Source organism: Dermacentor variabilis, unplaced genomic scaffold (genome assembly GCF_050947875.1).
Source record: "Dermacentor variabilis isolate Ectoservices unplaced genomic scaffold, ASM5094787v1 scaffold_13, whole genome shotgun sequence".
In the NCBI taxonomy this organism is placed as follows: Eukaryota; Metazoa; Arthropoda; class Arachnida; order Ixodida; family Ixodidae; genus Dermacentor; species Dermacentor variabilis.
The window spans coordinates 17,592,054-17,736,232 of record NW_027460291.1 but is presented as its reverse complement, the minus strand read 5'-3'; the positions used below and the strand labels follow the sequence as shown (position 1 = coordinate 17,736,232).

General features: G+C 45.8%; 1 protein-coding gene and 1 long non-coding RNA gene across 4 annotated transcripts; one reads left to right on the top strand and one right to left on the bottom strand.

Annotated features, from left to right (window-relative positions):
* Positions 1–54,359: 54,359 nt before the first annotated feature.
* LOC142566706 (uncharacterized) lies at positions 54,360–66,179 on the bottom strand. Of its 2 annotated transcripts, XR_012825110.1 has the most exons (6): positions 62,819–66,179; positions 61,390–61,586; positions 57,626–57,757; positions 56,951–57,013; positions 55,345–55,540; positions 54,360–54,790 (listed from the first exon to the last, which is right to left on the bottom strand). It is a non-coding gene; the product is annotated as an uncharacterized LOC142566706 (long non-coding RNA). The 2 variants fall into 2 exon arrangements; XR_012825109.1 differs by lacking the exons at positions 61,390–61,586; positions 62,819–66,179 and having other exon boundaries at positions 57,626–59,138.
* Positions 66,180–67,117: 938 nt separating this feature from the next.
* NC2beta (negative cofactor 2beta) lies at positions 67,118–135,189 on the top strand. Of its 2 annotated transcripts, XM_075677544.1 has the most exons (5): positions 67,118–67,272; positions 67,725–67,817; positions 87,531–87,746; positions 120,141–120,304; positions 133,638–135,189. In XM_075677544.1, the coding sequence occupies exons 2-5, from the start codon at positions 67,781–67,783 to the stop codon at positions 133,749–133,751; spliced, it is 531 nt and encodes a 176-aa protein (XP_075533659.1). In that variant the 5' UTR covers positions 67,118–67,272; positions 67,725–67,780; the 3' UTR covers positions 133,752–135,189. The 2 variants fall into 2 exon arrangements, with proteins under 2 accessions (XP_075533659.1, XP_075533660.1); XM_075677545.1 differs by lacking the exons at positions 120,141–120,304; positions 133,638–135,189 and adding an exon at positions 96,254–96,709.
* The last annotated feature ends 8,990 nt before the right edge of the window (positions 135,190–144,179 follow it).

The following is a 144,179-nucleotide window of genomic DNA, read 5'->3' as shown; positions in this document are numbered from 1 at the left end:
CCTTGTTTCGGTGGTGTGCACGATTTTCTACGATGGGTAGGCGCACTTGCTACCTAAGGTGCGACAACACTGTCAGATCGAGAAGCATAGGCGATGCCAGCTTCTTAATCCGTCGCAGGATGGCTCAATTTTTGAAAGCAGTAGCAACTATTGAATCACGTTGTAATCCGGCTGTTAGCACCGGACACAGCTCAGTAGCACAGAAGCTGCATGCGAGCTGAGTTTTGTCTATCAGGTTTCTTACCGGAGCGCCAACCTTATTATTCAAGCACAATGTTATTCAGGTACGAATAATATTCATCTATGACTTCGTAAAAACGATCTAAAAAGCCGGGTTATTCTATTGTGTTTCACTATCACAGGAAAGCACGCAAGCGCGTGTGATGGACCGCTAGTATTCCTCCGGAAAACGACCGGCTGAAATGTACAGCATTCGGACACATATTCCGTGTCAGTGCAATATCCGTACCGTAAGAATTTCTTTAAACATGTTTTAGATAAGCGCAAATAAGAGGTACTGCGCATATTACCACAGGAGTTTCTTTCACTCATAAGCCAACATGCTCACAATTGGGAAAGCGAAAGTAATTATTGCATGATTTGTTGAGCATGACCAAGAGCAGTGTCTTCCTCATAAACTCAGACAGTTACGAACACTTGTAGTAGAAACTTTGGTAACGCCTAAGTTTCACGATCGAGAGAGAATTCCTGCGAAGAAATATGGGCTCAGCTAAGAACCATTTCAGTCCTGCAGTTATCGACAAGCTTTCGTTATGCATGTCTGTGGTGGCGTGTCATGTGACCAAAAATTGCGTGTGCCTTCTGTGTGATCAGCGGCCTTTGAACCGATGATGGTCAAAAATTGTTGCTGTGGAAGACCCGCTTGCACCTCGCAATGTACGTCGACGCTTCCTGTGTCCCTGTAATCACTGCCTCTTTTCTTCATGTGCCTATATAATCCATGCGCTGCCTGAAACCGCGCTAAATCTCACTTTCTCAGCTGGTAAGGATTCCACCCGATGCTGCATGTTCCTTCCCGGAAGTGCTGTGTCTGTGCTCCTTTGTAGTTTTTGTTTCTTCCTATTTTATAACAGGGGGGACGCCGTGACGTCATAGAAACAGGAGGGGGAATGCCTGGGACTTGCGCCACAGTTTCCATGCTCACCAGCAGGAAACTATTTCACTTTCATTTACATGCCCACTAACGGCCACTCACTCTGAAATGCATGTGGCAAACCTAGAAGTTTCCTCTGAGATGCCAGCTTCTGTTTGTCATCGCTCTGCTTGCTGAGGTAGTAAGCAGAGGCAATGCAGCCCTGCGTCAAGGAGGACGATGCACCCTCCATGCTCGGGGCGCTGTATTGTTCCGAGGGTGCAGTATCCCCTTCGCGTTTCTATAGAGCCCACGCGAATTGCGACGTCCCCCTCACTGCGTCCCAGTATTTCTTTATTTCAAGTTACAATCGTGGATTCAGTGGACGCCAGATGGCCCTTTCTCATGGTTTTCAGACAAGGGTGCAAGCAGCGCGAATGACTCTGATCTATGAATGTATGTTTTTCCTTTCAATGCAGCACATACTGCGCAAGTCGCATCTAATAAACAGTCTCCGAAAACGTGGTCTTTGCGTCATTATTTCTGCCTTTCTTCACTGCACCGATTAATTTATCGTGAGTAGCGTTCACATGACCACGCAGTGCCATGAATGTTCGTACATTTAAATCATGTCACAATCACCTACATCTAGAACAACAAACACATTTTTTAAGCGTCATCGAAGCAAAGATATAAAATGTGTTCACAGCTTTTCTATCTTGGATACGATTTGGTACGGTGCGGATGACGTCGTAACGAACGCGGTGCCGAAAGTGTGTTTGCCGACAGCCGTCAGACAAAGCGAATGCTGAACAATGGCGCTAATGCAGAGCATGAAACGGAGCGGCGCCGACGCAAGTGCACGGAGCAACACCATCGCGGGCCGCGAGGAGGACAGGAAATGATGCCAGCCTCGGCCAGAAATGAATACAACGTCCTGAAACACGACTCTGGCCGCGCCTGCCACTCATAATAAGCAGCCATTCATCTGACGCTGAGCACATTCACTGCACTCACTGCGACAACAGCAACTGACAGCTTCCTTCTTGTGATATGCACGCAATGCCGTGCTCGCCCGACACCTGTCGCGCCTGCGCAATACGTGCACAGGCGCCTCAGCGCATAGAATGTTTGTGCGTGGCTCGGGCCACCTTGATGAAGTTTCTCAACGCGAGCATTGCTTCATAGCGCAGTGGAAGGCGCGTATCGCTCCACAGTGCGCATTGCCGCAGTGATATCAGTTAAAATCTCACTGGAGTTGGGCAAAACATTGAGCGCAGAAGCCCTTATTTGACTACAATCATTGGCTTGCCTTCGTTCCAAAACCTTATTGAGGGCGAGACTGTAATTAAAAAATGCTAATCATATTTTTATTACCGCGCAGGTGTGGCACGTGACGCCTCACGAATCGCGAAGGGTTATCGTCACGCATTTTCCGAAGCACCCGGCACATTCCTATGCCCATATTGAGAAAGCACTCTTGCACTCGTGTGAATTGCAGTGGCACAGCGACAGGAAACGACCTAGACAAGTGGTGTTGGTTCCTGTCCTTTTCCCGGCGTGTGCTGTAATTCAGAGAAACATGGAACACTGACTCAAACCTTGTGCCATTGTGAACTGTTCAGTACACGTGCCTCTAGGCGAAGTGCTTCGCGTTATGCTATCGTCCCCTTCAAATCCAACTCCAATCCAATATTTCATCACGAAGAAAGCACCATAACTTTTTCACGTTTCATCCATTGCATACCCTTCGTAAGGTTATCGAAATACAAAAACTCGACCGTTTTATGGGCCATCACATTGGCACTATTAAATGCTACATGGTCGATAGAAGAAACCAACAGCAACAGTCGCTGCGATGAATCTGACAGTTATATATTCTCGATGTTCTTTACGTCAACCAGCAAGAAAATCTCACTGAGAGCACGTAGCGGAAGGACCTCCGCAATATATTGTCGCCTCGTAGTGGCCGTGAAGAACACAGCCTCTTAACTGTGAATAACTAACCTTCTTATAGGGCCAACCTGCGCCCACAAAAGCTAGTTAAGCTCAAGACCCAACGATAGCACCTAACACAGTCATCTATCATCGAAATCTCACCTGCGGGTGAAACGCATCGGCTTTTGTACATCACTCGTCGAAGGTTCCAGCGTAATCGCTGTTAATCACGTGATCTCCATAAACTTCACAATTAGTGTAGCGCATGTAACCTCATTACACAAGGTACGGCGAGGACATACACAAGACGTCTAATCAACGATACCATTCGCGTAAGTTCTAAATCATGCAGGCGCGTCTTGCGCTGAGTGATAAATTTAAATTGTAAACGGATGAAATGCAGTCCCCGAGAAAAGGACAAATAAGCACACCTGCCAATGTCCCCCTCTTTATAAGCACCGTCCGGATGCTGCAGACACGAGGACATGAAACTAAAGCCCATATGGTAAAGAAAAATATCAAAGAAACAAGGTAGCTGAGTTTGTTAGCCCTGATAAAAAGAGTTTAAGGTGCTCAATATTGCGACGTAGATAAATATTAGGCAAAATTATGTTTACAAGATAGATACAAAGAAGGCACAGCCAAGATGCAGAATAACCACTAACCACGAACGAGCTTCTTCGTCGTCCTGCTGAGCACCGTCTTCAGAAGGCGGGAATGGCGTGTAACATAACCTCTGGCGGTCGGAGCGCCTGCTCGGCGCTTAGACAAGGGTATAGCTGTAGGCTGAAACGTACGGCTTGAGACGAGACACATGCACGACATCGAGGGGAGCAGGGGAGGGGGGCACCTCGGTGAGCTGGCGTAAAACCTTGTAGGGCCCGGAGTAGTGGGAAAGAAGTTTCGAAGACATGCCGACGTGGCGGCAATGAGTCCAAACAAGGACCAAGGATTTCCTAGGTATACTTTGTGGCGCAAAATACATTACTTGAAAAGGGACAGAAGAAAGGAAGACAGTGAAGCGCTAAACTATCAACTGTTTAATGACAGCCTGGAGAAACGTATAGAAGAAAAAACAACTTCCGCTCATGCGCAGGGAGCCAAGGTGTGACAGAACAGCATGGTCATATTATCATACTTTGAATAAACAGATTTCTGCGGAATATAATACGATAGATGTATCGCAGACACAATCAGACCCTTTCATTTTAATGTAAAACGCTTCCAACAACTCCCTTGCAGTTTGGTCCCTACTTTTGCCAAGAATCAATGCTTGTTCAAAGCATGCCGTACAGCGACAGGCTTTACAGTGCGCAGGAAGATGCGCCTTGTCACACTTGCCGATACTATTAGCGTGCTCCCTCAGTCTGTCATTAATACAACGTCCCGTTTGTCCGACGTATGACTTGCCGCAATCTAGGGGTATCTCGTAGACCACCCCTTCAACACAGTCCCTGAAATGTTTGGCGTGCTGCTTCTGGCAGCCCCGCCGCCCCTCGCGTGTGATCCGGGGGCACAATTGAGCTGACTAGTTGGGAGTCGAAAAGACAACCGGAATGCCATATCTGGTAGCTACCTTCTTGAGGTTATGGCTCACACGGTGCACATAAGGTATGGTATAATCTATGGTTGACATAGTCTCAAAGATAGGAAATGCAATTAGTGAGTCAATTCAAGAATGTGACATTGAATCCTGTCATCGGGTGCCAACACGAAAAGCAGATAAGTCAAATATTATAGTTCAGTTCCGGTATCGAGTCAAACGCGATACTGTCCTGCAGAAAGCCAAGAAGATGAGGCTGAAAAACGCTGACATTGGACTGGAAAATTCTGAACCTGTATACGTCAATGAGTACCTCTGCCCGGCACAAAAGAAACTGCTTGCTTTCGCTGTTAAAAAAAAGAATGAGCATCACTGGAAGTCTGTGTGGTCACAGAATGGAAAGATTTTCATGGGGCAATCCGATGGCTCAGCGGTTGTGCCGATAGCCAGCGAGAGAGACCTTGTCAAGCTCTTCTTGCTGGAAAGCAGTCATGTAGAGCCAGTAATAGGCGATGATCATAGCTCACCTGGCAATTGAAATCTGTCGTCGTTCTGCTCTTTGATCACAAAACAAACACAAAAATGACTTATCACGAATTAGCCCTACCACAACAGGTGAAGCTAATAGACCCAAACTGTGAAACCGCTTTGCACCTTAACGCCCGTTCGGTAGGCAACAAGCAAGACGAAATCGTTCTACTTCTAAAACAATTCTCTTTCGAGTTTACGGTTTTTATGCTCACCCATCAAGCTGATAGCAAGATGCTACAGCTGCCTGGTTACGAAATGTTTTTCCTTAACAGATTTAACAAACGCGGTGGCGGTGTTGCTATCTCTACTCTCGCGTGCAAAAGGTGCCACATTCTGCCTAACCTTAGTGATGTTACCGATGATTATGAAGTTCTAACAATACAAAATCGAAATCAAATCATTTCAGTGGTGTACCGCCCCCAAATGGTAACATGAAACATTTTACGGATTATTTTGATCAGATTCTAGAATATGCGTCACTAAACAAATGTTCGTTTTTGTGCAGCGGTGATTTTAATATTAATATTCTAGACCATAACGCTACTGTACATGATTTCAACATGAAGATTCTCTCCTGTGGTTTTGTCAACTTAATAGAAACAGCAACACGTGTCACATGCGCTACTGCGTCAGCACTAGATTTAATAATTACGAACATTGAAACGAGTGTGCTCTCTGCTGGTACAATCGCTTCTGATGTGAGCGATCACTGTCCGGTATTCGTCGTTTTTCGGCATGAGCATGCTAAGCGAAATACTGTTAAAGAATCTGTTACTGTGCAGCGCATAACTGATGCCTCTTTGGAAGCCTTTAAGCACGACATTATGAACTTCGACTGGTCCTATGTGCTGCAGAAAAGTGATGTCAATGATGTGTACGGCCTTTTTTTTCACCATTTCCTTCGTTTCTACTCCAAGCACTTTCCACTCGAAACGTACACGAAAAATACGAAAAAGATAAGAAAACCATGGGCAACAAAAGAACTTTTCAAAATGATAAAGGACAAAAATCGTCTCTATCAAACGTTCCTTCGAACACGTGCAGAGGATACGCTCCTTCACTTTAAAAAGTTCAGAAACCGATTAAACTGTGAGCTACGGAAAGCGAAGACATCATATTATCAGGAGCTCTTTTGTAACGTCAGTTCAAGGAGACCATATATTGCCTGGAAAGTTTTAAACGATGTCCTAGGTCGCCGTGCGAATAACTCTGTCACAAAATCTATGCTAGTAAATGGCAACAAAATAAAAGGGAGGGCACTTGCAGAATACTTTAAGAAGCATTTTCTTAATAACGTTTCATCTCAAGACCTCAGCGACATTACAATCACCACTTATCCTAGTCAGCTTAGTGACACTATATTTTTCGAGCCTACTGATGCAAATGAAGTTTATAACGTGTACATTGTCATGTCTGGCATCCAAGAACTGGGCGGCGTAGACGTAGCGTCGAAAGAACGTTTATTCCTGTTACTTGGCAGGCAGCCAACAGGTTACATACTGCGCGCGGTGGGCCCGTGCGAGCGGTCTTTTAAAACCAGCACGGGCTACCCGATAAGAGATAGCCGGGCAGAGAGCATGCGCAGACAGCACGCGATAACACGCGTGCTTGGTTTCGCGCGCACACAACATCTCCTTCCTCCTAATGAGCACAAAGTCCTTTTGCCACATTATACAATGCAACTAATGCTATGGCTGATATCTGTCAGGAGGTCGCCGGTCCCTCTGTGGATAGCGTCGCTCCCCTGGAGGGTCGGTCGTTGCCGCAGGGGCCGCAGCTGGAAATGGCTCGTTGGCGCTCTCAGGATCCCTGAAATCTGGAATAAAATCTTCCGTGATGCTCTGCTTTGAGCTGTCGATGCTGAGCAGTAGCTGGTCTTGATGACGACGCCAAATGAGCACCCCATGATTCGTTCTAACGCGAACCTTGTATGAAACGGGGCCAGACTGCTGAATGATAGTGCCAGGGACCCATTTCTCAGGACCTCTGTAATTCCTCACGAGGACCTCATCATTGATGTTGAAAAGTCGCTCACGTGCCTTGCGTCGCACCATATCGGAGAGCTGTTGCTGAGCCACTCTTCCCCCGACAGAAGGCTTGACTGCGTCGAGTCTCGTGCGCAGTCGTCTACCTATGAAAAGGTTTGCTGGAGTTTCTCTTGTAGTCGCATGCGGCGTGTTGCGGTACGTCACCAGGAACGTCTGTAAGGTTGCCTGCAAGGAGTCTTGGGGTCGTCCTTTCCGCAACGCAGATTTCATTGTCTGTACAAATCTCTCCGCAAGGCCATTCGTGCTTGGATGGTACGCTGCACTCACGATATGACGACCACCGAAGCCTTTGACGAAGCTCTTGAATTCTTCGGAAACGAACTGTGGTCCGTTGTCGGTCACGATGGTCTCGGGTACGCCAAAACGCGAGAACAGGTCTTGGAGACACTGAATTGTGTGGTACGCCGTAGTCCTCTGCATGACATAAACTTCCGGCCATTTTGAGTGTGCGTCCACAGCAACAAGGAACATTTTGTCTTTCATGGGTCCAGCAAAATCCAAGTGAACTCTTTGCCACGGCGAAGTCGGCCATGACCATGGATGAAGCGGAGCCGGTGCTGGTTCGTTCCGTTGCTGTTGACACTCTTCACATTTCTTCACGTGTTGCTCTAGGTCCGCGTCGATACCAGGCCACCAGACGTAGCTCCTCGCGAGTTCTTTGCATCTTACGATACCGGGATGACCCTGATGAAGTTCCTCAAGCAAGAAGGCTCGGTGTTTTGAAGGCACAACTACTCTCATGCCGTACATTAAACACCCTTGATGAACTGTGAGCTCCAAACGCTTGTCGAAGAAATGTTTCAACTCCTTCTCAGCGACATGCGACGGCCAGCCAGCACTTGTGAAGTTCAGTACCTTGCTTAGTAATGGATCACGCCTCGTTTCACGAGCGATGTCTTGGCCTGTGACAGGCAGCGTTTCCAAACGAAGCGAATAAAAAATTTCGCTTTCTTCTTCTGATTGCTTTTCGCTGCTGTCGAGCGGCAAGCGCGATAAACAGTCTGCTTCCGCATTATCGGAAGATTTCTTGAATTCAAGAGCATAGTTGTAGGCTGACAGCGTCAGCGCCCAACGCTGCATGCGGGCAGCTGCCATCGCGGGAATGCCTGTTTTCGGGCCGAGAATTGTTTGCAGTGGTTTATGGTCAGTCACAAGCGTGAAGAACCTACCGTAGACGTAGAAGTGAAACTTCTTTACGCCGAATACGAGGGCAAGGGCTTCTTTCTCGATCTGACTGTAGTTCTTTTCGGCACTTGACAAGGTGCGGGATGCGTAGGCAACCGGTCGAACTGATCCATTTATCATTTTCTGCGAAAGAACTGCGCCTATACCGTACTGAGATGCGTCGCAGGCAAGTTGAAGCGGTCGCTTCGGATCACAATGGGCAAGAACTGGAGGGGAAGCCATAGCTGCTTTTATCTCCGTGAAAGCAAGCTGGCATGACGCATCCCACGTCCACTCCGTTGTTTGCTTTAGCAGCCTGTACAACGGCTGTGCCAAAGTCGAGAGACGCTGAACAAACTTGCCGTAATAATTGACCATCCCAAGGAATGACTGCAGTTGCTGCTTGTCTTTTGGAGCAGGCGCATTTAGTAGTGCCAGTACCTTTTCAGGCGATGCGCAAACACCCTCGGCGTTGATGACGTGGCCCAGATAACGGAGCTCTCGTTGAAAGAACGAGCACTTATCGCGCCGGATGCGCACACCGCGTTCCTGCAATCTTGACAAGACGGCTTCCAAGTTACGGAAGTGCTCTCGCTTGGTCTTGCCTGTGACCAGGATGTCGTCAAGGTAGCAACTGACTCCTTCCAACCCTTTCAGCATGTTGTCCATAATTCTTTGAAATATGCTTGGGGCGGACGAAATGCCGAAAGCCAGACGGTTCATAGTATACAAGCCCTTATGCGTGTTTATCGTCAGTAGTTTCCGGGAGCCTTCCGCCATAACTACCTGCTGGTAGGCCCTACTCAGGTCAATCTTCGAAAATTCCTCCCCTCCTGCAAGCGCTGCGAGAAGGTCATCTATCCGAGGTAGCGGGTAGCGGTCTACTTCTAGACAGGGATTGACGGTGGTTTTATAATCGCCACACAGTCGGAGGCTTCCATCCCTCTTCACTACCGGTACCAAGGGCGTTGCGTATTCGCTTGTAGCAACAGGCGTTATGATGCCAAGCTTCTCCATTTTCACAAGTTCCGCTTCTACTGCACGTTGCAGAGCAAAGGGAACGCTTCTTGCCTTTACAAACTTCGGCTGTGACCCTTCGCGAAGGACAAGCTCGGCCTGCTCTTCCGTGATGGTACCTAGCTCATCCTTGAAAAGTTCGGAATGGCTTTCTAGCATGGCTTCCAGCTTTTCTTGCCAGTGCTTTGATATTTCTCGAGAGAGACCAAGGTGATTAAAAAAAACTAGGTTCTTCCAATCCAAACGAATATCTTGCAACCATTCTCTGCCGAGGAGTGCCGGTCCTGTAGAGTCCACGACGTACAGGGGAAGCTCCACGCACTGGTCGTTGTGGCGCACGACGACTTTCGCCAGACCCTTCGGTTTTACTATGGCCCCAGTATACGTGCGCAGCTTTAACGATGCTGGCTGAAGTCACTTACGTGGAAACAACCTCTGGAATTCGCGCCATGATATGACGGATACGGCTGCGCCGGTGTCAAGCTCCATCGTCAGTAGGACACCGTCAACGTTCACGGGTACAGTAAATGGGTCTGCGTTGAATGATTTAAGTGGGACAGACGACTCGTTTCGGACGGACGTGAGCATCTTCACACGTTTCCGGAGCTTTGCCTCCCTAGCTTTCTTTCCTTTCCTGCAGGCGCGTTGAATATGCCCTTTTCGGTTACAATTGTAACATGTATCGCCGATATGAGGGCATGCTTCGCTAGAGTGATTGGGTGACCCGCAACGGAAGCAGCTTGCCGACATCACAGACTGCTTTTCGCCTCGAACCTTATTCACTTCGTACGCCGGGGATGCGCTGTTATGCGTGAACGCCGCGCTAATCGTTGCAGTTTCCATGGCAAGAGCTCTATCTACGGCCTTTTGGAAGGTTAGCTTTTTGTCTTCCGTGAACAACACACGCTGAATGTCCTCGCGGAGCAGGCCGCAAACGAAACAGTCCCGGAGCGCTTCATCCAAGAAACTTCCAAATTCGCAACTCTGCACCAGCCTTCGAAGTTCCGCGACAAATTCGGTAATGGACTCACCGCTTCGCTGTGACCGCTTGTAAAATTTAGCACGCTCTGCGATGACAGACGACTGCGGTGCCAGGTGATCGCTCAGGAGTTTCAGGAGACTGTCAAACTCTCGTGACGACGGTGCGTCCGGTGCCGTCAGCGACTTGAGCAGCGCGTAGGTCTTCGCGCCGATGAGACTCAGGAACGCAGGAACCTTCTTTGCTACTGGAACATCGTTGACCAAAAGATAGGCTTTCAACCTTTCCTCGTACGAGCGCCAGTCACTCGTGGTCTCGTCGAAAGGTTCAATGTGGCCGATGTGACTCATGACTCACTTGGAAGTTTCGGCTGCCGTGATGCCAGTTTCAGGAATTTCACCGCAGGGAAATCTTCGTGGCGGGAAGCTTTTACACAGAGGCCAGGTTCTTCACACTGCGAATTCCGTACGGCGGTCATCCCATCTTCGTCGCCAATATGTCATGTCTGGCATCCAAGAACTGGGCGGCGTAGACGTAGCGTCGAAAGAACGTTTATTCCTGTTACTTGGCAGGCAGCCAACAGGTTACATACTGCGCGCGGTGGGCCCGTGCGAGCGGTCTTTTAAAACCAGCACGGGCTACCCGATAAGAGATAGCCGGGCAGAGAGCATGCGCAGACAGCACGCGATAACACGCGTGCTTGGTTTCGCGCGCACACAACATACATGGCAATTAGTAACAGTAATACCTTAGATATCAACAGTATGCAGATGAAACCATTGAAATATGTGCTACCCATAGTTTGTCCCTTGATTTCACACATCTACAATCTTGCATTTGAGTGCGGGGTTTTTCCCAACGCAATGAAAACTGCAAAAGTATCAGTCATTTTTAAAGGGGGCGACCAAAACGCACCAACAAATTATAGGCCAATTTCAGTACTCCCTGTGTTTTCCAAAGGTCTGGAAAAAGTCATTTCTTCAAGAATAAGTAAGTTTTTTGACAAACATAAATTAATATATGAGTCACAGTTTGGTTTCAGAACGGGTAAATCTACAGAAACAGCGTTATTAACAATGAAGGAAATAATTTTGAATAATATTAATAAGAATTTGTATACGGTGGGCCTTTTCCTTGATTTTAGTAAAGCTTTTGACTGCTCAAATCACACCATTCTCGTTAACGAACTTAAAATGTACGGAATCCGTGGTAGACCACTCACATTGCTTGAAGGATATCTCCAAAACAGAAGCCAGTCGGTGTCTTTAGATAATGAACTCTCATCTCTTTTGCCTATAAGTTGTGGTGTCCCACAAGGGAGCATACTGGGACCTCTTTTGTTCAATACGTACATAAATGATATTGTAAGCATACATCCTTCCATTGATTTTGTAATATACGCGGATGATAGCACACTACTTCTTTCAGGCCCTAACCTTAATGATTTACTGGTGAAATGTAATGACCTACTGATTAAATTGTCTAGGTGGTCAAGGATGAATAAATTAAGAATTAATCCTACAAAGTCCAAGGCTATTATATTTCGCGCAAGAAACAAGCCGATAGTACCGCATTGCATGCTTCACTTTGAAGATCACCAGATAGAAATAGTTAAAGTGCACAAAATACTTGGAGTACATTTTTCCTGCTATTTAAACTGGGATGCCCATACTGACTTTGTCTGCAAGAAATTCTCTTCCGTCTGCGGGGTTCTATCGCGATGTCGTGAAACTTTACCTTTAAAATGTAAATTACAAGTTTATTACGCACTTTTCTTTTCTCACCTTAACTACTGCAATTTAGTATGGGCCACAACAACCAAAACTAACATAAATAAGATTATCGTACTGCAAAAGAAAATTGTTCGAATAATCGCCAATATTGATAATACAACTACCTCTAAGTATGCTTTTGAAACACATAACATTGTCCGGGTCAACCATTTGTATCCCATTAAGTTGTTACAAAAAATGTATTTTTCGACGGCATCCATTTCCGATTTTTATTCGACTCTGGCATCTTTGGACATGCGTCATGCTAACATACACACAAGAACTATTAATACTTGGAATATACCACGTTTTCGTACTAGCTATAAATTACAAATGTTGTCTTACAACCTGCCCCATGTTCTAAACACATATAAACAGACAATAGGATATACTAAAGCTGAGCTGCGGAAATATTTTGTTGAAATGTGATTTTATGTCCTTTATGTTCCTTCCTTTCTTCTGTCCCTTTTCAAGAAATGTATTTTGGGCCACAAAGTATATCCAGGAAATCTAATCACCCACTTGCGCAAGAAGTCCTTTGGGAATATCTTTCTCGTACAGTGGGCTCCGGGTCTCTCTTCCCCGGCACTTCTTCGTCAAGGCTTCCCGATGTGAACAAGGTGACACGGAACATCGTGGCAGCCACATGCCAAGCGCGCTATCTAGGCTTCTGCATAAGAAAAAGACTGCCACCACGTGAAATCACTGCTATCTTCAGTTCTGTGTTTCCGTCCTGGGGCCACATCAAAAGAATATGCACGATTCTACGTTCGGAGCTGGGCCGTCAGATCCGGCTTTTCAACGATCTTCTCAGTTGCATGTGCTACGCCAACTTCCCTGCGTGGGTTGCTACAAGTAAACTAAGGGACTACCGGAACGTGGTGAGTACTGCCATAGAAACCACATGGAACAGTATGCTATCTTGCCTACTGAGGAGTGTGAACGCGGCAACCACAAAGAAGAGGCGGACAGAGGGACTGATGGTTGTTGGTGAAACCAATATTCCAAACGGACCGAAATACGGACTTGAGCCTCAGGTTCCAGCACAAGAGCTTCTGGCATGAAATCGGCAAGTCACATGAAAAGCACCCCAGGAACAGCACGAGCGTTGCCTGCTAGATGGTGTAGACAGCCTACAGAGAGCTGCCCCCAAGGCCGGAACTGGTCGACAGGTGCCAATGTTGCAACGACAAAGACAACGAACTCTGTCCAATGCAGTCCGATAAGGAAGGCGCTTTTGTAACTCTTCCTAGGCAAGCCTTCAACGAAAAAGCATTAGAGGCAATCAAAAAGAATGTAAAAGTCAGCTTATCAAAAATGAAGAAAACCATGACTTCGTTCTGTGAAGAAATTGGCAGTGAAATATTAGCTAAACAGATCAGAAAGAGTAAAAAAGATTCTCTTCGAGGTTTCTTCAGTGCCAAGACCCATAAGGTTGATATCCCGTTTGAGTGCCACGGGACGCGTGGCAATATCAAGTCCCTGCAGCTTCTTCAACTTAATGACCCTTTCTTGACTAGAAACTCGCATGAAGTTTTTGAATATTTCCGTGGCAGCCAAGAAATAGGCTATGTGTTCCCTGTTGACGTAAATGACCTTTTTTACTCGGTTCCGCATCCTGAGCTTCTAAAAGCCGTTAAACAGTGCATTGATGAAAGTGGCGAAGCTAATTTTGTGTGTAAAATGGAGATGTCGGCTTCGAATTTTGTTTCCCTCTTGGAAGCTTATCTCAACCGCACCTTTGTAACTTTTGAACATGGCATATTTTTGCAGATAGAGGGAATCTGCATTGGTTCATGTGTAGAACCAATTTTATGTGACATCTTTTTATCCTACTTTGACTACGCACTACAATGTGTTTTTACTTCATCTCATCCTAATGTTCTTAAGGTGTTTAGATACGTTGAAGATTTTTTAGTTGTTATTGACAATAGATGCCCCTTGCCATGCCATGATATGGTTGAGCAGCTTTTAGATGTTTTTAGATCAAACGCAAGAGGACTTACTTTTACTAACGAGCTTCCGAAGGACAGTTCGTTGCAGTTTTTAGACCTTAACCTAACACTTAAGAGTGATCATGTTTGCTGTGCGTACCTCCCTCGAGGTAAAAAAGAAGTGATACAATATGACTCAGCGCACTCTAAGACTGTGAAGCGTGGAATCGCCTTACTTTGCCTGGAATCGGCTCTGCGCAAGTCATGTGTGCATGTGATGCAGGCGAGTTTTTGCCATCAACTTCTAAAAGCAGGCTACCTTCAGTCTGTCTTAAATGCCGTGGTCGAGTCCCTCCCACAGAAGCTGAAAACTAGCGCTGCGAGTGGGAAAACGCACTCGAAGGAAAGGGAGCGAGTAAAACCAGAAGTAGTACCGTATGTGCACCGTGTTAGCCGTAACCTCAAAAAGGTAGCTACCAGATATGGCATTCCGGTTGTCTTTTCGGCTCCCAACAAGTTAGCTCAATTGTGCCCCCGGATCACACGCGAGGGGCGGCGGGGCTGCCAGAAGCAGCACGCCAAACATTTCAGGGACTGTGTTGAAGGGGTGGTCTACGAGATACCCCTAGATTGCGGCAAGTCATACGTCGGACAAACGGGACGTTGTATTAATGACAGACTGAGGGAGCACGCTAATAATATCGGCAAGTGTGACAAGGCGCATCTTCCTGCGCACTGTAACGCCTGTCGTTGTACGGCATGCTTTGAACAAGCATTGATTCTTGGGAAAAGTAGGGACTAAACTGCAAGGGAGTTGTTGGAAGCGTTTTACATTAAAAAGAAAGGGTCTGATTGTGTCAGCGACACATCTATCGTATTATATTCCGCAGAAATGTGCTTTATCCAAAGTATGTTATCATGACCATGTTGTTCTGTCACACCTTGGCTCCCTGTGCATGAGCGGAAGTTGTCTTTTCTTCTATACGTTTGTGCAGGCTGTCATTGAACAGTTGGTAGTTTGGCGCTTCACTGTCTTCCTTTCTTCTGTCCTTTTTCAAGAAATGTATTTTGCGCCACAAAGTATACCTAGGAAATCTAAGCACCAACTTGCCCAAGAAGTCCTTTTGGAAGGTCCAAGGAGCCTGGTTCGAAGTCAACGGTTCTGTGGTGGCTATCGCAATGGGCCTTTCGAGTCAACTGCGAGGCATTGAGACGGTGCCGTGCGATGTTACGAGCCATATGAGCACAAGCAATAGCGTTGCGAGCATATTCTGCAGCAGCTTGCGGAGCTGATGGAAGTAGCGTCTCAAAGCGCAAGGTGGGGTGGCGGCCAAACAAGAGATCTAAGTGGGAAAAGCCGGCAGTGTCGTGGAGTTGTGTGCGAAGGTGGGAAACGATCCCACGTCTTCGCATACGCGTGCGAGCATCGCACGCGTAATGCGTAGGCGGGGGATTGCTCTCCACCTGGGGCAAGTTGCCGTCCAGCGGGCCAGGGCCATTGCCGAGGATCTCGGAAGATTTTCCTCGGGCGATGGACCCCTGGCAGCCTAGCCCCGTGCACCAACAGCAATACCCGTTGGACAAATAAAGTTTATTCCTAGCCTATCCTATCCTTCATTTCCATTATCCTTCATTTCATTAATTCATTTCATTCACTTAATCCTTCATTTTAATTAATTAATTAATTAAGCACAAGTAATTTCCTCTGTGTTTTCCTTTGTTGGCTTCTTATGATATCTTTACCACCACGTCGTTTCACAAGGAAAATAACGGCAATCGGCGCCTAAATAGACTCGGGACAAAGTCAGTCTTGCCTTCAAAGCACTCAACAAGGCTTCTTAGCTCTAGGTCTCCTAGCTGCTGCTCGGCAAAGTCATCTGCGTGTATAATTCCTAGGAAACCGTCGTCATCCAGTTCGCCTTGCGGTGGCGAGTCAATTGCGCGACATGCAGTCGGCATCAGAATGTTTGCTCCCGGACTTATGCACCACGGTGATATCGAATTCCTGGAGTCTGAGATCCATCGTGCTAGGCGACTGCAAGGATCCTTTAAGTTTGCCAGCCAACATAAAGCGTTGTTGTCGCTTACCACTTTGAAGTGTCTGCCGTATTTGTAAGGCCGAAATTCCGCCGTAGCCGAAATGATCGCAAGGCACTCTTACTCCATCGTAGAATCTGCGCAGACTCCGATCACGATCGACGCCCTTTAACTACGCAGCGACCACGTCACGGATGCGGTCACGTCAACCTTATCAGGCACTCGGTAGTTATAAACCCGACCTATGACCCCATCCGCTTCAGTGGACTTGGTGGCCCCGACCAGACGACCATGCTTATTCCTACTCTTTTCGTTGTGCAGGTCAGTAACAATTACTGTGTACCCTCCAAGGCAGGCACGTACCCAGGATTCTTTTTCGGGGGGGGGGGGGGGGTCACCACCTCCATCATCATCATTATCATGTTTTATGTCCACTGCAGGACGAAGGCCTCTCCCTTCGATCTCCAATTACCCCTGTCCTGCGCCAAACGATTCCAACTAGCGCCCGCGAATTTCCTAATTTCATCGCTCCTCCTAGTGTTTTGTCGTCCTCGATTGCGTTTCCCTTCTCTTGGTACCCATTCTGTAACCCTAATGGTCCAACGGTTATCTAACCGGCGCATTACATGACCTGCCCAGCTACATTTTTTCCTCTTGATGTCAATTAGAATATCGTCTATACCCGTTCGCTCTCTGATCCAAACCACTCTCTTTCTCTCTTAACGTTATGCCTAGCAATCTTCGTTCGATCGCTCTTTGCGTGGTCCTTAACTTACTCTCAAGTCTCTGCCCCATATGCACTGGCATAATGCACTGGGAAATGCACTGGCAAATGCATTGGCACTGGACATATTGCAGTGGCAAAATGCACTGATTGCACACCTTACTTTTCAATAATAATGGTAAGCTTCCAGTCAGGAGCTGGCAATGTCTGCCGTATGCGATCCAACCTATTTTTAGTCTTCTGTGAATTTCCTTCCCATGATCAGGGTTCCCTCTGATTAATTGACCTAGGTAAACGTACTCCTTCACAGTCTCTAGTGGCCGACTGGCCATCCTGATCTCTTGTTCCTTTGCCCGGCTATTTATCATTATTTTCATCTTCTGCATAATAATATTCAACCCCACTCTTACACTCTCTCTGTTAAGGTCTCCAATCATTTGTTGTAACTCGTCTGCATTGTTGTTGAATAGAACAATGTCATCGGCAAACCGAAGGTTGCCGAGATATTTGCCGTCGATCTTTACTCCTAAGCCTTCCCAGTTTAATAGCTTGAATTCTTCAAAGCACGCAGAAAATAGCTTTGGAGAAATTGTGTCTCCCTGTCTGACCCCTTTCTCTATAGGTCTCTCCCTGCTTTTCTTGTGTAGAATTAATGTAGCTGTAGAACCTCTGTAGATATTCTAACGCGAAAGACGAGTCAGTAAGACGAGAAACTATTTACAGATTATATTTACAACAACGGTTGCAGCGCTGACCGGTTAGATTCACAGCGCGAGCCCAGTTCGTTCTTCCTCCTCTTTTCTGGAGTGATGGCGCCTACGCGCCTCGTTCAAACAAACAAATACCTCACGCATGTAGCAATATTTTCCAAGCTTTTTACGTAAGCGTTCTGTACTCCTTGATTACGTAGGGCCTCTACGATTGCTGGTATCTCTACTGAATCAAATGCCTTTTCGTAATCTATATAAGCTACATAGAGAGGCTTATTGTACTCTGCAGATTTCGCGATAGCCTGATTGATGACATGGATGTGATCCATTGTAAAGTATCTCTTCCTGAAGCCAGCCTGTTCCCTTGGTTGACAAAATCCAGTGTTAAACTTATTCTATTGGAGATTATTTTGGTAAATATTTTATATAATACTGGGAGTAAGCTAATGGTCCCATAATTGTTCAATTCTTTAATGTCTCCTTCTTTTTGTGGATTAGTATAATGTCTGCATTCTTCCAGTTTTCTGGGACCCTTGCAGTCGATAGTCACTTCGTATAAAGAGCCGCCAGTTTTCCAAGCATTAGGTCTCCTCCATCTTTGATTAAATCGACTGTTATTCCACGTTATCCTCCCGCTCTTCATCGTTTCATGTCTTGCAGGGCCCTTCTGACCTCATCGCTAGTTATAGGAGAGTTTCTATATACTGTTCATTACTGTTTCTAAGTGAACTATCGTGACTCCTCTGGGTATTGTATACAGGTCAGCTTAGAATTTTTCCGCTGCTTTTACTATATCTTCGAGATTGCTGATGATATTATCCTTCTTATCTTTTAGTGCATACATCATGGTTTGTCCTATGCCAGGTTTCTTTTTTACTGATTTCAGGCTGCGTTCATTTTTTTCGGCTTCTTCAGTCTTTCTCATGTTATAGTTTCGAATATCAGTTATTTTCGCCTTGTTGATCAGTTTTGACAGTTCCGCGAATTGCGTAACGCTGTGCGGCCGCCAGTCCCATACAACCGCGTAGAGCGCAGGACTCTGCGATTCTAGACGTACTGCGCTCACTGCGAAAGGTTAGAAAAACACCCACATAAGCACAGCAGAGAAGTGGCTACGTGAGGCGGCTCGACCGATAACTGTAGAAGCGTCATTCAAAACAAGTAATTGTTCTCCACTTCCGGCGGCGTTTTTTCTACTTCCTTTTTAAATAAAAAGATGTTGATCCATAAATATTCTCATAAACAACGGTTAACTTTTTTTATTATTCGCTTTAATTGCTTGCAGTTTGGTTGTTGCCTTGGCTCTCTCCCTTAGTAGATCGCTTAATTTCTCAACTCCTTGCTATTTTTGTTTCCAGTTGCCAATTTTGAACGAAAAGTGCTATACAGTTAGGGAAAAACAGACGAGGTAACGGGCGACAGTCATCTTGCTTATGGGTTTAAGGGTTATTGCAGGGTTTCATGATGGACGCTCTTTCACATTATTTTATTTCACACCTTATCTAACTTATATCACGTGTATATGGTTCCAGGCATCTGCCAGCGTCGCGGCGAGCCGTAACTCAAGGAAGCAATGAAGCAAAGGGATAAGTTAAACGCGATTGGCGTTTTCTCCGGCCGCAACTCGTTCCATGAGAGTACAGACCAGCTGAGTAACAGCCGCATCCCTCTCCTGGTCCCAGGATCAGCCTAAACAAAGAAGGTTGAACTAACAAAAGCAACAGCTATGCGCGTGACGGTTGAATAGATGGTGACAATTGAACGTATCTGGAGTTAATCGCGCGGGTGCGGGATCTACGAGAAAACTGTCCTTCACATTACAAGAGATGCCGATAACTACCGCCATCTAAAAGGAGTGAAAAAGGCAGCATAATGCTGACCGATGAACAGCTGCGAAGTCTCAACATTGATCTGGCGGCGCTTTAGGAATGTGTGTGGAGTGGTGGCGTGGGTGGGGAGGGGGGGGGGGTATGCCACTTGATATCGGGGGGGGGGGGGGCCCGGGCCCCCCCGGGGCCCCCCCCCCTGGGTACGTGCCTGCTCCAAGGTAAATATACCTGGTAGCGAAGCTTCCATAGGAGCACATACGTTCAAAATATGACGGTTCATTGGCGGTTCATGGGGCTTAGCGCCATCTGCATGTGGTGGGAACACTTCCGGCGGAAGAAAAAATAATTTGACGCCATATCCGTTAAAAGCAAGAGTGACGTCATTTTGTTTGAAAGGCGCGAAATTTGTTTTGTTGGTCTGCCTTTGGGGCTATCTATTCAAATGCCCCGCCATTCGACTTGATGGGCGTTTCGAGCTTTCAGCACGGAAAGCGATGCAGGAAAAGGCCAGCCGTACGGTTGTCGAAATCGACCCCCTGCAGAGAACATACTTTCTTTGGAGGCCGACGAAAGCTTTAGGTGTAGAGCGCTGATCCTATCGTCGAATGCCAAGCCCGTCAGCCAGCGCAGTCGCCCGAAAACAACCACACAATTATCTGGCAGTCGTAACTCACTACTTTTGACTGAACCGGTTAAGAAGCGATGAAGGTACCCGCGTCACCAAATTCAGACAAACTTCGACAAGCAAAAAAGCACAACGCGTCACGGGGGCGCATTTCAGCAGGTGAACTTTACGAGCGCGCCTTTCTGCACATTTCAAGACGTGCATAGCATTGCGAGTGATAGCGGCGTCAACGCCCCTTGTAACGATGGTCGCTGAAAAGAAGTGTGCTTATTAATAATAATCAATAAATAAACTTGTATTTTCATAACTCGTCACGAATATATAAAATTCACCAGGAATATTATTTTCGTTGAATGAATCTGTGTCTCACTTGAATTAAAACGCTGTTTTCTTTCCCAATGTTTGTTCCCTCGAAACATAGTCGCGCTTCAATCACTGCTCCCATAACCCCCCTTGCTGATGTCGGTAACAAGTTGTACTGAACCGCTCTTCGCCCTAAGCTCCGCGACCTATGTGGATCGACCTTATACCCTCTTTACGGGACAATGATGTAACGCTGACGGTGCTTCCAAGTCCACACTTTCTCGCTGTATTGATTCTTGAGTGCTATGATGTATTTAAGCTATTGCTACTAACATCGGGCGATGTCGAGCTTAACCCCGGTCCGACGTCAGACTCGGAATCTGATACTCGTCCTAATAACAACTTTCTGAAACAAATTCTGAAAGAGCAATCTAAAACCAACAAAACGTTAAAATAACTAGTAACTAACTTGAAAAAGTTTGAGCGAACAGTTGATAACATGGAAACTAGGCTTGCCGCAATTGAAAACGACATGGAACGACTGAAGTATTGCGAAGAGAACTTGGTGGAATATGAAAACAAATATGACACCAAGAAAGATCAAATCCAAGATCTTACATTGAAATTAGACGAATTAGAAAGTAGAAGTCAACGGAACAACTTGATCATTTACGGCGTAGCGGAAAAACCTAACGAAGATATAGTTTCACTCGAAAAGATAGTGAGAGAAAACATTTTAAAAGAAACGCTAGGCACTGAAGTGAAAAACCCTTGAAAGAATTCACAGGATAGGTACCCGCACAAGTAACCGCGACCGGCCGATCATCCTTAGATTGTTTAATTACGCCTAAAAAGCCAAAATCTTATCTTGCTGCTACAAACTGAAAGGCACACTATTAACTGTGCCCCTAGATTGTTTTGAAAGAGTAAGGGAAATGCACATGCACTTGTGGCATTCAGCAGTAAATGAAAGAGCAAACGGAGCAAAAGTTAGGCTAACATTCGACAAACTGAGAAACCATGAAAAAGTGCATACTTGGGACCCAGTGAAGAATATTAGGACTGAATTACCGCAGAAAGCAAGTCTTTCAAAACAGTCCCTTTCCACTTTGACTTCGCTGAAATCCTCTAAAAACAAGAAATTTTCAACGTGACAGCCCAGTACCAAAGCTATACGAATCGTTTCCATAAATGCCCGAAGTGTGGTAAATAAATTTGCTCAATTAGAGAACCTAATCCTGTCTTATCAACCTCACATTTTAGTAATAACAGAAACGTGACTTAACCCTGGTGTACGTGATTCTGAAGTTATTCCTCCTTCATACAAACTGTTCCGTAAAGACAGAGGATCAAGAGGCGGCGGTTTCGCGATAGCAATTAAATATAATATAAAGTCCTTACAACATGATGACATTCCCGACCATGAAAGTTTATGGTGCAAGATAGCGTATTGTAACAAAAGCACAACTGTAGGGGGCGTTTATCGGCCCCCAAATGCAGCACCTGACTTCATCGACCAGATTCATGATTACCATTCAAAACACACTAATTCTAGATCAAAACTTATTATTGCCGGGGATTTTAACCTTCTCGAAATAGACTGGAACAACCGCTCACATGACGGCCATGACGTCGCAAGTTCAGGATCACTGCTAGACGTGGCGTTTACGTTTTCACTGAACCAAATGGTAACCGATAAGACCCGTATCACTTCAACATCATCATCTTTACTTCACTTAGTTCTTATAAGTAGTACATCAGAAGTATCTTCCGTGTCCATCGGGAATGGCATTTCAGACCACAAAGCGCTTATTATAACCTGTCCCATTTCAACCACGCGAAAATACAAAAAACCACAACCTACATACTTTAAGGGTACCGGACACGCGCAAATGATCCTGCTGCACCAGGTTTCCTTGAATGCCAGTTTCATACATTCAGTGAACTAACAAATGTACAAGAACTGTGGACACGTTTTTGAAATATTGTTAAGTATTGCGAAGACACCATCATTCCAAATAAAAAGAAACGCATTAACTGAGAATACTCGTGGATAACACGTGAAATAATCCAACTAAAAAGAAAAATAAAACGCCGGCGGAAAAAGGGAACCAAGTGCACGTTAGACAATTTTATCGGTACATTAAAACAAAAAATATCGGAAGCAAAAGCCCGTTTCTTTGACACTACATTACCTTCGTTTATGGCACATGACCGTCACAAATTCTGGCAATATTTGTCAGAAGAACGAGAAAAAGTAATGCAAATCAAAATCACGCATCATGTTATTCAGGATCCTGAACACATTGCTAAAGAGATTAATAACTTTTCAGACAGTTTTTACGAAACATGCTACAAATGCAGCGTTAACACCTTACGATCTCAAAATACCAATGGAAGAATTAACTGTAAGTGAAGAGGGCATACTGTCTCTATTGCATAAGCTTGATCTTAAAAAATCTACCGGCCCCGATCAGATTTCTAACTTATTCTTATGTCGATACGCAAGCTGGACATCAAAGGATCTATTTAAAATATTCACTCTTTCTGTTCAAACATCCGGGTTGCCAGACGATTGGCGCAAGGCTGCAATAATTCCAATACATAAATTGGGCTCGAAATTAGATTTAAATAACTACAGCGCCGTGTCATTAACAACCTCATGCTGCAAAGTAATGGAACACGTAATATTTAAAGGGAAGCTGAAAGCTTTTCCAGAAAAAATGAGTGAGGAGCAGTACGCCGTGGTTCGCCGAGCAGTACGCCGTGGCGTCAGCAGCAGCGCGCGGCGCTCGACGGGGGGCGGAGCTACAGCGCAATTTTAACCGACGATTGCGTCGCTCCTAAGTGAAAAATCCACCTCAAAATTTTACCTTCATGGTTTATAAGGTTCTCGCATCTGTATATGAGCGTCTTATTGAATTCGACAGACTCTTCAGCTTCCCTTTAAGGCCATAATAACTCACCTATAAACAAACGAACTTCTATATAAACAACACGGTTTCAGATCAAGCCTGTCAAATATAACCCAACTAGCGGAGTTAACGCATGATATAGCTAACGTACTTAATAATGATGGCAAATTAGATGCAGTTTTTTAGACTTTTCTGAAGCGTTTGACGTAGTTCCGCACCATGATTTATTCACAAGATTATCGGCTTTTGGTATTAGTAGTAATAAAATAATATCCTGGATCAACAGCTTTCTAACCAATCGTAAACAGAGCGTTGCAATCGATAATCATCTTTCACAACCACTCGATGTCTACTCCGGAGTACCTCAGGGATCGGTTCTGGCGCCACTTTTGTTCTTCATGTACATTAACGACATCCAGTTTTCCATTAAAAAGTCAATTCAGATGCGCCTGTTTGCTGATGACTGTGTCGTGTACACAGTTGCACACAACTCGGACGACCAGATAGAACTTCACAATTCACTGCAAACAATTTACTCTTGGTGCAACACTTGAGGCATGAAACTGAACACATCAAAAACACATTACATGTCTTTCCCAAATAAGGAACACCCGCTTAACTTGGCATATTCGATCAGAAGGTCAATAATCAACAAAAGTGGCCAGGTAAAATACCTAAGCATTCAACTCACGCCTAACCTTAAATGGGAGCCTCATATCTCGACCATGTGTCAAAAAGTCGCAGGCAAACTATTCTTTTTAAAAAGGAAACTGCGCGCAGCCCCAGCACACCTCAAACTAAATGCATACAAAACACTAATAAGACCACGCCTAGAATACGCTGATCTAATCTGCAGCCCTCATCAAAAATGCCTTATAAATAAAATAGAACGCATACAAAAATTAGCAATTAGGTTTGTATATTCGGATTACAAAAGGCAGTCCAGTATCTCAGGTCTGATAGCAAGGGCGAACCTAAAATCCCTCTCGCAGCGAACAGCAATTCCGCAACTAAAATTCATCTATCAATTATACCATGGTCATTTCCAGATAACACGTTCTCATTACCTGCAAGATCCTCCAAAACGCTCGACTAGACTAAATCATTTTAAAACAATCTATCTTCCCCCAAGTCGTGTTAATGTTCACAAACATTCCCTTTTTCCGTCGGCCATTTCCCAGTGGAACAAATTAACTAATGACATTGTGTGTTGCAATAACGTCGACTCTTTTATTAACCGCATTATATATATTGACTTTTCGCCATGATTTTTTATCGTTGCATTTCTGTACCACTTGTGCACGGGCCGTGAAGGGCCTACAGTATATTAAAAAAATAATTTGTTTCTGCTTTCGACAGTGACCGGTGTTGCGAAATCTGGGGTCCTTGCGGCCACGAAGGTTCCATGGATGGTGCCGTGCCAGATGCCGAGCGATAGAAAGGTCCCGAGCGACGTTTAAGAGAACAGAAAAATATTTATCTTCAAAAGTACATGATTTAGTTTTACAAACACGGCTCCAACAATCGGAACAGATACTTGCTAGAGTCTTTGCATCTGCGAGATTCTCTTCACAGCCATCCGGATCCGCTTTTTATGCCATTTATTTCCCTCTTTCCTTCGTCGAGGGAACTTGCTGGCCAATCACAAACGCCGAACCGTTCACAACATCCCGCCTCCAACGTTCCACCTTTTTGCAGTACTCCCACTTTTTTGCCGAACCCCCACTTGTCTCCAACGTCCTACTTTTCTCCAACGTCACACATGTCTCCAACGTTGCACAATACGAGGGAGCATTGTGGCTAAACGGCGAACACGCCGTTGACGTCATTATCCCCAAAGTCCTTGACAATTACCCTGTCATCAATTAGTGGCCTCTTCGTGAGGGTCAGGAGAAGGCGACGTTGTTGTCTTGAAGTGAGCTGTCATTTCTGGGCGTTCGAAAAGCCAAAAAAACCTGGAACATGACTGATTGTCCGTAAGACTCAGGTGACGCTGATTGAGTTTCCTTGATTGAACATGATCGGCACCCGTGACAGCTTCCTTTGTTCCGAGGGATCGCCACGTGCAACACCGGCTCGCGTAAGTTCTTACGCTTTCAACTCCGTACTTCCTTTGAACCACCACGGCACCGAGGCCACGCTACTTGCGTCGGTGTGGATTTCCGTCTCGGCGTCTTTGCCAAAGTGGGAAAGTACTGGCGGAGACTGCAGCCGTGGTCTCAGCTGCTCAGATGCGTTTTCCTGCCGGGTTTCCCACTTAAAGTCGATGTCGGGTTTCGTGGGATGGGTTAATGGCTGCGCAATGCTTGAAAAGACTCTTAAGAAGCACCTGTAATAGGCAAATAGGCCAAAGAATCTGCTCACTTCCGTCTTGTCGACGGGCCCCGGGCAATTAGCGATGGCAGCTGTTTTCTGTGGGTCGCGACGGACTCCAGACTTGCTGATAGCGTGGCCTAGGAACATAAATTATTTGTAAGCGAACCGACACTTCTACGGCTTCAGGGTGAGTCTAGATGATTTTATCGCCTCAAATACTGTCTCAAGCCGCCTCAGATTATGGTCTAAATTCGTGGCAAAGACTACAACGTCATCGAAGTAGACGAGGCAAGAGTGCCACTTCAGCCCTGCCATCGCGCACTGAAACGCCGCAGGCGCAGCGAAGAGTCCGAACGACATGGCCATGAACTCCAAGTCTGGCATGACAAACGCGGTCTTCTCTCGATCCCTTTCGTCGACTTTAATTTGCCAAAAACCAGTCTTGAGATCCATCGACGAAAAGTACTTCGCATTTACGAGCCGGTCCAATGCGTCGTTCATCTATGGGAGGGGGTCATTTTTCGTGATTTTGTTCAAGCGGGAATAATCGACGCAGAAGCGCAGAGTTCCACCCTTCTTCTTCAATAAGATTACAGGAGACGCCCACGGGCTTTCCGTCGGCTGGATGATGTCGTCGCGCAGCATTTCGTCGATTGTGGCCTCATAGCTTATGGTTCTCGCGTCGCAAGTAAGCGCTCTGAAGGAGTGGTCGAGCGGATTCTTCGGGTATTATGCGATGCGTTGCAATTGATGTTTGCCGAATCCTCTATGACATAGAAAAGCAGTCTTTGTATCATCAGAGAAGACTTTAGAGTTGTTGGTGCTTACTCATGGGGAGGCTTGGATTTATGACGAAGACTGGTTCGGGAACTATGGTCGTCGAGGTAGATGCGGCAGAATCCGAGAGAACAAAGGCTTTGCTTAATTATTTCCACAAATTCCTCAGGTATGCGATCGTTGCGCCCTTGTTGATGAGTTTTAACTCATGGCTGAAGTTTGTCAGCATTAGTTCTGTTTTTCCTCCGTGCAGTCAAGTGAACGCTCTTGCGACAGAAATTTCACGGTCGAGCGGTAGACGTTGGTTGCCCTCGATGATTCCTTCTACGTCTGCGGGTATTTCAGTGCTGATGGAAATGGCGATGCTGGAGAGAGGCAGGATGCCGACTTTATCTTGTAGCACACTCATGGCATAGCGATGGCGAGAGCTCTCCGGCGGTATCGCTTGATCTTCGGATAGCTTTATTGACTTCGATTTGAGTAGATGATTGCACTGTATTGGTTCAGGAAGAGCGTGCTGAGAACTACGTCTCGTGAACATTGTTGAGGGATAACGAAGGTGGCAGGGTAAGTTGGGTCATGACTGGTAATTCTTACCGCGCACATTCCAGTCGGTGTAATCAGGTATCCTCCACCTGTCCGGATTTGAGGGCCTTGTCATGCACTCTTGAATTTCTTGAATGGGCGCCCAAGGGTCCACTCATGACGGAGTAGTCGGCCCCTGGGTCCACTAAAGCGGTGACTGCGTGGCCGTCGAGAAGGACGTCGAGGTCGGTGGTTCTTTGTCGTGCGCTGCAGTTAGGTCTTGGCGTCAGATCACGATTGGATCGCGTCAACCTGTGGCTGTTACGTCGCGTCATCAGGTCTTCTTTATCGGCGTATTCTCTGCTTCCAGTATTTCGCGGAATGGCGGCGTGTCGTTGCTATGCCATCGAGCTAGATCTTGAAGCATCGGCGGCGGCAGAGGATCTTCGTCATTTCCGTGTACAGCAACGACACTTCCATCGATTGCTGCTTTTAGTTTTCCGCATACGCGCGTGCGGACGGACCCCGCACTGAGCCAGCGTCTGGTCCGCTGCGGGGAAACGTAGCGGCCTCTTGACGGCCAGCGGGATGGTCGTCGAGGGCTCCACTGAGTAGCGGCAAGGTAGTCGGCGTTATCACGAGGGCGTTCACCTTGTTGCGGGCACGGAGCTTTCACGGCGAAGCCTCGCAGTCCCATTTCATGGTATGGGCACCGGCGCTAGATGTCGCCTGCTTCTCCGCAGTGGTGGCAGAGCGGGCGGTGGTCGGAAGCACGCCACACGTCTGTCTTCCTAGGGAAGCTGTGATGAGCGGCGTGTCTTGCAGCGATGCGGAGCCGCGGGCGCAGATGGGGATCCTGGCGTCGTGCCACGGCGGCGTACGTCATCGCTTCCGGCTGAGGATGCGGTGATTGTGGTTTCACCTCCAGAACTACAAGGGATAGCTGAAGATCTTCGACAATGTCGGCATTTGAGGCCACTTGAGGCCTGGGAAAGAACTTTTGCAGTTCCTCGCGAACGACCTCTCTGATTGTCCGGGGCAGGTCATCACTGCTGAGCGCTTGAACATCGCTGTATTTTACGGTCAGCGTTTGGCCGCTGTATTGCCTGCTCCACATATCTAGCGCATCATCCATGGTTATGATCTCGGAATCAAATTCAACAACGGTCTCGGCCGAGTTCCATATCAGTGCGATGAGGAGCTTTTGCTTCACTCCCCTCATTAAGAAGCGAACTTTTTTCTCTTTTGTCATCTCGCGGTCGGCGTGTCTGCACCGGTGAGTCCTCTCCTCCGAGAAATCGCGATGTCCTCGTTGAGCACTCGGGCGATCTGGCACTTCTAGCAGAGCTTCGGCTTTTCCTTGCGCAAGACACTCGTAAAGATTTGCAGAAAGCCGTTGCCAAGCAGGTCTCACCATAAGCGCCGGCTACGAGGGGGCTCCGGGGCCCGAGCCCCCTCCAGAGTTTTCTGGGGGGGGACTGAACTCCCCTCCCCCGATCGATGCCGAAACCTACCTCCCCCTCACCCCTACACACACCTAAAGTGTCATTACTAGAAGCTCTTCACTCATATCATTTGAGGTTTCTTTTGACTTGCCTCGACCTTTTTACTTAAAATTTTATTGCGGCTGGTAGCTTACTACATTATTGTTGGAGCGGACATGCATGGCTTTTAATTTACACTTACGTTTTATTTCTGCAAATCCTGACAATAGGAAGACAAGCGCATTAGTAGCATCAGCGGCGGCTGCCTCATCCGTATTTTCTCACTTCAACATTGATTTAAATTTACACTTAAACACTATGCACATACCTATATATATATATATATATATATATATATATATATACAGGGCAAATTTCCTTATATTTCTGAAAGAGAAGGAGGTCACCAATTACAGTTATTTCTAAAGGCGTGGATAGCCTACGCGTAGGGAATGAATTTGTTGCTGTATGTTCCCCTCGCTTCAAATTCCTTTGCGTGCTTTTTTAGACTTCAGTTAACCCTTCGGCAGAGTCATTTATCAACGGCGTGTGATATGCACGTGAATATATGTCTCAGTATTGCTTCTCTTTGCAGTAAGGAATGCTAACGACTCATCAACAAAACATTTCTAATAACTTATAACATTTATTAGGGATGGAAACTTCGTCACTTGTATGCAGAGCTCATAAATATATATAGGGTGTCCCAATGAAGTATCATTCACCAAGATTTAAAGAAAAGAGCAATGCGTTACTCGAAGAAAATCTAGTGCGTATTGTTTCCAGTACAGTGGAGTAGCTGCCAGTAATTTTTCCGTTACTGAGATTTAATTAGGTCATTGTAAATAATTATCTATCTCGAGACGTAATATCCTAATTATCGAAGTCTCAATGAGACATTTGTAGGCGCGGCCAAGGGACATATCTAAATGTGGTAGTTTAAGCGACGTATTAACTGCGTACTAATTTTTTACAGTTCATAAATAAACCCTGCGAAATACGAAGAATAACACGTGACTGCTCTGCCACCCGCATCACAAAGCAGCACCCTCGAACAGGCTCGCTCTGAGTTAGCCAGAACAAAATAAAGGAAATAAAGAAAAATATCGTGATCGAGCTAGTGCCTTATCTGCCGCGCCCCGGCCGAATTAACGCGTCGCGTTTGGTGTTAGTTGGAAACAAGCTGTGATAGCTGTCGTCTTAGCGTAGATAATTTGCAAGGATGGTTTTTTGCCAGAAAACCTGTCACCACACAAGCGAATTTACAACGTCATTAGAAATATTTAAAGGTGCGTTTTGTTTCGTCCCAGTCGCCATGTCTTTCCCTAATGAGCTTACCAAAAACATGATCCTTGCCTTGGGAACTGCAAATGGCAATAAGAGGGAAATCGCAAATACATATCGGTCATAGAAGTGTAGTACTAGACCAAACGCATCGACTATCATCAGAAATTATGAAAACCTGAGACAAACCGTCAACATCAAGAAACAGCGGCGGAGGATTCCATCTTTGAGACCTAGCCTACGCACAGATGTTCTACTATTTATGGTCTCAAACCTTCTTGCTAGTGTGTGGGACGTGGCCACCCAGTTACCAATTTCCAAGTCATCAGTTTGGAGGATTTAAATGATGGCCTTTCACCCGTACCACCTTAACCAGCACCAATGCTTGAAAGATAGGGACCTGTAGAATCGTCTAGATTTCTCGAATTGGGTCCTCACAAATTCGGATGCATCATCGGACTTTTTGAGCAACATCATGTGCACAGATGAAGCCAATTTTCATAATGCACACTATTCAAGTCATTCCAATCCACACTGGGTCAAGCACAATCGACACTAGTAACTGTGGTTGTACACTGTGTGGTGCGGAATTTACGCCGGTGCTATAATCAGTCCCATCTTCGATCACACACTGACTGGACAGCGTTGCGTGGACTAAATCCTTGAAGGAGTGGTCGATGAGTTTCTCAGCGAAGTCCCGCTATAACGTCTTTCATTTGTGTGGCATCAGCAATATGGGGCATCCGCACACAGCAGTAGCCGAACACGCAACTGGCTGGAGGCGACATTTTCTGCGCACTAGATTGGAAGGCACGGGCCTGTAAATTAGCCGACTAGGTCAGCTGACCTCTCCGCTCGATTTCTTTTTTTTTTTGGAGGAGGGGGGAGGGGTTATGTGAACGATCGTGTTTACATGATTAAGACGGACGTCAGATTAGCTCAAGGCAAGGCTAACGGACGCCTTCCCTAGAATTCGAGCGTCGGTGATCAAGAAAGCCACTGAAGATGTGATAAAGCAGACTCAGTACTGCGTAGCTACAGAAGGGAACCTATTCCAACAAGTCCTCTATAGGCAGCAGCTAGTGTTCAATAGGGCTTAAGAATTCATTGAAAATAAAGGCAAACCGAAATCTGATGTTCTTTATTTAATTTTTGTGCAGGAATCCCGATTGCCAATTCGGCTTATTTAGAAGTGGTATTTTTTTTTCTTGAACACGTCGTTTCTGCCTTTCCTTAGATGTAGGTCGCTTCTCGGACTGTTTATTTCACTTTTGTTTTTTCCCACGAACCTGTTCTTGCAGTGCGCATACACTTTCATGAAAAATAAAACCGTCACTTCAATTTATTTTCGGACGCGAAATATACCTACGCGCGCACTCTTTCGATGCGGTGCTAGCAGAGCCGAGATTTTTAAAAAAATCATGCTTATTCAATTGCTTTTCGCGTTTCGCGCATAGTCAGTGCGCCAATTCTCGGCCACGATTCGGCCCCCTTATCAAGGGTCTTTTGTTATCAATGTGATTAGTCGGCCTTGAGAGACGGACAATAAGTGTGTCCTAGAAATGAGAGGAAGGAACAGCTGCGGAGCGCGAAACCTGCTCTTGGTGCTCCTTCCGTACCATTATCAGGGTGATTCGCTGTCTGTTCGGGTTTATGACAGGCATGCAGTTGCTTTCAATCCGCTTATTTGAGGACGCTGTTTTATGATGCGGATGGGAGCACAGTCACGTGGTATTTTCATATTTCGGGATGTTTATTTGCCAGTCGGAAAAAAATTGTACGCAATTAGTACGTCGCTGAAAACACCCTAATTAGATGTGCCCCTACAAAATTCCCATTGACACTTTGATAAGTGGGACAGTATTTCTCGAGTTCAATAAATAATTGCAATTACCGAAATAAATCTCAGTAACAAAAAAATTACCGGCCGCTGGAGTAACGCTACTGCTCCTTTTTTTTTAGTCTTGGAGCATGATAGTTGGAGCACCCTGTATAATGCACTAAGCAACCGAAAGTAGGCAAGCCGGATTTACTCGAAATCAGAATCAACAGCAGTCATGCGCAGCAGCGCTTATACTATAAAAAATGAGAGAGAGAGAGAGAGAGAGAGAGAGAGAGAGAGAGAGAGAGAGAGAGAGAGAGGGGGGGGGGGGCTGCAGTTCCGCCGAAAGGCGAAGCAATATTAGTGATAGCCAAGTATACGACAATTACACGAATGAAGATTGCACCACACAGAGACGCCAGATCATTGGTGATGCGAGAGGACTCAGGCTGTGAAACTGAACTGTCTCCTGCTGTGAGGTCTCGACATGGGGTTCGGAAAGCTGGTCGAGCCCCGGCTCCCCCCACCGGAAAAATGAAAACTTTCCGTCTCATGTTGTTACAGTCGACTGCCGGTTCTCCAACCACGTCTGGCGGCGTCTTCTCAGGCGAAGTATACATACCGCGGCTTGCCGCGGTGGTTCCAACTGTTGAACGTCGCGATTCTTTCGTAGGTCTCCAGCCAGGTTTCTGGGTCTTCAGCCGATGATCCGCGGAAGGCTGGTGGCTCCCAAGGTTGTTGAAGCAGGATGAGGAATGCTGGGAGAGCCACTGGGTCTTTTGCTTGTCCTTGATTCATGTGGTCTTCTCAGGCCCGTACTCCGGTAGCAGTCCTTGCAGTCTACGGCTAGCTCGCTGGCCCTTGGCGACGTTGGGTTGTCCTCGGGTTTCGGACTTGGATCGTGCCTTTGGGGGACGTTCGATACATGAACGCACCTGCACCAGATGTCACGTGGTAGTGGCGGTGAAGGACGCAGCCGCAAAACTGTGAATAACTTAACATTTTACTGGGCGTACCTGTTCCCACAAAGGTAAGTTACATTCAAAGCCCAACGATAGCGGCGAACACAGTCGGCGATCGTCGAAATACATTCTGTGGGTCAAGCGCATCGACTTTTGACATCACTCGTCGTAGGTTCCAGCGTAATCGGTGCTAAGCGCGTGGTTTCCAGAAACTACTACACAATTAGTGCAGCGCATGCAATCTGATTGCACAAGGTTCGGCGAGGACATACACAAAAGATCTAATCAACGATAAGATTAGCCTAAGTTCTAAATTGTGCGGGTGCGTCTTGCACTGAGCGATGAATTTAAGCTGTTAGCAGGTGAAATGTGGTCCCCAATAACAAGTTAATTAAGCACACGTGTCAATATCAAATTACAACCAACCAGTAAGAAAGGCATTTATTAGAATATAAGAAATTCAGCATCAAAGCAAACAAACCGGTCTAATGCGGTTCAGCAAGAAAGATGATTAAAAGTAAACTAGTGATCAACGCCGCTGTAACGAAATAAAGAGAGAAGATTGAAAACAGTCTGCAAAGAGAGCTAAGCTTTTGCGCAACGCCAATAACCCTGCGTGCCCACAAAGCAATGACCAGTTGGCCGTCGCAGGGCATAGACTGGCGGAACACACCGAAAGCTGTGCAGTTCTGACGTGCGTGTTCGTCGCATGACATAGCCTGGTTCGCCACAAAGGAATGGTGGAATACCTTAGCATGTTGTTTTTCCTAATGACACGCTAACGAACAAAGCATTAAAACAAACAACTTGTACTTGAAGAAACTTGCTAATTTGACAGTAAAGATTTCATGAGACGCAGGGAAGCAGTTTTTGGTTTTTGCCACGGAAGTTTTCTCCATGGCCCACAAGTGATCGCATGAACATTGCCTACCTTTATAAACCACGAGTATTGTTTTCTGTAGTCCTGCTATTGCTTTGTCTTTGTTCAAGTTTTGATGAATTTTGTTCAAGTTTTGATGAAAGTGTTTTATTTTTAGTGTTAGTCTCTAGACATTTAGTATTTTACTGGACATGTATAGTTTCGTCATTGTACGTGTGTCGCATGCGAACATCTTTTCTTGCCTCTTTCAAAGTGCTTTGATCGAGTACAGACCCTGACAAGTCTTTTATGGATTTTAGTCCGTGCCCCCAGCATTTTGATTATGTTACTAATGCATCATATTGCGGAAATAGAAATGAATGAATGCCTTCGCGCCTGCACTACCGATTTGTCGTTGACAACCACAGAGTGAACGCGACAACGGGAATTAGTCTTGACTGCAGGAGCTCGAACTTCTTTGTCGAGTCCTATGTCATTCTAGATTGTATCAGAGCGAACAACCCAACATTTAAAGCATACTGAACTGCTGCTTTGTCATCAACCTAATGCGGTAGAGCATGGCTGCGAGATTGTGCGCGCTGGCAGGTTTTGCTCCGGCTGTCACACGTGCACGGAGAGCGCGGAAGTTCACTGGTGAGCTTGGCCGGCTGCTTGCGTCAGGGAGGCTTCCAAGCACATTGAACGAGTCTCCCGGTGGCGCCGGTGCTTGCTTTCGTCTGTGCGTTTCACCGTCGGGATAGGGCGGCAACAAGCATGTAGCGCGATCGACCCAGGGAAACTTGCTACAATAGCTCGTGTGCTTGAATTGGGTGCACGATAGAGAACCCCACGTTGTTAGCATTATTCCGGAGCCCACAAAATATTCCGTTCCGTACTATCGTATAATAAATTTGAATGCTTTCGCTTGTTAGCAGATACATGTCAATACGCGCTGCATTAGTTCCTGCCAGTAAACCGGATTCGAAATTTCAAAATCGCATGGCATAGTGACTCCCTTACACTTGGTGACTCAGCATGACGAAAGATTACTGTGGCGAAGGCGGAAAAAAAAGAAAAACTGGGGGTGCACGTGCCAAAAGCATGACATAATTATAAGACACGCCGTAAGGGGGGGGGGGGGGGCCCTTACGGCGTGTCTTATAATTATGTCATGCTTTTGGCACGTGCACCCCCAGTTTTTCTTTTTTTTCCGCCTTCGCCACAGTAATCTTTCGTCATGCTGAGTCACCAAGTGTAAGGGAGTCACTATGCCATTCGATTTTGAAATTTCGAATCCGGTTTACTGGCAGGAACTAATGCAGCGCGTATTGACATGTATCTGCTAACAAGCGAAAGCATTCAAATTTATTATACGATAGTACGGAACGGAATATTTTGTTTGTCTTCGTATCTAGTGTTGGCCTTTTCGGCAAATGGACAAAACGCAGTATCAGGATGACAGTCCACAGGCAAATAGTCAAGGTGAAATGTCACTGAAATGTGTAAATGCAGAAACAATGTTTCACCCAAGGTGCAGCAGGGTTTATGAAAGTCTTTTTTTATGCGGAATAAAGAAAATCTGTCTATTTTGCTACGTGAGTTCGCGTGTCATTACCTGCTGCAAGCGGCAGTCTCAAGGCTTGATGGAGCGAGAAAGTGCGCACAAAACGTGAAATCATAAATTGCGTAATATTTACTCGTTTATTAGTCCGCCCAGGCAAGGAATTGGCATAGTTAGGAACAATAATGAATAAAATTTTCGTTACATCGATAACAAAAATACAAGTTTCATTTCCTACATGTGCTTACGGCATGCTTAGTTTTTTTTTTTTTTTTGAATATATTTATTTATGAATACCTTGCACGGGCCTTCAGGTAGGCATTGGGCAAGGGGAAAATACGGTTACATCAACGTAAAACAAGCGTTCATTAACAAAGACAGAAAAATAACGCGGAAAACATTCTCGACGATTATCAATTCTTGCCCCGAACGAACTCGCTCCCCGGCCAGCTCGATGAGCGCCACATGCACGGCGGCCCCCTGACGGCTCACGACTGGAACCAGAGGCGGTCGCGGACGCCCCGACGAATTCGGACAAAAGTGCTCGTCGCAAATGGCGCTCATCCAATCGGCGCTGCGACCGTTCTCTTTGCGTGCCGCTGTTCGGCCACGCGCGGGTCTGCATAAGAGTGGCGCGTGTATCAACTTGAATACAATTAGGCTGGTAATGGCGACCACTGCTAATTACGTTCCTTAAGAACGTGAGGAACTACGACGTAAATGAATGACATTGGGAAAGAAGTTTCAAAAGGCACTTTTATTAGCGGAGAATTATAAAGGCAATATGCAAGAAGCAAGATTCAAACTGAGCGAAAATCGAGGACAAGCGGAGGGAACACACAACAAACGAGCGTCATTTCTAATCAGTAAGCGTTCCTTCCGATTCGTTTTTCACGTAGTTTTAACCTTCCTTCAAGTATGAACCAACTAGCCAGCAAGAACGTTCTACCAATATGCGTGACCCAACAAGAAAGTATGTTTCAATGTATAAAAACTATGGCTATTCCGTAATCGAGAGTAGATGTCAGCACGAAATGGCTACCAGTAAAGCGGAGTGGTTTGAGATGATACTAGCCAGAATCTTAAAGGAGTACTTGCACAAAAATTTTCCATCTTCTTTTTTCTGCTGCAATAAGCAGCTAATGACCCAGTAATCATGGCCCCAAACATCATTGGCTTCAGAGCGCGACAGGTAATTTTTTGGAGCCTTTTTTCTAGTGACCAGTCCAAGCTTCGGTTTGAGAGAGCAACGAGATGGGCGAAAGAAGGAATGTAAACACAGCTGGACACGTGATCGCTCAAAACGGTGACGTAACACGGCGCGCGAGCTTCCTGTTGCCAGTTCGCCTGCTACGCTTGCACGTGCTTTGCGATGTCCTCGCCGTCGTCCTCGTCGTCCATCGGCGACTATTTCCTGCTTGCTGTAGTCGCCGCCGAATAAGGCGTGGCCAACAACATTTGACTGGATCCACTACAAAGCAGCGACTCGGAAAGTGCGGCTAACGACAGCTATCAATACGCGCACGCACTGGTACAAGTAGTACGAGCCATTCGTCGCTGGCGCTTTGGGAATGAAGCACATTCCGGTGCAGAGCACAAGGCGAGGCAAATGTCGGCCCAGCATCAGGCTTGGGGGTACGTAGTCTTGGCGGAAGATAGCCGGACTGCTTTAAGCTCGGCCGGTCGAAATGAAACGAGAAAATCTGGCTGCTCTTCAAGGGGGTCATTTCTAAGCATCCAGTGACGCGCACGAACTCAGACCACTTCTGCCGCTTATCGAAGCCGACGGTATAGCCAACAAGCAAGCCAGGGGAGCTGGCGATCTCTTGGAAACGGTATACAGGCCTAGTTCGCAAGGCCGACGGCCCTTGCGACCCGTCCGCAGCTGGTAATAAAGCATCTATATTCGTAAACGGAATCAACGTCTGCACATTTATGTCGCTCATAAGTGACAATACAATGCGTCTTACCGACGCCGTTGGTAGCGATGAGGAAACACGTTAGCCAGGCGAGCCGCTTCGCAGAGACGATTGCTGCGCTGACGGCTGCGATGACCGCTTTCGAGTCGAAATCACGCCAACAATTTACTATATCGCGCAACGTTTTCTAACATGCACACTTGCGAGGTCACTTCATGAGTTATTTCGTGTCAGAAACCAATTTTAGCCACTTTTTGGACCGCCGGCGAAAGAATAATAATAATATTTGGGGCTTTACGTGCCAAAACCACTTTCTGATTATGAGGCACGCCGTAGTGGAGGACTCCGGAAATTTTGACCACCTGGGGTTCTTTAACGTGCACCTAAATCTAAGCACACGGGTGTTTTCGCATTTCGCCCCCATCGAAATGCGGCCGCCGTGGCCGGGATTCGATCCCACGACCTCGTGCTCAGGAGCCCAACACCATACGCCGGCGAAAGAGGTCAGCGTCACGAGCAGGGTGAAAAATCAAGGGAGACGCCGGGACGATCGGAGCGGCGAGCTCCGAGGCCAGTGCAAACTCGTGGCGTAAGGTTTCCTCGGTTGTTTACATTACTGGTGTCGCTGCGTGTTGTGGTTGGCTGCGCGCACGTACTTTAACATTGATTTTAAATGTGTTCTCAATTCACCGTTCATATTTTGCAGACGATGTGTGTGTGCCCACATAAATCAACCTCACACGCGTTAATTCGACTTGGAAATTGTGTGTAAGTACTCCTTTAAAATGGGCGCAGTGCATGTTCGCAACGGCCCACCACGCCACACCGCAGTACACGAACCTGTTTTGCAAGTAACGCCTCGGCCAAACAGCGAACCGCAGCGCAGCGGACGCCACCGGCTCGGTCACACAGCATGGCGCCATCTCTCGAGCCACGGAACTCACGGACCGCTGGCGTTGAACAGGCGAGCCTTTCTCAGCGCCAAAATAATATTTGGGGTTTTACGTGCCAAAACCACTTCCTGATTATGAGGCACGCCGTAGTGGAGGACTCCGGAAATTTTGACCACCTGGGGTTCTTTAACGTGCACCTAAATCTAAGCACACGGGTGTTTTCGCATTTCGGCCCCATCGAAATGCGGCCGCCGTGGCCGGGACTCGATCCCGCGACCTCGTGCTCAGCAGCCCAACACCATAGCCACTGAGCAACCACGGCGACAAGTGTATGGTTCCCTGTATCTGCCTTTTGAACGTCGCTATTGAAAATGACGTATTAGACTTAGTAGCAGCTTGAGTGATATTGTGTGCAAACATTATGGAGAACTCGGAAACAATATTTTTTGTAACTTGTTTGGGCAATAACTAGCGTATGCAATGCCGTCCTGTACGAAGAGTTGGGGGCCATAGAGCGCGTTTTCTTACGTTTTGACTGGTTGCCCGGATGATCTCGTTTTGTTCTCACAACTTGCCCGGATAACGGCTGTGGCTTTTGGCTCATGGTCACTGGAAGGTCGCCGACAACGCGAGCTGAAAGGATATCATTCCTAAAAACTGCGGCAGAGACACTTACGACTGCTTACGTGTAGGAATGCGTAAGCATTATGATAGTCCTTCTGGTGAAATGCTTTCTTTTTTCTGCGTGTTCTTTGTCGGCGCAACCTCTCCCCTGCATTTTGACTGCGCCTCGGTGAGGCCACATGAAAACGCGCCAAGTGTCTCAACGCGCCCGCTTGCCCGTGAGGAGCTCATAATTCGAAGCACTCCTCAGCGGAGTAGAATTGGACATGAATGCTTTGTTATTTTATACACTCATTTCATATACTTATGACGTGGCACCACCCACTGGCTGCGCCGCCACGTGCCCAACGAAGCACGTACAAGGCCCCACGTTTAGTCAGCCAGATCGTGACGTGCGCAATGACGCACGCACTGGGCACACATTTAGTGAAGCATGGAGCGGCGTCGGCGAAACGTGCTCGTCTCGCACCCCGGAGGCGCGGCTTCGATTCGTACTCGGACCGATTTACCTAATGTTCTTTTCAAGGGCATTAGTTTACATTGTTTACAGGAACCTCCCTTTGAAATTTGACATAAATCTGAGTATTTTTGACATATTTTTACTCTTTGCCCTTTCTGGTACCAATATTCTGTCATGCCACCGACTACAACGCCGGATTTTCGCGTAATGGGGCAAATAATGCTTTCGCATTAAAACTACTAGTATGCCCGTCAAGCATTCACAATATTGAAATGTATGAGAAACCTATTCACATAAGGCTCGAAGCACTCAAGCTTCTTTGCTCCGCCATGTATTCATATATGAGATCTGGCAAGACAGCGTTCCCACCGTGCTATCATTGAAAAAGCATTTCAACCGACCAATATTGCTGCCGATTGCGTGCTCAGACGTTGTGCAACGAAGCGCTGCGTGTCATTTCCTCCGTTCCCAGGCTCTCCGCTTTTATCGTCACGCCGGATGCAACAGCATCAAGATTCATGATAACGCATAGTGTGCAGTCTCATCTTCCAAATAACTGCCGCCTGCTAGACCCAGCGAAATTTGAGGTAAAGCGCACGCCACGCCTTGCACAAACACGCAAAGAAATGAAAAACTTGGACCAAACCGGCCGCTCTCAATTTAATAGCGTCTTGCGCAGGACATAAAAGATGTTCTGAGGCTTGCACAAACTGGCTAAATTTTCTGCCGGAAGCACTAGTCTGTAGAAGTCAAGAACAAAGTTTTATATTGTAAAATGGATAAATTGAGTGTTTCTTTTTTAGTACACCAAAATTATCACGCAGTACTTTTCTTTTTCACACTATTCTGCCGAAACATTTTCATACATTTTTTTTCCACAAAGGGTAATTTTTCTTCAGTGTTGGTCCCCACATCACCTAGTCGCACTTGCACCTATGCTGCACTATAGGATGTCAATGGGCTTTCGGCACGCTTTTCGTTCCACGTTTCGCCACATCTGTGGTGCAGCTAGCGCAGCCGAGCCACAACTCTTGGTAGCGCACCGTACAGCGAGAGGAGGTAGCGCAGCGGGCGCGCATGCAGCGCCGAGCCACAGCGGCCGGCGAGCTTGGCATCGGCGACAAACTCTGTGACCCTGGACGGCCTCGTGCCTGACCGTGAATGCGGCCGCCGTGGCTGGGATTCAATCCCACGACCTCGTGCTCAGCAGCCCAATACCATAGCCACTGAGCAACCACGGCGGGTGTGTGTAGCGTATGTAATGCGGTCCTGTACAGAGGATTGAGGGCCAGAGACCGCTTTTTCTTAAGTTTTGACTGGCTACCCGGATGATCTCGTTTTGTACTCGCATCTTGCCGGGAGGTTCTCGTACGAGCGCCCGGATAACGGCTCTGGCTTTTGGCTCAAGTTTACTTGAAGGTCGTCGACAACGGGAGCTAAAAGCATTTCATGCGGAAAATAAAGGCACAAAAGGACTAAACGGTTCAGACAGGAAATGGGTCGAGGCAGAGCAAGAGGCAGAGCTACAAAATTGTTTAGTATGTATCCTGCGAAAATCTTTTGCAACCCGTGAAAACAGACGAAATTCGCACATTTAGATTTTGCGCGGTCTGCCTTCTACGGCCACCTCCAAGGGCGCCAGATGATGATGAAAAGGATGAAGATTTATTGGCATGCCCCATAGAGTTCGTATACCAACTCTAGAGGAAAAGCTGGCCCGAAAAAGTAGGAACCTTTAGGGCGCCGCCCTGTTACTACTGGTCAATGTGGCCAGCGCAGTTACCATTGAAAGAGCTGAAAGCAAGTACCAGGTAACCTTATGCTTTGTCTTTTAAAATCGCATACCTTATGGCTTTATGAAGGTGATGCGTTAATATTAAGTTTACAGAAAGCGCTTGCTAAGTGCGTGACTTATGTAAACCACGCTGTACGCATTCATGCAATAAAGGATGACACGAATTTCGGTTTCGAATATTTGTTTTTTGTATGCGCAGTAGTTTCGTACAGTTTAGGTTTGACGTGCGATCGCGCGTCAACGTCGGACGCTATGGCACGTTCGTGCCTTGTGTGCCACCAAAGCCCCGCAGTGCTCTGGCATATACCTTCACATGTAAGTAAACGAATGTATCTTCTTGTTCAGAACATCACGCGAGTAGACAGCTCTTCTGATGCATCACAATCGCTTGAGCAGCGTCACAGGAGAGCATTTTTTTACATGCGGAGCGGTGTTTTTATTTGCAGGCTTCCCTTCAGTAGGGAATTGCTGCACGGGCGGACTAGCGCACCGGAATTGTACTGGCGAATCCACAAGCAACTCAAAGAATCTGTTGAATTGTTGAAATTTCAACAATCGTGCTTCTACAAAGGCCACAGCAGAAAAACTGCCTGATGCCGAGTATTTCTGTGCCACGACGCAATCAAGAGGCGAGTGCTTAATACGGACGAAATCGAGTGCTTCAACCCACATATTAATAGCGATGTGCAGATATGCACATCTGATCCCTATGAGCATTTTCAAAATTCAATTATTTTAGGCAACATGCACATATGCAATACTGACATAATCTCAAACACCACTAAGCAGCTGGGACACATTTTTGTTGACCATACTCGCAGGTGAAATAAGTAGATCATGTGGACAGCTCCAGCTCATTTTCCTTTAATCAGTGTGTACAAGGGGTATGCAAAAATAACTTTTTTTCTCGCGCACCGATTATTTTGCTGTATAAGAAATAGAACCCACCACGTTAGGGTAACATATGTTGTACTTCACACTAATATGTGCTTTAATTTACCAAGTGAGATGAGTTACTTTTATGGCTCATTCAGTCAAATCACACTGCAAGCTGCATTCATAAATCTTCTATTGGATATTGCAAATGTTTAATTAAACATGTTTCCCTGTTATGCAGATATGCAATGGCAAGCCCTTCTGTGTTTTCCAATGGTAAAATTTAAGCTCTGAATTACAGAAGACATTTCTAGTCAGAAACAACAAGCAAAAATGGTGAACGCATAGTATCAGAAGCCCAAGGTACACAAATTACGAGAAGTGTCGAATGATTTTAAGGAAAGAATGGTATTTGAAAATGCAAGACTTTAGTGGAGGTCAAGCAAGTCAATATAGGTAGAATACTCTGCAAAATTATGCGAGTGATGGGATGGCAAACAATGGGTCAGGAAATGCGTTGTTTTTCTGCAAAACAAAAGCTGATGATTGTCATTACATAAGTCACTTTAGCATCATGACACTGCTGCTTGATAAATTCATAAACAAACAAAAAAAGACGAAAAAATTAAAAACAATTTAATGATGCTCTCTTCACACTGAGATAAATTAAAAAACGGATCCCATCTAATGGGATGAGTTTCAGTTTCGAGCTATGACACTTGCCGCATAGATGTGGAGGGCCTTGCACCAATAGTGATAGTTACTACTGCATTTAGAAATTGAACACATTCATGCAGACAAGGATGATTTTTTATATTTTTGCATACCACTTCAAGTGCCTCCACCAAGTGTTACAATGCTGCACGCAGCCATATACTAAGGATCTCACAGCAACACCTACAGGTAAAAAGCAAAAGCAGTCGAAGTGATGGTGCATTCTGGACAATATGTTTGAAAACTTTTAGGCAAAAAGAGTGCAAGAAGCAGACATAAGAACTGCATTTATTTCCATAATTCCCCATTTGAATGACCTTTTCTTTTTGCTTAGACAATGCCTACGCCTAGCCACAGTAGCTCCCTCATGCATGGAGGTAAATGCAGGCAACAGGCAAGAAGCAATAGCACCGGTATTGACATTCATCTAATTTCTTTCTTTTTCTTACATTTAGGCAGCCAGCACACCTCGAACAGCCACCTTACCTGCTGGTGTGTCAGGAGATTCCTGTTGTACATATGCTCATAATAAACTATATAAACAATAAACTCGTAAAACAATATATATATATATATAGGGGATAGACGGGGAATGCGGGAGATGGAAATTTAAGACGATGAGCAAAACGTGAACAAGGTGAATGCAGGAGCCAACGTTTCGACAAGCGGACTTGTCTTCTTCAAGGCGACGTGCGCTTTCCTCGCCACAGTATATATAGGCCTCGTGCACCGCCTATAGAGGCGCCACTGATAGCCACCTAGCGGGCGCTTCCAACAATACGCGCGGGAGCAGTAGCAGACGACAACACTTTGCAGCAAGGGTGACTGAAGTTCGCGGCTGCGATTTGTCCTTTGTTCGGGTGCCAGACTGCTTCTTCTGCGGTGACAGCTGTAGGGAAGACGCAGACCTCTGTGGGAGCGGGTATGAACAAGATGTTACCGGTGTTTGGGGCAACATGGTCCACATACGCGCCAGGTGCGTCCCGCAGACAAACGCCATGAAGACCATTTACATGAAGTGGAGCTCATGTAAACTAGCCGACAAATTTTGTTGACTAATGCGATATCTCGACCGTGTTTTTTCTTTAATTCTACCCTTGCCTTAATGCTGATTCTGTACTTCAATAATAAGCACCCGTCGTTAGTGCAGACAGATAACAAATCCGCACGGTGCGATGTCTGCATATGCCGTTGTCATTTTTCTGCCGATGAATACATGTGACGCCGCCGAATAAGTGTAGTGAAAGTCGCCTGAAGAAGAATAATTGCGAATTTATTGATAGAAACGCGTACACTGTAGTCAACGAAGCCACCAAACGCACGGGTTAATAAAAGCGCGTGTTAGCGCTGTACCGCCGATGAACTGCCGTTCGCGCTGCAGTTTTTGCAATTTTAAATTCCCTAAGGGAGCTGCTTGGAAACGTACAAAGTTATCGTCTAACGTTGCAGTACTTTTTTTTAAATGTTACTAGAGAGAGGTGCCACATGATATATTTAAAGGCAGAGCAGCGCCAGTCAAATTAGATCCAGCGCTGGCGGCAAGGCCGGGTTTAGTCCTATGCGGCGTAAGCATAACAAGAAATAATTCAGTTGAGTACAAAATTCACTTGCAAGAAGCGACTACGTTGTGAAACAAACAAATCACTCGGCGTGTTAAGTCTGCTCTGACAGCATCAAGGTGTGATGACTTACCAAACGTGACGCGAACTATTCAGCGAATAATGGATCAGCGAAAAATGGACCAAAATACCATATGCAGCAACTATTAGCAATTCTCGCCCTGAGCTACCTATTTTCTAAACACATTTCCCAAAAAACCACGATATCTAAGATGCCCTCGGGCGAAATGAATAAAGCTGTTAAAGAAGCACTTGCTTGGTGTCATTCCGATAAGACACAGCGTCATTTATACCCTTTACAAACGAGGCAGGGTGAAAACCTCGCAGCCCAAAAGAATCAAGACTTATGCATGAAGCAACTAGCAACAGTTAAACATGTGCGAAGCCACGCATAAAATAGATGTAAAAACATGAAGTCCGCGACAGCTGGTGCGAGGATTTACCGGGCCACATAAAACTAACAATTTCAGTTCTTGCAAACTTCTGTAGCTTTAACATACAACACACTGCGCTCATGCAGTCGTGCTGCCTAGCTAGCTCAACGCGGTAAAGAAGCGGAAAACAATATAAGCGGCAAACGGCATTCTGAACTTTAGCAAAATGCCTTTAAACCACATGCTGCACTGCAGAAGGACTTCGTCGCTTACGCGTCTAACTACAATCGAGTAAAAAAATATTAATAAACGAAACCGAAGCGACGAAGGAAAGGATGAGAACAAGAAATTTCGCGCCGAAGCGACGATCCATTGCCACCGTTGCTCCTGCTGATGAGGCTTTGCGGGGAATAATTAGAACCCTATCGCCGGCACGTTTTCGCCGGTATTTGAGCCCCCCACCCTGCAACAATTCTTCTTCAACATTCTTCGGAAGCTTTGGCCATCCCACACATGCGAAGGGTGTTGCCTATTTTGCTCTCAAAACACAAATAAGACGGAGAAGCACTATCAGCGACGCAGCGAACTACGGCGTGCTACGGCGCGCGGCTCGCTCCTCTCCCGTGTGTTCCGCGCAAGGCCGCCACCAGTGGCGCGGCCATCGGCGTGCACGCCGCCTATAGGTGGGTTTCTTCTAAAGGGGAGAGGTGTGAGGAGGGAGGATGCGGGAACGAGGGAAGGTGTGTTAGCGTATCGAATTGGGAGTAAAGGAACGCTGTGCACAAGGTCAAAGCCAGGGCCACGCCCCCTCCCCCCAAACCCGGTCTGTCAACGCACGCATGTTAGCCGGCGTGTCAAGGGCGTCTGACACGCCGGCTGAAAAAAAAGAGGAAAGGTAAGGGAAAAGAAGGGGGGAGGATACGCCAAGAAATCAAACGCAGTGTTGTTGCCTATAGCTTGAAGTTTAGCATAGCGAATAGATTCTAAAGCTCCCTTTGAAAAGTTTGTGCCTATTGGTTGCAATGTCTTGAACTTATGGATAAGGTATGATTCTCTATGATTATATATATATATATATATATATATATATATATATATATATATATATATATATATATATATATATATATATATATATACTTTGCAGTGATACAGAGCGCACTTTGAAGCTTCCCTCTATATTTTGCACCTTTAATTACGTATGTGTTGTGTGGCCCTCAATGCAGTTCATGTTGTAGCAGCTGCTTTGTCTGCGTATTGCACATTGGATTAAGCTTGTGATATACACATGTGCAAAAGGCCTATACTTCGCTCATATACAAAATAAGGTTCTATGTAGTTCTCAGTGTTACAATAAAAAATGAAAGCAATCCGATCGTGGAATTGTGTTTATTACAGTAATTCCTATGACAGTCATTGACAAGTTGACAACTTGAACTGGTCAATCCGCCATGGGAAGGAATTGTATGTATACATATAGGGGAAAAAGGGGATATGCGTGCGTGTGTGTATGTGGGGGGGGGGTGTATAGGATTAGGGCGGCACGAGAAAACGTACCTACACCATCCTCCAGACTCATTCCTTTAAGGTACCGTAACAAAGCGTATTATGCATAAAGTTCATACAATTATGATACTACACACGCCAGGCGACGCGAGCTACATTTGCATTGACTCGGATTCGCGACTGCACCGGATGCCCTCCATATTACTATGGTTAATATTGCTCGCTGCACCGAAGCAAAAGAAAGATCATGGGCGCAGGTGCCTTTAAAGTATCTCGACCTTGCGAGGCACCGCTGCGCGTGCCAGGGGAGCTCTCCGTGCGAACACTCCCTGGCACACACCTGCATCGTCGGCCCCCGCCTACGTACCGTTCTGCTTTGAGCTTTGATCCCCCCACTGTCCCTTGGGTGCCCTGGAGTTCCTGCGCCGTCTGCTTTATTATAATCTCAGGTGCTCTCCCGAAACTTCCGTTTGTCGGTTATACGTGCCCTACAGATGGATCAGTTTTGTAATAATAATTTAAAGAAAAATAATCTATCGTCGCGACGATAGATCACGACCGCAGCTTCTGCAACATACCGCGCCCGTGCGAAGAGAACGCCAACGAGGAATCTGACCACAGCTTCGAGCTCCTAACTCGTAACCTCGTCGAGTGACACTCCTGCAACGGGTGTGACCGCTGAAAACCGCATACCGTCGGAAACTTCAAGAGGACCATCCTTCGCTTGCATAACTGCCACCTGCACGGCCAACATGGACCACACCCACACCATCCCGCAACATAGAATAAAGAGCCAACTTATAAAGCCCCAAACACACGGCTGCACGCACACACATCACCACGCCACAAGCGAGACGCCATGCTGCTACGCTGCCATGGTTTCCAGATTAAAACTGACTATTGTCACCAAGTCTAGCAAGCGTCTCAGGAACTGGCAACCTCGGCGCGTAGCAACATGGCGGAGCTCTTGCGGTTCCCGATTTCAATGCATGGGCCCTATGGGTAGCTTGTCCTCTAGAGTCAGTATAGTAACTCTATGCCTGTTTGAGGCCGCTGTCGTCGTGCTAGGCCGCCGCGGCATCAAACGAAAATAACACTTATGTCGCGCGAAGTGAATAAATACTGCATGTTTTCCCCCTTTCAACGCACTTTCTCCGAGTTCCGTTTTCGACAGGTAGGTGCGCGATCTCATGCTACTTCGGTTAAACAGTACTACCGTTTAGTACGTACTTTTTCCAGCTCCGACCGACTACGGTGTAACGAGGTTTCACTGTAGTCGCAGCCGCAATGGGTCTGGGCTGCAGACATGCAGAAATGTATACGAAGCTTATTAAATATTCACGTAACATCTGACGAGAACTCAGTTGGCGCATACATGCAGCCGTCCAGGTAGGTCTGCATGATCAATGAGTGCAAAAAAATTAGGCCATAAAAGTAGCTCAGTGGCTTCTTTTATTTGAAATTGATTTTTCCCAAACTACACACAAATGAAAAATCATCACATATCTGTCTCAATATGACAAACATAAATGAGGGGAGAAATGGCAAGACGAGGAGGAGAACAAAGCCAGAAAGCGATTGGGCTTGGTTCGAAACCTAAGAGCAGCTTCAAAACATGGCCAGAAGGTTGGCCCAGGATGCTAGACAATAGATGTTGGGAAGAATTCGAGGGCATTGTGGTCAGCTCCATGCTTGATCCATATACTATCTGCAATGCGTGTCAATAATTGGCCTCCTGAAAGTTGTTTCCTATGTAAGCATGGTTGTGTTTCAGCTCAAGAACGGAAGTTATAGTTACCTGCTTCTGTGCCTGAATTGACAGATGAGCAAGCTTAATAAATCAGGACGTGCCAATAGTGCACTGAGTGGGCGTATGTTAGCAGGCTAGGATTTTTTGTCTCCAGTTATATTTCACATCATTTTACCTGTTGTACAATGTAGACCAATGAAGGCCCAAGCACAAGAGGGAACATGAAAAAGTGAATGCATACATGACTTTCTTTAATGATGAAATGAATGTTTTCTGCTTCAATGTCATAATACATACCTGCCAACTTTTATAATTTCATCACAAAATGTGAGATTTTTAAAGGTTGCTTATAATTCTATAGACACAAATAATTATAATGTGGCCATTTCTTAGGCACTTCATCATCTGTACATGATCATCATCACATCGTGTTCTTCCTCTTCATCTCTTGTGGGGACCCATCTTAATATTGATCTGTGCCTTCAGTGTGATCGGTCCACCATGTCTTTGGGTCATATTAAAGGTCATGCTAAATGCTACGTCACAATAACATTTTTTCATTTGAATCCTAGTAAAGGCAAAAACGGATCTGAACGGAATGAAAATATTATCAATGGGAAATTTTCAGAGCCAGACTACTCAGACCCACTCGGTTATTCAGACTTACTGGCAGCAGTGCCACAAGTGAAACGGCAGGTAATATTTTGGCTGACGTTACATCAACATCTTGCAAATAAATATCACAAATATTTCTTTTTCTATGACGCAGATTATGTTTTCCGCGAATATAGAGCAGCGTGCCTTTTCATAGCGCCTCTACAGAATGAAGCCATGCAAGGTTCACAGAAGTGTTGCATAATTCAGTTTCCTAAAATGAGCTTCGCCACAATGCAGTATTGTTATGCAGTGAAGCATGTGCAATGTACGGCGGCAAAGTATATTATGAAAGTGGAAAGGGGCCACTGTCACGGGACATATAATGTGTTCCTTAATGATACATGTGTGCACCCGCCGTCTCCTGTTAGTTAAAGCACCAATACACCTATTAATTGTACTAGCAGGCCATCAGAGCTACTTTGGACATGGCTGTGGCAATGTGAGCTCTTATTTCAACCACCTTGCAAGGATGTAGCTAATATTCTAGAAATAATAAACATATAAAAACATGAACACTATAAACTTTGGCTTGCTAAACAAAATGTTGCTTTCTTACAGCTAGGGCCGCACTTTTCACCCCAGAACATGGGCCTTGAATCTCCACAGAAACAGCTTTGAATGGCTGCCAGTACAGTTATTACAAGTGTCTGTATTTGTACTATGACAGGGGATGGTAGGTGTGCACATGGGTAATTAAGGAACACACATGTCCTGTGACAACGGCTGTATTGCAGAAAAACCGACTTTAGGAAACCAAATTACGCAACATTTTTAGACCCTTGCCCAAAGCCAACCAAATGTTCTGTACAGAAAACAATTATCAAAATTTCTTACTATATTTCAGTGTTTTCTGTCTGCAACAGTAGTATTTTTTGCATATAAAGTTGAAGAGTCTGTATTACAAATGGTTTGTGTGTAAATTGTCTATGAGGGTATCTTAAGCGCCAAGTAGAACACAAAAGCAAGATGACATACAACACAGAAAAGCTGAAATTTGGCGTAGACAGCACAAGATAGCACAAATTTTAGTTCTTGTGTAAATGTATTTTGACCATGAGTTGAAAAACCCTGTTTACTTAATGTTGAAGATAAAGCCTATAAGTAAAACTACACAAATATTTAAGGAATGAAAATGCACAGGGTAGGCTCATCAGAAAGTATAAGCTTTGTCTTTTAGTGAGGGTAATATTGAATGCTGATAATCCTAAAAATTATATCACATTAAAGTCATTTAATGTGGATCTAGCTTCTTCGCTTCACCCTCGAAGTTTGGCGTCGGCATCTAATCAAGTAGACATAGCAGGATACAGCTGTACAATGGACAGAGAAAACGAAAATTTACAGGACAAAGGACTCCTGCCAGATCGACTTAGCGGAAGGGCTCTGCACTTGCGTGATGGGTGTATTTAATAGCTCATGCAATTCAGAGATGCTCAAACAGTAAATATGTTTAATACCTCGTAGCGTTATGACTGTCACCACTAACGCAGGCGAAAAAGATGAGCTCACATGCACGTAGTGCAAGAATAGAACACGCTAGCGCACCTGACCAAAGCGGCCGCGGTATCAGCCGGCCCCGAGATGCCGTGGCATCATGGCTGGCTGGCTTAAACAAACAGTGGCTATGGCGGCTACCTCTTCACTCCGTCTCCCTCAAATTGATGACACGGATGACCGAGCCCAGCCTTCCCACAACTTGGTGACCAGGACGACTGAGCCCTGTCATGCCAGTATCAGCGCACCGACTTTACCAAGGCGAGTAGTGACGTGACCTCACATGATTCGGCAGATGTCCTGTGATTGCAGGGTGCCCGGGAATTCTATATTGACATGCCGGACATCTGGTTCATCCAGCTAAACAGCCATTTCCTTCTCAACAAGGTTCCAAGCTCCGGCTCTCACCTCCTGCTCCCACTTCTACAAAGACTTGCGGGCAGCCGTCCTTGCTCACTACGTCACCTCGAGCGCTCATTCTCCTCCAGCTGGTGCTCCACCACAACAGCTCTCGCCATCTACCGCATCATTCTGCATCTTGTTGTCCCACATCACCTGCGTTCACCCATGCTGGTCGTCAGCAAGCGCCGACCCCAGCATCAAACCTTTACTCGGTCCGTGAGCTTCCTCCCCAGCTCAAAGGCAGCAGCTGGATGATTCTTTCCAAGAAATACACTGGGCTAAATGCAAGCGCTTTCGGCTACTCTACAGCTCGTCGCTCTCCTTCCTTAGACGTTCCCACAAGCTGCCCGCCTTCCACTCGGGGCACCTCACTCATCACCAATTCGGAGGCTCAGCCACCGGCTGCACAAGGCGCAAATTTCACTCTCACTGGCACGGCGACGCCACAAGCAAAACCTTTGGGATGCATTCAGTGACCACTGCAACCCTGATGCTATCGGCATTCAAGATTCCACTGCAAGCAGCAGCAGGCAAGCCTTCCGATGTTGTGCTCACACCTTCCGCAGATGCAAGGCCTACCGAAGTTTTGCAGGAGCAACTCTGCCATCTGGTTTCTTCAGCTCGAGAATCACTTCTACGTCAACAACATGAGTGACCAACACTTGCACTATCTCCACGCAAGTCCCGAGCTCCCAGATGGTCTACTTTTGGAGCTCCGACTTCTACAGGCCCGTGCATCTACGAGTGCCTGTGGCAGATTGCGATTTTTCACTCTGGTGTCATTGTGGCTGTGCCTCACTCACAACCTATGCTGCCTGGTATATATCTCTCAGATTGCGTGAACCCGACACTACCAATGACCGCACGGTCTGCACACTTTACCTGGGCTTTACCATTGGACTTTGTTTCAACTGCACTTCGCACTAGGAGGTTGGCCCTGTAGCCGCGCGACTATCACCTCCAATGCAGGCAAAGAAGATGGGCTCACGCACAGGCAGAGCAAGTATAGAACATGCTAGTGCGCATGACCTGAACTCCCGATATCCCGCGACACCATGGCTGGCTGGCTTGAATAAGCCGTGGCTACCTTTTCATGCTGCCTCCCATAAATTGGTGACCAGGACGACCGAACCCAGCCTTCCCACTTTTTTGTACATAAACCTCTGCTCACAGTGCTTCCGTCGCAAGTCGGAAAACATTGCCTTAGCCTGCAAGTCATTATTGCATTCATGTAATTAACCATGAGGACTTGTTAATTTGCATTCCAGCAGAAGGCTTAAACATATACACAAGTTGGAAATCAAAATGGAGCAACTCCCATGCATTATGGGAACAAACGTTATGGTAACTTTTTGCTGGTAACCCAGCATTGTTATGATTAACGTGAAGTGTTGCTAGGCGGACCGACATGTTTGTGTAAAATGAACAACTATGTGTGTAACGACAGCAAAAATACGTCAGTGAACATGATTGTGACACTGACGACATGATTTCTACTCCGGCCATTTGAAGTCCGCTTACGACATGCAGACTGTTGCATTCTACGTGTACTGGACGACCATATGAAAGAGAAGCATGGATTGTGAAGTTATCAGTGATTATGTGTCATATAAACGTACAGACCTATGGCTATGTCATGTGATGCATGTTAAAACAACGATGGCTTCATAGGTTTCTCATCTGAAAGCAGTTTTTAAAAACCAATACGGGTTTCTTTGAAAAAAACTTCATAGCCGAAAAAAAAATGTCTCCTGGTCCAGGGATGGAACCCAAGACATTGTGCTAAAGTCAGGTTGATGAGAATTTTCCTTTTCGTGAAGCCTCCTTGATCTTGTGGGCTTCCACAGAACTGATTTGCCATTAACTGGGCTTAGGAGCAGGCAAATGGTCGACGGCTCTGACTTTGATCGCCTCAATGCCTTGGGGTAGCATACAAGAGTTTATTGGCTACTAGCCTGCTTCTAAGGTCACATGCAATTATAATGAATTATATTTACTAACACATGCAGGATCATTCTAATAACATACGCCTACATGAACTCATGCACTGCCCAAGATCATAACACGTGAAAAGCACAGTTCACATTAGCAGGCCTTGCAAAGCATGCCAAGATGCACACCATGAAATTCCTTTGAATTGTTTGAGTGCTTCCTAATATGGTCATTTAATGGGACACTAAAGGAAAATACTAAGTAGATGTGGCCTATTGAAGTAGCATTCTATAAACCTCACCGTGCTTGTTTTGTGCCAAGAAAAGACATCGTTTACGAGAAAATTGCGTCTGAAGGGTTCGCATACCTAGCGAGCAAATGAAATCGCCTGCCCCTGAGAACAGAGTGGCGAAGTTGCGCCATCATTACAGACGGTGCTACAGGTTTCTGTGCAAAATGCGTACACGCGGCCATGGAGCAACCGAGCCAAGGCAGAACGCTGGACTCACCGCTGCAGCTGCTTTTGATCGAGTAGCATGGGCTGTTCGGGAACCCTGCAACATCACATGAACATAGAATTCTCTGTAACTTGCAGTTTGTGTGAGTTTCATAAGCCAGAAAAGCCAGCTTAGCACTACATGATAACGAAACTACTGAAATGTGAAAGCGTGGGCAATGCTTTCAAGGGTAACCTCAATGGGCTCTTTTTTCTAAAAATCAAACAGAACTAGACGAGTAGCATTTTCTTTCATCTTATAATGCAATGCAGCAATCTTTTTATTACTAGTAGATGAGTCCTAGCGACAGAACTTTAATGAGGAGTGCCTTCATAATCGGCCTAGTACTTGAATGTCCCGGGGCAGCCTCTAATTGTGTCCTGCATTTACTTCAGTTTCTCAATTACTGAAGCTCTGTTCGCAATAATAGTGATGCCTTAGACATTCTCGAGCACTAATCTATTACTTTAGCTGGACTTAATATTTGCCTTTAGTGTCCCATTAGACACTAGTCCCTCCGACCTGCATATGACCTGCCACAGCTGAGAGGTATCTCGCAGAGTAACCCCCACAGCTAAACATAAAAAGTGCTTGGCATGGTTTTTCATACAACCTTGTCTCTCATTACCCGAGGTACAAAGAAACAATTGGGCAAATCGCTTGGGTGCGGGAAAAACCACTGGGGTGCTTTATCTACCAGCCAGGCTTTTCAATTTTGGGCACATATGGCACAAAGTCATGTCTAGTAATGTCTGTTCCTTTTACGTTTCAGTGTTTTCTCGTGAGCAACTATTCACCTTTCAAAGAACATATTTGGTCACAGCATGCACAACAAATTGAGTAAAGCTGGATTTTAAACGCCTGTGCATTGATGAAATCACATGAATAGGCCACTTGCCCGAATTGGGCAAATGGCCAATAAACCATCGTATCCTATCTTAGGGCATCAAGGCACAGCCGAAGTCAGAGCCCTCGAGCAGTTGCCTGCTGATGTATTACATGATGCCTCCAGTTAAGACGTCTGCTGCTGTGGTAGTGAGTGGTAGTGGCTTATGCCAAGGGGATGGGAGGGTGACTGCCGCAGTAGCTGAACTGGTAAGGCACCACATGCCTGATGAAGGTGGTGTGGATTCAGCTCCTACCTACAGCAAGCTACCTTTCGTCCACTTTCATCTCCCTTTTCCATACTATTTATAAGTTCCAAAAATGCACAATTAACTTACCCTATGCTATCTCCGAGTTCATTGCCTATTTTCATCATCTGTTCAAACAATGATGGCTCCCCACGAAACACGCAAGCAGCTATTTGATGTCTTGAACGGCTAATTCAAAAGCCTAGTAGCTGTCTTGATCAAGACATTTTGTAGCCATGGACGTCTAGAAGTACTTCAGTAAGCCCTGCTAATGTTACGCTATAAGTTGGCTAATGGACGGCTTGACAAGAACAACTGAAGACTTTTATTAGACATTCCCTCAATTTTTTTGCGGCAGCTGTTACAGTAACCCGACGTTTGCCCACAGTTACAATTTATTTTAAACGAGGCATGGACATCAGAAAAAAATTTATATTGTTGGATAGAGTGATGCACAGGTAGTTTTTCCAGATGTGAACCATGGAAATAGTGTAGTACAGCCTCATTGGTCAATTAGTGCTTTTTAATTAGACCAATCAATTGCATGCCGCCTGTCAGAATTATTTTGCAAATAAAAGAAGTTCTGTATTGTATGCTGATATCATTCCAATGTCAGCCCATTGACCTAAACAAGTACATCTCTGCATGAAACACGTCATTATTGACAAAACTTCGCCCTGCTGGGTCTCCACCAAATTGAAATAGTTTCTAGCAAAGAAAAATTTTGTGAGTGATGCTGCAGTTCAGGCAAAAAGTACATCGTTTTCAGGTACAGGAGGCACAATAGCCTGATACCAGTATACGAAACAGAACGCTGTGCTGCAATGAGTTAAGAAATAAAGGATAGTACACATCTGGAAAAACACTCTGCGAACCACTCTAACTAGCAATATAAATATATTTTTTCTGATGTCCATGCTTCATTTAAAAGTAAATTGTAACTTACTTTGTGGATGCCTCTTGTAAGGTAATGCCACATGCTTGCACAGCATGACGCAGAAATAATGGCCAGTTCTTCGGCATATCATCCATTAGTGAATTCCTTGTACGTTGCAAATTACCAGAACTGAAAGATAAATCACAATATGCTGTTATTTTTTTCATAAACTGTACGATGAGCTTTTCATGCATAAAAGATGATTGCAAGCGAAAATGCAGCAAGACATCAACTTCACACCACTCATACTTTATTACCTAATAAATGAGAAAAGATGCAGAAAGTGTAATTAACAAGAGTGACAAATAGCAGCAAAGGTGATCATGAATAAATCTTGAAGATGATTGCCGCCGCTGCCAGAGCAGGCCAGCCTTCGTAGGAGAGCACTTGCTGCCCAGAAAAGCTTGCTGTCACAGGCCACGCATGACGGTTCTTGTAGACATGGGCAAGCAATACCTGCACAGAAGAGGGGGAGAAAATGCGAGGGAGGAAATGGGAATATTGAAATTGGAACTTCAATTAGCAATATGTGCTAAGTAAGAAGTTTGCCTCACATTAAAAATAAATATAAGCACTCCTTTCCCTTAAATTACGGGTATCTTAAGGCATGTATGCATGTACGCTTAAGTATTTCCTGGCATATAGTCATTAAATTGCATAGCAGAGTCAAAGTCAGCCTTTAAATTAATATATGGTATTTTGTGGCTAAAAAGCCACTTATAAATCTGTCAAACAAGTCTGAGAAGAAAAGAAGAACTATTTTAATGACTGGAAAATGTAGAGAGGTCAGCCGGATAATGGAGCATCTGGCCTGCTATTCTACGTAAGTGAAGGGGAAGAGGGGAAGAAAAAGGGTCACGATTAGGCGTCGCCTTCACGCGCAAATATTCGCACATCATTGGACGGACAGACTCCCCGGACTGTTCAGTGTGTGGCACTGTAGAGACTATAGAACATGTGCTCGTGGTGTGCCCTGAGTATGCGCGCGAAAGACTGACAATGGCAGATACCTTGAGATATTTACACAATGGACCACTGTCGGAGAACCTCTTGCTAGGCGCATGGCCACAGAGTTGGCAGACGACAGAGACAATGCGTGCTCTTTCACGTTTCCTAGGTGACACGGGCCTGGACTTACGCCTGTGATACCAGTTGTGTAATGTGTCCTTCACCTCGTTCCTCCCATTATCAAGTCTGAGAAGCTTCCTGCAAGATATAATCAGTTTAACATAGTAATTCACTCTGCAGGTAAAGGATGTACTAGCTTAATTAAAAAAGTTAAACAGCGTTTTATATTGTTAACTAAAAGCAAGTTTGGCATTTTGCACTGCCTTTCTTTCAAACTTAAACATGACGCAGTACAGAGTAAGCAGGTAGCATGCAAAGGAGGACTGGTGATAAAGTAGTGTTCCAAAGCAACACTCCTAGCTGGATCAATCACTTTTGTTGATATATTTTTATGTGACCCTAATTGGTTTAAGGCAACACCTCACACAGATGATGCGTCATACAAAATTGAAAGTATCTCATGATGTGATCAAATGATAAAATTGTCCACTGTCTTGGAAGTGTTAACATGCTGTTTGCGCGAGGAAGTGCAAAGTGATTCGTATAGGTAGCAAATTCATCAGTGCATCTATAGCATGAGGTAATTCTGAGCATCTACGTGGACCCGCAATTGAGAAGCCACTGCACACAAAAAGGTGTATTCAAGTAATGGTCCATGCTGAATAATTGCCCACCTAGTGAAAAGTCAAATGTGGCAGGCTAATGGGCCAGGGCAAATAAATTGCTAAATTCTGACACCTCCAATTATATTATTGAAACAGGTGACAAAAAGCAGCACAGGTAAAATTGCAGTTATGAGAAAATTTTAAAAGCACCTCTGCAAACTGCTGGAACCCTCAGCATCATGCCTGTTCTACACGCACATCTGTTGCAGCACAATCTATATCTCAGACACAGGCGCCTCCACACATCACTTCGTGATCTCCTCACAATAAGGTTAAAAAACGGTCTGACACAAGCTACCTGATGTGCTTCATTTTGCAAGTGCCAGCCAACTGCTGACGGTGGTAGAGCAAAATTGAAATTTGTCCTTGTATGGAAGCCTCGGCCCATGTTTTATCAATTTTAGCGGCAAAGTACACCTTTTACAGCACACAAATCTTAAATTAGACTGCTTGCTGATGCTGTACAGTAAATTCCTGTAAAAAAACTAAATCACACAGAAAACATTTAGAATACCAAACTAATCAAATACTGGCTTGAATACATTTGTGCATTAGGGAAACAAGGTGTAATGTACACTGTTGTAGCAAATTTTTACTCATGTATGGAATACTTGTATGACAACTGAGTTAATTTGCGAGTTCTTACGTAGCACTGACTACCTAGAGTTAAATTTTGTAAGGCTTTGGGGGAAACTAATAGTAGAACTGTGTATGTACACTGGCACCGAGAAATTGGTTATAATAGTGGCAGCTTATAAAGAACCAGCGCAAAAAATGCCCGTTTTGAGACACCAACTAGCTATTTTACCACGAAGCGCTCCCTGGCCTTAACCCATGTAAAAAGCACTGGGAAGGCCAGAGAGGGTACAGTACATTGGCTTACACTGATCACGATGAGGTCCCGTCATCCAGCTAGCGCCAAGCTACAAGAAGGATGTCCAGCCGTCTATAGAGTAAAAGGAACAAAAGAGAGCATCAAGTCAGTTGAAAGGCAGATTTGCAATTACAAATAAGGTGACCCAGTCACAGTCATTCATTAATAAATGCCAAGCTGTCGTGATTTCACTCCCAGATGAAGCACCTACTAGGTTAAAGGTTTTGCTGCTTATTTAGAACAAAACACAAGTGAAATTTGTACATCAGCAGACGATTTAAATTGGAAAGTAAACATTGCAGTTATAATTTTGTTTTGCTATAAAGTGGGAACGCTACAAACTGCATAGTCACTGACACACACGCGCGCACACGCAAGAACAAAAGGACACAAAATAGGGCGAGTTCAGTCCGGTTCAGCATTACAGCCAGCGCGTCGTCTTCGAATGCACTCCTTCGGTTGGTTCGTGCTACGTTAACCACAGACTAACAAGCAGGGCAAAGTTCTGACTGGTGTTGCGGAAGTCATGGAGCGTGGTAGTGCTGAACGGCTGAACACAAGCAGAACCCTCGTATAAAAGACGAAAACTCGCAGAGCAGGAGAGCCCATCTATCAAGAACTGTCGTAACACCTAAAAATATTCACATTGGTGACGAAAAACGAATTGCAATGTATTTCACTTACCGGAAAAAGTGTTATCCGAACGTGCGACGTATACAAAGACACACCGAGACACGAAGGCGGCGAACGCAGATCCCGCCATTGTGGTAGTAAGCCGTCGGCGAAAACAGGCAATACAGCCGATGTCACGAAGCACTAATGCAAAACCCACGCAAAAAGCATCAGCACAGCTAAATGACTCCATTTAATATCCAGTATAAATGTACAGAACGGCTTAGAATGACGCACAACTGGCATAACGAACCCACGTACGAGACATTACGGGCGGCAGCGACCGTTTTTTCAAACTTCCTGCCAGCCAGTGTTTCCAGCACGGAATGAGATGTCTGACAAATTTGGACTGTGCCGCCGAAGTGATCGCAGCGCGGTGGCTCTGTGACACCGCTGTGCAACCCGGCGTTTCGCTCCTGCTGCTGATGGTTTGCAGGCGTCGTGTGCGCGCCCCGTATGGAAAACAATAACACGCTTAACTTATGTTGCTTCCAACGAGTTCGATTTGTCTGCGGCGTTTTTTATTCGCTAACGCCGACGGCCGACGGTAACCGCACTTTTAACACGTCGTTTGGCATTTTATGCACTTTTAGACAAAAAGATCTAGAAAAGTTCTTGAGGTAGACATTCTGAATGTGTTTACCAAAATAGACTCTAGTGACACCAGTAGTGGGTTTTGCCGCAGATAGAATATATACTAGCATATTCCAAGTGCTGAGATTATGTTTAGAAGAAATTCTATTTTCAGTCTTATCATAGACCAAGACGTCTATAGCCGTTTGTAGCCGTTTCAAGAAGTTTTTAAGAGGTTCTGTGTTTCGTGGGTCAGCTCGATACGGGCTACTTTAGCTTGGAAGATAAGAATGTCCGAGGAGGCCTAAGGAAGTGACCTGCACGGCAGTTATGGATACTGTTCAGAATAAGTTTTTTTTTTTTTAAATAGAAGGTTTTGAGCTAAATGCATAGCTGAAACTTGATTTGTCATAAAGGTGCTTAGAGTAAATACTCATGCAGTAAACATGAAAGTTTTAGCTAAATATACCCCAATTTCTGACAAGAAATGCAGAAATAAGATAACTTCTCAATCTAGTATATGCGCCTGACAGTGCAGCTTATCAGTGAGCACCGCAACATTGGTCACAGCAGAAGCGCAACGAGGGGTCAGATGGGGAATAGGCACCCTGCAAAACAGTGCAGTTTGCAGCTTTGAAGCTGGTCAGGGCACAGCATGGTATTGGCACATTCAATAAAAGCATGAATCTTTTTAAAAGGTGGGAGCTGACGCATACGCTCCCCATTTCGCAGTGTGGTACTTGTTAAGTCGTGAGTCCTCACATCACTGGCAACTGCACTTTCCGTGCTCGTATGTTGACATTTCTCATGGCATTGCCTGACATTTATGTCATTCTTCTGCCTGTCCGTGTAGAGGCTTGATTAAGATGTCCTCTTTGCCACATTAGGGCGAGAAAAAGGTTTAGTAAATCAAAATTAACATAAAATACATGTTTTCTTTAGATTGTTGTTCCGGGTGATCTAGTGCCTCCCTTCATTACCCCCCCCCCTCCCTAATGCTTCAAGGCTTCATCGCCTCTCTTGTTTCATGCTGGTGGCTAGACCAGGCTCTAGTTGCTTCAGCGTCCAGTGAAGGTATGCGCCTGGGAGGTGCTATTTACATGGAGCAGCAGTGTCTCCCTAATCGGACGCTTTAATCTGATTTGCAACTAGAGACAAGTTTTACATTTAAAATAATGTGAGGCTTCTCACCGACTTGTGATAGCACTGCAATGCATATTAATAATGCGGCAGAAGTTGACTGTGAGGCAGCCCTATTACAAACATCCGGGCTTATATCTACTTTAATGGGCCCCTAAATCAATTTTCCATTTCGCTTTCTTCAATGTGTGGCCGCAGTAGCAGATCCAGTGAAATGCATAGATGTTTCAGTGACGTGAATATAATGGTCCCACTTCATCATTACCTCCGTGCATTAGCTTGAGAAGCGGCTAATCACTTTGAGCACGCTAAAGTAAGCAAAAATTGAGGGCTCACTAGAGCATCGAAGCAGTGCCACGAAAGAGCGAGCTACTCGAATACGGTACCAAGCCGAGTCGAGCTCGGAGACTCTCCTAAATTGCTATCTCAAAACATAAATTCATATACGGTGTGGCAAATTAAAAAAAAAAAACAGTTTTTCTGTGTTTCCATCGCTACGAATGTTGCCACTCCAGCAAAAAAAAAAGACCCGTTCCTTCACGCCAGAAATGTATGCAGCGGTGTACAAAATTTGTCAAGGGGGTACGTGGAAGCGAATAATTTTGCTATTGGCTTTCTAAGCAAGAGCGTGCATGCAGTTTCGATGTTAGCAAAGCAATAGCAGACCAGTGCCACCATGCCAGTGTTGACTCAACTTGTAGCACAAACCACTGATAGTTCTTGCTCCAATGCACGGCCTGGGCAGTGCCAGAAGCTTGTATGATATTGTGAAGAGAGGCATTTGTTTTTTGTATGTTACTCTTAATGAACTGGCACGCGGTTATTTTTGTACCAGGCCAAAACAAAGAAAAATGAAGACATTTGTTCGCCTCAACCTAAGAAATTTAAAATCCTAATTTATGCAGGTAAGGTGCCCGCGTCCATGTTTTGGAACCAAAAGGGGATCACCTTGACTATCTGTAAGTGGGTGCTTGGGTGCTACAGGAACTGCAGTGAATTATTTATGACTGATGACAACATGAGGCAGATCAGATCGACAGGCTTTTAAAAGCAGGTTTAGCGTATAGGTCATGCGTGGCATGGCCAAATCCATTCCCCGAAAGCTCAAGCCCAATTGTGTTCTCCCAATTAGCCCAAGTGTGTTCTCGTACCACGAGGCAAGGGTGTATGAAAAATCATGCCAACCGTTTTGTGAATTTGTTGTGGGTTGGTCTACGAGATACCTCTCAGCTGTGGCAAGTTCTATGTGGACGAAACAGCCCAATGCCTGAATGACTATTTGAGGGAGCATTCAAACAATTTAAATAAACCGGATGGTGCAGCGCGCATTGCATGGCCTGCTCATGTGAGCCGTGCTTTCGCACATTACGATCCTGGGCAGGAGTAGCAACAAAACAGCACATGAGCTCACAAAAGCATATTTTATCAGAAAGATTGTGCACGTTAGTAGCACTTCAATTACCTTAATTCTCCAGAGGTGCACTTGTTTAATGCCAATTTGTAGCGTTACTAGACAAACTAGCACTGTCACAACATTCGCCTCTTGCGTGTGTGCAAAATTTGTACCCTATGTTCCATCCTTTGAATCATTAAATCAGTTGGTAGTTCGCACATTTATATGTCCTTCCTCTGTAAATATCTTTTTGCGCACAAAAACAATGTGCAGCAGACTTCACCAACTTGCCCAAGAGGAAGTCCTGGTGAGTTTCAAAAATCTCCTTCAGAGATTTTCTTATTGTGATGAGAATTTCTGTCACTGCAAGGCACTCTGTGCGAACAAGGCCTTCACTGATAAGATGGGAGAAAAGAAAGGTTATAGAGGCAAAAATTGTCACATTATCACCCAGATATATTCCTTAATGCAATGCCTAAAAGATTTTTTTTTGTTGGACAAGAGGATCAGGGTAAGGCTCAAGACCCATGAGCATTCTATCGCACAGATGAAGGGATTAACCAAACTGTATTGTCAGGTCGCGCATGCGCTCCTGGAATGGCCCCTTCCGATTAGCACTTGTCAATAAGCACTTGTCTGTTATCGGACAGTCAACCAAAACTATATATACCTGTAATCATCCATGAATAAAACACGCTTCTTGTTCTTGTTGCATCCATGCTGGTTGTCGTCACTGCGCACCGGAACATGGTGTCAGGAGTGGGGTTGATTTGCGCAAGCAGTAACGCATCGACAGACGGACGTCTCAGTGAACCGTCAAGATGGATTTAGTGAAGCCGCCGCAACCGCTGGTGCTGTCAGGGAACACTGCAAGGAATTGGTGCCTGTTCAAGCAGAGATTCGAGCTGTTCTTGCAAGCAACGGAAACGGCGAAAGCACCGAGGTCCGAGCCAGCCAACACTGCGCTCCTGCTCACCACTGCTGTAGAGGACGCCCTAGAGGTCTTCAATAATTTCTCGTTTTCGGACTACGAAAGCAGAGAGGATTATGCAGCAGTGATGGGAAAGTTTGAAGAATATTGTTGACAACAGCAAAACGAGGTGCATGAACGGTATGTCTTCCGTGTAAGAACTCAAGCTGAGGGGGAGCCCTTTGGGCATTTCGCTCGAGACGTGAGGAAGCTAGCCCAAAGTTGCAAGTTTGGGGACCTAGGTGATTCTATGGTCAGAGACCAGATTGTTTTCGGCACCGTTAACCCGGAATTGCGAAAGAAAATGCTGAAGGTTAATGACCTTACATTACGCAAAGCCGAAGAAATCTGCAAGGCGGAGGAAGTATGTGCCGAGCAAAACAACACATGGGTTCAAGCGGAAAAACAGGTGGCACCAATCGAAATGCGCAGTTCAAATGTTCAGCGTGCGCAGTGCAAATGTCTGGTGCCCGAGGCACTTGCCTCAGGCTCCGAGCAAAGTTACGCTCAACCTTAAATAGAAGTAGTGCAGATCAAAACAAGGAGGCAATTCAAATGTTCAAAGTGCAACCACATCCACGAATGTGGAAGGTGCCCAGCTTTTGGAAAAAAATTTTTCTCGTGCCGTGGCGCTAATCACTTTTCGGCTTGTTGTAGGAAAGGTCCTCAAATAAGCGCTGTGAGGGACGAGCATGACGATTTTCATATTCTTGATGTTGGCGTGGGCAACAAAGCTGATAGGGTTATCGACGCCCAAGTCGCGTCCCAACTGGTGTCTCTGAAGGTAGACAGGGGCTCGCAAGCCAACTTGCTGCCTCACGCGATTTTTCAAAGGCTCAAGGTGAATCAATGTTTGAAGACAAGCCCCTCTGGTCTGCGCTCATACAGTGGCAACGTTATCAAGCATATCGGCATGGCTACGCTACCAGTGACTGTGAACAACCGGAGCAAGTACTTTGACTTTTTTATCATCAGAAGGAGCAACCAGGCCATCCTTGGACTGTCGGCAAACTAAACTTTAGGACTGGTGTCGCGTACTGCGGGTTCTGTTCACATGAACAGTACTGACCAAATCGCGAAGGAATTCCCAGAGTTGTTTCAGGGCATCGGCTGCCTGGCACACCCGTACCTCATGGTCCTGCGGGAGGAAGCAACACCGGTGGTCCAGCCGGTGCAACGGGTGCCCCTGGCATTGTGCCAACCCCTCCGAGAAGAGTTGGACCGCATGGAACGTGCAGGCATTATCGTCAAAGTCAGCGAGCCGACGGATTGGGTAAGCCCCTATGTCGCGGCAAGGAAAAAGGATGGTAAATTTCGCATATGCATTGATCCCAGGCGCATTAACACAGGCATAAAGCGAGAGCACTATCAATTACCAAAAAGAGAAGATCTGGCCGGAGCAACATTTTTTACGCACCTCAATGCGTACTTGGGTTTTCATCAAATCCCTCTTGATGATGCCACTTCAAGGATATGCACAATTGGAACGCCGTTTGGTCGTTATCACTTCTTGAGACTTCCCTTCGGAACCGCTTCCGCATCGGAAGTATTTCAAAAAACTATAAATGAAATATTTGACCAGGCCTTAGGTGTACGTATATAGTATATCGACGACATACTCATACGGGGGAGCATGAGGGAAGAGCATGATAGCTGCCTTCGTATGGTTCTGAATTTAGCAAGGAAGGTCGGCCTAACGTTTAATGCAACAAAGTGTAGATTCGGGGTGACTAAAATTGACTTTTTGGGCGACGCGATCAGCCAACATGGATTAAGTCCGAACCCTACAATGACGTCACCATTAAGCGAAATGCCTCAGCCAAGTGACAAAGCAGGCGTCCACAGAATGCTGGGGGTCATAAACTACTTCGGTAAATACATACCTCACTTGGCAGAAAGAACAACGCTACTGCGTAGCCTAATGGAGAAGGACACTGTCTTTGAGGGGTCTCAAAACCATTGCAACGAGTGGCAAGCTATCTGCCGTATTCTAAGCAGTGCACCTCTGCTAGCCATATTTGATCTGACCCGAGAAACCAAAATCTCTTCTGACGCATTGCAGAATGGGATCGGCTCGGCCCTGCTTCAGCGGTATGGTGACCGTTGGCGGCCAGTAGCCTACGCTTCCCGGACAATGACCGAGACGGAACAAAGATACGCCCAAATAGAAAAAGAGACAATGACTATAGCCTTTGGGTGCGAAAAATTTTTTCACTTCATCTACGGTCGCAAATTTATCGTTGAAACCGACCACAGACCACTGCTAGCTATCGCGGCTAAAGCCATTGCAGACATGCCTCCAAGATTACAGCTTTTTTTCTTGCGCTTATTAAGATACGATTATGTCCTTCACTTTGTCCCAGGGAAACTACTGCTCCTGGCAGATATGCTATCCAGATCGTCGCCCATCTCTCCCCGCAGTGCGGATAACTTCACAGACGACGTCGACGTACGTGCATTGGGCGTGGCTTCAGAATTGGTGAGCAAGAAAATGTTAGACAGACTAGCAGAAGCAACAGCCGCTGACCTAGACTTGCAAATTGTGTTGCGCTACCTTAGGAACGGCGAAGAAATTAGTGGCGCAATGAAGCCTGTTTCCCCCTAGTTATCAGAAGTTCAAGATATTGTGATGAAGGGATCAGAGGTTGTTACCCCAAAGCTCATGAGAGCTGCAATGCTCACTCGTATTCACGAAGGACACTTAAGCATAAATAAGTGCAAAGCAACAGCCCGGCGCTTGGTGTTCTGGCCAGGACTGAGTGGGGACATCGAAAATTTGGTCAAGTCATGTGCCGTTTGTCAAAAATATGCATATAAGCAGCCCAGCGAACCGATAGCACTTAGACAGATCCCAGAACATGCCTGGTACCGTGTTGGGGTTGATCTCTTAATGTACGGCGGATACTCCTACTTACGTGTGTTTGATGCATTCTCAAATTTTCCAGAAGTCGAGAAACTAGCTGACTCAACAACAGGAACTGTCATAAGTAAACTTAGTGCAGTTTTTGCACAATACAGAATTCCTATGGAAGTCTGCACCGATAACGGTCCGCAGTTCTCATCTCATGAATTTACCCTGTTCGCATCTAGATATGACTTCAAACACGTGACATCAAGTCCAAGGTTCCCGCAGTCTAACGGTCTCGCCGAGAAGGGTGTCCAAATCGTCAAAAGGATCACGAAGAAAACAAGTGAAACGAGGGAGGACTTCTGGCTGGGTCTACTCTCCTATCGTTCGGCCCCTCTTGAAGACGGCCGCACCCCAGGAGAATTGCTTCAGGGCAGAAGGTTACATACGCGGCTGCCAGACTTCTGGCCGTGCCTCAGGAAGCAAGCACTTAGGTGCCAACCTCAGCAATTGTCAAGCAGGAAACCCCTACCCGAACTCGAGAAAGATATAGTAGTAAGAGTACGGGGAGACACGTGGAGGACAACCAGATACTCCGACGCAACCGGCAACACCTTCTAGCTACACGTGAGCTTTTCCAGACGGACTTGGGAAAAGATGAATCTGAGAGCGAGGAGGTTTCCCAGGCAACGATGCCTGGGAGGGTGCCGCCATCACAGTCAACCGCAACTACGCCATTTCAAGGAATGACAGCTGCTTCACAGCCAACAATGCTGCCCACGCAAGCGGTGCCAAGGCGATCCACCCGGCAAAAACAGCAACCCAATCGTCTACATTACGGTCAGGATTTCAAACAAGTCTCGTATCTTACTCTCAACTTATAACATTATCCCGGGGAAAGATGTACTGTCAGGTCGCACATGCGCTCCTGGAATGGCCCCTTCCGATTAGACTGATCAACGAAGCACGTGTCTGTTATCGGACAGTCAACCAAAGCTATATATACCTGTAATCATCCATAAATAAAACACACTTCTTGTTCTTGTTGCATCCATGCTGGTGGTCGTCACTGCGCACCGAAACACAAACAAGCCCTGCGAAGTCAAGGAGGATTCATAAATAGAAACTTGGTATTTGCTTGAGAGTGGCATGCACGGACCTGCAGAACCACACCGGTCATACTAGCGTACATCTCACATATATAACCTAATGCAGGTTCCTGCAATGAACCTACACCGTGTTTGCAAACAAGTTGCGAGGAACATTTGCGCAAACATGGTTCCTCGCATAGCGCCATCAAAAGAAGCAATACTAAATAGCATCTTAGCAAACTAGCAGGAAGAAATTTAAGAAAATTTCTTGGTCTTCAAGACAGCCAAGCTTTACAAAAACAGTAGAACTATAAACGGCTGGGCCACATTCTGCAATATTCGTCTTCATAGTTCACATTGGGGTTGCTCAACATGTGCCTTTTGAACTGTGGCGAGCAGGTGCTCAAGCAAGTCGCTATAAGCTAGCCGCCAAAATTCGAGATAAACAAGGAAATAGTATGAACATGCAATACAAGCACGGAGCAAGAAACATTTAGGAGTGGAAACTCCGCTGTTTGCGGCGACTAGAAAAAGTCACATGCCCGCGGAGCCGTTATCGTGCTGGCGGCGCCTGGCGGCCTGGAATGAAATTACCGCCGTTGAGAGGGCGCCGAAGCCGCCTGCCCGGCCGCTGCATTTTTTTTTTTTTCGCTGCGGCTGCTACGACGCGCCGCATGGCGCCGCCACTGTATACGGTCCCGTCGGCGCATACAACAATTGTGACGTTATCTGGTCGCCCGCGCTCGCTCGCGCTGACGGGAGTTTCACCTCCTAAATGTGTTACTCCGTGAATACAAGACACAGTAGAGGTATATGCGACATCGAGTGCCATATAAAAATTGCACTGCTCACTTACTCAGGCAATATCTGCAACAGCAATCCTACGAAGGATGAAACAACTTTTTTTTCGCGATCGATGCAAGTGCAGCAACAAGCGCTTAGAACGGGTTTAAAGGTTTTTACCACAAGAGAAAAAAGTGCTGCCAAACTGAGAGCCCACATATGCCCCATTCACAACAGCAAATTCAACAAACAAGAGCAACAACACTGAAAAACGTAACAGGAGCTGCACAAGACCACACTACCAATCATAAACGCGCTGCAAGGCATAAGGAAACGAGCTGCACCAGCGTTGCGCCCAAGTGTCGCTCGAGATCGCATACTCGAACACCATCCGGTTCTTCCAGCGCAACTAACTAGAACAACATTCTAGCACACAATGCAGTAAGAAACCGTAAAATTGTGTTTTAGCCAAGCTGAAAAGCTGAAGCAGCTCTAGCAGCGCGCGCAAAACTATAAACCGGAACACGCCATACTTTATTCAGGTCCTTCCGTGCGTGGCAGGAGCGTTGCTTCTACCACGCGCGTGTCAACCACGACCTATACACTAGGTCGTGGTGTCAACAGTTGCCGCTACTTTCTCTGCACGTAGCGCCGTCTTCCGTAAGCTTGCAACAGCGCTGGTTCTCATCACGCATTCTAGATGGCGCCACTTAATGGCAATGTGGCGCACGACTGTCAGAGAATAAATGGCGGACACTGCGAGCAGCGCGGCGGACTGGGGATTGGGGCCCTCCGTTGGGTTTTATTGTCGGTCACCTATGAAGCTGCTAACTGGGTACCACGTAGTTTGGAAGTACAACGGTAAGCTTCCTGATTGCACTTCCTTGCATTTTAAGCGCGTGCAATGTGGTGAACAAAACAAATGACGCCGAATGCTGGTGCACGTTAGGCTTACGCCTGCATTTCCGGTAGCTTTACGTCGCCACTAGAACTCCTTATTGCAGCGTCTTGGTTGCGTGTTCTGAATTTCTAGGTTTATAATTGTCGCTAAGTTTGCACGAGCAGTGTGTGTTCTGTAGCCTAGATGGCCTATCCTAGTCACGATGCCATCAAAATGTGAATGGCATATCGCCGTGAGCACCGCGAATCCTGTTTTAAATAGGTTACCGGATCGGAACGTGCTCGCGTTGGGAGGTTATGTCCGCCCACAAGTCGCCGGTGAGCGTGTAGTCGCACAGGAGTGGCTTTTTGTGCGTACTTGCGTGAAATGCAGGTTCGGTTGCGCTTTTTAATTTGTGGCTTACATTACGCAGAGAGTTGATACCAGCCTGCTGTAGGAGCGCTGAAGACCCCGCCGACTGACGCCAAAATGAATTCGAGGCACACTGAGGTGGCTCTGAAGAAAGGTACGCGGTCATGCTTTGTTTTTGCTTCGAATGGGTCGTCGCATCTCCGGGGAGGCCACGTGTGGTGCCTACATCGACCCTGTGACGTAATCGTGTACAGACATGTTTACTTTTCCTAGCGCTGCTTCCATTCGCAGTGCTTTGCACGTAGTGTCTTCAGAATGCGTTTGTTCGTAAATTATTGTAGTCGAAACGTTGACTGGTTGATATGCGTATAGCATAGAGCATGCCTTCCTGGCTCTTGTTTGGTTTGATCAGCAGATCTGAACAGTGCATCGGGTGACTTCGTACCGTGAAGTGATGCGAAGGGGTTGGTTCGTTAATGGATTGCATAAAGTTTGCTATGAGGTGTTTGTGTCTTGTGCACCCATGAACGGCTTTGTGTTTGTGTGCGCGCTGGCAGTAATGCCGTGTCTCTGTACAGCCAAGAAGAGTTTTCTCACAGCGTCTAAGGCTGGGATAGGACAACACTTGGTTGTATAGACATTTTGGGTTTCCCCTCTACATGTGGGAAGTGTGCAAGTGTCTCTTCATGAGTTCTCTTTTTTTTTTATCAAGTGTATACTACATCTGTTACGATTCTCTACTGGCACAACAAGGGCAAGGGATGCAGAATGAGCATTCCGGGTGATGGAAAGCTAGCCAGCTGTTAAACTCATTTATTAAGGAGCAGTAAATAAAATTTTAAGGCAAACTATGTGTTCCTGCTGTTATAATTTAGATAAGGGCGTCAGAGTATTATAGATAGAAAATTGACCATGACTCCTGTTCATGTGTAGCACATGAAAGTAGCACAGACGCCATTAAACATGCTTTGTTAACACCTCGCAGTATTCTGACATAGGTGTAGTTGCCATGGCCATGCCTTTGCTTGGTTTTCAGCATCAGCAGCCTCAACCTAGTTATGCCCACTGCAGGGCAAAGGCCTCGCCCATACTTCTCCAACTACCCCAGTCATGTACTAACTGTGGCCATGTTGTCCCTGAAAACTTCATAATCTCATCTGCTCACCTTACTTTCTGCCGCCCTCTGCTACGCTTCCCTTCCCTTGGAATCCATTCCGTAACTCTTAATGACCATCGGTTATCTTCCCTCCTCATTATGTGTCCTGCGCATGCCCATTTATTTTTCTTGATTTCACTGATATCATTAACTCACGTTTGTTCCCTCACCCAATCTGCTCTTTTCTTATCCCTTAACATTACACCTATCATTCTTCTTTCCATAGCTCGTTGCATCGTCCTCAATTTAATTAGAACCCTTTTCATAAGCCTCCAGGTTTCTGCCCGTACGTGAGTACTGGTAAGACACAGCTAGGGGGGGGGGGGGGGGTTATAAACTTTTCTCTTGAGGGATAGTGGCAACCTGCTGTTCATCATCTGAGAATGCCTGCCAAACGCACCCCAGCCCATTCTTATTGTTCTGATTATTTCAGTCTCATGATCCGGATCCGCAGTCACTACCTGTCCTAAGTAGATGTATTCCCTTACCACTTCCAGTGCCTCACTACCTATCGTAAACTGCTGTTCTCTTCCGAGACTGTTAAACATTACTTTAGTTTTCTGCAGATTCATTTTTAGACCCACTCTTCTGCTTTGCCTCTCCAAGTCAGTGAGCATGCATTGCAATTGGTCCCCTGAGTTACTAAGCAAGGCAATATCATCAGCGAATCGCAAGTTACTAAGGTATTCTGCATTAACTCTTATCCCCAATTCTTCCCAATCAAGGTCTCTGAATACCTCCTGTAAACACGCTGTGCATAGCATTGGAGAGATCGTATCTCCCTGCCTGACGCCTTTCTTTGTTGGGATTTTGTTGCTTTCTTTTGCTTTTGCAGTAAATGCAGTAATGCAGTAAAACTTACAGTAAATGGGAGGTAACCTTAAGTGATGTCCCTTGATATTTACAATGACCACGCATGTATATATGTGTGCCAAGTCGTACACAGTAAAACAAGAGCTCAACTCCACGTCGACTCTCTTGATGTTGACAGATAACTTGAGATTCCTGCTTTTTGGTGTTGTGATTGTAGATCAACACTGCAGAAAGGAAAAGTACATATACTGAGACCCTCCTTTTTTTTATCAAGCATCATATTGGGTCATGTGATGGCATGCATAAATTCCATGTGTCGCTGTTCTTAGACATTTGAGGTAACACTTAGCGAAGTCTTCAGCCACATCTTTTAAGGGGCCATGACATGGTTCTCTATATATTCTCAAGTTGTCATTGTAACCGAGAGCAAGGCGTAAATATTCTTATACACAATGCAGATCCAATGCACTTTATTTTTATTATTTTTTTTAGAAGGTCCCAAAGTAAGAACTGTCGGGGGGGGACCTACTGTTATAACATCTATAAAGATATAGAATATACGATTAGCAATGAAGGTAAGAACAGTGGGAAAATACAATCGACATATTAGAAATACTTAATGAAACATCTGGTATTTTTGTAATGTATGTTAAGCGACACTTTCATAAAGTGGTTCATAAAATGAATAAATTTGCCCATTTTGTTCCCACATCTTTGCCGTTAATGAAACAGGTGTGCAAGATTTGATGGGCAGGTGTAAAATATACTGTGTGAGAGGGTGCTTGTGCAGGTGCCTTAACTAGATGGTGCCATCACATCCAGAGAGGTACTGGATCATGTCCGATCACGTGGCTTGTCTGAATGGTATCTCGTCTGTGCTTGCTCTTGACTTATATTCTAATAACTCAACTTCACACGTACTAGACATGGCAAACAGAAGCAGGGTTTTGGGTACGGGCTAGTTGGTATTCCATTGCAAACATCATTTACAAGCACGTACATAGACAGGGACCAAAAAGACGACATCATTCTTTTTGTCGTTCTTTTGGTCCTTTTCTATGTATGCGCTGCAAGTGATGTTTGTGATGACAAACAGCTTATTTCAATAGGGTGAGCCTTTGTTGTTCGACCTCACTATGCAGTCATGTTGTGTGCCAACATAGTTTTATCATGGCGGTGCACATGATGTTGCCAATGCCTAGCTGTTATGGAGAGCTTGTTACCTAGAGTTGATTATACTAAGTCCATGGCATTAGTGTCTCGCCGAGGGAAGGGAGTCTCGTCTGATTGCACTCTTATGTCGCAGTGCAGAGAGAGTGACATAGAAACGTACATCTTGGCATGCTTGCGTTAGCTTGGAGAGGAAGCACATCTGCGTTGGTATCCGCTGTGGATGCTTAGTGGCTACGGTGTCTGGCTGCGAAGCACGAGGTCGCGGGATCAAATCCGGGCCACAGCGGTCGCATTTCGATGGGGGCGAAATGCGAAAACGCCCGTGTACTTAGATTTAGGTGAATGTTAAAGAATCCCAGGAGGTCTAAATTTTCGGAGTCCCCTACTACGGCATGCCTCGTAATCGGATTGTGGTTTTGGCACAGTAAACGTCACAGTAAAGGTGCGCTGTGTAAGCAGAGGGCATTTCTACGGTAGCCATGGGACCATAACATATTCAAGCGAAGAAGCAGCATCGTGTGTATTCACCATGTGGCACAACATGGTTTGGAATGTGAGAAGTCAAACATGAAGCAGAATGTCAGCATTTGACACGGAAAAAACAGGAATGGATTACTAAAAATTGCGAATGGGTATGGGAAGCAGCGATCATCCACTTTCGTCAAGGAATAAAAAGTCATTCACTCTCGTCTTTCATGCAAGCAGTGTTATAGATTGGTGCAGTGCAAACGTATACATTTTCCCATAGAATCTGCATATTATCATTAATAGGGTGAAGCTGGCTATTTACTGACCAGTGTTCTGCTGCTGAGTGGGTTTAATTCTCAGCATTCTGATGGATTGTGATGCTTCACTTTGGGTATGCACCCGGGTGGCCAAAATCTGCTGCTGCCCTGGATAAGACGCCAATAATTAAATTTTTTAAAATGTAAGGGCTCCTACTACACTTCCTTGTACGTGCCCTTTTAGAAGATCTCGTCAAGATGAAGGTATGGGCTGTCAAACTTGGCTGCAGTGGTAGCATATGCAAATGCTACGTTGCCTTCTCTATTTTTCACAATTGCAAAGCAAATTTTTGTTTGCAACAACTACGTGCAAAATTCTGAATCCCTGTCATTAACACTTTAGTTGCCGCACCTATTGAAGTCCAACAAATTGATCGACAGTTTTGCTGCGTGTTTTGAAACATTTCCATTGGAATTCTTCTACGAGCGACATCATGCACTATCTTAAATGATGACTGAACTTTAACTATTTGTTAGATGTTACAATTTTTGGCAGATTGGAGAGTCTAGAAAAATAAAACTTTCACTGTAGGTATCGTCGAAACTGATCACCAATGCTCCTAGCATTTCTTCGCTTTTGTCGACTCATCAAGACAATTTTTATGACAGCAGTGAAGACACAGAAGCTTCTCTTGGCTTGTCAATAGACACTTTTAGTTTAGCATGTTTAGCATAATAGCGGGCTTAGCAGGACAGTGGGATTGAAATGCGCATGGGCAGAATGCTGAACTATGCATAGCATTTAGCTTGCGCATGCTGTTTCTCAGATTTCACATTACCGTCTTTGAGTGGTTTACTTAAAACATGGCGCCGGTCCCAGCAGCCCACTTCGAACTCAATTTGGCATTGGTTTTGTGGAATTCACTTAGTTGGCGACTGTGTAAATGGCTTTCGCTTAGTCTCGGGCCACTTCGATGACATAGTATTAGGGATAACCTTGTGGAGCTTTCGAGATCACTTCTCGTTTCGAACGTGTCAAGGCCTAACGAGAGAAACCTTCAAGATGTCAGCCCCACTCATTGGTGAACTTAGGAGATAGGCGTGACAACTGCATATGGCCTCTGAGATCGCAATATCTCGGAGGCCATATTGGCCTCGAGCTCCACCACTGGAAAAGCTGGCGCCACCATCAGTGTGACATGCTATTAGGGATCACGTGGACATAGCGGCCGCGTCAGCTGCTTCTGGGGCGCCGAAGCGAACTGAAAATGAGTTTAAATTCCCTCGTACGCTGCTGTCCTCATTTAGTGGCGAGATTTTCCCATTTAGAGTGTCTCCTTTACAATGCTTGAAAACACTGCAATAGGTAGTGGCTTGGTGCCGCAGTGCCAGACGTATGCAACGGAGCCTAGTGTCAAGCCTTATTCACACGTAGCCGCAAGACAAGAAGCTGCGCGAAGCTTGGCTCGCGAAACATAAAACCGGCAAGCAGTCATTGGCTACAACGCGGGTATGAAGCAAGCACAGACGCGAGGAAGATTTCTGCTACGACTCCGGGTCTGCGATGTTCGGAAAATGCGCACTGAGACGCTCGCCCGAGTCTGCTGCCCGACTAATGTCATCACGGTTTGGTCTATGAACTTGTCGATGCTATAGATACTGGCAAGTTCACTGGAGTGGATAGGGAGCGGTAAGAAGCACATTAAAAAAAGCATGGCATATGGTCATGTTTATGTTATGCATTAATGCACTGGATTACAAAAAAGGAGCAGCGGGAAATCGCACGCTGAGAACACCGATAAACATACAGTGCGACGCAACTCGAGAAATAATATTGAAACGTCCAAGAATTTAGAAGAAAAAAAAAAGATTGAATCGTCGCTACGACACAACACAGTCCCCGTAGGCGTCGGAAGTCTCTGTAATGAAATTATTTTTGAACAGCTCTGATAGCGCCCATGCAACAATGGTTGCTTGTATACTGTCAAATGCTCATATTCTGCGGCCTAAAGCTCATGGCACGGTGCGAAAACGCGCACGTGGCGAAAGCGAAACAGTGTGCGGACAAGCATATGCAGACGCGCAGTTGGTCGCTGCGAATCTGTGCGATCGCTGCATTGAGGCTTCATTCTATTACGCTCCATTTATTAATACAAATACTATAAGAACATATTTCACATAGTTTGCTCTCGGCGTTTACCTACCTTTCACGCAAGAAACCGGTTCGGGACACTCCATCGCGGTGACCGTGCGCAGTGGCATTCACTGTACACATTCGGTAAAGAGATAGCGTTTGTAAACGATTCTGTGCTTTCAGTTTGCCCAAGATTATTATTTAGACAGTAAAAAACTCTTAGTTTCGAAGGTACTTACAAAAATGTCCGGGAGAGCTCGCACATGGTGTTTTCAGTGAGCTCTGACAGCAAAACCTATGAGGAGCACGCCGTGTGATCCCTCATACTACGCCAGCGAGGTGCTTCCGATAGATGGCGACTGCGTAACTCCTCGCCGCCAATAGGAGGCTCTCGTAGACAGCTTGTACATGACCTTGCCACAGATTGGTGAACGTGGAAAGTACAAATGCAACACGCATCTGGTTTCTATTGTACTGCCTCTCACACTTTCCAGACACACACACACACAGATGGAATCACTTAGGTGCACTACGTACACGAATTTCAAAGTGTAATGAAATAGCATAGACTACGGTGTCACGCTATAGTAAAACTCACTTTCTGCAAAGTTAATTTGTGAAACCTTAACGCTATTTTCCTTAACCCCACTGTTACGCTAACATTAAACTAAATATGTCTAATCTTCTGATCTGAAGTATAGGCTGCCTTAACAATTTCTCAAACAATGATAGATGCTCATGAGTGCTTGCTATACCTTGGTAATTGTGTTCGACTAATGGTAATTGCTGATATTACCCTGCTTATCTTTCAGTGCATGCATCTTGGTTTGTCGTATGCCAGGTTTCCTTTTCACTGATTTCATGCTGCATCTATTTTTTACGGCTTCCTCAGTCCTTCTCGCGTTATAATTTCAAATATCCCTTATTTTCTCCTTGCTGATCAGTTTTCACAGTTCCGCGAATTCTGTCTTATCTCTTGAGTTGGACACTTTCATTCTTTGTCATTTCTTTATTAGCTCCTTTGTTACTTGGGAGAGCTTGCCTGCTGGTTGCCTTGGTGCCTTGTCTCTCACTTCAGTTGCTGCTTCTGAAGCCAGCCAAGTTACGGTTTCATTTATTAGCTCTATCTTCATCTCTCTATTCCAACTAAGGCTGCATATTTGTTTGTAAGTACCAGCCTGAATTTGTCTGCTTTTACCCTTACTGCATCAAGGTTGGCCTGTTTCTTCTTGACCAATTTTACTCTCTCTGATACCGGAAATGCTTACTAAGCTGAAACTGGAACTGCTGTAGAGCCACTATATCGAACCAGGCAGAAACAATTATGATGAGCAGGGATTTGCAGCAGCGCCACTTCGTGGGCAGCAAGGTGGCGCTATTCAAAACAAAAATGGCGTTCAGCAAGTCGAACCATGGACCGGTCAGAGTCGGTGCATGGGGCTCTTGATCGAGTTGGCTCAAGGAGTGTTTGAAAAATCGGATGAGAGGTTGCAAGGTGTCCGAACTTTCGGCAGTTCTTATGGGGAGAATGGCAGTGCCGCGAAGCAGACTGAATAATCGAGCATGTCCGAATTTTTGGAGTCCGGAAAATCAGTCGGCGACTGTATTGTCGAGTAGCCTTTACGGAATCCTGCCTGGTCCTTTGCTTGACAGAAGTCTAAGGTGTTCCCGATTCTATTTGCGATTACCTTAGTAAATAGTTTGTAGGCAACTGACAGTAAGCTGATCGGTCTATAATTTTTCAAGTCTTTGGCGTCTCCTTTCTTATAAATTAAGATTATGGTAGCGTTTTTCCAAGATTCCGGTACGCTCGAAGTCATGAGGCATTGCGTATACAGGGTGCCCAGTTTCTCTAGAACAATCTGCCCACCATCCTTCAACAAATCTGCTGTTACCTGATCCTCCCCAGCTGCCTTCCCCCTTTGCATCGCTCCCAAGGCTTTCTTTACCTCTTCCGGCGTTACCTGCGGGATTTCGAATTCCTCTAGACTATCCTCTCTTCCATTATTGTCGTGGGGGCCACTGGTACTGTACAGATCTCTATAGAACTCCTCAGCCACTGGAACTATCTCGTCCATATTACTAATGATATTGCCGGCTTTGTCTCTTAACGCATACCTCTGATTCTTGCCAATTCCTAGTTTCTTCTTCGCTGCTTTTAGGCTTCCTCCGTTCCTGAGAGCATGTTCAATTCTTTCCATATTATACTTCCTTATGTCAGCTGTCTTATGCTTGTTAATTAACTTCGAAAGCTCTGCCAGTTCTATTCTAGCCGCAGGGTTAGAGGCTTTCATACATTGACGTTTCTTGATCAGCTCTTTCGTCTCCTGCGATAGCTTACTGGTATCCTAACGGGGTTACCACCGACTTCTATTGCACACTCCTTAATGATGCCCACAAGATTGTTGTTCATTGCTTCAACACTAAGGTCCTCTTCGTGAGGTAAAGCCGAATACCTGTTCTGTAGCTTGATCTGGAATTCCTCTATTTTCCCTCTTACCGCTAACTCATTGATCGGCTTCTTGTGTACCAGTTTCTTCCGTTCCCTCCTCAGGTCTAGGCTAATTCGAGCTCTTACCATCCTATGGTCACTGCAGCGCACCTTGCTGAGCACGTCCACATCTTGTATGATGCCAGGGTTAGCGCAGAGTATAAGGTCTGTTTCATTTCTAGTCTCGCCGTTCGGGCTCCTCCACGTCCACTTTCGTTTATCCCGCTTGCGGAAGAAGGTATTCATTATGCGCAAATTATTCCGTTCTGCATGCTCTACTAATAACCCTCCCCTACTATTCCTGTAACATATGGCATTTTCCCTCATTGACTTGTCCCCAGTCTGCTTCTTGCCTACCTTGGCATTGAAGCCGCCCATCAGTATAATGTATTTTGTTTTCACTCTAGCCATCGCCGATTCCACGTCTTCATAGAAGCTTTCGACTTCCTGGTCATCATGACTGGATGTAGGGGCGTAGACCTGTACAATCTTCATTTTGTACCTCTTATTAAGTTTCACAACAAGACCTGCCACCCTCTCGTTAATGCTATAGAATTCCTGTATGTTACCAGCTATGTTCTTATTAACCAGGAATCCGACTCCTAGTTCTCTTCTCTCCGCTAAGCCCCGGTAGCACAGGACGTGCCCGCTTTTTAGCACTGTATAAGCTTCTTTCGGCCTCCTAACTTCACTGAGCCCTATTATATCCCATTTACTGCCCTCTAATTCCTCCAATAGCACTGCTAGACTCGCCTCACTAGATAATGTTTGAACGGAAAGGTAACGTTTCATCACGGAAAGTGATGAAAGGAATGAAATCGGCATCTGCTTATAAGAATGTTTGGTGAGTGCTTACCGCTTGGTTTGTCTTGAAGAGTCGTCCGCGTAGCAATAGCTAGACTTGGCACACGACATGTCGCTGCGGCAAATTTGGGGTGCAATCATTACACGGGAAACAAAAAAATGTAATTTTGACGACACAATTCTGGGGCGCGATCATTACGCGAGTGCGATCATTATGCGAGTCAATACGGTATATGACGCCAGTAGGGCGAGCTATCCGATTGGCTGCCCAGGGTGCTTCACTGATACTTTTTCCAACTTTATGGTGAACAAATGTTTGTAATAGCTGTAATGTTGATTGGTTTCTATAAAAAGAGAGAGTAACAGCAAGAAAATGCATGAGGGCAGTTTATCACTAGGCTCAAGGCGTCCGGCACACAGAAAGTGTTGTCTGCTTGTGTTACAACATGCTCCGTGTTGATGAGAGCTCTGTGGTGAGTGTCGGTCTGTTTTTTCACGAGCACCATGGTTTGCCCTTGTTATGTTGTGGGCTGCAAACGTAGCAATTGACAATATGTCAAGCTGCGACGTAGTGTTGCTCTGCAAGACGGCAGATAAGCGGAGTGGCTGCAGCGCATCAAACTGTCGGTACCCGATCGGCACCAGGATTTGTACGTTTGTACAAACATGTCCATTAGATCCACACCACCCATGCACTCATTGTAGACACCTACAATAGACGGACGAGTTATGCTTACCGACGTTCGGGTCTTCTTGTCAAAGCGCTTCACAGTATTCTCTGGTGATGCCGATGCAAATGTGGACAGCAGCGTGATGGGACGATTGTCAAACCACTTCACAGCCCTCAGACTCACCCCTTCAAATGTCGTCTTCATCTCCATGTAAGAGCCACGCCCTTTCTTTTTTAGCTCTTTGTCGGATGGAAGTTTGCATCCTTTCAGGCGAGCTTCGCGTACTGTGCCTACGGAACTGATACCAGCCTTTTTGAGGACCACCTGTAAGTCCACACTGCAAAACCAGTTGTCAAAATACAGGATGTAGTCTAGACCGCGAGGCACGACATCGCCATTCTGAGAACGATGTTGCCGCTGGCACCGATGTCTGGAAAACCCGGCTGCGGAAAAATTTTGCCTGTGTACACTTCAAAGTTGTACATTATGCCGCACTCATCGCAGAGAAGGAATAGTTTATAACGCCATTTCTTCGGCTTGTTTGGCAAGTACTGCTTCAATGAGCTGCGGCCTTTAAAAGGCACCAGCTGCTCATCAACGCATAGTTTCTGAGATTTTGGTATTTCACGGCATTTGGAGACCACGTGGTCCAGTAGGGGCTGCACTTTGTACAACCTGTCGCGTTCAGGTTCATTGAGGTCCGGTGCCTCCTGGTTGTCATTGAAGTGCAGTGACTGTTTGATTTCTTCCCATCTGTCTCTCGTCATGGTGTCAGAAACTTGACTGATGCGGAACCTTTCCGACCAGTACATGCACGTTTGAGGCAGCTTCATAATTGACATAGTGAGCACTGTACCGATAAACTGCTCCAAATCGTTAACAGTCATTGAAGTAACTTTGTTGGGATCCCTATGAGCGCTATACAGGGAAGACTGCTCACAGATTAGAGACAAAAAGTCCATGTCAAAAAATCTTCTAAAATAACTGATTGGAGACTCAACCGGGGATGGACAGGGCGGTACGTCCTTCCACTTTGGCATGGTATTACCAGTGGAGCCTTGGACAACACTCCATGCAGGACCATTTTTTGAAGGCTTGGGAATTTCTTCAATATTCTCTGTGCTTGGAGTTCTAGAGATGCTTTCATCTTGACAGCCAGCTGAAAGAGCTGTGCAAATTAAACAGAAAGCAGATGCGATATAAACATGCTGAAAAACAAAAGGCAAACGTAATTAAAAAATTATTAGACTGCCTTGTTCACACGGGTACTTCATGTAATAACACAAACTGAAGAATTACGGTTTTGATAGATGCGCAAGCAAAGATGGTGTTGCAAACGCACAAAGAAACTCCTACTGCGCAGCATGAACGGAGCGCCACACGCTACCAGGCATCTCGTATATATATATAGGCAGGGAAATGGGGAACGCATGGTATTGTCTGTCGTGACAGGAGTCGGCGGCTACACGCGGGAGCACCGAGCTAAATGCGCCCTTGTGGTCGAGTCCCCCCCCCCACCTCACATCGCACCTCTTCCTTCGGCAACGGACGCTACTTCATTTGTGGCTCGAATTGAATGTTTGCGTAATTCCGGCTGTGGCAACAAAATGAATGCTTACATGCCCGGGCTGAAGGAGCATTCTCTGGTTCTTCGTCGCTTGACGACTCCAGATCAGAGTCATCACTGTGTTCTGGGGGCGCCTTTGCAGCTATTTTTCCATAAAATATGTTGGGATCCATCTGTGTGTCCTGCATGAGGCCATGCAGCACGTACGTTATCCGCGTAGGCAGTTTAGCAGACAAACACAAAAAAAGAAGGCACACTGTAAACTCAACGGGACGAAAAACGCAGCATAGTGCCGGGTGTTGCCTATGGGCATCAAACATGAGATGCGCCCTTACGGGCACAAATTAGCAGAGTCATAGACGTAATTCGAAAAAGAGCAAACTGAGGCATTCTTCTAAGCAAGTGCGAAAAGCCACGGAGAAAAAAAAAGAGGGCTTACCAGGAAATTGACGGTCAGTCTGAAGTCATGTAGGAGACGCCTGTGCAGAGATTTCCGCGCCAAACTTCTTTTTCCTCTTCTTCAATTTCTTTATTATACGTCAGATGGTGTCACATGCCCATGTGGTAGTAAGATGGGCGGAGTTTGGAGTAAAGCAAAAACGTCCAAAACTGAAACTGAACCAGAAAAAAAATATTTTCTGGTGTGTTGCCTGTGGGCAACACTCGTCAATAAAGGGTTAAACACCTCGTGTGTAACATTTGGTGGAGCTGTAACACCCACGACCTACAGCGGAGCCATCAGCACAAGAACTACGCCGAAGCAGTTGCCTCGCCGGACTTTCACCGTTGCGCTCAATCATGGCCACAGAGCAAAATACCCTCACCAGTAGTGCTTTGGCGAGCCCAGTCCTTGTTCAGCACTACCGAGAGCCACGCACGTTCTCGGCCAAGACAGAGGAAGATGTGGAGGAGTGGCTAACCCATTAAGAAAGGGTAAGCCAATAAAATAACTGGAATGCTGCCAGTCAGCTTAAGAACGTTGTTTTCTTCTTGGCTGGCACGGTGTTGGTATGGTATAACAACCACACGGACACGCTTCGTTGAGGAGATGAAGAAGTGTTTCGGTGATTCGGACGCAAAGAGGAAACGTGCGGAATTCACATCAGCCCAGAGAGCTCAGGTACCCGGCGAGACTTGCACAATCTATATCGAAGAAATTTTGAAGCTGTGCCAAACCGTCAACCCTCAAATGACAGAGGAAGATAAAGTGGGGCACGTCGTAAAAGGAATAGCGGAAGACGTGTACAACTTCCTCATTGGTAAAGAGAAAATGAACACTGTATCAGAACTGATACGGCACTGCTGTACGTTCAAGGCGCTGAACACTCGCCGAATTACACCAAAGTTTGGACGGCTGGCCAATGTAATGACCGTAGCAAGTGTTGACACGAGTCCTCTGCTCCCAGACCTTTCGTCCGCCATCCGCCAAATAGTCCGCGAGGTGCTCCAGCGGCATGACGAACAGGCACGTTATGCGGTACCACATTGCAGCTCCTCCATTTTCCGAGACACTCTTTGGGAACCCCCCTTCGGCTACTTGAAACCACTCGGTGAACGTCGCGGATCTTAACGGCTCCAGAGACGAACCTCATTACATTACGACTGAACCACCACGCAATTATTCGCCCCTCAACGTTTTGATGCACGCTCACGCAACTTTCGTCCACGAAGACTTGCCGCTACCTACGACTTTCAAGGGGAAGAGCCTCGTTACCCTCAACCGATGTCTTCGGCAGAATACTTCAATCCGCATTCTGAAGTTCGCCCTTTACCAGTGTGTTACTGCTGTGGCATGCCTGGTCATATAGCTAGGTACTGTAGCCGACGCTGAGCATCGAACTACGGATCGTCTGTGCCGACTATGCGGTCTAGCGGTTGTACGCTGCACACTCAGTCGCCAGGAGACTTCACTTCAGGAAGCCACTTCCGAGAGGACCGATGCACCGTCCAGGAGACCTACTTTGGAGAAGAAAGAACCCGTAACCGCTACCACTCCCCTGCCTCCGACCGTACGGTGACGCCACCACCAGCCTTCAGAGCCTCCTGATCACCATCCCCTCGGCCGCGATTCACGTCACCATCGCCTTGGCGCCGTTTAGTGTTGCCCCCGCCGGGAAACTAGCCAGCACAGCCGATGGAGGTAAGGTCACTGGAAAATGTGTGCTGCCGACTCAACTGCCTCCAACTATTATCATGCCGAAGAATAATACCCCTGTCAAACGGGCAAGTTAAGTGCACTTACGGGGAGTGCACTTCGGCACCTTGAGTCACACTTTAGGCAACGCGCTTGACAGGGGTATAAGATTCATGTACTGATTGATGAGGTCTCTACAATGGCTTTAGTTGACACGGGAGCAACTGTCTCGATGATGAGTGTGGGGTTTAAAGGCTTTCTGGGACGCAAGGTTATGTTTCGTTGGGACCAGTGCACAAGTTTCCGTGGAGTCAGTGGTGAATCATTATACCCTGTTGGTGTGTGTAACGCGGATGTGTCTTTGGGTGGGAAAGTTTTTAATGCAGAGTTTACTGTTCTTCCTCGCATGATGTGATTCTGGGGATTGACTTTTTGCAATTGTGTGGTGCCAATGTTGACTGCCGGATTGGAGAACTCAGTGTCAACACCAGTGTTTAACCTGTGCTCTTTGAAGGTGCAGCTTGCCTGGAGAGTGTGTTGTACGTATCTCATGATGCAGTTATGCCCGCCTTATCCGCGATGCATATTGCCGTCACCTGTTCATCTCCGACTCCTGTCTCGTTCGATGCTGCGGTGGAACCTGTACATCGGAACTGCCTCAAGAAAAACGTGTTAGTTCTGCACTGCGTGGTCTCAGTGACCAATGGATGCGCGGGGCTGTGGGCACTAAACTGTTCCACTGAAGCGGCAGTGCTACCTCAAGGCCTAAAGATTGCCACGTTTCAGGAAGACTCGCCCGTATCGGTGGCAGTAATTACAGAGCTACCCATTGGAGGAGCAACCAGTGTCTCGAGCCCCGGGAGCTCGAAGATACTTTCCATGATTGATAAATCACTCGGTGATCACGAGCGTCGAATGTTGATGGCCCTGCTTACGAAACACACCTCGGTATTCGACTTTGCGCAGCACGATGGCCTGCCATCGATTCCTGCGTCCAGAACTCGTCACCGCATCAACACGGGAGCCGCCCAGCCAATCCGACAAAAACCCTATTGTGTGTCCCCGTCAGAATGCAAGATAATCAGCGATCAGGTCTAAGAAATGCTATGCAAAGGCGTCATTCGAGAATCATCTAGTCCTTGGGCAGCCCCCGTGATATTGGTGAAGAAGAAAGACGGTACGTGGCAGTTCTGTGCTGATTATCATCGCCTAAACGCCATTACCAAGAAAGATGTATATCCGCTCCCACGAATTGACGATGCCATCGACTGTCTCTTTGCAGCATCTTACTTTTCCTCAATTTATTTACGGTCAGGTTACTGGCAAATTCCTATACACAAGGACGACAGAAAAAACAGCATGCGTAACACCCGTTGGACTATTTGAGTTTAACGTGATGCCTTTCGGGTTGTGTAACGCGCCCGCAACGTTCGAAAGGTTCATGGACACGATATTACGCGGCTTGAAGTGGGAAGTTTGCATGTGCTACTTAGACGACGTTGTGATCTTTGGGCAAACGTTTAGTGACAACAAACGTTTGGAGTGCGCGCACCTATGCAGTTCGATTACGCTATGGATGTAAATATTAGTGTAAGAGCAGGAACATTTGAGTCTTGCAAAATATTCTCGTGTGTGCATTTTTAAGGCCTTGAACTATGTGTATAAAAATGCATCAAATTTATTATCCTTATAAGTTTATTACCTTTTTTATTGTTCATATTCATGAATGAAGAGTACATACAGTCGAACCCGGATATATCGAACCCGCATATTTCGAATTATTGGCTATATTGAACACACAGATTACCCCCTTGAAAATACTATGTAAAAGTATAGGACAATTGCGTAGTATATCGAATTCCATTTTCGTCGGACATTTGATATATCGAACGCCGCGCCGCAACGCGCCCCTGGAAGGTGCACTTTTCCCAAAGACATTCGTGTCTGGTCCTCAGGGGAAAACATTTCCGCAGAGCCAGTCAGCCAGCTCCTCCTCTGCGCATGCGTGGCCGTCGCCTAGCGACGGAGACGCAGAGCCTTTCCCCCATTCTTGCGCCCCACCGGCGCGAGCTCTCTCGCTCCTCCTCTACCGCAGGCGTATGCATTGGGCAAGGGCATTGGAGCTCAGCGAAGAGAGTGCGCGGCATGGAGACGCGGCGATGTTTCCAAGCACCGCTTCCTGGGAAAAGGGATAGAGAGAGAGAGTGAGGGGTCGGCACGGTCGCTCGTGGGCCAGGAGAGAGCCAGAGAGGCCTCAAAAAACGAACACAGCGCCTTCGACGGCATATTCCGTCGATCTTTCTCCCCGCTCTCTTCTTTCTTTTCCCTTTGTCGTTCCTTCGCAGCCCCGTTGACTGCCGCTCGAACAGGATTCGCTAGGACTGCTCCATCGCGCGTTTTGTTGTGCGTACCTCTGTTTCAACGTGCCGTGTGTAGTGTGTGCGAATGCGGTCATCTGGTGACCTTTGGCATCCGCGGACATAAAAATGAGGAAGAATCTGGACTTTGCAAGAAAGCTTGAAGTAATCCGGCGTGTCGAGTCCTCCGTGGCAGACGCATTCGGCATTCCGCGGAGCATAAAATTTTTGTAGGAAACTCTATGCCGCGGAGTACTTTAAGTACGTTAAAAAACAAGCAGGACAGGTGAGGAAAGTCGCTCGGGCGCATGTCGTGTGCGCCCTGCTGCTTTTGACAAGGTGGAGAAGGCACTCTATATGTGGTTTCTTGAAATTCGAGCGAAAAATATTCCCCTCGATGTCCCGATGTTAATCGAAAAGGCCAAATGGTTTGCTATGGCTCTTGGCGAAGAGAACTTTTGCGGTGGCACTGGATGGCTGCAACTGTTTAAAAACCGCCACGGCATTGTAGGAAAGGCCGTTTCAGGCGAAAGTGGGGCTGTCAGCAGCCAGGAGATGCAGCAGTGACTTTCTGAGGAGTGGCTGAAGATCACTGAGAAGTTTTCGCTTGCAGAAATCTTCAATGCATATGAAACTGGTCTCTTTTGGCAAATGTTGCCAAATAAGAGTCTCGCTTTTCGTGGAACCTCATGTCACGACGGTAAAATGAGCAAAGTGCGTGTGTCGGTACTGCTTGCAGCCAACATGGACGGCTCGTGCAAGCTACGGCCATTTGTGATCGGGAAGAGCAAGTCACCGTGCTGCTTCAAGAACTGTAAACAGCTTCCCATCTGCTACGGCTGTAATAGGAAGGCCTGGATGGCACATCAACTTTTTGTTGAATGGCTGCAGGCTTGGGACGCTGAGTTGGGCAAGTCGGGCCGCCGAGTTTGCCTTCTGGTAGACAACTGTTAGGCCCATCAAACGACTTGCAAGCTGCAGCACATCGAATTGAAGTTTCTCCGGCCGAGCACCACAGCGAGACTGCAGCCCCTCGACCAGGGTATCATAAAGGCATTCAAGGTAGGCTATCGGAAGCGACTTATTCAACGGCTCCTCATAAACCTCCGCATGGGAACCGATATCAAGATTGACCTGCGCGGCGTGATCCAGATGATTACCGGCGCTTGGGGCGACGTGAAGCAAGCCACAGTAGCCAACTGTTTCGGCAAGGCAGGCCTTGAAGTGGCCGGAGATGAATGTCCGGAAGCTTTAGATGACGATGAGTGCTTGGAGGACGCGTTCCGCGACTTGTCCAATTTTCCCGGCGCCGTCCCGTGCGAAGTTACTGTTGATGACTTCATTAACGCTGATGAGGACATTGTGGCCGGAATATCTGGCGTTCAAGACGGCGATTCCAGCGACGACGAGGGCAACTGTGTTTTCGAAAAAACGCGTCCGTGCACAGCCACTGAACTGGCGTCAGCGTTCAGCCTGATTCGGCGCTGTTGCGGCGAAATGGAAGGCACTGGGCTCTCGCACCTGGACAGTCTCGAGAAGATTGAGACTAGTGTTTTAAACTTCATTTCCCAGAGAAAAAAGCAGCCCAAAATGAGTGATTTTTTTTTTCCGTGAAATAAAGCGTTCATATTGTATACGCGGCTGTTCCAATCGGTAAGCCACAATTTTTTTATGATCGCGAGTGCTTTTTTGGCCTATATCTGTATATTGAATTTTCGCTATATCGAACTATTTTCCGATCCCCGTCGAATTCGATATATCCGGGTTCGACCGTATATACCAACGCAAAATATTTTTTTCTCACTTTACGGTAACCCTAGAAAAATTGCGGTAATTTTTTTCGACGTAAGTCCCTAAGAAGAATTGGAATCTGCAATAAAAAAAATCGACCATGGTCGGTCTCATATGGTGAAAGAGATTGACCCTTAAAGGGTTAAATGGTTATTTTGCTTCGTTGTCACTCTTTCGCAATGAGCAGCAGTGTTTAGATACAGCAATGTAAATTGTTATCAGTCCTTCTTGGTTGCCATTGGTGCTGAATGTTGTCTGTATGCGCATGCGCCTGATGTTTACTTCAACATCTGTTTTCCAGAATAACTTAGTTTGAAGTTGGCACTCGTCGCGGCCTTCATGTCCGTGTATTTTGTGTTGTGCCATTCTTAAACTGTGTAGCAACTAGCCCAGAAGAGTTTTAATCAACAATGTAGACTGAGAAAACTAAACAAGAAGCACCTATCCCAGAATAGGTGGGTACACTGTAACAGGCATGGATTGTAGTGTATTAGTATGAATGCCCGAATCAAAGTGAGCACCTCCAGCTGTCGTGCTATGTACAATGGCACATGTATCATACAGGGTTTGATTTGATCACTGCAGATCATGCTTGCCATTGTAAGTCGTCTTGCTGTACTTTCTCTATGCAAGTTTGCCTAAAAGAGATGGATGTTCCTTTGGTCACTCTCTCTCCGAGTGTTCCTATGAATACCATGTAACGATACACGAGAGGCATTCAGGAACCTTCGACTGGAAATTGCAGGCAGTGCATGTGTCAAAGTTTTGTGGTCTGCACAAATGTTGGCCTTTGCTGAGCCAACTGCTCACTGTTTCATGCCACGTTCACAACAGAGTTGACCAGCCCAGCTGGTTGTGCTTCTTCTTCTGGAGTGGTATGCTGTGCTACCCGCTGGCTTTTGGGTGTGCATGGAGCAGTAGGCGACTAGTATTAATCCAGGGACTCCATTGCAAGCTCCCTCCTGCCACAGTGCTTCCATTTGCGACGAAAGACCGTAGAGGTTGCGTAGCCTGATTCTACTTCACTTGATGTGCACAACTGGGGTGGTCACAGCTGTTGAGTAGCTATTGCCACTGGACAGCAAGGCTGATGAACGTTTTCACTGCAGTCGCGAATTGAGCAGCTTACTTGCCATCACAGGGGTGGTGTGGCGGTTAACAATGGTTACGCTGAGCTTGTGATACCAGCAGCACTCTTGGATGTGGGAAAAAGCTTCAGAGATGCAGTTATATCTCTTTTTTTTTTTGCGTAAAAGATTGGCAAGAAAGAGAACATAATCCAATTTGGCAAAATTGTGTGTGCTGTCATGAAGTGAAGGTCTTGCATGACCATATTTTTTTTCTTGTCCTTCACAACTCCACTCATTTCACAAGATTGGTGAAGTGACGGCACAAACTTGATTGGCCATTATATCGCAGACAACTGGGAAAATAATTTATAGAGAATAATACTTGCAGTTCTCTTGCTCAATTACCTAAATAAATTTGATTGGGCGATCATCTCCTAAGTACCCAACCAGATTTGCCTTTGATATAACTTTTTTGTAGCCTTCAATACACACACTTTGCAAGGCATACAGCTTATTTTACTGTGTTATTATTGTGTAAGTGCTTCCCATCACACATTAAGCATTCATTAGCAGTTGTCAAAAAGGAGTTGCTATAATTTCTTATCAATACATAATACTTTCAATTCTTATCTTGTATTTGTTGCTTTGTGTTGTGAATTGTTCTTCTAACTCTTTTTTCTTATTTTACTGTGTTTTCTAACATCCTGTTGTTGCACTCCACATTTATTGTTTATATAACTTCCTGACACCCCTACATACAGCCTTGTGCTCTTGGACCTCCATCTGCAAATTTATCAATGTACTTTTTATGTTTGTGAAATAAAAAACACCGGTCAATAAAAAAATTGTAAAAACTTTTCTAGAGTTTTTGCAGCTTGGCAACCTCTTTACTAGGAATGGTAATAACTTGAAGTGTTTGTTAATTGGCTGCGGTGACCAGTTTCATTGCCGCCAGTCTAATGGGGCATACAATCGCTGCAGAGGCGGCAAGTGCCGAGGATGAGGACCTGACAATCCCGCGTGCTGCCATGAACAAGATGATCAAGGAGCTGCTCCCTAATGTGCGCATTGCCAATGAGGCACGTGAGCTTATCTTGGCCTGCTGCACCGAGTTCATCCATCACCTTTCCACCGAGGCCAACGACATCTGCAACCGGCAACAGAAGAAGACCATTTCTGCAGACCACGTGCTGGGTGGTGAGCTTGTCTTCATCATTCAAAAGACTGTCGAAGTGGGTCAGATCTTTTTAATTGCACATTTAAATTCTTCAGGGTGACAAGAAAAGATGGCATCATTATACATTCTGAGTTCATAAAATGTACGCAAAAATGCTCTCAAAAAGTATGCGGTTAGTTATTGAAGTAATGATATCTGGAAGATCGTTCCAAAGTGTGATGGCTTGTGGCAAAGCCAAAGAATTGAAAGCTTTAGTTTTACCAAATATGTGTTTGATGCTGATATGATTATGTAGGTGCCTGGATGTGCATAATGGTTTGTCAAGTGGCAGTGGAGATGGCATTACGCTATGAATGTATTTGTGGATTAACCCTTTGTCAGGGTTGAGAGATCTACTCATGGTTTCCACTGTATGTTTTGCCAGATGAACTGTACCACATGGAAGAACCGCAACGAAAATTACTATTGTACAAGAATATCTGAAAAATCATCGGGGCTGTCCCACTGATAACTTGAGGTCATTGGCGAAGGTGGGACACACGTCGTCCCTCTGCACACCTTGGGCTCCATCCTTTCGGGCTCTGAGGTGATTACGGCTTCATATGAAATGATTCAAAGCACACTGTGCAAAGAGCCACTTGGCAGGCTCTACACACAAGCTTTGTGTGCGTTTCCTGCAAAGTTGTCAAGCGCCGTTGGCACGTTTTGCGCGCAGTGGTGGTGCACGGGTAGAGTCTCTTAGCATTCCTGTCATAATTGAGCAGTTCTTGCTTCCTCTCGTGGGATCTACTAGACTGCACCGACCCGTGTGAATTGACGCGCTGTCTACCCAGGGTGACCCGAAAGAATGCGTATGTCATGCTGTTTCTGTAGCAGTGCAGGATGTCTTCAACCACTACGTTTTGCATATTTGCAGGTAGCTGAAAACAATGGCTCACTCTCAAGCCTAACTGATCTACAATTTAACTGCATTACTGGTATGCAAAAAGTAATTTTTGCTGTTACCACACAACTTATTCGCGGCGAAAGAGCAATGGAATTCACATGCTTGAAGAGCAAAGACAGCCAAAAAAACATCACAACATGTAAAACAACTACCAGTGCCTCCTACCAATTCAAATAAAGACATTATATTTTATCTTCTAACATATAACGCTGCCTGTTTTGTTGGGGCTACATATGCCTCTCTGCACTTGAGGCAGGTGCGACATATGTCCCAGTGACCAACAAAGGGTTAAGCATAAAAGAACAACGGGATGACAACTAAAGTCTGGAGCGGAATGTCTAGCTTAGTTTTTGCTGCAGTGGAATGGTGGTGATAGATGAAATGAATAGTACGTCTTCCAGCATTGAAATTACTCTTCATGAGGCCACCAGATGGACGAAGCACATTCAAGCTATGGGCAGATGAAGGTTAAATATGCCAATTTGCGTGTATGAGCTGAGCAGTGATGCAAATTTTGACTTAAGTAACCCAGTGGTTGTGGCACTTTAGCATATATGGTAGTGATGTGTAACTTCCATTAAAGGTGGGATGCAATAATAATAATAATATTTGGGGTTTTACGTGCCAAAACCACTTTCTGATTATGAGGCACGCCGTAGTGGAGGACTCCGGAAATTTTGACCACCTGGGGTTCTTTAACGTGCACCTAAATCTAAGCACACGGGTGTTTTCGCACTTCGCCCCCATCGAAATGCGGCCGCCGTGGCCGGGATTCGATCCCGCGACCTCGTGCTCAGCAGCCCAACACCATAGCCACTGAGCAACCACGGCGGGTAAGGTGGGATGCAAGCCTAAGTACTTATGACATCACATGGGGCAGAGAAACATTGTTTATAGAAATATGTGAAGTTAGAAAGTGTCTGTTTATGAGTAAAAGAGATTGTTCTACCCTTAGTCAAGCTCACTATCATTAACCAGTTACCACACCATAGACAAGGTTAAGGTCATTTTTGTTGATGAGGTGATCCTTGTGGCTTTCAATAGTGTGGTATACAATGAAGTCGTCAGAAAATAGTTGCATACTAGAGGAAATGTTAGAAGGTAGGTCATTAATGTAATTTGGAAAAAGTAAAGGGCCTAGCACACTGCCCGGTGGTACACCTGATGTGATGTCAGAAAAAGAAGCAAAGTTATTGATGACTATGAACTACTTGCGAAACTATAGACGGTTGCGAAGTCAAGATAGCGTTTGTGAGTCCAGCCTAAGAGAAGATTGCTTAGAAATGAGGCAGCAGTGAGGAACGCGATCAAATTCTTTTGAGTACAGTAGCCGACCGATTTTCCGGACTTCGCAGCGACTGAAAAATGGTCCTAAAAATCTAACAGTCCAAAAAAAAGAAAAGTTTACCAAGTAGCGGCTCAAAAAAATCTAATGCTGGCCTTCTTATATTACACTTGGAAGCAATCAGATTTATGCAAGAGTGATGTCTCCATATGCAGTCCAACAAAAGCATCACCGTATTGCCGTTCTCTGCCATCAGAGTTTGCCATGGTGATCAAAGAAACGAGCCATGTTTTTTTGCAGCGCTTGGCTCTCGCGAAGGCACACGAGGGGGCGCTGATCACGCAAATGCGAAGACACACAAAGATGAGAGGTCGTCTCAGGCACACTTGCTCAGTTCACACACTGCATACAAAATAAAAAATTACAAAATTAAATCCTGCATAGTGATTATGACCGTAGTGCTGACTGAAAAAAAAAAAAGAAGAAAAAAAAATATGCTGTCCCCTTAAGTGTTCTCGGCCAAGGAAGAGCGGGCATGGCCTCCGAGACTAGAGAATGGCGCATGTTTCCTATTGATAGCGTGTGCCTCCCTATCTTGGAGTCTATAGAGCTGGCCACTGGAAGCCAAGCCAGTGGAAAATACAACATGCCCAAGATCGGTTAGCATGACTCGGAATGAGCAATTTAGTATGGAAAACTGAACTTTGGGGCCTAAATTTGTCAAAAAAATTGGTTGCAAAAATTCATTAGCTCTTTGGGAACCCTGTCCGTGCATATATCAAGACCGGAATATCTGTCAAGTCCAAATTTTTGGAGTCCGAAAAATCCGTTGGCTGCTGTAGCCAAGAAAGATTCAATGAGTTTGAAGATTTTTATCCATGTTAAAGTGCAAGTCAGGGGTGAATTCCAGTAATTACATATGACATGAAAGTTTTTTCATGTCATTATATGTATTGGTTTATAATATATCATACGAGTTGATTAATAAAAAAGTTTGTACTGGACGTGGTTATAAATATTTGATGCAATAATGTGTTGGAGCATTTTGCAACATATGCAACTCGGTGAGATGAGCAGTAGTTCTCCACCATATTTCTGTTGTCACTGTTGAAAACTGGAATTACTTTTCCAACTTTCCAGTCAAGTGGAAGATGTCCTGTTGATAAAGATTGTGTGAAAATGTGATGCAGTTGAAGCTCGATGTAATGAAGTTGAACTAGCGAAAAACATTGTTTAATCACGAATTTCATTAGTTCAATTTTTTAAAGTTTCAGCATTACAAAAGCTTCACGAATTCTTGGTGGATAATATCTTGTCAGTAAGCACTTATAAACAAATTGCAAGGTTGGGCCATAATAGTGCTTTTACGAGCGCCAGTGTGTGTGGTGCAGATCACACCAAGAGCAATGCATCGACGTGGCTCACGGCGTCTGAGATGCGCATGTGTTGCACTGCGCAGCACGCTGAATCTTGGATGTCATAGCTGACTGCACTTAGTGCCGGCAATTGGTGCCTACAAATTAAAAACAAAAGTATAAGTCAGTTTAGCCAGAAAGGTGAAGCATTCATGGTGATAGCAAAGAGACAGCTACACGAGGTAAGGTTTGTAGCTACCGTATTTACTTGCATAATGATCGCACCTCTGCATTTTGTTGTCAAAACTGGATTGTTTTTCTACAGATTCTTAAGCAGATGCCCCATTTCATTCCTTTCATCACTTTCTGCACTTCCAAGGAAAAACGAAAGCTACAACCAAACTTCCCGGCTTTATTATTTGTAGACTTTATAATGGGGCTGTGGTCAACAACAGCAAACAAAGGCGCCTTTTGATTCCTCTCGTCTGCACTTGTGGGCACACAACAAATCATGAGCAGCAACAACAGTAGTCGGGTTTACAATGATACGTTAGGAGTGTACCCTATTCATACGCCGACGCTTGTAACACAGCTGAGATATTCAGCCACCCTTAGGGGAAATGTCCTGTATTAGGATTGTAGTGAAGAGAAATGCCAGTTTTCCCAGCATGCCCGCCATGTGTTTCTATGTCACTGGCAGCTAAGCGCGCCCATCTCTGTCTGTTTCTGTCCCCTCAAAGTGGACATGGCTACGTTATTGCCGCAAACTTGCCGATATTGACGAAATTATTCATTGCTGATATGGAAGAAACTGTTTCAGTGCACGTAATGTACTCGTGAGAAGAAAAAAAAATCGCATTTGGCTTGCTCTGCCGGCCGCCATTTTTCGTTTTGGTGTCCCGCACTGTTACAGCAGCAGCTACCTGTTTGTTGACTTCTTGTCATCCCGCACCAAATGTGGGATGAAAAAAGTTTTTCTTTTTGCGGAAAATTTAACCCGCATAATGATCGCACCCATAAATTTGCGTCAATTTTTTTGACAAAAAAAGTGCAAGCATTATGCGAGTAAATATGGTACACGTATATTGGTGTCACCGCACACTCAGGCAAACATTAACAGATCTCACTCGATGACCACAAACTAGCAATGCGAGCGAGTGCTTCGCACCGTGTGTCAGCCACTTGAGATTATGCGTCCGCCAACACTAGACGCACAGGAAGAACAAAATGAACATGAAGGCACCATCCATTTCGCCTTGCCTTTGAGAGATTGCCTCCAAGATCAATACGGCATGTAGCCCGCACACAAATGTGCAAGAGGAGGGGAGCGTTCCTGCTCTCTCCCCCCCCCCCCCCCCCCAATACATGCTTGATCATGTTGGTGCACATTCACCACCTCCCCCATCCCTCTTGCGCAGAAGGAACCATCAGCTCTCATGTTTCTCTGAGTTGTTTACCAGTGCCACGAATGGCGCAGGGGTGTTTCCTGTCTTCAGCATCCCAGTGCGCGCAGTTTTGCCGCTCAAACTTTTCATGCAGAAGTACGCTTAAAATAAGTTTTGCCTCAGCTGATATAATTTTTTGCTAGATTTACTAGCCGTACAGGCTCCAAGTACATAACTGACATGGCCGAAGATTTCGTTAAATCGAAACTGCGTCACGAAGTTGCTTCGTTAAATTGTTAAAAAAATAAATACACTGTTTTCGATGCAACTAAGATTGAGAAATGAAAGCAGTTCATTACGTTGTGAATTTCATTAAATTGAGGTAATGAGGTTTGACTGCATAACATTTTACTAGAGATGGACAGTATATTCTTCAACATTGCCTGTCATGGCTGCTTAGTGGCCGTGGTGTGAGGCTGCTAAGCACGAGGCCGTGGGATCGAATCCCAGGCACAGGGCCACATTTCGATGAGGGCGAAATGCAAGAACGCCCATATACTTAGATTTAGGTGCATGGCACAGAACCCCAGAGGGTCCAAATTTCCGGAGTCCCCCACTAAGCTGTGCCTCAAAATCGGATGATAATTTTGGCACATAAAACCCCGTAATTCAATTTTTTCTTATTCTTGACATATTTTTTTTTATTCTCCAACATTTTAGAACTTATGTTATTGGGACCAGCAGGTGGAAGATACATTAACAGGGTGTCTACCAACTGGGAAAAACCGGGAATTCTCAGGGATTTTGAATAGTCTGTAAATACTCAGGGAAAACTCTGGGAATTTTCGCTTCTATCAGGGAAAATTTCCTGTAATTTTATCGAAAGAGAACGAAGGTCACGATAACGCTAGCTGGCTCAAGTAAAAGAGAGGAATTGTAACGAATCGTCATTTACGCCGTGTCGACGGCTGGAGGAGTTGCCATTGTACAGTCAACAACAGACTTCCGGACGTCTGACAGCTTCGCGGCACTACCATAGGGTCAATGTATAAGAACATCTGAAATTTCAGACGCAAGAACCTTTCGCTGTCCGATTGTGCGGACTTTTTGCCATGACCACAGGTCCAAAACGGCATTAGTCAAAGTCGCCACCTTCGATTTTGAGTATCTCGCCGCCTCAAACCAGTGCTCTCATGCAGATCCGCTGGCAGCCGTAGCCATCACTGCAGCCAGCCAGGCGTAGCTGCTTCGACGTTCGCTATTAAGTTTCTTGCTGTTTGGTGCTGTGTTTTTTATTGAAAGGATTTGCCTTTGTCAGCAATGGCACCAACTCCGCCTTTCTGGTCCTGGGGATTGGCTTCGGAGCTTGGAAAGCACGACGCGTTGCATAATGTCGGGTCTCAAAAGTCAGCTTTACCTCAGTACAAAAATGTTACGCGGTGAAGCGTAACAAGTGTAGGAAGGGGCAATTGTCACGGGACATAGTACATATTCCTTAATTATACGCGCGCGTGCAACCACCATCTGTCGCAGTACGAGCATCGATATGCCTAATAAGTGTATTGGCAGTCCTTCAGAGCTTTTTCGGATGTGTCTGTGGCGATTTCGAGCCCTCAAGATCAGCAAAAGACATGCATTGATTTTTTTGTCATCCTCCCTTTTTTAAAAGGCCAGGTTTTTCGGACATTTTTGCGGCCCCTAAGGAGTGCAAAAAATCTGACGTCAATTGTACAACTAACCAGGAGGATGCTCCAAATGGTCCGTGGGGCAAACGTGCAGCGGAAGGACAGCAAGAACAGAAAGGACCTACACATTGAGGAATGAATGGGAAAGGAAATATGCTGCCACTTTTTTTGAAGGAGCTTGACCTCAAAAAAAGTGTTGGCAGACGCTCAGATACAGGTATTCCTCATCCATAATAAAATCTTTAAATCAGTGAAATGCAACACTGAGGCATTGTGCAGGGGCTGAGAGTATGTCAGGACAGTTGAGGTTTACTTAATTACCAGCTGTTCAGAGAGAATATCATTTGTGGCAAAGTTTGGGCCTCGTAGCAATGTGCTTGCTATCAGTTGATAAAAATAGTTCATATTCGAAAACATTTCATTCGGTATGCATCTCATTCTTATCCGTACTTGAGAATGTTCAACTCGATTTGCAGTGGGTTTTACCATTCTTTTCGAAAGTATTTTATTCACTGCGCACTTTACTGACCCCTTCCTTCTGTTTTGAATAAAATAAGTGCTACTCCTTACTATTGAAACTAGATTAAGTCTTTATTTTTTAACATGCTTACTAGAGAGTGATAGCATTGGGCAACATGGTGTGAGCCTGTCTTGACATAAAACTCGGGGAATTTGCAAATGTCAACTTGGTAGACACCCTGATTAAGGTTTGTAATGAGGTGTGCAATTTTTGTGATTGTGATGTCAGTTGGTTCCGCGAATTAAAATTCATGATCAGGAACGGTGGGCACTTTGGAATGATCTTCAGGATTAAATCAGATGAAAAGAACCTATTGAATTCAGATGCACTCTCTTGATCTGACAGTGCAATTTGGTCATCATTTTGTAGCGATATGCAATGATGTTACTGCTGTCCCAATTGCCTCGAACTGCACCGAGAGGCAAACTCTGTTACGTCCTGCTACATTAGCAGACAAACTCGTGGAAGTAATGGCATGCATATGGCAGATCGATGCTGGCGAGCTTCTTGCAATGCTTTGAGTGATGAGAAAGATCATTTTTCTAGATGGCCGTAACTTGAAACAATGCGCATGGACAATTCTGAATATGAAGGTCGCAGGCATGAGCATGCAGCACTAAACTTGGCCAAGTGGAAATGCTCCTGAAATGCCACCATGGATTGAATTGAAAGATCAGTTTTGCTAGAAGCTGAGTGGGTGGCAACACTCAATGATTTCTTTTATTTCTACAAGTCGTGCCAGATTGCAGCACCTCCGAAGCAATGCTAGTTGTTAAGCAAAGCACATTTTTCTCAAGGTCGCCATTGTATACGTATGGCCGGGACCACATGGACGTACATGCGCCTCAACGTGATGTGTAACCCTCGGGGGGGGGGGGGGGTGCACTGGATTTGCAATTTATCACTTTTGGAATACTGTGGACAAAATCTTCAAGAGCCAAAATAGATGCAACAACAAAATACAGGCGGCAAAACCACATTTCATATTTCCCATATTAGCTCCTAATATTTTAACTCGTTCCCTACCATGGGGGGAAATAGGTGTTTTTTTTGTAGGTTATGCCAGATTTTTCTTTCTTTTTTTTAAAAAAAACTACTGTACTCAATATTTTATGTAATACATAAAAAGCAGAGTGAATGCACTTTTCACAGAAAGGTTTTATTAACGAGATGTATGTCATAAAAAAGGTATAAATTGCCAGAATCAAGATTGTGGGATAAAATTGAACAAAGTTTGGAAAGACACGCTTGTACCTACTAAGAAAAAAACTAACAAAAATTGCGATATACAATATGTATTGCATCTAATGGTCACTATCTCCGAAAAAATAAACAAATTTTTGTTTCGCAGACATTCTACTGCAAAAATCTAAGTGCAAGCACTACAGTTCAGTCTGCCGGGCTGCAGCTGCCGGTGTTCCAGGCTGGCTTGCATCGTCGTTGCTCTTGGTCAAAGTCCGACGAAAAGGCAGCATCCTCAGACACGCTGCTGCTCAATCCACGAATAAAATGAGCCACAGATTCAGCAGAATTGCGAGATCTGCGATCTTTCGAAGCGCATGCGCCACTCCCGGAGGCGGCCATTTTTGCTTTTTACGTTGACGATCGCGAAGCTTCGAAGTGTGTTGAAAAATTACTGCCTGGCTGTAAAAAATCGAACTGCATAGAAAACAAAAATATAGTTCTCCTTCACGTCCTATGGCGCAGGGTGTCTGTGAGTGGAAGGTCTCGAAAACGTCGTTTCGAACCATCATTAGTGCGGTAACAGTGCCAAGTGGGCGCAGTATGGAAAGAGTTAATAAAATTTTGACATTATCCACTGAGCACTTGTTAGTTTATTAATAAACTAGAATTGCACTACATTCGAAAGTAGCTGAGGACATCATTTAGTGATTACATATTGAGAATGTAAAGAGTGCCTAAACTTGGTTAAGTATGTGGTGTCACACAAACATGGATCACTACAGTTGGGTGACAACCGCTGCACTGATTTGAATTAAAGTTCAATATCTTGAAGGGGCAGCGCAATGTGACAGCAGGCACTGTGTGTTCCTGCCTTCGTCATATTGCGCTGCCCCTTCAAGATGTTAAACCAGTACCAACTCGCCTAAATGCCGATCTTTCTACTGAATTAAAGTTGTTGAATTTAAGAGAGTAAGTTTTATTTGTGCCTGGAATTTTTTACATTTGTCGAAACTAGGTAAGTTTAAACAAAAATTTAAGCATGAAGTTCGAAATTTGTCTTTGCACCATAAACAGATACCGTGGTTCTGTAAACTGTATACTTGCCAACTCTCCAGAATCTGTCATAAAATTATGAATTAAGGCTCGTTTTATGAATTTACGAATGTTGCGTAAATAATTATGAAAAATAATTTCTGTTGCGAAAGCTTCGCTCATTGATCTCCGAACCTTCCGTTGCAAGTCTTCTGGAAAGGGTGCAAGGGAAGTGCCTACTTCCCTTGTGGAAGTACATGTTCCTGAAGGGAAGTAAATGTTCCTGAAGCATGTGAAGTCCACAACAGCAAATTCGCTATAAAGTTACTGATCTGAAAACATTGCTCGTCAATACAGTGGACAATCAGCAGTTTGCTGCTGCTTGTCCACTGTGTTTAAAGATAAATCATTGCATAAGATGTTATGTATCCAACAAAATGTCTGTGCTTAGGGTAAGTAAAACAATATATGTGCTGCAATTGATCCCAGATATAGCGATCTTGCTGGGGATTATGACATAGTTCAATATATCGATAATTCGAAATATAAAATATGTGTATCTGAAGCTTGTGCGAGATGTCTGCATGTCTTAGACAGCCTCCCGAGTTCATGAAAAGCGGGAACTTACCGATTTGCTTCTACAGGTCGAACGCACAAAAGTTTACTTAACGCTACGGAATGTTCTTCAATGTACTGATGGCATGTGAAAAGCCCGCATCATCTGGACGCAAGACCACAGTGCACTTTGCACACGCTGAAAGTGCTCATTGGCCGTTTTCATTCAAGATGCAGTAGAAATGGACCCGCCACGACTGCAAACTACTGTAGGGATACATGTCATGCCGCCATCACGGCACTTGTTCTGCAAATTGCGTGTACATGTGCCCGTGCCCGACCACGTGTCTGTATAATATGAACAAAACGCCGCTTAAATGGCACCAATTGTCATATGTGGTCAGCGAGCTAGACGAACATTGTGTCAGGTTTCGGAACTGTCTCCTGTTGGAACCAGTTGTCATTGCTTCTATTTTTCATCTCATTTATTGTACCCTCAGTGCATACCTGCCAACCCTCCCGATTCGCCTGGGAGACTCCCGATTTTTGACTGAACTTTCCGATTGTACGATCACTGTCTTATATCTCCCGTAAAGTTGTCTATGTTCACGCAATAATGGTTTTTGTCTGCAGCGACATCGTAATCGTCAGCATCAACAACTGCTGCACTAGCGCCATCGGTATCATCGACTAAGCAGCTGACTATGGTGCCTAGTAAGCCCGCCAAAGCCAGCGCCAATGTAGCTCTTGCATTTCAAAGTTTGCATTTCATGCATGCCTTCATCCATGGTGCATTGTTACTGCTGTTTGTGTGTATGATTAGTGTTGGCTAGGCCGTGTGTGCGGTGCACCATGTAAAGTTAGAAACCTCGTGTGCTTGATGCCGTGGCACTATCAAAGCCCAAGAAAAGGTATTTGCAGAAGTTTTTGCAATCTTACACTTCTGAATTTCCGTGCTTTTTGACATCAAGGAGAACATTTTGCATTTTGTACAACGTGTGGATGCGATGTCAGCGTGCCTCACGGTGGAAAAGGACTTCAAACTGCACGTTTCTACGGCGAAGCATCAGAGCTATGTTCGCACCGCTGAGCAGCAAGACATGATAGTGAACTTTCTCCGGAACAACTGCGACGACAGTGTCATACGCAAGTGGTGCCTACAATACATCGCCTGTGCAAAGTTTATACGTTGACTCTAATGAGCCTTCATTACAGCACCGCAGAGCACAACTTGCACTTTGCTATGTATTAAGAATTCGGTCATCACCACAACATATATGCTACCACATCATAACACAGTGCAAATCGCGAGTACACTACACAAATAAACCAAACATGATTCGGCCACTCATCTTACGACACGAACAACTAGCCTCCTGAAGCCCTCCCTAAGTTCCTCCTGAAGCCCTGCAGGTTGCTGAAAGGCCACCAAGATTGCCCCCGTGGTGCAATTTTACACAACTATGTGACTGGACGTTAACACATGTAAAGAAAAAAGACATTCCACAAGAACACATAATACAAGAGTTCCGAGCTATTCAAGAAAAATATAAAAATTACACTGAATTCTACACTGACAGTTCTAAAACACAAGAACACGTAGGTGTTGGGATCCTAACGAAAAATTGGGAAAATAGCATTCGGATAAATAATTTTTCTTCGGTGTTTACCGCCGAAGTTTATGCGATTTGGATGGCAGTTAAGAAAATTACTTCTGACTAGCAGAAGAATGCTATTATTTATACTGACTCGTTACATGCCCTAAAAGCCCTAAACTTAAACTCTGTGTCTGAACCCCTGCTTGGCGATATCTTAAATAGTATTTAACAAGAAATACGAAAGAACCATACGATTCTGCTGGGTTCCAAGCCATGTTGGGATAGCAGGGAATGAAGCTGCAGATAGAAGTGAGTCCATGGCAGCGCACAAAAGCATAACACACATAACACTTCCATACAAAGACAGTATCCGAGCGGTTCGTAAGGCCCTAGCATCAAAATGGCAACAAGAATGGAACTCGTGCGTAAATAACAAGTTACATATGACTAAACCCCTGCTTCGTGAGTGGAAATTGTGCATTCACCAAGAACGGTTCTATGAGGTAATGTTATGTCGACTTCGAATTGAACACACGCATCTAACACACAATTTTTTACTTCGAAACGAAAACCCACCAACATGCGAGAAATGTCTTCCACACACTGAAACACAGAGGCGGAAACATTTCAAAAATTTGTATCACTTACATGTACCTTTGCACCCTGCCTTAATATTGGGCGACAATCCACTAGTGCCATTCACTAACTTGTTTGAGTTTTTAGATGAAACCAGTTATCTACATCGACTTTAAGGTAACACAGCTGCTGCTGCAGTAACATTGGATCTTATACTGTCCTGTCACTGGTGCAGCATAAAGCCCCTGCATCTACGCGCCACCGCCGCTTTCTTAAGTAGCGACAACCTTTGTTGTGCGCCGCCTTTTCCCCTCACACCAAATCCAGTTCCGGTATTTCCGGTTCCGGCGTTTCCGCTTCCTGGAGTTGCGCTGTGGGAATTTCCGCTTTGACTGCTGTTAGACGATGGTGAGACGCCCGCGCGTGCTTAGCAGAGCTGTGGCAGTCACCATAAGAAGAATGCAAAGGGGACAAGCTGTTGTATTCCGCTGAAGTAGTAGTTCGCGGTCGCTGTTCAAATGCACAAAAAACGGCAGCGGTCTCCAAGCGCCCAGGCACTACATTCCACTGTACCGTATTTACACGATTGTAAGTCTGCCCCTTTTTTAAAATTTGAAAGTCTGAAGTTGGGGGGTCGACTTACAATCGAAACCAAAACATGGCCCCGCCAAAAAAAAGCGATACAAACGAGAGCTACAACGTAGTTACAATATTATGTTTGCTCTATGGTCCTACCCGTATCTTTTCGCTATCCCGCGTGTTTGTTTGCTTTTCGGAAGGGGTTTTCAACATTTTTGAGTCTTACAGTGCATGCAATGCTCATGGGGGGTGTCTATAGTTGATGGAAGCGCCGCTGTTCCCATTTGCGGCGGCACCCTTAGAACGGCGGCGCTTGCGGGGAGTATCGGTAGTTCATGGAAGAGCAGACACCGTTCGCGGGTTTCTCTTTCTCTGTTTAAAGGCCTTAAAGGCATTGGCATTGGTTTGACCAACTTTTTGACGCGCTCCACTTGACTGCCGGCTACGTGCTACTTCTATGCTTCCCCAGTCATGAGTGCTGCAGGCCCACTAATCTTTCGGCACTCGTTCACAGCAGCGTTCAAGAGGGCTGCCATCCTTTACGCTGAAGAAACAAATCGCTGCGCTGCGGGCCGCAATTTCGATGTTTCTAAACGGGTGGTGCGAGAGTGGCGACTGCAGCGAAGCGAAATTTTCACCCTGTGGCGGCAAGTGAGAAATTTCCCACGTGCCGAAGTCTGGACGCTTTCCGGAGCTGTAGGCTAAGCTTGCGGCAGCGTCGCTGAAATGCGTGATCGGTCCCTGCCACTGAAGTGTGACGTGGTCATGAAACAAGCCCGGACCTTCGCCTTCATTTTAAGGTTCTGCTCTGCCGTGAGTACGAGTGGCTGGCGGCAGAAGACTGCGAAATTACGCCAACCGGACCTGTCAAAAGAGCCTCCCTGCGTGTGGTTGGGTGCATTTGGCGTGGGCTGCTGTTCTGCAAGATGTCCTGGTGCGGTCGTTTGCAAAATTTGAAATTTCGCTGGACCACGATGCGCTGTGGGACCGCAGCAACGATGACGATGGCAGCACTAGTGAAGACGAGTAGTCCAGTGACCATGTCAGCTACTAATAAATTTTCGTTATCAAATGCGCCCTCGGGGTTTTTTTTTTTTTTTCGGTCAAGCGATATGGGGGGGTCGACTTACAATCGTGTAAATACGGTACGTTGTCGCTCGTGCCACAACCCGTCGCAGGTTGACGCGAAGCAGCGAACACGAGCAGATCGCTGGTTATAGTAGGCAGTGGTTCTTGGATGGAATCGTATTCACAGTTTCAACCGCAACTCGTGCAATTAAAGCCTCTCCAGCGGCGCGAAAGTAAACAACGCTAAAAAACAAAGTGTCACTTCCACTCGGAACAGGAAGCTGCAGCTACGTAAGTTCCGCTTGCCGCCGGAAGCTAAGGGGGTGAGTGGGAGGGGAGCGTGGAGGAGGAGGGCAGGTTGGCGGTACTTAACCTGGTCGGCGGAAACGTGTATGGAGGGGCTTTAGTGCAGCATGGCCTTAGTCGCTTTTGCACCATTAAACTCTAATTAACCAAGTGTCATACGTGTGGAGTGCCTGTTTACGGGATTCCTTGCCGAACACAACCTACCCCTTAGTGTCAGCAGCCACGTTGGGCCTCTTCTACGGAAAATGTTTCCAAAATGCGTCAAGCGAAGCGTTATGGATGTGGACCCAACTCTGAAGAAGGTGGAGGTGGCCAACTTGAAATTTATTTCACAGGCATCGCTTTCGAGCCTTCGTTTTTTATTCAGTTTCCCTCAGCTGCTGCCCCAAAATTCCAGAGAACCTCCTGAAGACGCTTTAGATGCTCTCGAAGCTGAGCTTGCCACTCTAAAGGCGTACAATCTTCCAGAGGACATTCTGAATGAAGAAAGGTGGGATGTGCAGTGGTCTATGGTTGGGAAAATGAAAAACGCTGATAGAAAACATGTTTCACCGAGTTGCTAAGGTGATGCTGGATTTACTCGTGGTACCGCATATCTACGCAGTGTGTGAGAGTATTTTTAGCATGGCGCGAAAAACTAGGACTGAATTCCGCTCATCGATGTGCAATACAACCCTCCACCACCTGTTGCTAGTGAAGGGCCGTCAGTCTGGACCATGTTTTGAGCAAATCTACTCCGAAAATTTTTTGAAGTGAGCAAAGTCTGGTACTGCAGAGTCCCTGCAAAAGTACTCGCCAAACACTGCCTGGAAGTTTGAACGACCCCCCCCCCCCCCCCTGTTTGGTGCGAATAAGAAGTCTCCCGATTTTCGATCTCGCCAGGTCGGCAGGTATGCCTCAGTGCTGAAGCATTACATGGGGGAGTGGTTACATCACAAAACAAATAAATCATAAGGCAATAAAATACATCAAAGCAAGAAATACACCCAATATTGAAAAACCAAGAAATACTTCTGCAAATAATGTAAATCCAGTGATAAAGAACCAATAAAGTGAAAATCTACCTATTAGTTACTGTTAGTTAAGGTCTTCTTGAAAAGTTTGTAGTCTTTTATACCTGCAGTGAATGCAGGAAGGTGGTTCAACTCTTCACAAGTCCTTGAAAAGAATGAGTTGTACGCAGTGAAAGTCCTGCAAAAAGGTATTGTGACTTTGTGTCTATGATCAATGCGTGATGAGGCATGCTGGGGGGGGGGGGGGGGAAGATGAATTCACCGTGTAGTGAACGATGCTGTGTGATGAACAAAGAACCAGCAAATGCTCTTGTGATGAGGTGCGAGTGATGGAAGTTGGAAGGCTAGATTTTATATCGGTGACACTTGCAGTTCGAGCATAGTTGGACATGATAAAACGCATAGAGTTATTTTGGACCATTTCAAGTGAGCGAATTAGATTGTCGGGAAGCGGGTCCCAAACTGAAGCACCGTACTCCTGCTTTGAACGGATTAGTGTTCCTTAAAGCAATAGTTGAAGAGGCTGAGGAGCATGTGAAAAGTTCCAGCAAAGCTAACCAAGTGTTTTGTTGGCGCTACCGATTATGGTTTCAGTGTGAGCCTTCCATGCAAGTTTTGGCAATAGGATGACGCTGAGATATCTGTACGTGGATGCTATTTCCAAAGGAGAGTTGTCAAGGTAATATGTAGTCAAAGTACCGTATTTACTCGCATAATGATCGCACTTTTTTTGTAAAAAAAAATTGATGCAAATTCAGGGGTGCAATCATACGCAAGTTAAGTTTGCCGGAAAAAAAAATTTTTTTTTCATCTCGCATTTGCTGCGGGATGACAACAGGTCAACAAATAGGCGGCTGCCCCTGCATGTAGTGCGGGACACCAAAACAAAGATGGCGGCCGGCCGAGCAAGCCAAACACGATTGTTATTCTTCTTGTGAGTACATTACGTGCATTGAAACGGTTTCTCCCGTATCAGTAATGAATAATATCATTAATATCAGCAAGTTTGCAGCAATAATGTAGCCATGTCCACTTTGATGGGAGAGAAACAGATGGACGCGCTTAGCTGCCAGTGACATAGAAACGCATGGCAGGCATGCTGCAGAAACTGCGGCATTTGTCTTCACTACTCTCCTAATACGGCACGTTTCCACTAAGGGTGGGCGAATATCTTAGCCGTGTTACAAGCGTCTGCGTATGAATAGGGTATACTTCTAACGTATCAGTGTAAACGTGGCTGCTATCGTTGCCGCTCGCGATTTGTTGCGTGCCCACGAGTGCAGATGAGAAGAATCGAAAGGTGCCTTTTCTGTTGTTGGTTTTGACCAAAACCATTGTGAAGCCTGCAAATAATAAAGCGAAGGTAAGTTTGGTTGTAGTTTTCTTTTTTTTTTTCATGGAAGCGTGGGAAGTAATGAAAGGAAGGAAATGGGGCATCTGCTTAAGAATGTTTGGTGCGTGCAGACTGCTTGGTATGTCTTCAAGAGTCGTTTGCATAGCATTCGGCAGATGGTAAGCGCGATCATCATTAGCTAGACTTGGCACACGACATATCACTGCGACAATTTCAAGGTGCGATCATTACACAAGAAAAAATTGAATTTTGACGACAAAATTCAGGGGTGCGATCATTACGCGAGTGCGATCATTATGCGAGTAAATACGGTACATCACTGCCAATACGCATTCCTCGATCACGATAGACAAAAACTAGTTACTGAAGAAAGTTCCTAATCCATTATCACTGGCCAAAGCCAGGTTTCTTTTAATACGAGGATGCGTGCATTGCAAGTATCTAAAGCAGAGTTTAAAAGCTTGCGCTTATTCGACATAAAGCCCCTCCATACACGTTTTCGCCGACCAGGTTAAGTACCGCCAACCTACCCTCCTCCTTTCTCGCTCACTCCCTCGGCTTCTGGCATCAAGCGGAACTTGCGTAGTCCCAGCTTCTCATTTAGGCAGAAGCGACGTCACTTTTGCATAGAGGTGCGAGCGCACAAGCGAAAATTCACGAACCGGAAATTCCAGAAGTGGAATGACCGGAAACGGAAACCCTGGAAGTGGAACTGGTATGAGCGACGAATCGGGGAACAGTGGCACACAACAATGGTTGGCGCTACTTAGCAAGAGCGGTGTTGACGCGTGGATGGAGGGGCTTTAATTTGACAGACCTCAAACATTAGTAAACAGCACAAAAGTGTGTTCTCGCCACAATCCCTCATGCACCTCTAGCTTGTCTCCAGTCCCTTGGCATTCCCACGGGTGTTATCAGACGTTTCGCTTAGATTCAACTATGCTCCCTGTTTCTGATATGTTTTTTTATTCATGACAAGCGTTCTGTACCAAAGCTGAAAGGGTTGGCTTTTTACGAAATAGTATTGAGTATTTTTCTCTTTCCACAACATTTGTGGATGAAATGTTACAAGTGATGCGCATGCTCAGTAGCACTGTCAGGCAAACCCTCAGCAACAGAGCTCACACCAGACTGGCTGTTTCAGACTGGCAGCCCTAAAAGTATGCATGCCTCTTGCCTGCCACTCAGTGCTCTGATGCCTCGTGGCCATTACGTGCCTTTGTTCTCAGCCCCTCCGGCCCCTGCGTCGGTGACTGCCAACACTAGAGGAAAACCTTGTAAATTCATATTAGCCTTGCGGCTTCCTTCCGAGCTTGGCAGCAGCTTCATCCGACACATGCTTTCACTACCGCACACACATCCAGATTATTTTTTTCACCAAGTTTTGCTAGTTACCAAAAGATTGCCCATCCATCTCAATATAGTCCATGCTCTTCATCCTTTACAGCTTCCACCATGTTAGTGAAATGGCTGCATCGCTGAGTAAAAACGACACTACTGTTGGCCAAACTGAAACTTTGGCCGCTATTGACACAGTTTGAAAGCCACTTTCAAATCTAACGGCGTCTGCATTGTGTCGGCAGTTGCCAATACAGGGGCTGGAAAGGAAGGGCTGAGAATGAAGGGATTTACTGGCTGCAAGTTCTTTGAGTGCTCAGTGACATCCGGGACATTTTATGGTGGTTGAGAAGCGAGGATGACTGGTTCCAACAGGAAGTTGGTTCCAAAACTCGACAGGGCAATCTACCTGGCTCGTTGCCCACGTATGAAGATCAGCTGTTTAAATGACATAATTTAACGCATGCGCAGCCAGGCATGTTCACGTGCTATTCGCAATACAAGTGCGCTCATGGTGGCATGGTACATATCCATACAGGCTAGTTTGTTTCAGTTTGTTTTTTGTTCATCCATTTCTACCTTATTTTAAGTAAAAGCGCACAACAAGCACTTTGATGTGAGCAAGTTGCACTGCGGTCTCGCATCCAGGTGATCGGACAGGGTTAGCATTGGGAAGACCATTCTGCAGTGTGAGCGACTTGCAATGTTGGACTTGAAGAAATGGGCAAGTTCCCGTTTTTTGCTCTTGGGAAGCGGTCCAGAGACATGCAGAGATCTTGGATAAGCTTCAGATAGACATATTTTAAAATTATCGATATATTGAACTATGTACTATTTAGCAATCGCCTTCGTGTTTGATGTATCTGGGAAGGGCTGTATATAAACATATCCATTTTGAAATAAAACTGTCAAACGTGCCATTAGTGGTGGCGGCCATGGGGTGACACTTAGGAGGTTCTGACCTCGCTAGTGCCTATAATGATACATTTCTTTCTTTGTGTAATTCGTCGTTGAATTATTGCACTACTTTTAATAAATTTTGCTATCCCGACACCATTTTCCTAGACCCGGTTGCAATTGAGCTGGTTTCTTGTTTCACCATGTTGCACAACGGCAAATTGGTGGACATATCGGGCAGCCAGGTGCAACCAATTAACGATGGAATTGACACAATTTCTCATTGCCTGATGTGAGCATTGCTCATGGATGCTCATGCCATCATTCTCATCAACAAATTGTTTTATGTGGCGTTACTGCAGAGATTTTCACATGTCAGTCAACATTGTACAACTCATTTTTCTCCTCCATTAGTTACGGCGCAGATGTCTGGATGACCACAACGGCCGAAAACATGACTTTTATTCTGCTAATTCTTCATGTAATTTGCATATAGTGTGTAAAATGCCTTATCTGTCCTATGTGGCAGAACTGTTCAAGAAAGTGCACAGTGTAGTGTGGTTTCACTTTATGATATCAAAGTATTCTACTCCTACGCAATAAATGAAAAAAAAAGATAAACAACACATCGAAACCCTTGCAAGACTAAATTAATGAAGTTAGGTAGGCTGCCCACAACTGAACGCTGGACTGTCAGTCGTTGCCGTATGAATTATGGAAAGCAGATGCTACGATATCAGCTTGCTACCTTGCTAAAGGAACTTCAAAATAAGGGGATTGACATAACGAAGACTCTACCCAACACTAATATTGAATTCCAATGGCGGAGTCTGAGCAAGTTTTTCTGCTCGTTTTGGAGAAAATTCGTTCCAATGACAGAGTGAGGGCGAAAGTAAGGTGTTCCAATGAGAGAGTCGGAGTGGATTCAGAGCGGGAGTCACTCCGTGGAGCAGAAAAAGATGCTCCGCCAAATTCGGCGGAGTGGACTGGAACTCTGTGTGACGTATTTCCTTTACCACGTTTGTCTGCTGGGAGGCGCCACCGGCCACGACTTGCGAGGAAGCAAAAGCTGCTGCACGCTTGGCGAGATATCCATTCTGCACTTTTGAAAAAACAACAGGTGAACGGCGCTGAAGAGACAAGCGACTGGTGTGGTGGTGCTGGGAGCAAACAGCAGAAGGAAATGACAACATGCAAGGCATCCTGGGTAACACGGCGATAGTTCTGCTTCTGCCTTGCTTCGGCGGCGCAGGTTGTGTTCCACTCGCGGATTTGGAGGCGTCGCTCTACGCCAGAGTAGAGTGCTCGCTCGCGGAGTCAGCTGCTCCGACTCCGCCATTGGAATTCAACATAAGGCACAGTTTGGAGTGCCTACCGGTGAGATTGATTGTTGACTTCAAAATTTCTTTTTTCACCTCAAACAAAATTTACCCAAATTACAATTTCTGGATAAAAAGATGAAAGGTTGGTGCATATAATGAGCAATCTCGTGTATTTTACAACGAGGCTATATTATATGGCTAGGATCCCGGGATATCTTCTTAGATTTTTTCGAGCATTTATCTCTATTGACAATGAATTCTAACATTTACAACACACGTCACAGAGAAACATGGTACGTTCCTAAAGCGCGCACTAACTACGGTCAACAAATGTTACGCCACACACTGCCATCTTTGTTAAACTCATTTTGAAACTCAATAGACGCCTATCTCCTTTTAATAGGCTCATTGTGTATTCCTTCTTTTTCTCTTTTTTTGTTTTGCTCTGGTATACGCTGACGCCATGAATGCTTAACCAATTTTCTCTGCTTGTCAATAACTTATTATTTATAGATGTGAATTTCAAGGCTGAATTATTTGTGTCATTTCATACTATTCGCTTTCTGTAATACAATTTCTTGCAGCATTCTATGGTTGATTTTTCTACCCATATGCATTTCTGTTATGCAATGTTCACTAATGTTCACTTTTTTTTTTCTCGTTTATCCATTATTGTATGTTTGTCTTCTCTTTATTGTGCACAGTGCCATTTTTGTAGGGGGTACAGACCCTGTCAAGCCGAATTCATTTGGCTTTTTGTCTGTACTCCTGTCATCCGTACATGTATAGATGCAAATAAACTTGAATTGAATTGAATTGATTTATATTTATGGGGACTGAGGTCGAATGTGGTACAAGGTGAAAGCTGCCACTTCGATGTGCATAGGGTTAGTATCAGGGATGGAAGCACTGCACCAACCTGTGCCAAAGCACTAATTTCGAATCAAGTTGCCAAATTTAGCAGGATGTGTGTGTCCAGTCGCAACCACACAGCCATAGACATGCACTCACTAACTCTTAGCCCTACAATCCAAGCCTAAGCAATCACAGCGTCTTTGGAGTGTGGGTATGTTTGGTGGCACAAATGTAGCCTAGGCCACACAAAAATAAGAACTGTTTTATGCTATACATTGCATTACAAGGGAAAACAGGGGGAAGTCAGCAGATGGAAATTCAAGACGAGCAAAATGAGGACAAGGTGAAATCATGAGCCAACGTTTCGACAAGTGAACTTGTCTTCTTCAAGGCACAAGTCACATCGACAAGTCCACTTGTCGAAACGTTGGCTCATGCTTTCACCTTGTTCTCGTTTTGCACCCTATGCATTACGAATGTTTTATAAAAGTGTTATATGCGTTTGTGTATATGCGGACCAGCTAACGATGATTTGAAGTCGCACTCATTTCATGGCAGTTGGGAAGGGAAAGCCATGCTGAATGAACAAGCTCGTGCAGTCAGCTAAGCATGTAGCTCATTGGTTTCATTACATATATCTTAGCATTGGATTTTGCATCCTATTGGTACATCTGCATCGATTAATGGGCGACCGCTATGCGTGTGACATTCTAAATCTATTTCGCACTCGCCATGGTTGCTTAGTAGCTATGGGGTTTGGCTGCTAAGCACGAGGTCGCTGGATCGAATCCCGGCCACGGCAGCCACATTTCGATGAAGGCCAAATGCGAAAACACCCGTGTACTTAGATCGTCACTCAAATGTGCACTTGGGCTATGCAACTTTCTGCCCGGCCGAGGGTTCAGAATGTGTATGTAGATGACAGGTGCCAGTCAGAGAGGAAAGGCTACAGGAGAAACTCGTTTTCACCCTACCGCGTCGAATGTGCACAAAGCCCTTTGGAGCTGTCTGGTCGTCGCCACATTAGCCTCTTGACAGCTGTAGTTATCCGTGACACCCCTCAGAAGCATTGCAGAAATCTGCAATGCACGCGACCGCGAGCATGAGCCATTAAAGAGAACAGCGCACAGTTACGCGATTTCTCCCTTTCTCTTTTGGTGCGGAGGCGCGGACGCGGCGTCGGGACAGCGCGGAGGCCGTGACTGGGCGCGAAGAGTTTGAAGCGGTGGCACTTTTGTTGCTTTTGTGCATTTCCTCCTTTTCCGCGTGCCATCGGACGGAGTAGCTGCTGTGCTTCGGGACCGCGTTCTTTGTGTTGCGACGGCGAAGGTTCACCGGCGGCGGCTGAAACGCTGCACGCGCTCGAAGTTCTGAGGCGTGCTGTGGCCGCAGATGAAATCAGCGACGACACGTGCACGCGTTTTTATTTATTGGAACAAAGTCTGCTAAGTTACCTGACAAAGAAAAAGGCAGAAGAACATTAGAGACTTTTTGTTCAAGAAATGAATGCTTTTTACGTACGTGTGCCTGAGTGAGTTACCTCTGACTCTTTAATTTAGCTAGTTTTAATTGTTTTGATGATACGAATTTCGCCCAATACGAATATTTTTCGTGACCTCGTGAGATTCGTATCATCGAGATTCCACTGTAGCAGGTATTTTTGTCCTTAGTTGTGCGTTGTTTAAGTACTTAAAAATGGCCACAAGGCATCTATGGGCTCTGTGTTTTGACATTTTCACATGGTTTGAAACTGTTTGTTTTTCTCAAAACAAGATATTGCTCCTCTTCATCTTATGCATGATAACACTTCTTTCTGAATGAATATTTTGAAATCAGTTTGCACACTCATGCCTCACATAGTAATGTGTGCAATGAAACTAGACAAATGAAATCAATGCAATATTTTTGAATTGACAGCTCATTTTGCAAATAAATTTTGTTTCAATGTGATTCTTTTTTTTTAAGTTTTTCGTGCATTACGTCCTTTAACCGTTTCCCTGCTGTGCCCATTGGGCATCATTAGCCCAATGGTTTGATGGTTTGAAACGCCGCTTTTGAGACCTTCCACACCACTCACAGACACACTGCACTATTGGACGTGAAGGAGAACTCTATTTTTGTTTTCTAAGCACACTTTTTTCCCTCCAGGCAGTGATTTTTGAACGCAGTCCAAAGTTTTGAGATTGTCAAAGCAGAAAGCAAGAATGACCACCTCCAAGAGTGGCACGCACGCATCAAAAGATCACAGATCTTGTGATTCCGCTGCGTCTGTGGCTCATTTATCTATGGATTGAGCAGCAGTTAGTCTGAGGATGTTGCCTTTTCGTCAGACTTGCACGAAACACCGCCCAGAACACTGGCAGCCGCAGCCCGGCACACCCAGCTGTAGTGCTTGCAGCTAAATTTTTGTGGTGGAATATGTGTTCAGTGAAAAAAAAAAATTTTTTTCAGACAGTGCCTATTAGCTGGCAATAGATTTTGTATATCAATTTTTGTTGCACGTTTTTCTTAGTAGATACAAGCATGTCTTTACAAACTTTGTTCAGCTTTCACCCGCAATCTTGATTCTGGCAATTTATCTTTTTTTTATGACGTACATCTCTTTAATAAAGCTTATATGTATAAAAAGTGTATTCGTTCTGCTTTGTTTATGTATTACATGAAATATTGAGTACAGTAGTTCCCACAGAAAAAAATATCTGGCACAACCTACAAACACGTCTATTTTCCCCATGGTAGGGAAAGTGTTACTATTTACCACATTGCATTTATCCTAGTTCATTGCATATGTCCATAAACATACATAAATGCTAGAGTTCTACTCAATTCAGCAATTGATTAGTTATCATTGCTAGTCCGACTAGCACTTCTAACAAATGTTATGACAAAAATGACCTGCCAGAAAATAAAATGAACCATTTTTTGCACTTTAAATAGTCGCATAAGTTAAAACATGCTGTCTTTTTTTTTCTTTTTTCAATTGTGGCTTCTGATTAAAAAAGAATTTGTGTGCCCTTCCACCTTAAAGGGCCTCTCACCAGGTCTGGCCATTTTGAACTGACAAGCACAGAGCATATGTTGCATGATAACGATTGTGTCTGCAAAGTATTACGTGGCTATGTGCCGCAGAAAGAACTGTGATTTCGAACTAAACGTCGTTTTTCCCTTCTCGCTGCTGCCGTGCTCCAAGCCAGAGGATGACGTACTCGTGTTTGCATTGTGACGTCGCTCGTGGTGACAGTGACTTCGAGAGTTATTCATGGCAACATCTGTTATTTACGCAATATGTTGCTTGAATAAATGAATTAAAGTTTAGAGAAATAATAAAACACAAACCGAATGCCTGCATGTTTTTGTTTTATTTCGCATTGCAGCAAGAGAGATATACATCCGTTTCGTCTTCTTGTTCTCGCGTCGTGCAGTCACGCACGCAGACACGGAAACTATGTCATATTCTACCATGTTGCAGCGGCGGGACCATGCTCTGTGATTTTTGCTTGTGTCTGCCTCAGTATTTGTCCTTACTCTTATGCCTTCCCAGTTTAATAGCTTGAATATTTCTTCCAAGCACACAGTGAATAGCATTGGAGAGATTGTGTCTACCTGTCTGACTCCTTTCTTTATAGGTATCTTCCTGCTTTTCTTGTGTAGAATTAAGGTAGCTGTAGAACCTCTGTAAATATTTTCCAAGGTGTTTACGTAAGCGTTCCGTACTACTTGATTGCGTAATGTCTCTATGACTGCTGGTATCTCTACTGAGTCAAAAGCCTTTTTGTTATCTATGAAACACATATAGAGAGGCTTATTGTACTCTGCGGATTTCTCGATAACCTGATTAATGACATGGATGTGATCTATTGTAGAGTATCCCTTCCTGAAGCCATCCTGTTCCCTTGGTTGACTAAAGTCCAGTGTTGCGCTTATTCTATTGGAGATTATTTTGGTAAATATTTTGTATAAAATTGGGAGTAAGCTAATGGGCCTGTAAGTTTTCAATTCTTTAACGTCTCCCATTTTTTGGATTAGTATAATTTTAGGATTCTTCCAGTTTTATGAGAACCTTGCACTCTATAGACACTTCGTAAAAAAAGCCGCCAGTTTTCCAAGTATTATGTCTTCTCCATCTTTGATTAAATCGACTGTTATTCCATCTTCTCCTGCCACTTTTCCTCGTTGCATATCTTGCAAGGCTCTTCTGACCTCATAGCTAATTATAGGAGGAGTGCATGTATCCTGTTTATTACTATTTCTAATGGAGGTATCCTGACTCCTCTGGGTACTGCACAGTTCAGTATAGAATTCTTCTGCTTCTTCTACTATATCTTCGAGATTGCTGATATTACCCCACTTATCAGTGCATACATCTTGGTTTGTCCTGTGCCAAGTTTCTTTCTCGCTGGTTTCAGGCTGCGTACATTTTTTTACGGCTTCTTCAGTCTTCCTCACAGTATAGTTTCGAATATTCCTTATTTTCTCCTTGTTGATTAGTTTTGACAGTTCCATAAATTTTATCTTATCTCTTGAGTTAGACACGTTCATTCTTTGTCATTTCTTTATTAGCTCCTTTGTTACTTGGGAGAGCTTGCCTGCTGGTTGCCTTGGTGCCTTGCCTCCCACTTCAGTTGTTGCTTCTGAAGCCAGCCAAGTTACGGTTTCATTTATTAGCTCTATATCATCTTCATCTCTCGATTCTAAGGCTGCATATTTGTTTGCAAGTACCAGCCTGAACTTGCCTGCTTTTACTCTTACTGCCTGTTGGCTGACCTGTTTCTTCTTGACCAGTTTTTCTCTCTTCAAATTGAGGTGAATCCTAGCCCTCACTAACCTATGATAACTACACTTTACCCTACCTATCACTCCTACATTCTGCGCTATGCTGAAATCAGCAGAGAGTATGAAGTAACTTTTCATTTATTTCACCATTAGGGCTTTTCCAGGTCCACTTTCTGTTGCTACGCTTCCTGAAAAAGGTGTTCATTATTCGAAGCTTATTCCTTTCTGCGAATTCTACCAGCATCTTTCCTCTGGCATTCCTAGAATCGACGCTGTACTTACCAATTTCTTGTCCACCAGCCTGCTTTTCCCCCACTTTTGCATTAGTCACCCATTACTACAGTATACTGAGTTTGCACTTTTCTCATCACTAATTCAACATCTTCATAAAACTGATCTACTTCCTCATCATTGTGACTGGATGTTGGAGCACAGGCTTGTACTACCTTTAATCTACGCCTCTTATTAAGTTTGATAATGACTACAGCTACCCTTTCATTAATGCTGTAGAATTCGCCAATATTGCCCGCTATATCCTTATCGATTAGGAATCCTACCCCTTATTGCTTCTTATTTGGCAGGCCTCTATAGCAGAGGACATGGCCGTTATTCAGCAATGTATAAGCCTCACCAGTTCTAATGTCACTAAGGCCGATGATATCCCAAACAATGTCTGACAGTTCCTGAAAGAGTCCTGCTAAGCTGGCCTCACTTGACAGAGTTTGGCAATTAAAGGTTGACTGGTTCAGTTTCCATTGGTGGCCTGTGCGGACCCAGAGATTCTTCGCACCCTCTGCTGCATTATAGGTCTGACCGCTACCTTGGTCAGGTACTCCGCACCTGCTGGGGACTGAGGGCCGTGGGTTAATTGAATATGTCACTTGGGAGAGAGTGGCCGAATACTGCACCAGGGAGGCCAATTCCTGTTCTGGTGAGGGAGTGTCTTTGTTCAAGCTTTGCGGGCCTTCCCATTTTGGTTGTACCTAGATTAGTATAGCCCTGCCTTGCCATTTGTTGGGCGTGTTGGTAAATTGAAAGCATATTTAGCGCCAGCAAACAAGGACGGAAGGGAGACGACAACACAATGCGCTAACTTAAACAACTTGATTTTCAGGAAGTACACCTATATAAACCATGCACAGTGGCGCCACCTTATCCAAATCTTACCCATCCAAAAAAGCAGTCTCCTTATCTAACAGGTCGATTGAAGGGGCACTAACACACGTGTCTCTATTCCGCCAGATAGCCTGCGCTTCAATGATCTCTCGCACATCTTTTTCTTTGTGCTTCGCAAGAACCCGGCAGGATTCATACACCGGCGCACAGCCGCATTCTTGACAGTGGGTAGACAGATGACCGTATTGCTTATTTTTCACAGTTTGGCAAATATTCATTCAAAAGCAAGGGGTTTGCATCGGTTCATGTTTGGCCCCTATACTAAGTGACATTTTTCTAGCTCACCATAACAGAAACCTGTCCCGTACCTTGTCGGAGCACAAGGTGGTTAAAGTTGTCAGATACGTTGACGACTATCTCGTTCTTTTTGAACCAGACGCACGTTTTACAGTAGGCAAGCTTTACGAAGTATTTTCTGCAGGCCTTAGCCCACTTACTCTCACGATTGAAGAGCCCTCCAATAACGTGCTGCGCTTCCTAGATATTCAGCTCGAGTTCATGGAACGGCACACGTGTTGGGAGTATAAACCTAGAGCTAATAAGCCCCTGTTATCGTATAGGTCAGCCCACTCTAAGCTCGTCAAGAGGAGCATTGCCAACTTATGCTTTGGAAATGCTCTAAAGAAGTCTTGCCACCACAAGATCTGTACGAGCCTTATGAATCAATCGGGAAGGTTATCGGCAGCAGGGTTTCCGGAATCGGTGCAAGTTTCGGTCGTCGAGGGGCTGCTAAAAAGGTGCAGGTCAGATAACACAATTCAGGACACGGCAAATCAAGGGACGGAACGTAGAAGGAAGCTAGCGGTAGAGCCCTACCTGCATAGAACGGCACATAAACTTAAGAAAATGGCTAGCCGGGTGGACACAAAAGTGGTCTTTTCCGCACCAGAAGAGCTGGCAAAAATATGTCGATTGACAGACCCGTACCCTAAGCCAGTTGCCGGGTGCTCTACGAATCATCGAAAAGCACCAGTGGGATGCGTAGAGAGTGTTGTATATGAGCTTCCGCTGTCCTGTGGGAAAAAATACATAGGACAGACAGGAATATGTCTTAATGACCGATTAATGACGATTGCCAAACTGTGAAAAATAAGCAATACGGTCATCTGTCTACCCACTGTCAAGAATGCGGCTGTGCGCCGGTGTATGAATCCTGCCGGGTTCTTGCGAAGCACAAAGAAAAAGATGTGCAAGAGATCATTGAAGTGCAGGCTATCTGGCGGAATAGAGACACGTGTGTTAGTGCCCCTTCAATCGACCTGTTAGATGAGGAGACGGCTTCTTTGGATGGGTAAGATTTGGATAAGGTGGCGCCACTGTGCATGGTTCATATAGGTGTACTTCCTGAAAATCAAGTTGTTGAAGTTAGCGCATTGTGTTGTCGTCTCCCTTCCGTCCTTGTTTGCTGGCGCTAAATATGCTTTCAGCTTAGTATAGCCCCACTCACTCTTAGCATCTTTTGCTGGTGTCAGGTGACACTCCAAGCCTACACTCCAAGCGCGCAAAATAGTGCGCTGCACGGAACGAGACAATCGCAACAGCTCTCAGCGTGACGCCGTCGGCGGAAGTGCGCCGCTCCGCAAAAAAAAACGAGAAAAAAAAAAGATGAAGGTGGGGCCCGTGATGTATGCGTCACACGATCCTGGAGGTCCGGTATGGGAGAACTCGGGGAAAGAATTCCGCTTGCAGAGGCTAGACGGGGCGAGTGGAAAAAGTGTTTCGCTTGGCAGTGAAGCTCACCTCCTGAAATCAACGGTTCACGGCACTGAAATATTTCTATCTCGGCTATTAATGAGCCGATTTTAAAAATTTGATCGGCAGAATGCTTCCTAGATGACACACAACTTACAGCGTATAACCAAAATTCGCTGTGGGGCCTGGTGAGGGGCCCTTTAAGCTTATTACTTCAAGCCTGCAACTGGTCTAATGCTGAACATGCAGGTAGTCGATCTTATCTGCATTTATGGATGGTGTTCTCCCTAGCATCCTTTGAAGGGCATCACTGCTTGGGCACACACAACAGCAACGGCACATGCAGTCTTGGTTTTTGATTCAGCATAAAATTTTTAATAACAATTCTTTTTGGTTGTGTGAAGCCTGCATTGACCATGCATTTGAAGTTCTGGCGTGTTTTATGCATGCATACCATATGGGTTCCACTGCCTCCGGCCAAAACGCAGTGTGGTCGGCAGAAAGCTTAGAATGACGGGAAGCGGCATTTAAGACTGCAACTTTCTTTCCACTCCTAAGGTCTCGCAAATTTATGAAAAGCAGTTGCTTTCGTTGACTGCGGATGACATCTTTTCTCTCCAATAGACATTATGAGACTGAGTCAGTTTGATAAAATTTCTTTACTAAAATTTTGACTTCACCTCACCGATGGGGCATGAAGGTGCGCCAAGAACGCCATCCTTTGCTCTGATACGACTAGCTTCACGTGCCTGTCGCTACACAGTATTCACCTTTTTGCAAATATTCACCTTTTTGCAGGTGATTGTGTAATCTTCAGAAGATAACTTGTGATAATGACGTAGCCGTTCTCCAATCTTGCCTTAACACAGTCTGTTCATGGTGCAAGACATGGCTGATGGAATTGAACATAGTTAAATGTAAATTTATGTGCATAACCAGATAAAAAACAAAGCTGCCTTTCTACAGACTAAATAACATACCACTGGAACCCGTATTATTGTACAAGTATCTTGGTGTACACACAACGTCTAACTTTACCTGGAATGATCATATGGCATACATTACTGATAACGCAAATTGCATGCTCGGCTACATTCATTTTACCTGGAATGATCATATGACATACATTACAAATAACACAAATCGCATGCTCGGCTAGTTCATTGAAATTTTTTAAGACCAGCTTCTTCCTTAAAGCTTCCCCTATATAAGTCGCTAATTAGAACTTGGATACGCTGCATCAATATGGGATCCCTTTCAGGAAAATCTGTAGCATGCACTCGAAATAGTTCGGAACAATTCCATTCATTTTATTTTCTCGAAATACAGCCACACGCCAGTATAACGGCTATGAAATCTAATCTTAAGCTACCTTCTCTCACATCCCGACGTAAAATACATCGTTTAGTTCTTTTCATAAGCTTTACTACCATCCACACTTGCGTAATGAACTAATCTTTGTTCCCCGATGTGTTTCTAACAGACTAGATCGTATTCATAAAGTTGAAATTCCGTCATGTAGAGTTCGCGCATTCCTTCACTCATACCGCAAACATCAAAAGAGTGGAATTGCCTTCCCACGCAGACGGCTGAAATTAAAGATTGTGAATTGTTCTGCGTGCTTTGACAATGATGTTATAACTCTTTTGCATATATTGTACTTACTGTAACTGCTGTAGATTTTTTTTTTCTTATACACTGTGTTATTATTGTATACAGCCGCCGACTCATTTTCCGGACTCCAAAAATTCGGACATGCTCGATTATTCGGTCTGCTTCGTGTCACCGCCATTCTCCCCATAGACCATAATGTATAACAACTGCCAAAAGTTCGGAAGCCTTGCAACCTCTCATCTGATTTTTCGGACACTCCTTGAGCCAACTCAATCGAGAGCACTATGCACAGACTCTGACCGGTGCATGGTTCGACTTGCTGAACACCATTTTTGTTTTGAACGAAGCCTCCTTGCTGCCCCACTAAGTGGCGCTGCTGCAAATCCCCGCTCATCATCATCGTTTCTGCCTGGTTCGATAGAGTGGCTACAGCAGTTCTGGTCTCGGCTTAGTAAGTCATGTCAAGACAATCCAGCAGCCGATTTTTCTTTCTTCGTGCACGACGCTGCGAGTAGGCCACCTTTTTTCGTTTGTGCGACTGGTGACGGCATGGTGATGTTTGCTTTGTGTGCTGTGTCGAGGTTGAGGTGATGCAACATGGCATACGGAAACATCGCGTCAATTGTCTAATGGCGCCGACAGTGTCCGCGCAGACTGCGCTGGGGAATGCCGGCAAGCGGGTGCTGGGAGGCCTGCGACTTGTCGCTTTCCGATGTGCTCCCTATTGACGCCGAAAATGTTCTGCCGAGACCTGCGCAATGGTTGCATTGCAATTCCGGACACAGTCTCATTTGGCAGTTTCACGGGTGCTGATACTGCTGTACTGACATGCACAGAACTCGACGACGGCGAGATCATTCGGCAGGTTTCTGCTACTCCGCCGGACGATGACTCCGAGTCGAAAGATGACGCACCATGTGCTATGCTGCTGTCGCATGTGGAGCGTGTACAAGCTGTGACTGCTTTCAGCCGCCTATAGTGACCGTACGACCCTCTCCGAGATTCACGCTTATCTGATTGCGCCTAAACGGAACAGCATGCAACGGCGCATTCACGATTTCTTCAAGCGTACTGCCGAGCCTGATTAAGTGCGTGGAAATAAAGGATTTCTTTTTTTTTTCTTAATCTGCTTTTTCAGACCCTTGTTTATTCGGACATTTCTGCAGTCCTCGTGAGGTCCGAATAAATGGTCGGCGACTGTATATTGTAAAGCTTTAAGCTGTTGTATTAAGCTATTATTGTATAATTAGGAACGACCTCTTCTATCTGTGACCACTCCCCTCTGTAATGTCTGACTCTGAGGGTAAGTGCGGCAATGTTGCCAGACCTCGTTGGTGCCCGGCCCTCTCCTGGTACAGCTAGTGACAAACCCCCAATCTTTGGTCAACGTGGTGGGACGCTGCTTCACGTTCTGCTGGAGTGTTGGAAAGCAGAAGCACTTTCCTTTAGCATACTGGCAGTGCATATGTCTCCAGCGAGATTGCTCGGTGCAGAACTGTTTTTTGACACAAAAGCAGCTTAGCTTTCTTAAGGGATGTTGTCCTACATGTTATAAGCCCATGAAATTCACAGCACCTCTCTCATCAGAGGGTGCTGCTGTGATAGTATCATTTTGTATAGCACATGCCTTCAGATTCTTGCGTTCAAGGACTCTGTTAAGGCCGTAGTGCTTCTTGCAAACTTTTGTCACTGACAAATTTTAGTATATTTTGTCAGCCTTTTTCAGTGTATCTCTCAATGTTCCTAGTAAACCTCATTAGTCATTGCCATAACTTTATTACAGATACATTTTAGGCCTTGTTACAGCTATGTCACGTCATTGCCAACTTGTTCACGCTGGTCTAGTACTTATTTTCGCTTTACTTGACCCTTGCGCCACAAAAGGTTGAATTCGTCATCATCATCATTGGTCCTGTAACACTTGACGAACCTTTAACGGGCAGAGGTAGCCGAGGCGGTGTCGTTCTGTGGCGTGAGGGCGCTCCGTGTGCGATCCCCACTTTGGGCCGACGTCGGTGAGCGTATAAGGCACAAGCTCTTGCAGAGCCAAATTCCGCGTCAGCAAGGGCGGGGTGTCCCTTTTGTGCCAAAAACAACAAAGTGAGGTGCTCGCTCACACAACAAGGGGCTCCGCGGTGCACGCGACCTGCAGCATTGTGCAAATCTCTTCATCGAATACATGAAAAATCAAATATATGCAAATTGAATTATTCATTTGTTCATTATTTGATTTGATGATATTCGTTTGCATGTATGTGTTCTTTCTTCACTAGTTTCTTCACCAGCTCGCCACATACTGTTTCAGCCCTGGACAGCCTGGGCTTTGGTGCATACCGGCAAGATGCTGAGGCAGTGCTCAAGGACTGCAAAGCAGTGGCAGCCAAGCGGCGCCGCCAGAGCACGCGCCTCGAGAACCTAGGCATCCCTGAGGAAGAGCTGCTCCGGCAGCAGCAGGAGCTCTTTGCACAGGTCAGTGCAATGTTGGCCCTCACCTTGAATGTCCTCGCCCTGATACATCAGCAGCAACTGTTTGAGCCTGGCGCTGACATTATTGGGGTTCGATTTGTTACCCAGCAAAACTTGCATTTTGTATGATTTAACAGAGAAAATGTCAAATGGTGTATGCAGCACATATTTGTCTCAATTGCAGGTTCTTAGCACTTCCAGAATTTACCGAAAGTGATCAGGTCTAAGCATAAGGGGACCCAGATGAGCACCAACTGTGAAATTTCGTTACTGTAAATCCGTAATAATTATTAATCTTTTTTCATTCCAGCAGTGCATATCAACTGAGATTTCTTCAGGTGCGGTGTGCCTATATCGAGAAGTGGCCGTTCAGTGACCGATTGAGAGGCTTTGTGTTAAGTCGTTAGCACCCATTGTACTTTCGAAAGTACAGCACCATTTTCAGTTGTAAATACGTTCTAACCTCATTGTAACGAAGTTATAACGAAGCCAAAATTATTTTGTCAGGGTGTGCACCAACCGGGAATTCTCAGGGAATTTGTGCTTCCATCAGGGAAAATTAGCTGTAACTTTAGTGAAAGGGAACGAAAGTAGTGTTAATGCTGGCTCCAGTAACAGAGGAATCGCAACGAATCGTCATTGACGCCGTGTCATCAGCACGAGGTATTGCCAGGATAGTAAACGACCGATTTTTCGGACATGCCCGATAATTCGCACGGCTTTGCGGCACCACCACGTACTCCATATAGTCACTGTATATTGCCCTGACTGTAGGTCTCAAATGGCGTTAATCAAAGCCACCATGGCCGCCATTTTGATTATCTCGTCGCCTCGAACCGGCACTCTCGCACGCAGATCCGCTGGCAGCCGTAGCCACCACCATGGCAACGTTAGGCCTAGCTGCTTCTACGTTCGCTATTAAGCTTCTTGCCGTGCGGTGCCGTGTTTTTCATTGAAAGAATTCGCTACTGTCAGCAATGGCACTGACTACGCCTTTGTAATCCTCGTGATTGGCTTCAAAGCTCGCAGAGCACAGCGCGTTGCGTAATGCCAGTCTCCGAAAGTTAGCTTAGCCTCAGTACAGCAGTGTCACGTGGTGAAGCATAACAAGCATGGGAAGGGGCAATTGTCACGGGACACAGTATGTATTCCTTAATTATACACGCGTGCACCCCCGTCCTCTGTCACAGTACGAGCGCCGGTACGCCTAATACGTGTACTGACAGGCCTTCAGAGCGTTTTCGAATGTGCCTGTGGCGGTTTGAGCCCTTAAGGGCAGTAAATGACATGCATTTGTTTTTTCCAACTGGCCGATTTTTCGGACGTTTCCGCGGCCCCTAGGGTGTTTGAAAAATCGGACATAGACTATGCAACTGAGCAAGAAGATGCTCCAAATGGTTTGTGGGGCGAGCGAGTGGCAGGAGGAGGACAAGAAGAGAAAGCATGGACGCATTGAGGAATGAACAGGAAAGAAAGCGTGCTGCTGCCGTTTTGAAGAACGTTGAGCTCAAAAAACAGTGTTAGCTGATGCCGAAATGCAGGTGTCCCTCATCCAAACCAAAATAAACTCTTTAAAGCAGTGAAAGACAACCCTAAGGCGTCGTGCACGGGCTGAGAGTATGTCAGGACAGTTGAAGTTGACTTACGAGCTTTTGAGAGAGAATCTCATTTGTGACAAAGTCCGCGCCTCATACCACTGAGCTTGCTATAAGTTGATATAAATAGCTCATATTCGAAAATATTTGCCTCTGTGTGCCTCATCTACTTTTTATTCGTATTTGAGAATGTCAGACTTGATTTTCAATTTTTTCAAAGGCATTTTATTTGCTGTGCATTTTACTAACCCTTCCCTTCTATACTCTTTTTTGTATGGCATAAACAGTACTCCTTAGCATTCAAATTGGATTAAGTCGTTTTTTTTTTTTCATCTGCTTATAAAGAGTGACAGCATCAGGCGATATGGTTTCAGCCCGTCTTGACATAAAACATAGTTCTGCATCACTCAGGGAATTTTGCAAAGGCACTCGGGGAAAACCTGGAAAACTCAGGGAATTTGGAGATGTCAATTTGGTAGACACCCTGTTAAAGACATGCATTCATTTTTATGGACTGCCAGATTTTTCGTATGTTTTTGCGGCCCCAAGGAGTCCGAAAAATCAGATGTTGACTGTACAACTGACCAAGAGGATGCTTCAAATGATCCATGGGGTGAATGTGTGGCAGAAGGAGGATGAGAACAGAACTGATCGACGCACTGAGGAATTGCCGGGAAAGGAAGCTTGCTGCCGCCGTTTTGAAGGAGCTTGAGCTCAAAAAACAGAGTTGGCTGACGCCAAGATGCAGGTGTCCTTCATCCAAACCAAAATAAACTCTTTGAAGCAGTGAAACCCAACACTGAGATGTTGTGCACAGGAATGAGAGTATTTCAGGACAGTTGAGGTTGATTTCCCAGCTGCTGAGAGAGAATCTTGGTTGTGACAAAGTTCAAGGCTCATACCGATGAGCTTGCTATCAGTTGATAGAAATGGCTCATATTCAGAAATATTTACTTATCTATGCATCTCCTTTTCATTCGTATTTGAAGATGTTCGACTCAATTTGGAATGGGTTTTACCATTTTCTTTGCTGTGCATTTTACTAACACCTTCCTTCTGTTTTCTTTTTAAATAAAATAGATATTACTCCTTACTATTCAAACTGGATTAAGTCATTCTTTCGTTTCAACCTGCTTACTAGAGAGTGACAGCGTCAGGCAACATGGTGTCAGCCAGTCTTGACGTAAAACAAAGTTGGGGCTCATCAGGGAATTTTGCTAAGGTACTCGGGGAAAACCTGGAAAACTCAGGGAAGTTAGAAATGTCAACTTCGTAGACACCCTGTTTGTTATATACGTTAATTTGTTATGTTCATTATTGCCATTTACTGCAATATATGCCCAATTCGTTGCACAACTGTAAACATGAAAATAAGCAGAAGGCTTTGTGGGCGGCGGAACCACTACATGGCCAGGCATGTGTTGAACTTTGAATAAAACAAAAAAAAAATCTTCAGCATGTCTCTTTCGCAACACTCGACTTAGAAGCTGACGCAACAGCCTTTAGATAGCTGCCTCTACTCCATTCTGATGAAATTTCGTGTCCGCTTTCCACTAAGCTCGTCACAGTCGAGCAGCTCGTGGCAAGCAATGCAACGCTTCGCTATGTGATCGAGGAGGCAAGCGAACTTCGCCACGCTGGCTTGTCTCAGTCGGCTTGTGGCTTCCGAGATTGCAGATGCCATTGCTATCTTGGAGACCACACGCAGCTGTGAGCCCACGTGGCGCAGCGCAGGGTGAAGTGAATGCACGGCCTGGGCATGACCCCCAAGATTGCACCAGGGAGATCTGAGGCCAGGCCCAGTTGTGGATGCCTGTGCGACGCACCATAGAGAAAGAGAGGAGTGAATGCACTAAACTTTTGCACCACTGTGCTAGCAGCGCAGCATGGTGCAACTCGTACAGGTTTGTATGTGACCCTCGAGATTGCACCAGGAAGATCTCGTAGTCGACACCCAGCTGCACCTGCCTGCGTGGCGCACCGTGCAAAAGTACATGAACTGATATTACGTGCTGCTGTGCGTAGGTGCGCAATGTGGCATGGCTCGCACAGCCAGACACATGCAAGGGTGAGAGGTCAGTGGAGATGTGCAATAGTGAACTGCTGCCTGTGTGCAGGTGTGCAGCTACATGTGGCGGTGAGGAATACCAGTGCTGCTCGATGACGTATTCAACGTGGTGAAGTGGGAGTTTTGAACTGCTGCAGCGAGCGCATGCCACACTTGGTGGAGTATTTTTAGGAGAAGAATCTAGTTCGTTATATCCATTGGCAGGACAATTTCACTTTGTTATAACAAGGTTTAGATACATGGATACAAGGAAAATTTCATTTACCGTATTTACTCGATTCTAACGCGCCCTTGATTGCAACGCACACCCTTTTCCGATACATAAAAAAAAGGGAAAAGGAAAGGTAACATGCAATGAGTTTGCCATGACATAAAAAAAAAAAAGTCCTTTACCGCACGCCTCATCATTTCATACAGAAATACAACTTTCTCTCATTTGGAAAAACAAACATTTACTCCCAATGCACTGAAGTTGCAATTACCGTATTTACACGAATGTAAGTCGACCCCCCCATATCGACTGACAGGGAAAAAAAAAGAGAGCATACCCGAGGGCGCATTCAATAACGAAAATTTATTAGTAGCTGACATCGTCACTGGACTACTCATCTTCACTAGTGCTGCCATCGTCATCACTGCTACAATCCCACATAGTGTCATCGTCCCGTGAAATTTCACATTTGGCAAACGACCGCACCACGACATCTTGTGGAACAGCAGACCTTGCCGAATGCACCCAACCACACGCAGCCATCAGGGAGGCTCTTTTAACAGGTCTGGTTGGTGTAATTTCGCGGTCTTCTGCCGCCAGTCACTCGTTGTACTCACGGCGAACCAGGTCCTTAAAAGGTGAAGATCCGGGCTTGTTTCATGACCATGTCGCACTTCACTGGCAGGGACTGATCGCGCATTTCAGCGACATACGCCACAAGCTTAGCCTACAGCTCCGGAAAGCATCCAGACTTTGGCACATTGGAAATTCCTCACCTGCTGTCATTTTTGTTTCGCTGCAGTCGCCACTCTCTCACCACGCGTTCAGAAACATCAAACTTGCGGCCCACTGCGCAGTGATTTGTTTCTTCGGCGTAAAGGATGCTAGCCCTCTTGAACGCTGGTGGAACGAGTGCCGAATGATTAGTGGGCCTGGAGCACTCATGACGACTGAGGAAGCATAGAAGTAGCACGTACCCGGCAATCAAGTGGAACGCGTCAAACCAACGGGTTTCATCAAACTATAGAGAAAGTCAAAAGAAATCCGCGAGCGGTGTCTGCTCTTCTATGAACAACCGATGCTCGCCACCAGCGCCGCTGTTCTGAGGGTGCCGCCGCGAATGGAACAGCGGCGCTTCCATCTACTATCGACACCCCCTCATGAGTGTTGCGTGCACTGTAAAACTCTCAAAAATGTTGAAAAACCCTTCCGAAAAAGCGAGCAAACACGCGGGATAGCGAAAAGCTACGGGTAGGGCCATAGAGCAAACATGTAACTATGTTGTAGCTCCCGTTGGTCTCACTTTTTTGGCGGTGCCATGTTTTGGTTTCGATTGTAAGTCGACACCCCACTTCAGATTTTCAAATTTTAAAAAAGTGGTCGGCCTACAATCGTGTAAATACGGTAATAAAAAAGTCAATTTCGCCCGCAAGGCGAAGCATCGATTGCAGTAGCAAATTAGTAGGCAGCTAGACGAAAAGTAAGGATAATAGTTTTATCGGCCGTGTAGACTTTTAAACATTTGCTTCCTAACTGAATTAACAAGCATCGTTTCGCGCACACAGAAGCAAACACAAACACGTCTCGTTCAATGACTGCGGAAACTTTTTGCGAGAATGCTGGAGTGAAGAGGTGCGGTAGCAGAAGCAAGTGAATTGACCTTTGTGTGGCCTCTCGCTTCAATGTGAACTAAGCGACAAGAACATAGCGCTGTGCACTTAGTTGCGTAGACTGTCTCCATATCACAGATCGCTTTCAAGATAGGGGCTGCACAGCCGTGCCTACGCAGCAGCCGCCAGAGTAGAACGCCTCCCCTGTTTGCACCAGTCCCGCGCGCAAGTTTCAGGAAATCCGAACATCTCTGATGCGACCCGATTTCCGCCCGTCTCCGCACACATGATCACTTTCCTTTTAATTGCGCCATTGTGATGAACACTTGGCTTGTCTTCGCAGTCAACACTTCCATGCTGATAGAGCAAACTCGCAAAACGGGAAGACGGGAGGTGGACTAACCTAAGCATGGATACTACAGCACATTGATGAAGCTATGGCAGCTAGGCCCGAAGCGCGTACGAGGTGGCCATTTTGAAATGCTGATGGCGATATGGTAACGCAGATTTAGGGTCATACTGAATTCTAACGCGCATGCAATTTTTGGATCTGTGTTATTGGGGAAAAAGTTCGGGTTAGATGTACTACGTTATACCCATTATTTCGTTATATCCCGTTTTGTTATAACAAGGTTTAAGTGTAGTTAGGGAAGAAACATACTGTTTTTCAATGCACCATTTTGCTTAGAAGGGTGTTGCCAAGACAGCCTTCCAATGTAGTTTTTTGTCAGCTGCATGTGGGGATCTTGGACCTATTCATTGCCAAACTTGCACGGCAGTGCCTGCCGCACTACTGTAAAGCCACATTATGAGGTTAAATTTGCGCAGCCATGTAGTCATACATCAAGGCAAAATTTGCATATAACGTGCACCATACATTTACTGTACTTCTTTTTTTTAATTCTCTGGGCGGGTTATATGCACAAGAGTACCTTCCAAGGCCTATTAGTTCCTACAATTTGCGCTGCCCTTTTGACCACCGGAAATGAGACACTGCTGTGCGCCATATTGAAACAACAACTGAATCTCCTCGCATTCAAGGTGGGGGTGACTTCGAGGCTAAGGATTGTGGCACTAAGGATGGCCACAAGGCTGGCTCTGATGGTAGGCTGTTGTGAACACAGTTTCGTTGGAGCAATTTTTAGGTGAATTTTCCTGGGACGACATTTTACGTGTTCAATATAATCCCACTGTACTGTCTTGCTGGCACATTATTTCGGTGTTCATCGAACCCGCGTGGTAGTACCATGGAGTTTGCCGAAGGAGGATCTCGCGTTCAGTGATTAAAAGTTAACTTGATGTTTATGGGTGATAGCAGGGTTTTGTAATAGAGCCGCTGTGATCAGAATCGCACATGGTGCATAGTGTAGAATTGTATTAGCGACCAGATGCCGGCTTCTGCACGTCTCGAGTTAGTGAATACATTACGATTTCTAATAGCACCACCAGTTTTACTGATCGTATAATAGAGCTAGGTTGTTAATTTGGCATTATGTACAGTAAAACCTCATTAAACCGTACCCGCTTATACAGTAGTTTCGTTTTAAAAGTAGTAAAGTCAAATCCCCAACTCAGCGGCCATTGAACATAATGTGTTTTGTATCTGCATAAACCGTACCAGCTTATTGTGTAGGTATTGGTTAACACTTAACATTTCCACTTTTTGTCTCGCAAACACGGCGCTGCTTAGTCTCCATCGGGCAGCTCGGCAGAACAACAAGCCTTAGAGATTTGAACAATGGCCTCGAAGTGCCCCGTGCATTTGTGCGTGAAGCCACAGCAACATCAACATCATGGCGCTGCTTTACCATACTTTCGTGTAGCGGCAGCCGTCAGCATTTGTCCGAATTAAGCGGTGCGGAGCCGAATTCTGACGAAGGTTTGGTCCCATAGACTAACATGCACTTTGGCCGGGACCAATAAAGCTGTCCGAATTATCTGAATTTCCAAATTAACGGGTGTCGAATTAACGAGATTTTACTGTATTAATCTTCCACTCTTGCATTCTCTCTGTTAACTCAGTATAGTGTAGTCGTGGGCGACTTCAATGCAAAAGTGGGGGAAAAGCAGGCTGGTGAATAGGCAATTGGCAACTGCGGCATGAATTTTAGGAACTCTCGAGGTGAGATGTTGGTAGAATTCACGGAATGGAATGAGCTGCACATAGGCGTTGGAAGCGTTGGAACAAAAAGTGGATCTGGAAAAGCACTAATGGTGAAACAAGTAATGAAATTGATTTCATACTTTCTGCCGATCCCAGCATAGCGCAGGACGTAGAAGTGTTAGGTAGTGTAAAGTGCAGTGATCACAGGTTATTGAGGGCTAGGATACACCTCAATTTGATGAGAGAAAGAGTAAAATTGGTCAAGAAGAAACAGGCCAACCTAGACGCAGTAAGGGTAGAAGCAGACAAATACAGGCTGGTACTTGCAAACAAAAAAAGTTTGAATTAAACCCCCCCACCCCACCCCCCCAACCTCCGGTGTCACTTGAAGTTGAAACAGTAAATGTAACCCCTCCCCCCCCCCCTTGTTGGTGCGAATAAAAAGTCTCCCGATTTTTTATCTCACCAGGTTGACAGGTATACGAAGTGTTTAAAATGTTACTGCTGTCAAGTTTATTCTCAGATAAAAGTTATGTCTGTCTTGAATATTGATATAACGTTTGCAAGGTTTCTGCTTCACCCACCGCTGTGCCTTAGTGGCTATGATGTTACGCTGCTAAGAACTAGGTCGCTGGATGAAATCCCAGCTTTGGCGGCCGCATTGTGAGGGGGATGAAATGCAAAAACACCAGTGTCCCATGTATTGTGGGCACGTTAAAGATCCCCTGGTGGTCAAAATTAATCGGGAGCCCCGCACCATCAGATCATGGTTTTGGCACGTAACGCCGCAGAGTTCAAATTTAGTGCATTTCTGCTTCGAGAAAATGTTTTATTTCTTCAGTTAGGCTTTTGTATCATACTTATTGTCTAACGAGTATGTCGCTATTGTTTAACCATGAAGCTAATCTTAAATGTACAAACTGCTCCATGCCCAGCAGCCTGGAAAATGAGAACCATGAGTTGTAAACCAACAAGCATTTTAGTTAACATGGACGCTTTGTCTGCATATAGGATCTAGGCCAATGCCAGAAAGCGCATGTACTAGGAAATTAACCCTCGTCTCTTATACAGAAGGAGGCACTGATCAAGCAAAGGAATTGAGTTGCCTGTTTGTGCCACACACTTCGTGCTCCTATTTTGGCTACTACTAAACCCTGTGTAACTATTGTCGCGTTAGAATGCTCCCTGGATGACACTTTACAACTTCTACTGTACAACCCAAACTTTCAACGAGGCCCTGGGCCCTTTAAAATTTTTGAGGGGTCCATGAAGGAAACCTTTTTCATGGGGCCTCCTAGCACTCGAGGGGCCAGGGGCTGCAGCCGCCTTATCCCATAGGTTGGCCCTGTTTGACACATACGCTGTACCCTTGCACTGCCAAGGCAGATGCTGCGGCCATTGCAGCCACGATTGAGTTGTCACTGTTGGGGTCAGGTGCATGCGTGCTAATCAGTCGAGTTCCGTGAGCACCAATTTCAGATAGAAATAATTAGTCTTGACCATTTGAAATGTATGGGAGCCACGCAGAACCAAAGATATATGTTAAGTAGAGTCAGATGACTAGGAGTCTACTGTATTTTACATTGAGCATTCAAAAATGCAAAATCTTTAGCAGGGTAGACGCAAGTGCAGTATGGGCAGAAATCGAGGACAAGGAAACCATTGATGACCAAGACAATTGCCATGGGCTTGTGATGAGCATCGAAAAGTAATAAAATGCATGCTTTCTTCATAGCCAAGTCTTTTTTTTTTTTTTTTTCAGCTTACGTTCGAGGAAAGCTGATTTTTATTTTTGCTGACCTTCTAAATTTAGGGAGTCAACTTCGAATGGAGGCCAGCCTAGATATAAGTAAATCCAGTCTATTTGCAATGATTCAGTTTCCAGGCCCCATTAGAGATTTGCAGCATAAATGGTGTCTTGTACCTAAAAGGCATCTCCTTGTATGAAGTAGTTATCAGCAATGAAATTTCGCCGTGCCCTAGTGGCCTCCTTTTTGCTATTCAGCTGTGTGATATGCAGAACCGTGCCCACAAGTTTGAAATTTTTTTCTGCCACCAGGTGGTGTTAGGACACAACACTGATTAACCCTTTCAGACGCTGTGTACACAATTGTGTACAGCAAGATAGTGCATCAACAACAAAAGCACTGATAAAAGTAACATCTAAAATGTGTTGCATATATCTTGAAACACCACCATTGGAATTGTGCTGCAATTTTGAATAATGTGCCGAATGTTTTAGCGAAATGGCTGGCAAGGTAGACGGTTGGGTCTTTTTACTCTGTGTCAGTGCGTTACATGTAGCGGTTTCACTTCTTGCAGTGTTTTTCACTACATCATGCACTAGGCATAATTTTAAAGTGCATGGATAAGTGCTTTTCAAGCTTTTGAAAACACGAGACAGTTTATGTTGTCATATTTAATGTTCCTGTAGTAAGCTTTCGCATGGAGTCCACATTCTGTAAACAATTGACAATTCTTAATATTTTCTGCAGCTGGACACTTTCTATGATTCTGAATATGCAAGAAATATGGTGAAAGCAGGTTTTCAATCAACGGGAGAAAATGGCATGTGAAAGAGTTCATCGTCATCATCATCAGCCCTGTTACGCCCACTGCAGGGCAAAGGCCTCTCCCATACTTCTCCAACTACCCCGGTCATGTACTAATTGTGGCCATGTTGTCCCTGCAAACTTCTTAATCTCATCCGCCCACCTAACTTTCTGCCGCCCTCTGCTACGCTTCCCTTCCCTTGGAATCCATTCGGTAACTCTTAATGACCATCGGTTATCTTCCCTCCTCATTATGTGTCCTGCGCATGCCCAATTATTTTTCTTGATTTCACTGATATCATTAACTCACGTTTGTTCCCTCACCCAATCTGCTCTTTTCTTATCCCTTAACATTACACCTATCATTCTTCTTTCCATAGCTCGTTGCATCGTCCTCAATTTAATTAGAACCCTTTTCATAAGCCTCCAGGTTTCTGCCCGTACGTGAGTACTGGTAAGACACAGCTAGGGGGGGGGGGGTTATAAACTTTTCTCTTGAGGGATAGTGGCAACCTGCTGTTCATCATCTGAGAATGCCTGCCAAACGCACCCCAGCCCATTCTTATTGTTCTGATTATTTCAGTCTCATGATCCGGATCCGCAGTCACTACCTGTCCTAAGTAGATGTATTCCTTTACCACTTCCAGTGCCTCACTACCTATTGTAAACTGCTGTTCTCTTCCGAAACTTAAACATTACTTTAGTTTTCTGTAGATTAATTTTTAGACCCACCCTTCGGCTTTGCCTCCTCAGGTCAGTGAGCATACATTGCAGTTGGTCCCCTGAGTTACTAAGCAAGGCAATATCATCAGCGAATCGCAAGTTACTAATGTATTCTCCATTAACTCTTATCCTTAATTCTTCCCAGTCCAGGTCTCTGAATACCTCCTGTAAACACGCTGTGAATAGCATTGGAGAGATCGTATCTCCCTGCCTGACGCGGTTCTTTATTGGGATTTTGTTGCTTTCTTTATGGAGGACTACGGTGGCTGTGGAGCCGCTATAGATATCTTTCAGTATCTTTACATACGGCTCGTCTACACCCTGATTCCGTAATGCCTCTATCACTGCTGAGGTTTCAACTGAATCAAACGCTTTCTCGTAATCAATGAAAGCTATATATAAAGGTTGGTTATATTCCGCACATTTTTCTATCACCTGATTGATAGTGTGAATATGGTCTATTGTTGAGTAGCCTTTACGGAATCCTGCCTGGTCCTTTGGTTGACAGAAGTCTAAGGTGTTCCTGATTCTATTTGCAATTACCTTAGTAAATACTTTGTAGGCAACGGACAGTAAGCTGATCGGTCTATAAATTTTTCAAGTCATTGGCGTCTCCTTTCTTATGGATTAGGATTATGGTAGCGTTTTTCCAAGATTCCTGTACGCTCGAAGTCATGAGGCATTGCGTATACAGGGTGGCCAGTTTCTCTAGAACAATCTGCCCACCATCCTTCAACAAATCTGCTGTCACCTGATCCTCCCCAGCTGCCTTCCCCCTTTGCATCGCTCCCAAGGCTTTCTTTACCTCTTCCGGCGTTACCTGCGGGATTTCGAATTCCTCTAGACTATCCTCTCTTCCATTATTGTCGTGGGGGCCACTGGTACTGTACAGATCTCTATAGAACTCAGCCACTGGAACTATCTCATCCATATTACTAATGATATTGCCTGCTTTGTCTCTTAACGCATACCTCTGATTCTTGCCAATTCCTAGTTTCTTCTTCGCTGCTTTTAGGCTTCCTCCGTTCCTGAGAGCATGTTCAATTCTATCCATATTATACTTCCTTATGTCAGCTGTCTTACGCTTGTTGATTAACTTCGAAAGTTCTGCCAGTTCTATTCTAGCTGTGGGGTTAGAGGCTTTCATACATTGGCGTTTCTTGATCAGATCTTTCGTCTCCTGCGATAGCTTACTGGTATCCTGTCTAACGGAGTTACCACCGACTTCTATTGCACACTCCTTAATGATGCCCACAAGATTGTCGTTCATTGCTTCAACATTAAGGTCCTCTTCGTGAGGTAAAGCCGAATACCTGTTCTGTAGCTTGATCTGGAATTGCTCTATTTTCCCTCTTACCGCTAACTCATTGATCGGCTTCTTATGTACCAGTTTCTTCCGTTCCCTCCTCAGGTCTAGGCTAATTCGAGTTCTTACCATCCTATGGTCACTGCAGCGCACCTTGCTGAGCACGTCCACATCTTGCTAGTGCCAGAGTATGAAGTCTATTTCATTTCTAGTCTCGCCATTCGGGCTTCTCCACGTCCACTTTCGTTTATCCCGCTTCCGCATATTATTCTGTTCCGCAAACTCTACTAATAACTCTCCTCTGCTATTCCTGGTGCCTATGCCATACTCCCCCACTGCCTTGTCTCCAGCTTGCTTCTTGCCTACCTTGGCATTAAAGTCGGCCGTTAGTATAGTGTATTTAGTTTTCACTCTACCCATCGCCGATTCCACGTCTTCATAGAAGCTTTCGACTTCCTGGCCATCATGACTGGATGTAGGGGCGTAGACCTGTACGACCTTCAATTTGTACCTCTTATTAAGTTTCACAACAAGACCTGCCACCCTCTCGTTAATGCTATAGAATTCCTGTATGTTACCAGTATATCCTTATTAATCAGGAATCGGACTTCTAGTTCTCGTCTCTCCGCTAAGCCCCAGTAGCACAGGACGTGCCTGTGTTCTAGCACTGTATATGCTGCATTTGTCCTCCTCTAACTTCACTGAGCCCTTTTATATCCCATTTACTGCCCTCTATTTCCTCCAATAGCACTGCTAGACTCTCCTCACTAGATAACGTTCTAGCGTTAAATCTTGCCAGGTTCAGATTCCAATGGCTGCCTTTTGCCGGAGAGACTTTTAATAAAGTGAGCACTTTTACTTCCATGCAAAAGAAGTAAGCTTGCAGTGTCGCGTGGCAGCGCTAGCCTAATGGGAAGGAGGGGGTGTGGGGAAGGGAGAGCCGGCTGCAATTTTTTATTGAGGGATGACGTTCGTCATTTTTGCTTGATTGTCTTATTTAAGCCTAGCAGCCACCGTGTTTGTTCTTGCGAGTGAGGTGAAGGAAAGTGCTTTTGAAACTTTCAGGGGCGCGGCTCCTTTTAGCAAAAGATCGTGCAGTGTTGATAATTGACTTGGATGTTGGTGACAGTGTTGCATGGTGTGAAAATGTCCTTGCCTGTTGCACAGGCCCGGCAACAACAAGCTGAGCTGGCCCAGCAGGAGTGGACTCAGATGCAGCAGGTGGCGCAGCAGCAGCTTCAACTGCAGCAGCGCCAGGCCCAGGATGAGGACGAGTACTGATGCGGTGGTGGGAAGTGGGGTGGGGGCCAAAGAATGTACTCGTAGGTGTGTGGTTGACTTGGGTAAGGCAGAAGGGCAAGCACTGCCAGCAGAAAGGTTGCCCAGGAAAGCCACCCATGACGGCCCTTGGCAGGAGGTTGTTTTTAGGCAAGTTGGTGTTTTTGGTGCAAAGTACAGAGCATGAAGTGAGGGTAGCGCCAACTGTTTAATAGCAGATTGCACGTGTGTCTTCTTGGCTTTGTATCTGGCTCTGGTATTAAACATCTGGTGCTTGCCTTGCATCATGCTCAGTACTTTGCTCCAAGAACAAAAATGTATAGTCAGCAAGGGGTTCTCAGCTGATAGCGAGGTTCCTTCTCGCTGATGTAGACTGTGAGCAAGCCGTTTGAGTACAGGTACCCTTGTCAGAACTTATGTTTATTTTTTTCTTCATGGATCACTGGCTTTACTATAGACGTTGCTGTTATGTGCAGGTGTTGGTAGCACTCTTTTGTTTGACTGGGGAGATAGCGGCGCTCACGCGAAAGGTCTTGACTCTGGGAAATATATGCAATTAAGGTATTTTTCGAGAAGGACCTTCATAAAGCATTCTGGTTAAAATACTTTGACAAGGAATTGTTTGCACAGCCTGCATTAAACATTCTAGATTGAGAGCATTAGTGCGTAGCGAATAACTTCAGGTTTTGTACAACCTGAAAACTTTTTTGTAGAGATGTCATTTTATATGCACTGTACGACACACTTTGCCAAGTGCTTTAATGTAACATCACCGGAGACCATAAGTGTAGTCTGGTGTCACCTTGGGTGCTCTGTAAGGAAGTTTACCATTTACAACCCTGTCTGATTTCCTAGCACAGAGGCACTGTGGTGAAAAATGTATTTAGTACAGTTTGTTTGTTATGTGGAGTGCTTAGGGCACGTGAGCTTGCATGAAAGCTGTCATGTGAACGTGCTTGAAAACAGGCTAAATAGGAGTGCATTGTTATTGTAATGCATATTGATTTCTCTTTTTTAAAAGCACTTTTGCTGTATAAATGAAGCAGGCCCTCTGTTTTGAGTTCTATTAGGGCTGTTGTCTCTCTCTCGATTTTACACCTTTTTTTTGTATTTAAGCGCGGTTTTTGCGACATGGATGCATTATGTAAGATATGTGATAGAAGTATGTTGGACTGTCACACAAGGACTTTGGATGCAGCGTTTTTCACATTGGTTTGCTGTACTCTCATCACTAAAGATTGTTTGAGATTCAGAAATAGTATAATGGCGGCTGTCTACTTTTAGAAGAGTGCTTGCTGGATTTTTGCATTTACTGCTATGCTTGATCACTGGCAGTGAGAGTTTGTGATAAACAATGTGCCACAAATGATCATGTTCTGTTTGCCACAAGCTGTGCACATTGCACGACATTTGTAATAAAGACTATTTTAGTGTAATTGAAGCTGGACCGTTTGAGTGGAGCCACAGGGTGCACTTCATTCATAGCAGCAAAACGTCCATTTTCGAGACTACTTCGGGAATTGGAGGTGCGCCTTGTGTGTTGATTGTGTCACACAATTGGGGTAGCCATGTCATCATTGAATGTTTTCCTGCAGTCAGGCCACGATTGTTACCCGCCTGCATTTCAGAGTGTTTTCACTGTTGTGGTCTGCCTTGAGCGATGCTTTTTAAGGCGCAGTACTTGGCCACCCATTCCTACGTTGAGCGTCCCTCGTAACTAGAGTACTAGACTATGATCGAGTGGGCAAAGTGGCCCGCTGAGGCTCTGTGTGTGGAAAAACTGTGCAAGGGCACAGCAAGCAAAATAGATTGGGGTGGAGATGCGCTTTGCAGCATATTCAATGTGATTTCGCTGCGGGTGCTGCGACCAATTGCTCGCATACAGTCTTATAATGGTGCTTTATTTCAACTGCAAATTTATATTGACACCTTTTTGCTACGTATACATATTTGAGGCATGGGTTATGCAACATGTCTTAAATTTTGCTGTCAAGTGCGTCGTCTGCTAGCAAGCGTGCATTCGTTGTGTGAACGGCCAGTTTTTTTCGCAGAAAGTCTGTGCAGTAAAATTTTTTATGGTTTTACTTGCTTTGGTGTGCCCGCGACTCATGTCGACCGGTGCCAATTGTACCTTTAGCTAGGTGAACTGCTATTTGTAACACTGTTTTAAAGTAACATGCAAATTTTGCCACAGGAGCCACCTATCTGTAACATGAAGCTATGTAAAATTTTATTGATATCGTGTCATTTTACACGCGCTTCTAGTTAATTGAATATTGATTGGGGACAATGATCAAAGATAACACAGTGAAATAAAATAGGTTTATAACCTGCATCGTACGAAGAGATGCAGATGACCATTGCACTTCTAGGTAAATCTAAGGGTACATAACTTATATATCCACGACTTATCTGTAAGAGAAAAATGATCAAATATTCTAAATGCACTGATGGAAAAAGTGAAAACTCCCGACCAAAATAAGCGTGTTTCTCTTAAAAGCTGCACCAGCCTCAGGTGAACTAATCGACTTTCCGAGAAAAGGAATCAAGGCAGTTATTGGACGTTAATATGCTCAACAGTGTTGGGGGAAAATATTGCCTATATGCTCAAACTGAATTGGGGAAACCGGAAAGTGTTTACAATGTAATCTCCGTGGCTTGTCTGGCGATCTCCTTGAACGTGCCGGCGAGGGAAATTAAGTAGGAACATATAGTATAATTGAAGGATATTTGCTATTCAGATCTTATTTGACTTCAGAATTCACTATTAAAAATTATCAAATAGCCGTTTCCATTCGAATGTAACGCATAACAGCACTTTTGAAGTCTCGAAGGTGAGGGGCTGACGCAAGTGAGGACTCTTACACCAAATGATTGTGTTGCTCATTGAATATAAACGCCCTGTTTTGGGGCAGCCTGTAAATCTGCTCACTTGATTCAGGCAAGGAAAACATTTTTTTTTTTTAGTCTCACCATACATCTGCAACACATTAAAACTGGGTGCCCAATACAGTACCACACTGATCTTCCTCAACAAACATGGCAGATATACAAATATCTCTGTATGGGAGGCATGCCATTCCTTTAGTTGCTTATAATTACGTAATGTTCTTATGATAGTGCACTGGATAACTGAAAGCAGCAGTTTCTAATGCAGAAGCTGCTTAGTTGAGAATGGCATTACGTTTAGGTATGAAATATAAGATAAGCTTAACATGTTTTTCTCGGAAATCACTCGTCGTTCCACGCCACTGTCGTCCCACGCCTCGCTGCAAAGCATGCGCTGCCCTAGCCGATAGTCCCAATCGACCTTATTCTAGTACAGTTGTAAGCGAGCGAGCGAGGACAGCGAGGGATAAAAAGAATGCGGAGCGCAGCAGGGGATGAAAGACTGCGATAACGAATAGAGCGCGAGAAAGGAAGCAAAGGAGAAGCAAGGTATGGCGAAAGCGCGAGAAAATTGTGCTGAACAAGACGGGCTCTGTGGCGATGACTGCTACGAGATGGCGCCAGAGTAGCGCACTGTCTGTTCACTGATAGCATGCGGCGAGCGCCTCCACCAATACCATATTTGGAAACAAAGCGCCATCTGGTAGGCGGAGGTTTGTCTGTGGCGGCTGCTGTCGCACCCATGCGTCACCCACGTTCTGCCTCTAATGATCTCAATTAGCGAGGCAGTCCTGTCACACTTCGCCCCATTTGCTACGTGCCGCACGATATATTGTCAGCGCCAGCCAATATATCGCGAAATGAAAACTCGTATAGAGCTGCGCTCAAATTTTGCATTAGGGAGTGTCGTAATCGGTGAATTTTGCAATAAAGCTGTATATGGTAAGTTTCCAGCAGATTGATGTCCGTAGACCAATAACTGTGGGCCGGTCCTGAAGATAGTGCAATACCGGGCCAACCTGCGGCAGAGGTGAAGCAAGCTTAAAGCACTCCACCAACTTGCGAAAATAAGTAAAAAAAACTTGGTGCCCTTCCACTCTGTGAAAAAGGATGACCAGCAAAGCTGTGTATGTGGGCCCCTTAATGGCGAACTGCACCTCCGTCGCGGGTCGGCCTGGTAGCATTTTTACAATTGCTAGTAAGTACAGCGGGGCGTGGTATTTCTCGAGGTTTTTGCGCGAGTAAGAGGTGCATGAAAATCTGTGTGCTTTAGCTCCTTCAATATCTGACTGCCTAGGCACTGCGTAGGAGTTTCTTAGCGAGAGGGGTCGAGTTTACGCTCGAGCACTGGCTGGCGGCGCGGCTGAAGCAGCGTGCACTACCGCACTTTTTGGTGATCGCTGTCAGACTTTCTCGCGCGTGGGGCGCTGAGTCAGTCATGCCGGATTATAACTTTGTCGCGCCTTACGGCACCCTAATTTAAGTATCCTGGGGGAGCAACAGGGGTCGTAGTAAGGCTGAGTCTGCTCTTCTGGAGAAGGCGCTCTTGGCAGGCTTTTCATACGCTGGTGTCCGAGACTTTTCAGGAGCATTTGTGAGTGGGCCCCTTTGAGTGAAATAAACGCACAGAGCCTTAGCAACCACGGTTGAACACGATTATCTCCTGTCACGCCGTGAGGCTTTGCATTTCGTCCACGTTAGGTTAAGTTTAGGTTAGTGTAAAAGGTGTTGGGGTGGCGCGGTGTATTCTCGCAACGATTACGCCGTGCCGATTATTGTCTGTGTGTCGGCCACGTTAGGGTGGCGCAGCGTATTCCCACAACAACGGTTACGTAGTGAGGATTTTATTTGCGTTTCGGCCTCGTTTGCTTAGGTGAACGTTGTTAGGTTAGCGTAAAAGGCGTTAGGGGAAGCGGTGAGGAGGCCTCCGCTTAGCGGTTGCAGGAATCTGGACTCGACGGGAACCAAAGATCAGCGGGTCGCCTCGCATTGGGCGCTCACGGGAAGACTACAAATGAAGCTGTGCAGGGTGATATGGGCTGGACTAGTTTTGAAGTGAGGGAAACTCGCAGTAAAATTTGAGTGTGAAGAACGGCTGAGGAATATGGAAGAAAGTAAATGGGCTGCGAGAGTGTTCAGGTATCTGTACAGGAAAAACATTGATTCACAGTGGAGGAAAAGAACTAGGAAGCTTACCAGCAAGTATGCGGCCTGTAGGGTGGGCAACAAAGAAGGTCAAGCGGAAAGTCGGAGAGGCTGAAATCTCATGGGTGGCGGCAGTGGAAAAGAAAGCTGCCATGAGTAACTACTTAAGGGAAAAACGAAATCAGGAAAGAAACCATTTATGATAACTCAAAGGGAAGCTCATTACTTTTCGAAGCGAGATCGGGATTCCTTAGAACACGCACCTGTAAAGCGAGATATAAGAAGGAAGTAGAAGCATGTGCGTGCTGCGGTAAAGCTAGGGAAAGGATGGAGCATGTTTTATTGGAATGTGAAGACGTCTGTCTACCCAGCAGCCGATTTAGGCACCACTGGCCTCCTTGAAGCCCTTGGGTTAAGCGGGAGCAGTGATAAAGCAAACATGTCCGCAATAGAGATTAGTAAGAGGCGATTGGAGGATTGGTGGAAGAAAAGTAGGGAAACTACAAAAGACGGAGACGTACAAAAGCAAAGTTCGCAATAGGGGATCAGAAAATTTGGGTGTGGTAGTTCATAGTGTATTTTTTTCTTTTTTTATTGTTGGAACCTACGTAGGCCATTAGGCAGTATAATAGCAAAAGCTTGGTGGCGCAACCCACCGCCCCGTTCCAAAGGGGACGCTCATAACATCCATCCGTGCAGGGGCGTCGAGGGTCATCGGCGGCCTTTCAGCCACTCGCGTTCAACCGCGTTTGCTAAGGCGCTCTGCGGTCTAAATTTTCAGTATATGCGGACCGGCCTCTTGCACGGTCCTTACTGCTCCCACGGAAACATCTGCCATGTTATGTTCAACGTGCATCGCCGCAAGGCGCTATAGAAGTATGATCCGGCAGGACTGACTTGGCACGAGCGCTGCAGGTGCGAGAGATATTGTCCGACACTGCGATCGCCAAATGGGGCGTGAGTGCCCGCTGCTTCACCTGTTTCACTGCGCTGCTAGCTAACAAGCGCGACCCCACTGCGCAATGCCAGCACGCAGCAGAGTGAGGCGTTCAAGGAGCAAAATCCCCCACATTTGCTCTCTCGCAGCACTCGCGCACGGACGTCCGGCGCCTCTGGAAATGCCACGCCCTGCTACACTTACAAAGTGGCGGCCCGTTATTGCACTGTCTTCGGGATCGGCCTACGTATAAGGAGTGCTTTATGCCTGCTTCACCACCGCCGCGGGTCGGGCCGACATTGTATTATCTTCGCGATTTTTTTCTACACGCGGACACGATAATGGGGGAAGTAGCTCTCAACAGCTTCGCTGTAATATCCGTATCACATATAGGAACAGATGCTACATTTTGACCCGCGTCGGGCATGTCTACGTTCGCACCGCCCTCACTTTGTGGGCGCTCTAAGCGCTTGCGGAGTTCCAATCGGTCGGCCGAAGTGAACGGACGTGTTGTCGCGCGCTCCGCAACCACCGAGACTACGCGACCTTCACCGACCGCCCTTGCCCGCGCCGCTTTCGCCGGGAGTCATATGGGAAGCGGCTTTCTCACCGTTTCCCACCGACCGCCTTTTATTCCCGGGACTTTGTTGCCGCTCCCCGCGCCTCTACAGCTCTGATGCAGTTCCAACGCGGCTGCCCCTGCCGGGGCCATAGCTGCCTTGGCGTTTCTACACCATGAACCAAGAGCGCCAAGCGACCAGCTCTTCCGAGGCCCATATTCTAAACGGGCTTACAAAGGGCCTTCGGCCAATTCACCGCTCTGTTTCCATGGAGCACTTATCTACCGCAACGTCATTTTCCAACGAGCAGAAGACGCAATCAGCGACGGAGAACGCCGCCGCGCGTTCCTCGACAACAACGAAGACGCCCGAGGTGGATACCGCGGGAGTGGCCGCCGATCCCATTGTCGCCAATTTTCCCTCCGAACAGCGAGAGGTGGACACTCCGACCGGGAAAAGGATGGAAGATGCTGCCCCGAACATTTACGACGACAAAACTGACGGCGACACAGGTGGCTGTTGGAAGACAGTCATACATAAGCGACGCATCCGTCAAACACGCTCTAAGACGCAACCCTCCGAGAACATCTTGGGCACTCCGGACGCCTCCCAGCCTACCGTACGCAAGCGCATTCGGAATCAGAACCTGCCTCAACTTCCTTTGCACGATGAAAAGATAATTCTGCGGCCTCACGGAGGACTTTGTCTCGATAAGTGGACGCGCCCAGAACTCGCCAGTGCTCTATGGAGTGCAGCCGGCTTGACCACCGACGATCGTCAGGACATCATATTCCGACTGCGACCTCAGCAGAACTTGGCAATCATCAGCACACCCCAGCCACACGTAGCCGACGCATTGTACAAGGTGAGGGAGCTGAACCTTGGTCGGCGGGTCTATCCCATCACAACATATTTTGCGGCCCCAGACAACTTATGCAAGAGAATTGTTCCTGGTCTTTTGCCCGGTACACCGTCTTCCAAGCTTGTGGATGAGCTTTTGGCTCCTGGAACTCAAATACTTCAAGCACGAATGGTGGGTCAAACCAACGTTGCGTTGGTAACATTTGAAGGACCTCGCTACGTGCGTTTCTATGGTGCAGAACTCCGCTGCTACCCCCATCGACACCGCCAACTGGTTCGCAAGATATGTCACAAGCTCGGCCATTGGGCTCATTACTGTCCTACGCCGCACGTGGTCATTTGCGCGACGTGTGGGACTGACAACCCCACCCCGTCACATCCGTGCACCCCACACTGCAGATCCTGTGACAGGAACCATCCTACCGCGGATCCAAACTGCCCGCTGCGTGCTAGGCAGACACTGAACAAAGCTTGGGTGCGAAAAGCTCTCGAGAAAGAGCAGCGTGAACTCCAACCCTCCAGCGACCCGACCACTACCACAGATACGGCGGAGACCCGAACGCCGCGCGCCCCAGCGAAGGAGACCAGACAAGTCAGGTCGGAGACCCGTTCGAGATCCCGTCGCAAGTTCCGGACCCGCTCGAAGTCTCGGTCCCGATCCCGCGAGGCATCGGTGCGCCTCCCAGAGAAGCGCCCTCCTTCCCCATCTTCCCAACAACCCTACAAGAAGGCCCTGCAAACCAACGCCCCAGCCAAGGTGACCCTGGTCCCTTCAGGGGTGCAGCGGACCCCGGAGAAGAAAACAGCAATGGAGGCGCCTCGGGAGGTAGGTCGGCCGGAGGGTCCCCCACAGCTCCCTCCGCCCCGTAAATCGCTCCCTACCCCTTCCCCTATTACCAATTCGTTATCAAATCCCGATCCTCTAATAGAAATAGCCCGCCTACGTCGTGACACCGAGGCGCGCTAGCGCCTGCAAAAACCAATGGACGCGACTAGTATGCAGGCGGCTCTGGACAGGATAGACCGCCAAATGGAGGCCCTTCAAATAGGGACTACGGAGCAAGTGAAATCATGTATAGAGTGCACTTTCGCACGCATGCAAGTTCCTGAGATTAGCGGTAACAACAAAAGCGCGCTTTCCGACCAAGGCTCTCGGCCGCAACCTTCAAATGTGGGCACCCGGCGCCCGCATCCCTGTGCACGACCGCCTACTTCCTCTCGCGATGATGATGGCGCCGCGTAACGCGGAGCAGCTAGTGGTGTGGCAGTGGAATTGTAGGGAATTCCGCCGAAAACGAGGTTCCCTATATCGCCACATCCACGAACCCTCCCGATGTCATCCTCTTAAAGTCAATTGCACCCCTTCTTTATCCGGCTACAGCACGCTCTCGGGTGTCTCCTCTTGTGGGAGCCTTAGTTTCGAAACATGTTACATGTCGCATGCATACCACTAACATTGACATTCCTCACCAAATATTGGAAATAATTACGCAAGGTAAACGCAGCGAGACTCTGTTTATACTCAATGCATACAGTTCCCCCCGTTCGCGACCGCACTGTTTTCAGCACCTACTAACAGAATTTAGTAGGTTTGGACGGGTTTGTGTGGTGGCCGGCGACTTTAACGCTCCGCATACTGCGTGGGGTTACGCTAAATCGCAGGCTAAAGGGACCCGCTTATGGAATGCCATCTGTAACGTGAGATACACACTGCTTACCGACCCAGAGCACCGCACTCGGATGGGCAACAGCGTATCTCGTGACACCTGCCCTGACCTTACCTTCGTGCGCAATACTGGCCCAGTCGTTGCGCACGGGCCTTTAGAGGAGCACCTTGGTAGTGACCACTGCATTGTGGCGACCACCTTGTCATTACGGGCTGCGCGCAGGCCCGAGCGAAATGTGCGTATAACGGATTGGGCGAAATTCAGGGAACGTCGCCAGGACCCACCTAAGCGCCAAGGTTACGAACGCTGGCTTGACTCTCTCGCACAAGATCTAGAGGCCACCACGAGCACACTGCGCACCACAACCAAGACACCAGACATAGACCCGCATTTACTTCATCTTTGGAACGCCCGCAGAGGGTTGACACGACGATGGAAACAACGCCTCAACCGCAAGCTTAGGAAACGTATAGATCAAATTACACGGGAATGTCGGGAGTATGCAGAGATCCTTACGAGGAATAACTGGCGAGGATTTTGCGATCGCCTCTCAGGCACATTGAGCACAGCAAAACGTGGTCGATTCTTCGCTCACTCACAGATCCCACCACAACAAAGGGAAAAACATTTCAACAGTTGCACATCCTAATGCACGAGTACAGGGACGATGTCTCGACACTCCTCAGAGAGCTAGAGAAGCATTTCATACCCACAGGCCCGCCGCCGCGGTACCCTGACTATCCTTATGTAGGAGAGGCGAACGAATTGCTCGATGCAGACATCACATCTGACGAGGTGCGGGTGGTCCTACAAGACCTACGCCGCAACACGGCACCGGGCGCCGACCACATCCGATTCGCCACCCTTCGTAACCTCAGTGACGCGGATATTAACCACCTCACCCATATCTTCAATGATTGCTGGCGCAAGGGCATGCTTCCCCAAGCATGGCGACACGCCGACATGACACTGATCCCCAAGCCGGGCAAGCCTGTTAAGGTTGAAAACTTACGACCCATCTCCCTAACATCCTGCATTGGTAAGCTCATGGAACATGTACTCTTGCGGCGTCTGCAGCCCTTCCTCGAAGAAAAATCATTCTTTTCTAACTCTCAATTCGGATATCGGGCTCATCTGTCTGCCAAAGATGTGCTTTTACAATTGCGGGAGGAGGTCATAGGACCTCCGTCGCCCGCCCAAACGAGAGCACTCATCGCCTTAGACCTAAAAGGGGCATTCGATAATGTTGAACATGACCTCATCCTTCGCAATGTTGCACATTCACACTGTGGAATTCGTATGTACAACTATATCCGCGCATTTCTTCGAGATCGCACAGCCACCGTAGGAATGGGACCGCATCGATCCGGCA

Coding starts and splice junctions, on each gene's coding strand:
- NC2beta (XM_075677544.1), top strand. CDS start 67,781: ATGAATTCGAGGCACACTGAGGTGGCTCTGAAGAAAG. Junction 67,818..87,530: donor TGAGGTGGCTCTGAAGAAAG/GTACGCGGTCAT, acceptor CAATCGCTGCAG/AGGCGGCAAGTGCCGAGGAT. Junction 87,747..120,140: donor TGCAGACCACGTGCTGGGTG/GTGAGCTTGTCT, acceptor ATACTGTTTCAG/CCCTGGACAGCCTGGGCTTT.